The following is a 125,731-nucleotide window of genomic DNA, read 5'->3' as shown; positions in this document are numbered from 1 at the left end:
AATAAGTTAATACAAATAATATTTAATGTGTTAAAATAAGACATGTGTAATATGCTACTTGCGGTTTTTGGTCGTTCCTACTTATCTGATTCAATTGAGTATGAGAATACATCTCAATTCTTCTAAAACCTGGCGACGTCTGATGGTAGCGAATAGTCATTGTTGGCAGCAATGTTACCCTTTTATTGATGAATGAACTCGGAGAGGTCATCATAGGAATGTGACGCATGAGACCGAAAATAAATAAAACAAAATGAAATAAAGAGAAGAGTTAGTATTATTATTGAGTATTATTTGAACAACACACATGTAACATGCAATAAAACTACTTGGAATCGTCTAAATGCCAGAAAATGACATATATTTACTATTAACGACAATTGCATTCCGTTAAAAGCTTCTCATGCTATGCTGACCGGGAATGGATGATTGATGTGCGTCGGTAAATTAATCGTACCTTCATTTATCCAATCCGAATGAGTCGAATCGAATGCACGAATTGAACACCGATAAAAAGTGATTCAAAGAAGGATTACCCACTATTCTATCATATAAGCCAGTTCTGCATCCATTCCCTGACCCATATGTCACAAATACTCAGACGAACACATACACTGATAGACATACGACTAACACATAACAATTTTACATTAGTACCAAAAACTACAATTATTACAACACAACATAACTAATAGGGTTCAACTGTTATTTTTTTAATTTGCCTGTGCCTGTGCCCAGAAAAATGATGAATTTTTGAAAACTCAATCAGCCAACCCCTGAGTCGATTCCTAGTCCCACCAGGAGTACTTGCACCAAATTTGAAGCAAATCGGACAAGTCTAACTACCGGACCAACGTGCCTGAAGTTTATATTGGATTTTTCAACAATTTACATGGAGAAAACTCACTAGCTCGTATTTTCGCCGCTAGGTGGCACTGTATACATCGTATTATCACTGTAAGTGAAAATAAGAAAGATATTTTAATTATCCACAACTTTGTCGAAGACTGCTAGTAAATCCGGCTATGTTTAAATAAGTTATTAAACTTTTAACGAAGTGATGTCTCATAACAGTTTTTGCAACCGACCGAGACGGTTGTGCCTCCAGGTGGAAGGTTTTGTTCTCGAGAGAGTGACGGAGTGCGAGACGCTGTATGCGTTATTGTGGGAGAGAGAGAGACCAGTTTGTTAAGTGTGAGTCGACAGTTGATACGTCGGAGGCGTGGTCAACGGCATCCTCGACAAGTGGTGTTTTGACAGCAAACCGCGGGTAGACGAATTTGCCTACCGCGGTGGCAGAAATCGTCAGTGATCGTGCCTGTACACACAGAAAAAAAATATAGTGTATTGGTGTCGTCGGGCAATTCTAATCGACGAGAGGGAAGCGTCACAGGTAGACCCATTTGCTCTATTTGTCTACCGCAGAAGTGGTACGACGAATAAGGAAAACAAGTGGCACCGAAAAGTGCCGCATCGACAGTGGGATTTTCGCAGCAAGCCACAGGTAGCCACATTTGTCTACCGAGGTGGTGGAAACGGAGAGAGCGCGCTTGTGGTGGTGATACCGACGAGCAGCTTAATCGGAGAGAGTTTTGAAGTGTTGCAGGTAGGACTATTTCTCTACTGAAGAAGCAACGCGACGAAGAAGGACAGCAAGTGTCACATTGTCAAACAACGGGCACCGAGTTTACAACGTAACACATGAGGTGTGTTCTACAGGTATAACAGGTATATTTTTCATTCCTTTTTGTGATAGTTTTTCTTGCTAGGTAAAATGGATGAAGAGATGGGAGAACGAGTACCAGACCCTCCCCCTAAGCCTTATGCTGAAAATGTAAATCCGACTAGAATTAAAATTTACCCAGAGTCGTCAACGGGACCATGGATTGTATTTATTAGGCGTAAAGTAAAGGCGCTAAATATTATTCAAATTTCTAAAGATTTGACTTCGCGATTCTCGGATGTAAAAGAGATCGTCAAAGTCAATAAAGATAAAATACGCATTGTCGTTGGTAGTCTCAAACAAGCCAATGCAATTGCTTCTTGCGAGCTTTTTACGCGTGAGTATAGAGCGTATATTCCTTCAAAGGAAATTGAAATTGATGGGGTCATCACAGAATCGAGTTTGACTGTTGATGACTTAGTTAAGCATGGGGTTGGTCGTTTCAAAGACACCATACTTAAAGACGTAAAAATACTTGAATGCAAGCAATTGCATTCAGTATCACACGAAGGAGATAAAAAAGTTTATCGACTGTCTGACTCATTTCGAGTGACTTTCGCTGGATCTGCGCTGCCCAACTATGTCATTATCGATAAGATTCGTCTCCCTGTTCGCCTTTTTATCCCTCGTGTAATGAATTGCCTTAATTGCAAACAGCTTGGCCACACAGCCACTTACTGTTCCAATAAGGCACGGTGTGGCAAATGTGGGGGTTCTCATCAAGAGGATACATGCAATGAAAATTCAGAAAAATGTTTAATGTGCGGAGAAAACTCACATGAGCTCTCTGCATGCCCCATTTATAAATTGCGTGAGGATAAAATTAAACGATCCTTGAAGGAGAGGTCTAAGCGCTCCTATGCAGAAATGTTGAAAAATGCTACCCCTAAACCCATCTTCTTAGAAAACACTTACGCATCTCTATTTTCGGAACAGTCTGACTCTGACGGAGCGTGCGAAGGTACATCATTTGTTTTACCCGGAAATTCCAGAAAAAGAAAACAGTCTTCTTTTCCCAAGCTGCCAAGAAAGGGCCTTAAAATTTCTCCACCAATAGATAAACTGCGCCCAAAACCGAAAAATTCCGATTCAAAACCGAAATCAATTCCGCCCGGTTTTGGGAACGTACAATCCAAACAGAACACCATTACTGGAAATAATAAAATTTCGACTACCTCTGAGCCTCAGCCGGGGGTAGGATTATTGAAATTTTTTGAAATTGTTGATTGGATTTTTAAAGCATTCAATATTTCTGAACCACTAAAGAGTATACTTTCAGCTTTCCTCCCAACAATTAGAACATTTTTAGAGCAGCTGATTGCTCAATGGCCCATCCTTGCAGCGATTGTATCTTTCAATGGGTAATTCACCTCCTCCAATGAAAGATTCCATCACTGTTTTACAGTGGAATTGCAGAAGTATCATACCTAAAATTGATTCCTTAAAAATTTTACTGCATAATTTAAAATGCGATGCTTTTGCTCTATGTGAAACATGGCTTACCTCAAACATTAATTTCAACTTAAATGATTTCAACATTATTCGCCTAGACCGAGACACCCCGTATGGAGGAGTGCTTCTAGGAATTAAAAAGTGCTATTCTTTCTATAGAATTAACATCCCCTTGTTTGCGGGCATTGAGGCTGTTGCTGTCCAAACGAACATTAAAGGCAAAGACATGTCTATCGCTTCTATATATATACCTCCCAAAGTTCAAATTGGACAACGTCAAATTTTTGAGGTAGTGGAATCCATGGCTGCTCCGCGTCTGATACTGGGAGACTTCAACTCGCACGGAGTATTGTGGGGTTCCCTCTACAATGATAATCGATCCTCTTTGATTTACAATGTTTGTGACGAATTTAATATGACAGTTTTAAATACTGGCGAAACAACACGCATCCCCAGACCTCCTGCACGTCCAAGTGCATTAGATCTATCTCTGTGCTCGACATCACTTCGGTTAGATTGCACGTGGAAGGTTGTACCTGATCCTCACGGTAGCGATCATTTGCCAATCGTTGTTTCAATTAACAGTGAATTAGGCCTTACGAATTCAATCAATGTTCCTTATGACTTAACACGAAATATTGATTGGAAAACATACGAAACATTAATTTCCACTTCTCTTGCTTCGACAGAAGAGCTACCCCCTACCGAAGAATATGAATTCCTAGCGGGTTTAATTATTGAAGCAGCAGAACAAGCCCAAACGAAATGCAATCCTGGAATGACAATAAATAGACGGCCCCCTAATCCTTGGTGGGACAAAGAGTGCTCTGATGCATATGAAGCTAAACAAGTTGCCTACAAAGAAATTATGAAACAGAAAGGGGGTATACGTGAGAACTTTGAAAATTATTTCATTTTGCAAAACAAATTTGACAGTATACGTCGTGCCAAAAAATCTAGTTATTGGAGACACTTCGTTAATGGCTTGTCAAGAGAAACATCAATGAGTACTCTTTGGAACACAGCCAGAAGAATGAGGAATCGAAACGTGACTAATGAAAGCGAAGATTTTTCGAATCGTTGGATATTTAATTTTGCCAAGAAAATTTGTCCCGATTCTGCTCCTGCGCAGAAAATCACTCGCGATGCTCCCACAAGTAACGATTTCATAGATTCGCCTTTGACAATGATGGAATTCTCAATTGCACTCCTCTCATGCAACAATAATGCTCCGGGACTAGACAGAATTAAATTCAACTTGGTGAAGAATCTGCCTGACCTAGCAAAAAGACGCTTGTTGAATTTATTCAATAAGCTTCTTGAGCAGAACATTGTCCCGCACGACTGGAGACAAGTGAGAGTTATCGCTATTCCAAAACCGGGAAAACCAGCCTCCGATCATAACTCGTATCGACCGATTGTAATGTTATCCTGCATCAGGAAATTGTTGGAAAAAATTATCCTACGACGTTTCGACAATTGGGTTGAGGCGAACGGCTTGCTATCAGATACCCAGTTTGGTTTTCGGAGGGGAAAGGGAATGAATGATTGTCTGGCGCTACTTTCGTCAGAAATCCAACTAGCTTACGCAAAAAAAGAACAAATGGCGTCTGTGTTCTTAGACATAAAAGGAGCATTCGACTCTGTTTCCATTGATGTTCTCTCAGAGAAACTACATCAATGTGGTCTTTCACCAATATTAAATAATTATTTATACAACTTATTGTCAGAAAAGCACATGCATTTTTCATATGGCGATTTGGCAACATTCAGAATAAGTTACATGGGCCTCCCACAAGGTTCTTGTTTAAGCCCCCTTCTCTACAATTTTTACGTGAATGATATTGATAATTGTATTGTCAGCCCATGCACTCTAAGGCAACTTGCAGATGATGGCGTGGTTTCTGTTACAGGACCAAAAGCCTTAAATTTACAACAACCACTGCAAGATAGTTTGGATAATTTATCAAGTTGGGCTTTGAAGTTAGGCATCGATTTCTCTACGGAGAAAACAGAGTTGGTTGTTTTTTCAAGGAAGCGTGATCCAGCTCAGCTTCAGCTACAGTTGGTTGGTAGAACGATAGCCCAAGTCCTGACTTTTAAATACCTTGGAATTTGGTTCGATTCTAAAGGCACATGGGGAGGCCACATTAGGTATCTAATAACGAAATGCCAACAAAGGATAAATTTTCTGCGAACAATAACTGGATCATGGTGGGGTTCTCATCCAAGTGACATGATAAGATTGTATCAAACAACAATACTTTCAGTAATGGAATATGGGTGCATCTGTTTCCGTTCAGCTGCGAACACTCACATTATTAAACTGGAACGGATACAGTATCGCTGTTTACGAATTGCCTTAGGTTGCATGCAGTCGACCCATACGATGAGTCTTGAAGTACTAGCGGGAGTTCTTCCTTTAAAAGACCGATTCTGGGATCTCTCTTCTCGTTTACTTATTCGATGTGAGGTTATGAACCCACTGGTAATTGAAAATTTTGAAAGACTTGTCGAGCTTCAACCCCAAACCAGATTCATGACAGTGTATTTCAATCACATGTCACAAGAAATAACGCCTGCTAAGTATGTTCCCACATACGTCAATATACTAGATATTCCTGAATCCACTTTATTCTTCGACACGTCCATGCAAGCAGAGATTCGTGGAATTCCGGATCATCTACGCTCGCGGGAGATCCCTAAAATATTCACAAGTAAATATCAACACATAGACTGCCTTAAAATGTTTTACACTGATGGGTCACGAATCAGTGAGGCCACTGGTTTCGGTATTTTCAACAATAATTTTTCAATTTCTCTCAAACTTGCAGAACCCGCCTCTGTTTATATAGCGGAACTAGCAGCAGTTCACTATAGTTTGCAAATAATTAATACTTTACCCCCGAACCATTATTTTATCCTCACTGATAGTCTCAGCACAATTGCAGCTCTACGCTCAAAGAGGATTGATAATCACGATCCATTCTTTTTGGGGAAGATACGAGAATCTCTGAGTAACCTGACAAGAAAATGTTATAAATTTACCCTAGTGTGGCTCCCCGCCCATTGCTCTATTGCGGGCAATGAGAAAGCTGATAATTTAGCCAAGATTGGTGCACTAGATGGTGAAATATATGAAAGACCCATCGCTTACAATGAATTTTATAGCGCTTCTCGACAGAGGACACTTGCTAGTTGGCAAACATCTTGGGACAATGGAGATATGGGACGATGGCTACACTCAATTACCCCTAAAGTATCAACGAAGGCATGGTTCAAAGGATTGGATGTAAGTCGGGACTTCATCCGTGTGATGTCTAGGCTCATGTCCAATCATTATACTTTAGATGCGCATCTCCGTCGTATTGGGCTCGCTGAGGGTAATCATTGTGCTTGTGGAGAAGGTTACCATGACATTGAGCATGTTGTTTGGTCCTGCACTGAATATCGTGAAGCCAGATCACAATTAGTAGATTCTTTACAAGTCCGAGGAAGACCAATCCATGTTCCTGTTAGAGACATCCTGGCGTATCGCGATCTTCTATACATGGAACTTATCTATCATTTTCTAAAAACAGCGTCTGTCAAAATTTAATTAAATTCATCTCCTCATGCTCTCATCCAAGGCTAATCATTCACCAATTAAAGGGTCCTAGAATATTCAGTTTTTAAATTTAGACAATAACAGAAAAAAAGTAAATAAATACACCCGAAAATACTAGATCAGTATGAAATACAACAATGTAAGGAAAAAAGCAAACAATAAAGTGATTTCAGTGTTAGTTTTAGACAAAGTACTAGTATAGTTAAAATTAGGCTTAAAGATTTTTGTAACGTGCTATGTAAAAAAAGTAACTGGCGTAAAAAGCTATTGCAAATGCCGTGTCAAATAAACGTATGAAAAAAAAAAAAGTGATGTCTGAGTCAGTTTTGCATGGGGCCTAGCAGTGCATGGTTGTGTATCAGTACTCGAGTCCCGCGAACTATATATTTTTGTGAAATAATGGTTAGATTTAGCCAAATAGTATGTTTACAAGAATTATAGTAAATAATACGAGTTATGTTTTGGTTAGAAAATTTTAGTTCCACCTGTGACCGCATAGAGGGCGCCACTACTAACTTTTCATAGAAGAGAGATAGAGTATCAAGATATTCAGAAGAAATACTGAAAATGCCTGTTCTATAACTTTGTAGAAGACACCAAATTTCTATCTCTCTCCGTTGAAAAGTTTGTGTTGGCGCCCTCTATGCGGTAACAGGTGGAACTAAAATTTTCTAATCAAAGCATGACTCGTATTATTTACTATAATTCTTCTGAACATACCATTGAGCTAAACCTAACGATTATTTCACAAAAATGTTTAGTTCGTGTGAATCGAGTACTGATACACAACCATGCACTATTAGGCCCCATGCAAAACTGACTCAGACATCACTTCGTTAAAAGTTTAATAACTTTTTTTAACAAAGTCGGATTTACTTGCAGTCTTCGACTAAGTTGTAGACAATTCAATTATCCTTCTTATTTTCACTTACAGTGATAATACGATGCATACAGTGCCACCTAGCGGCGAAAATGCGTGCTGGTGGGTTTTCTCCATGTAAATTGTTGAAAATTCTCATACAAACTTCAGGCCCGTTGGTCCGGTAGTTAGACTTGTCCGATTTGCTTCAAATTTGGTGCAAGTACTCTTGGTGGGACTAGGAATCGACGCAGAGGTGGGCCGATAGGGGTCATTTTTTTCCTGTCACCCTACTGTGCACGTTGACGAGGTCGACCGATAAATCGACACACAATGACTCCCACTGCGAGCCGTGCTCAAAAAGACAGCCGTTAAGCTGTTGAACAATGTCGGCAAACACAGCCCACAGAAAAAGTCAATCCACGGCGACCCGCCAATCGGCCACGCGAGTGTGCACAGGCTCTTAGCTGACTGTTAGTTTGGGCTGGTACAGAGTATGAAATAACAAAAAAAACATAAAAAAGGCCCATAAGCCTTCTCGGTCTTCTCGATGCACCACTATCGAGGCGTAATGCAATAACCATCTTAAAGCAGGTGTCTGCTCAAATATGCTTGAAGATGTTTGCAATACCGTCAAACCCGTCAACCTAGGAGAGGGAAGATCTGGCAGACCGACATTCTTAGAAATTTTTTTAATTTTTACTTATTGTAAAACAAAATCAAAAGACCCACGGCTCAGTTGTGCTAACGCATTGAGCCGTTTCAAATAAAACTTTAGATTAAAAAAAAGAACTAGAAATTATAAATATGAACAAGCTCAATAATTTCATCATCTCTTTATTCCGACACATGGACGGGTATACATCGCACGTACTTCACCTCTGCCGAAGAGTAACATAGGTGTAAGGCCAACTTTCTATGATGATTTCTGTTGTTCTGTAGTTGAGTGCACAGAAAATATAGAACAGCTGCTCTTGGGTCGATTTCAATTTATTTTTTTTCTCTTTTTCTTCGTGATCTCTCTCATTTTATTCCATAACGAACACAAATAAAACGAAAACATGAAATCGAAACAATAATCCCAACTTATTGACTGTAGACTCAACTAGTTACAACATTTTAGTCGCTCTCCGTGATAGGCTACTGACGTTTGTTCACTGTATCGTCACGTCGTTTTAAGACTTATATAGACATTAATTGGAAACCATCGACAGAGACAGAAATGCTGTTGCTTACAACATCAAGTTTATTATGATTGATTGACTAATATGTGGTTTAGCATCAATTGACATCCGTTGAAAAGTAAGGATAAAATCACAACAGGTAGTCCTACCGCTACTATGTACGTTTCTGTTTGTCAACAACATTAGTAATATACGAGGGTATACAATTTTTGGCTTGTTTATTTTTTTTGACATTTTTCTTGCTTATTGTTCGATTGTTTAAAATATCACTACTTTGCGGACTAATAATGTTTAAATACGGAACGCATTCTCCGCATAAAATGAAATTGAGTGTCAACAGAAATACTATTGCATTAAAATGACACGAAAACAAAAACTGTCTTCTCGACTATATTGCCATCAGCTAATGGAAATGTTTTTGTCTAGCACGCTTGAGTGACATGCCTGATGTTTCTACTAAGCGTACAGTGAACTAACCTATTACAGAAATTCAATTTGCTTATGATTTAACTAACTTTATTCTGGCTAATATATAACATAATATCTGAGTTTTGTTAGACACAACCACTAGCGATAAAGTTCTCATTTTGAGACAGTTTTTGAGCTCACTTTTCTATAAAACTTCTTCATTTTTATTATATATTTCGTTTATTTTATTCGGTTCAATGCATTAGCTAAATGAAGCCTTGTGTCTTTAATATATTTCCATGATGTGAACAATGAAAGTGATAAAACGTGAATGGTTGTCCTACAGATCTCGTGCGAACAACTAGCGATTGCGTGTGGAGAACTATTTACTAGGCTGGGAAATAATTTTCATAACCAACAGTGTCGCGGAGGTTGTTCATTTCTATCTCGTACACTTCCTTATCATCATAGTGGTTACTGCCATGTCCATGTTCGCGAATTTCTAACGGATCACGAGTGTCGACTTCCTCAATAATGGTGCCGACCATTGAATTTGAGATACTAGACGCAGTTTTTGCCGTCAATATTATCCGAACAGCAGCCAAAATTTGGCAAATGTTTGTTTTTCAGGAAATGGTATGGAAAACTATGTATATGCAAAGATATAATGTGTATAATGATACTATCGCATTCAGTTTTTACGTGGTTCACCTAGATTCTCCTCACAAAAACACCATATAATATATAGGGAATTACTTCCTAGATGTGTCCTTTATAATGAATACCATTTTTTCCAAATGTGACAGGAATCTTTTAATAGCCACGGTGCAAGTAAGTGGTATCAGATCTTGTAGCCGAGCATTGATTTTCTCATCGTCCGTATATATGAGGATCAACCACGTGTTACAAGTTGTTATGCAAAATAACTAGTTTCGCCTGGGCTAATTTGTTCAATGGCATCAGCACTGAACGCCTGACATGGTTAAACTCGTTAAAGGCGATGCTCGTAAGCATAACCTTCATATTCACCTTCAGCAAATATTTCACATCACGAATGTTTCTCCAGCCAAATACGGAGGGTCTTGACTTCCGGTCTTTTCGCATATGATCGATCTTATGCGAAAAGACCGAAAGTCAATAGCCTCCGTATTTGGCTGGAGCACCACTTCTTGCTTCTGCGACTCAATCATTCGACAGATCCCCACAGCAAGAATTAAAGTAACAGTTTCTTTTGTTCTTCCAACGAGTCACACAATATGAAGGGAACTGTTTTATCACACTCAGCATACTGAGTAGACATCCTGACCGCTGTCTTCGGTGGTTCGAAATAGCAATCTTCCTCACAATTCTCGCATTAATTTGTTGAAACCAAACAAGATACAATTTTTTTTAAGAGTCACCGAAAAACATGTTGTTTCTTAAATTTAAAATCTGATATGACACCAATTTATGAAAATATCTGAGACTGTAAGAATTAAGCATCGGTGGATGTTTTAATAAGGTGGAATAGTTTAAAGTCCTCGGCAAATGATAATTTCATAGCTTTTATCGAGAGATTCAAGTCGTTGAGGTAAATCAAGAATATAAAAGGTCCAAGATGACTACCCTGAGGAACCCCAGAGCAGGTAGCAAATGGAGAGGTCATGCAGTATCCAATTTTGACAACCATTTCTCATTCAGATAGATAAGAGTGAAACCAATTAAAAAAGAACCGCTGAATCCAAGCCTGTCTAGTTCAAAAACAGATATCTAGTGGTTGATCTTGTCGAAGGCTACCGAAAGGTCGGTGTATATGACGTCAACTTGTAGTCTTGCTTGCAAGGAACGGATAATGAAGGATGTGTACGATATTAAGTTAGTAGAAGTTGATCATTTAGGCATGAAACCATGTTGGCTCTCGCATATGTAATCGGAGCAGCTATGGGTGATGAAATCCATAACAATCTTTTCAAATAGCTTAGATACTGCACATATAGAAGCTATTCCGCGATAGTTAGAAACAACGCCTTAGTCTCCTTTTTTGGAAACGGGGAAGATATAAGATTTTTTCCATAAACCCGAAAAAGTTCCTGAATGAAGAGAAATATTGAATAGCATTGATAAAAGAACCAGGAAACTATTACCACAGTTTTTTAATACAACAGAGGAGATACACTCTGGTCCAGCATTAGATGAAGGCTCAAGCTCAGTGCATGTTGAGCTAATTGTAGTAGTTGTAATGACAGGATGACAACCAATGGGTGGGGGTAGAGGAACGTTAGTGGCAAACTCAGAAATTTGCTGGCTGGTTGAAATTTCATCGGAAAAAACACTACTAAAGTGCTTACGAATTAGGTTGCTAATGTAGAACGAGTTAGACGCTTGAATGTCATCAAGTGACATATGAGTGAGAAGTCCAGTTTCCTTTCTCTGTTCGTTCACGTGGTCCCAGAAATTTTTCGAGTTGGTTCTGAGCTTGTACTGAATGCGACGTTGGAAGGCACAGTGATTTGATTTATTTAATCCTTTAGGTATAAGTAGCGTGATCTGAGGTGTAAAGAAGGATGCTTTGATACAACCACATGAAGGCTAAGATACCAAGCATCAACTTTGTCGAAGACACTACAATTCTAAAACGTAACCACGAAAAGTTATTAATTTACTCCAAGTTTTTTTCAATTTTCGACCACTTTGCAACGTTTTCCATCTAGCTGGTATATAATGTATGCGTTTCTAGTAGTGTGAATTTGCATTGCTTGTTCAATTGGGGTTTCACAATCCAAGCACTACTATGAACTGCCCGATCTTACGAATAAATCAAAATTAAAAGACGTAGTAGTAGCTCACATTGAAAACTAACGGTTTATTTCAATAAATTGTCGCGATGAAAGTTAAATGATGATTAGAAAAACTAAGCAAAATATAAATACAGTGGAGACCCGATTTTATCAGCCCCAGATTTTATCAGCTGTTTGGTTTGACCCGATTTTATCAGCTTTATATGAACATTGAACATCGATAGTTGGTAGTTTGATGGGCTCTAGCAGACGAACCAAGTTGCATTCGAGTAAATCCTTTCTTGGGCATATATTTCTTATCTTAGAAATCCGAAAAATGCAAAAATAAAAATATTTTTTTTTAAATTTTGCGCTGTCAGACCCCCTTAAGGGGAACTTAAAGTGAATAATCAGAAAAAGTTGCGAGGTTATATCTAAGGCCCAAAGATGAATATTTTAAGAGCTTCGGAAGATTGATAAATAAATAATTTAAAAAAAAAAAAACAATAAACACACACCAATCCGACGAGGTCTGCACATTCTCGCACTGACTTCTTTCCGCTCGTTTAGTTATACTTTTTATTAACAGGAGTGCGAATATATAGACTCATTTCTTGAATAGCGAAAAACAGATTCTGAGTAAACATATAGTTGTGAAGAAAATATTTGAACATGAAAAGTCAAAATAGAGAAACAGATTTTCTTCGTAGGTCGCGGTGTTTTGATCGCTCCTATGTACATTTATAATCCCAAGTTTAAAACACATACTAACTTGAATATGGTGAATTTTAGCAGGTTCCACTCTCTTATCTATTTAACTGATAACTGTCAGTCATATGGTTGTGATTCAGTAAGTTGGCGTTGAGCTGTAAAACGCGGCCAACTGAGCCTGCATATGACAATTATCACATACTTATTAGCAAGTTCAGTAGGTACACAACAAAAGGTCCATTGATGATATCGATCCACTTTCGCTGTACAGTAAATTAGAAATAAAATAACAATATGATAGTGCGAGTTGAAGAATTGTTACCACAACATTTACTCTATACATTATTTATGATGAAACATTTTTAGCTCGCATCGTGTCACGAAAAAAACGTCGCAGTTTGCACGGAACCACGCAATGTTCGTCCATTCCATATAAGAAATAGGACTTCGTAACCGGCGCGCTCAGCGAACAGACACGAGTGAATTCGAATGCAAAATGATACTGAAGAGCAACGGGTGAGGCGATATCTCGCACGCTTATTCAAATGGTCCTATGCACAAATGAGAACCTCTTTTTGTGTACATACCCTTTCGATTATTACAACATATATTTTTTTACTAATCTTCCAATGCATATTGGAAGACTATTATTTCGGCTTGAATATTATGAAAAAACTTAAGCAACAAGCCTTAAAGAATAAGCGGGAGAATAAGTAAACAAAGGCTCTCCACATATGACCATTTTTACAAACATGCGAGAAATGCTTTCAGGTAGGTACATGCACAATTTGCTGCCGATCAAACGGAGAGTACTCTATCTAGGTAGGTAATTGTAGTTAATTGAACAATTATCTCAAATCTCAACGTAGGGGTTATATATTTTTTACATAGAATGCGTATGCAAAATATGAAATAAGTCGTATTTTTTTAATGGCAGTTAACACCGCAAATCGTGTTTTTTCCAGAGACGTTCTACTAAAACCTTCATCACCAAGCAGCTTGTCGATGTTTTTGCATGAAAAAATTATAGAATGTTATTGAAATGATACATTACAATGCACAACAGCTTTAGTCAATTCGCTTCACCCAAACTCCTAAAAAAATCACAAAAAATATATATTATCACAAATCACAAAAAAAGTTTTTTTTTTCATGTTGAAATCCTTAGACGCCCTCCCTTAAGGCCGCTTACAGAGTGGTGGCGAGAAGCTGAGCTGGGGCTAGAACTTACATTAGAATGCGAGATGCGATTTTTTTTTCGTGTTCCGAATTCATCTCATCAGTAACTAGCACCAAGTGGGTGTCTAGTTAGACGATGTATCTAAACTAGTACCCCAGTTAGCACTAGTTAGACACACAAAAAATCCAAACAGTTCACACGACATATAAGAACGTCTAAGCAACTGACAAATTAACAAACGAAAACAGTTGAAATCGGTCTATTTTAACCTATTAAAAAGGCCGATTAGTTGGTGGTTTAAAAGTGGAACCAAATTAAATCTGGCGATTAATAAGTTGTTTAAATTGTTCACCGACAAAACCCAACTTAGTCAGTTAACTAATAGGTCGACCTAGAAGCACCTGATTTCGACGGTCGACTAAGAAATTTATCAACTATTAAATTTTCTATGGGGATTTATAATAAGCATGAATTATGGCAAAAATTTATTTCGAATTATAACGTAAAGGATGCTGCTCTCAACTCGTTTTTTTTCTCGAAATCAATAGATACAATGCTATTTAGTCTGGTCTGACTTAACACCGACCATATGTAATGAACCTACATCCATAGGATACTGCATCGGTCTAGGTATAGTTGAATTGACAGCAAAAATAATTCAATCTGCCTGTCCTAAGGGATTCCTTTCACTTCTATCCGCCACATGAAACACGCCGTGTTGCTACTAGATTCTAGGGACCATCAGAATCCAAGGTTTTTATGCTACAAATCTCTAAGCACGAAAAATTGTAGTCTTGAGCCCATCGCCAAGCCCATGGTCGAACAAATAAAGATATACTTTGAGTTTTTAGAAAAATTGTAGCATTTTGCTACCATATGTTTCTTAAGCAATCCACTGTACGGACAACTTCTGTGCATAGTGTAGATGCCAACTGTATTTGTTATGAGTTTAATATTCATTTCGCATTCAAAAAGTCTTTTGTTCTGCCTAAAACTTAAATATTGCACGATTACTCGAACACACCTAAATGACATAAAATTTGCCATTAGTCCCTCTTCCAGCCTTTTCTCAGTCACGCATGACCACAATATTTGTCACACCTGCCATGTAGCCGGCTGCCGGTAATATCGAAACGATCACACATTTTCCATGCTGCTTGTTTTATTTACTTACTCCGAAACCATTCATCCGGAAAGGGTATGGTTAAGGAAAAATAAACAAGGCAGCCGATCCGACAAAGACTGCTCACTTCTCGCTCTGATTCGTTTCCGTTCGTTTAGTTGAATTTTCTTATGAAATGGATTGCGGATTTATTCACTCACTTCTGGAAAAGCAGATGCTGAGTAAACACTTGTACTTGTAAAAGAAAATTTGGGATCATAAATAGTCAAAATAGGAAAACAATCAGATTTTCTTTGTAGATATCAACGTTGGTTGCGTTTTTCATTACTCCTATGTAGCTACATATTTACAATTCAAAGTTTAAAACACATACTAACTTGAATATGGTGGATTTTAGCGTGTTATCAACTGATAACTGTCAATCGTTTGGTAGCATGCACTTAGGAAATGTAATTGAGCTTCAAGACGCGGTCGACTGAGTCATTAGCAAGTTCAGTAGGTACACAACAAAGGCCATTGATGATATCGATCCACTTTTGCTGTTCGGTTAGTTAGAAATAAAATAACAAAATGATGGTACGAGATCGAGAACATTCATTCTATGCGATATTTATAATGAAATATTTTTAACTCGCGTCGTTTCACTAAAACGTCGTAGTTCCCACGAAACCACGCGAAGTCCGTCCGTTCCAATATAAGAATTTTGCCTTCGCTGCCGGCGCGCTCAACAGAGAACAGACACGTGCGAATGAATTCGAATGCAAAATAAAACTGATGAGCAACGGGGGAGACGAAAATACGTTTTCAGGTACATACATGCGCAATTTGCGTCCGATCAAGGGGAGAGTATTCTATCTATCTATGTATGTATAACATAATTTCAAGAGAAATACACAAAAAAAACCTATTTTAATCCACCTAGCGGTGCAATTGTGCCTTTCTCAATCATGAATCACGAGAATGTGTGCGTTGTTTATATTCATTAAAAGAGTTCGAGTTCTAAAATTTTGAAAAAAAAAAACAGCCAAGGTAATATTGAACTGAAAAAAAGGTGCGAAATCGGCAAAGTCCCAAAAAGTCGATTTTTACAAAAAAAAATTTTTTTTCGAGATAACATAAAATCTCGACGTTTCATGCATTTTAAAGATGTTTGGCATCAAAAATACGAATTCGATTTCTGAAATTTCATGTGGTCCCCCCTTTGAAAAAAAATTTGAGTTCCGGCTTATATGGGAATTTCATATGTGACCGGACGGTTTAGTCTATATTTCCGGAGCCATATAAGCGATCCGTACGAAATTTTATAGACATCTATGGGGATATTATAGCTATCATTTGGGACTAAGTTTGTGAAAATTGGCCCAACCATTTCCGGGAAACTAATGTGAGTTCGTAAATTTTGAAAGATGGCCGCTTTTCCCGGGCACTTCCGGAACCGTCTATGGTGGTTAATGTAGTCAACGAAAGTTTGGTTGGCCGTCGGTGACTTAGAACAGCAAATTTAAGTTGTTTGAGAGACATTTTAGCGAAATTTTTATCTTTTTTGCTTTCATCGGAGTATCGGTTTGAATCACAATTTGCTATGTGATCGCACGCCACAACCTGTAACTCCGGAACCGGAAGTCGGATCGGGATGAAATTAAATAGCCATTTACGGGGACGCAATAACTTTCATTTGAGGCCAAGTTTAGTCGAATCGGTCTAGCCATCTCCGAGAAACCGATGTGACTGTTATTCTGAATTTAGATACTTCCGCCGGGGCTTCCGGAACCGAGGATGGTGGCCAATGTGGCCAAATAGACTTTGAATGGATGTTAGTGACCTAATACTAAAATCGAAGCAGTTGTGGTCATATTTTGGAAAATTTTTCACCTTTATACATTCATTGCAGAATTTATTAAAATCGACATTTTCTGCGTGTTCGTACTTATCACCCTGTAATTCCGGAACCGGAAGTCGTATCCATTAGAAATTCAATAGCAGCCTATGGGAACGTTGCACCTTTCATTTGAGACTAAGTTTGTCAAAATCGGTTCAGCCATCTCTGAGAAAAATGAGTGACATTTTTGGTCACATACACACACACATACATACATACACACATACATACACACACAGACATTTGCCGAACTCGACGAACTGAATCGAATGGTATATGTCACTCGGCCCTCCGGGCCTCCGTTAAAAAGTCGGTTTTCAGAGCAATTGCAATACCTTTCTATTGAGAAAGGCAAAAACATCTTGCAGGCTTCATAGACCTTTTCTTAAGCGGTTCTAACAAGAAAAATTGACAATAAACCTACTTCTTGAAAGTATTGATATCATAAAATTTTAACTGGATTAGGTGGTTGCACCTGCATAGAATTTTTTAATATTTGATTTTTATTGGTCTAAAATATGCTTATAATTTGTCTAAATATGAAAGGCTACAATAATATATGAATGTTTAAGGGGTTATATATGTTGAGATGCGGGGAAAGTTTGAATTTTTGTGAAGATATATAGCCATATTTTTATGAAATACTTGTTATACGTCTAGCGTAGTACAATGTCCAATTTACAAAATCCACTTGAGAATATAAAAAATATCAATAATTGTCAAAGTTATAGCAATTTCCGCAAAACGCGTTTTTTCAAAGAGGTTTACCGTGATTACGATTCCAGTCCAACATCTCACATGAAAGCCTAAAACAAAACAAAAAAATCATTAGTATATTATATTATGTACCTTGAACGATTCATTGAAACAAAATTTTCTTCTCCTTGGAAACATGGACGATTTAAAAAAAAGTACTATTTCCACCTGAAAAAATATTAAAAAGTTCATAACATTAATATAAAATTTTTGCTGAAAAAATTAAATCGTTCAAGGACACGGCAGTTAAATTACGAACAAGCTAAAAAAAAGTTTTGAGTTCGGTTGAAAACTTTTTCGACAATCGTAGTCACCACAAAGACGTTTTTGGGAAAACATGATATGGAGATAATCGCGTTTAAAGTTTCAAATATAAGCCACGTCTCCGTAAGGGAGCAAGATGAAAAACGCTATAACTTTGCGTCTACTGCTCCGATCTCTATAAAAATTTGAGGTAACATTCTTAAGAACCTGGACTTTACGATAAAAGCATAAAAATAATTTCGATTTTTTGGCCCACCTCAACATATTTGTAACCTCTTAAATTTTCAAACTAACCACAACGCTATGGAAGACCAGTGCAGATTGATACACGGAGCACGTCAATTCAGTCAACATATCTTTTATTCGAAGAAACACGGACCCACGTCTATCATCACATTCAATTAGCTGCGCAAGAACCTCCCCTCCCAGCTCGTATGGTTTTCATCCCAAAAATGACTTTCTACTTTTTGAGTAAAAACCGTAAAAACGGTTACTGCTGTGATGCAATATAGGGTGAAGTGCCTATTTTCACCATACTAAGCAAAGTGCCTCACTAATTCGTTAATTTCTCTCCCTACAATCAATGTGCACTGCACTGAAAACAGTGAAATTCTCGTATTTGAGCGCAACGAAAACTCGAATTGAGTGCCCCTATTGTTGCGCTACCATTTGACTCAATGCGTTGAACAAAGATGGCAGACACTGCTCTAACCAACGGCTTCAAATGGGTAGGATGATAATAGAAACGTGGCGGAAATGGGCTCATCACCCTAGCTAATATTCCATATTTCAGTTACATCAGTCGCTTATAATGTATGCAACGGATCCCCCTCGAAAAATTTCCACATTTCACTTCAGGTAGATCTCCATTGAAAAAAAGCCTCAAGTAGATGCCTTGAGGCAAATTAGTATCCACAATTTTGGTGCAAGTAAATGTAGTGTATCAATTGAAGCCAACTTATATTTGCGCTAAAATCGTTTATTTTTCTTCAGTACTTTCTTATGGAAAACGTAACGAAGCATCAATATCAAACTGAAGTCTAATAATCAATATACATAGTGTTAAAAATTAATCTTTCGATTCGAAATACTGAGAAAATCTAAATAAGTCATGGAATTAGCATATCGACTTCGTCTCATCAGAATACGACACTAACTTAGTGACGGGACAAAGCTAGCGTCTGATTGATGCCAATAGTTCGATATTCTGCAGATTAATGAAGAACAACAATGCAGATTAATAAAGCTGCCAACAATCATTTCAGATATGTGATGGTGCAAAAATCCACAACGAAATTAGTGTTCCCCCACAACCAGAGCCGTAGCGTGGCCTTCGAGCGCCCTTGGCGGAGTTTCAATCATGCGCCCTTTGCGGCATAGGGGTGACCTGGGCTGGTTGGCCGAAGGGGCAGGTTAGCCGAGTGCCTTTTATGAAAAGGCTATTAGGCGCAGTAGCGACATCTATAGTGATTTTGTTGGGGTATTAGGTCACCAATATACCGACGTAATTTCAGGTGTTTTGGTGGTGTCGTTTGTACAGGAGCATGTTTGCTCTTTTTTCGGCACTGGTGAGTAAAGTCCTGTTTCTAATATGTGTAACGCGAATCAATTTACATCCGATTTTCTATAACTTGGTACTGCTGGAAAGGGTATTCAAAACCCAACAAAATGGTATAACGGTTACCTGTGTAACCTTATATTTGTTTGTGTAAATCGTGATTGTTTTCGAAAATATACGGTGGGGTAGGTTGGCCGAGTTCTGCGCGGGGCTGGTTGGCCGAGTTGTAAATTTAGTGTAGGGTAATGCGCACTTTGATATTTGTGAAATTCCAACCTTTTTCAAAGCAAAATTTGATATTATGCAAATATTGATGATTATAAAGAAAAATATTCACGAGAAATATGTAACAAAAATACTTTAAAATTATTACCAAATAGAAATATGAAATTCGAATCATTAAAAGTTGATTCCGATATTTTATGAATTGAATGCCATGGTGGTTTCAGAACCTTTGCGTGGGTCCCTTCAATCCTGAAATTATTCCTCCTGAGGAGTTGCTGGCAGGATTTGTCACAGATCGACCCAACCCCGAACAAAACTCGTCCATTAGCATAGAATCTGCTGCTGATGTAAGCCTCTCTGAAGACATCAGACCTCTTCCCAAGGCGAGTGCACGATCTGATTCGAAGAAACGCTGATCGACTCAAATTTTGACCGATTCCACAATAAAGCAGTATTGGAGGAGTAGAAAAATGAAATCAAACGTAAGCATACTCTGGCGGAGGAAAAAAAAATCAGCGAAAGCTGGTAAAAAGCTGGTAAAGCTGCCAAAACTAAGTCCAGAAAGTATAAAAAGACTAAAAAGTGAAAAGTGTATTCTATTTTCCTTACCTATATACGAAAAAACGATGTTTTTTTGTTCCACTGATACATTTGACGTGTTTAACTTATTTTACTAAACTCGGCCAACCTACCCCAGCCCTGGGTTTGGTTGGCCGATTTTTCTTTCCGCATTTGTTTGCTAATAACTTTTTCCCTGATTTTTTTTTCATGAATGAAAAAAATTACATATGTGCTCAAGGGTTGTATCTTCATGACAGCGCAAACCGGTTTTCAAAAAGTCTAACCAGTATGAGTACAGAAATTCCGAAAGCAAAACTCGGCCAACCAGCCCCGGTCTCCCCTATGTCTAACCACAGATAACAGACGTTTAGGCTCCATTTGAATCGTGTGTAAATACCCGCTACTGAAATTCCGAATAAATCAGACGTCTGAAACACGTTTGGCAAACGTTTGTAGATGGCGCAGTGATCGATACAATGCAGTTAGAGTGCAGCTGTCAAACACGTGTAGCAAACAGTTGCGCAGATGGCAATAGTGAAACACGGATTTCCAACGTTTATCAATCTGAAAGTTTACACAGGGTTTTGAAGAAATTTTGTTCTAGCCTAAACGTCTGTTATCTGTGGTCTAACCAATCTAACCGGAAAGTAATGCCATCAATATGAGCAACAAAAACGTTATAGTTCTGTGAAGTTTTAAATATAAATAAAAAAAACATTTGTCTCTAATATCATTCGAAGTCAGGTTTTTTAACGTTACGGATGGATCATTTTTTCGGAATACTTTGTGGATAAGTTTATTGGGCTGACGATTTATTATGAAATTCAACCCGCTTCTATCACACAACATTTCGAAGACTTACTTACTTTTTTCTTCATGAACCGTTCGGTATGTTCAGCCGTATTCTGCTTTACGAGAGAATTTTTCGAACCAATGTGGTTCAATCGACTCTGACTCCCGGATTTTTCGAACGAATGTGGTTCGATCGACTCTGACTTACTTTTGCTGTCGTTATACAGAATACCGTCATCGGGGGTTACATTACGCCACGGGGGCTACTTTACGCCAAAATTAAAGAATGATACTTGAGCTTCTAGCACAGACTAACAGACATAACACTCGAAAACAATGCTTCGCCCGTTTTAACGGTCATTTTAATATATATTGGTAGTTGGGACTGTGGCCACATTTGAAATTATGGCGCCACTGACCTATGAACAAGCAGATGGCTGATAGACCACTAGTGAAAAATTGTTCCCAAACCTGAGGGGTAACCCATGAGCAAATGAGTGTTTGGGACTGTGCATAAAAGGTGGAGCTAGTGTTCTGGGAAAATTGCCGGATCGATGTTTTTATGGGAATTCCCGCATAGTGTTATGTCTGTTAGTCTGTGCTTCTAGTTCAAATTTAACGTTATATTTTGACAAAACCAAAATATAGTATTATTCGCTTGTTCAACACAAATATAAAAAATGGAAATAGATTTAAGAAAATGATTGCAAATAATCGTAGTAGGCGATGAAACTGAAATATAAAATATACACAAAAAGCATTGTAACTTAAATTCTCTTGGGAAAGTGTGATATACTAGTTAAATTATTAAATAAGACGATATGGATTACGTGAAATTAACCTGGCAATGTAAAACAATTATTTGTGTTTGTACTTTTTGTCCGTAATTTTGATTTTTTGGTATTTGGTGACCATATGTCCATTTTATCTAAAATCGGGGCTACTTTACGCCAAGCTTTATTTAAGTCTATATTGCACAATCTGTATATTTGATCTAAAATTTACTCTTATTTTGGGATTTGATTCTAATTCAAAGCAGATTTTTATTAACGTACTAGTTTGACTGGTTTGAAAAATTTGCAAGTTGAGTAGTGTAGTTGCAATGGAGGTAAACATAAAAACGCCATCGTTTCTAGAAGTGCTTAAACTGTGTATTGAAGCAATTTGCCGTGGAATGATAAAATAAGCAGCGGGGAATAGTTTTGCAGTGTAGGCGAATGAACTTACCTGGTCAAAAAAAATGCGGGCGAACATGGTCAGGCGATTTAAACAGTTTGACTCAACTCGCCTGGGCTAATTGCCCCTAGGGAAAAATGCAGTTTAAAGGCAATTTCAACACTTAGACAAAATTTCTGGCGGCTGAAATGGACTTGGTTATTTTTTGCGTTTTTCAAACATGGCGGTTCATGTTTGGCTTAACCTTAAAATTGTATTTTTTAAACAATTAGCGTGTTCTCCCTTGTATTTTGTTTGTCTAGTGCACTTCACTTAGCCAACGAATGTGGAAAATTGTGGAATCGTGTGTAAATATAGTGGAACAAGATATCTAACGTAAACTCTTAATAAAAGTCAGATTGTGATAAGTTTTGGTGTGCAATGCCAATTTCACCATTGATTCTTCCTATAGTTTGTTGGTGATTACCTAGTGTACTGATAAGTTTATGTGAGTAGATAATGAATTCGAAAATAAGTATTATTTGTAATTTTCATATTAGGTAATTAAGGGCGATTAAATCGCGCGTCCACTGAGCGATTTAGGGATGGGTAGGGCAGCAAAAAAATGACGGCGGCAAATCGCCCAAATGTTGCATTTGAAATAGTCCCCTAATTTCCAGCAATTTGCTGGTAAATTGAAGGGTAATAAGCGCATCCGAGTTGGCAAATAGCCCCCCATTAGCCAGCAACTTGCCCTTTTTGACTGGGTATGGTTAAAACCTTACTAAACAAAAAGGTCATCAATATATTGGAAATGGATATCTCATTAAACATGGATGAACTGACCTGACCATTAAATATAACATTCGCATTTCTGTTGGAAAAACCTTTGCACTCCGGAATACAACTACTTCGAAATAAAATTACTTTTAGAAAAATACTAAAACAAGGTTGTCTAATTCATAAGGCTCAATGAAAAAGTATATGTTTTTTTTCTCGGCTTGTTGTTTTTAATTTTAGGACTTATTGACTCTCCGAAACAAGATTATTGGATGCGTGGTACGCAGTTCTTGAACATACTCATTTTATTTTTACGAGCACGACATTCATTTGAATTCACACATAAATGACGATCATAATTTTTAACAATAAATCAAGAAGTTAACATGATTTTGAAAACAAAAACTTTTTGGCGTAAAGTAGCCCCCCTGTGGGGGCGACTTTACGCCAATTTTTAGTTCTTTATATCCCATGTTCAATCTTTTAACTGACTTTGGAGGTACTTCTGCCATATGTAAAACATCAAACAGTTTCAAATTTGAAGTTGCGTGATCGTAGTTCTTTAGCGTAATGTACAAAACGTTCTATTTTTGGCGTAAAGTAACCCCCGATGACGGTACAAATCACATTCGTACGAAATCGCAATCGGTTGTAATGCAGAATAAGGCTTCAGATGCTTGGAAACTGGTAACAATACAGAAAAAACCGATTTTCAAAAGATTCAACGGATGTTCGTTCGTGTTTGACTGTCACTCATTTCACGCAAATTCCCGCCACGAATCTGGACATTCATGAAATCAGTTGACGATAGGTATTTGGCGGCAATGGAGGGCGCATTTATTCAAGAGAGAATTTCAGCTCAATCAGACAATTATTAATATAGTGCATTTTTTTAAATTCGATGCACGTTTGATGTATATTTCTAGAGTGATTTCCGTATAAATCATACACAATGAACTCTGATCTGATCTTTTTGGAGCGTAGACAATCCGTAAATATTCTAAAGATTTCAGCAGAACTGAAGCAGAAATACCCATCGTTACAGTTTTCTTGAAAGTGCACCCAGATAAGCTCAGTATTGTGTTATTCTGACTAAAACTAGCAAATTGCGTTACTGTTTATGAAGGACTACCGTGTCAACATGCCGGCTTACAACGTTGAGATTGACGGTGCAGTCACTGATTCGAGTTTGCCATGCGGGGATCTACTGAAGCACGGAGTTTGCTATTTCAAGGACAGTAACGAGCAAAGATTTTGAATGGCAATAGCACTGGGTGGGACAAAATGGTGTATACTATCAAACTCATGTCAAGTAACCTTTGGCAGAACTCTTTTGTAGAAATATTAAAAAGAGCTACGCCACCCAAAACGAGAAATCATTGTGCTCTTTTGGCTAAAGAGTATGATTATGAGGAAGATAAGATTCCTTACAAAAGCTTAAATTTTTCTCTTGAGGGGCCACCAAATATGTCAGCAAGCTCTGACACAAAGCCAAATTAAATAGTTCTTGATCTTAGAAATTTGAGATAAGTCAAGGAGCTTTCTGCGCTTCCAGGAACACCAAAAATTATATGTGACATTTCGACCAGAGATTCAACTTAGTGCAGAGCTCGTTGATTATCGACAACTTTGTGATATCGCGAAAGTCTTCCCTGCATCGAATAGGCTTCAACTCTCACACTACGCAGTAGGGTCGTCTTCTCGATTTAAAGAGAGGGGCTACTTCATTACCCATAGCATAGCATAACATACCATAGCATAGCATAGCAAAAACGACCACCCCTATCATGGGTGGCTGATTCGGTTACTTATATTAAATATGGTATAATGCACTACACACCTGGCCATGTCCTTAAGATCGCTAAAGGGAAGGAAATGTTAGTTGAATACCTACTTTAGAAGATACGGGGAACCCACATAATCTTCATAGGTATTACGGATGGAAGAGTTTGTTAGTAGGGAAGGAAAATGGGAAGTGGATATGTGGTTATATTAATTATGGTATGGTATGAACTATAAAATAACAATAAACTGGTTCGATCTTACCAAATTTTCTTGAATACCCTACAACCGGAACAGGTCTCAGGCACGAACGTTCCACCACATTATTTGTGTATCTGCTGGTAGTGTTTCAACCATTATATTCCAGGCCATATGCTGTATTCGTCGACGGCAGATCTTTGTTATTTTCGTTCTAGGTCTCAACAACAGTTTCCAAATACGCAGGAATAAATCCGGCGTCAGCAATTCCGGGTAACTGAATAGGGATTTTTCATCTCTGTCGACTAAAAATGGCACGCCTTTTGGTCCTGCTCTATCTGAATAAAATGCCGTAGTTCTCGGGAAGGTATCATAGAGGCGACGAGTTGCCTTGAAAAAGCGACCGACTTGAAAAACCCGCGCGGGAATGCCGGATAGTGGGAATTTGAACTTTCTTCGAAAGACACTGCTGCGTTCCCATATCATTAACAAGTCCTGACGTGCTGATCGTTTCCACGAACAGACTTCTCAATGGGAACCAATTTTATAATTTTCAGCATCAGTATGTATATAAAGTCCGGAATTTATCGAAAAATCAAAAAAAAACCTCAAAAAAAAGAGAGGAGCTGCTTCATTACCCATGACCACAAATATATACCATTGTGTTTCTATGAAACTGAGTTTACAATATTTTTGCCACTTTTTAATTTGAAGACTTTGCAGTTGAAATTTTCGTGTTGTGCAACTCGAGCACGTTCATTGTTTATTCTTTTATCCACTTTTCTTTTCGAACAACATTATATACACACCAATTTTTTGTATTTGGTTTCAGCAAAATATTTTGCTGAAACTTTTCAGCAAAACTGGATTTGCTAAGAGATCAGCTTTGCAATTTTTGTTGCGCTGATTTTTAGTAAAGCCCATTATTTTGACGAAAATCAGCAAATCTATAGTATTAGATTGTTAAAACAATCAGTGAAAGAATGGCAATTTTGCTGAGTTTCAGCAAATCAAACTGACAGTTCCACGAATTTTGACAGCTTTGAATTGCTGTAATTTCAGCGAAATATATTTTGCTGTAAGTATTGCTGATAATTCAGCAAAATTTTGCTGATATTCGGCAATCAAAATTAAATGAGTATTATGAATAAATTTGGATGATACTGACAGGACCGTAGAGTAATCCTTTGGCATATTTGGTGGAGTCTCAGTTGTGCGCTTCTTTGACGTCCACATTGGCTTTCTTTTTCAGCTTGATTTTCTAACAAAAAATTGTTGTCAGATCAGGATTTCAGCGCCCCCCTAAGGTTGGCGCCCTTGGTGGGGGCTAACTCGGCCAGCCGCACGCTCTGACCACAACGTGTATATATATATATATATATATATATATATATATATATATATATATATATATATATATATATATATATATATATATATATATATATATATATATATATATATATATATATATATATATATATATATATATATATATATATATATATATATATATATATATATATATATATATATATATATATATATATATATATATATTAATCTTGATGTAAATCAAGCAGTAGTACTAGAGCGTCATAAGAAGTACTAAATCTTGAAGATTTAGTGAACGGTGTGGAAAAACTGTTTTTTCTCCGGTCAACCTCTAATATCAGCAATGATCGTACTGAAAGAACAGTAGCTTGAGATATTTCAAGGTTGCAAAGCCTTTACTAAAAATACTAAATCATAGCTCCTTGACCGAATTTTTACAAGAACTTATCACCAAAACTTTAATAATGAGCGGTGCTTTCCAATATCAGGTTCTATACTCAAAAAAATGTAAACGTTATACCTATTGATTTTACACATAGATTTTTGCAATTAGCGGAGGCAGATAGACACTATTTTCTGGCATATAAACCTAATGTGTGTATTGGCAAGAAATATAAATCTTACATTCACATTATATAGTTATATAAGGCACATAAAACCCGATTCTATAACAATACGCACATATAACTTATGTGTGTGCATACATAGTTTATGCAGTTGATACATAGAAGGTATGTGTGCGCGTGATAACATTAGAATTAACAATTGGACTTTTTTCAGCGTAAGAAAAATATTTCGAAAAAATATTTTTTCACTGGAAAATAAATGCAGAATTTTAAAAAAAATCGATTTTTTATTGGTCTAAACTAGGGGCAGATCATTTGTGATGCATTTTTAAAAATCAGCTGAATTAAATACATTTCTTTCCAACAAAATAGAAATTCATAATGTATTTTGCGTTGCGTGCAATGTATTTTGCGTTGCGTGTAAGACGTCAAAACCCTACAAAAACTAGCCCTACATTCAACAAAACGTCGAACAAAGTGTATCAGCGTAGAACGTTTGTTAAACAAACTTTTTTTGCGAGGGAGTGCAAAGTTGATGCAAAAATGGAAATTAAATGCATTTTTTCTAATTTGATGCAAATTTGTTATACATTTCTAAAGTGATCTGCTCCTACCCACACCACTTTTACAGTAAACGGCAAGTCACGGCGGGTAGCCTAGAACAAAGTTTCAATTGCCTACCGATCTCCAGCATCTAGTTTCACCAGCCTAGCTGCCTTGTCGTTTACTGGGTAGGGTCTAAACATGCTTTAAGGTCTTAAGCACCATTTAGACTGTCCGTGAAAACGAATGTGAACATGTGTTGAAAACCTTCCGTTGTTCACGTTGGACGGTATCGTAAACAGTTTCAGCCGCGAACAACGATTTCACGCTCAACTAGCAGTTTACAGTTTGTCAGAATGCAATCTGGGGCCCTATTCTCACAGTCACGTCACTTAGTGACTAGAAGGAAATTTTCTTCTAGTCACTACGTGACGTGACTGTGAGAATAGGGCCCCTGGTATTCGACGGCGAACGTTCACCGGGATGACATTTATATTCACCACTCCGCATCTATTCCGTCCATCATTGCGTTTACACTACCGGTGAACAAGTGAAATATTTCACATATTTATTATTGCTTTGATTCAATTATATCGAATAAAGGCCCATTTACACTCTCGGTGAAAATGAACGTGAACTCGATGCGCACCAAATTTTTTTTTTTCAAATATCTCTTATTAGGGACCATTCATAAATTACGTAACGCAAAAATTGCTCAAAATTGACTCCCCCCTCCCCCTATGTAACAAATTGTCACAAATTTTTCCATCCCCCCCTCCCCTGTTACATAACAAATTCTAAGAAAAAAATTTTTTTTCTTCGATGAAAACATGTTACGTAACGATCTAGTTAACACCCCCTCCCCCCTATGTCACAACTTGTCACAACTTGTCGTACCCCCTCCCCCCCCTAAAAGCGTTACGTAATTTATGAATGGTCCCTTAGTGCATAGAAATTTATGAAAAAGGAACTAAACGATATTATTAATGTAATATTTAGCGAATCCATGCACAATTATTCGATATAATAAAATCAATGCAATAATATTCATATTCCCCGATCATTTTAAATATTCCACGGTGAAATATGTTCGCAGTGGATATTTCACTTGCTCACCGGCAGTATAAACGGATGGAATTGATGCCGAGTGGTGAATATAAATGTCATCGCTGTTCAAGGTGAGCGTTCGGCGTCGAAAACCAGATTACATTCTGAATAAAAACTGTAGACTGCCAGTTGAGAGTGCAATCGTTGCTCGCTGATGAAACTGGTCAGGCGATTTAAAAAGTTTGACGTTTGATTCAACTCGCCTGTGCTAATTGCCCCTCGGAACAAATGCAATTTGCGAATGCGATTAATAGGCAATTTCAATACTTCTACAAATTTTCTGGCGGCTGAAATGGATTTGGTTGTTTTTCGCGTTTTTCAAACATGGCGGTTCATGTTTGGCTTAAGCTTGAAATTGTTTTGTGAACAATTGGTGTGTTCTCCCTTGTACTTTGTTTGTCTAGTGCACTTCATTTAGCCAAATAATGTGGGAAATTGTGGAATCGTGTGTAAGTATAGTGGAACAAGATCTCTGACTTAAAGTCTTAATGAACGTCAGATTGTGGTAAGTTTTGGAGTTCAATATCAATTCCACCATTGATTCTTCCTATAATTTGGTGGTGATTACCTAGTATACTGCTAAGTATATGTGAGTAGATAATGAATCCGAAAATAAGCATTATTTTTAATTTTCATATTAGGCAATTAAGGGCGATTAAATGGCGCGTTCCGTGGGCGATTGAAGGGCGGGTTGGGCGGCAAAAAAATGACGGCGGCAAATCGCTCAAATATTGCATTTGAAATAGTCCCCTAATTTCCAGCAATTTGCTGGCAAATTGAAGGGCAATTAGCGCATCCGAGTTGGCAAATAGCCCCCCGTTAGTCAGAACCTTGCCCTTTTTGACTGGGTCACGACCAGTGCGGTAAAATATCAATTTCAAACGAAAATAATCGTTTCAAGTGAAACTTCGAGTCTTTCACTGTAAACATACCACCACTATATCAGTTGAGTTCGACTGCCGTCTTCGTTTGAGTCACTCAAAGTTCACTGTCAATTGAATAACAGGTTCTGGTCATTTGACGTTTTTGCCTGTTTAGTTTCTATTAAACACCAACCTCACATTAGGTTCTTTACTGACATAGTTAACCTCACTTTTCTTGACAGTTCACTTGTACTGTTTACATGGACTTAGAAAAATGCGTGGACGGCTAGATTCGCTCGAAGCAAATCGGAAAGAATTTTTCTAACTCCATGTAAACAGTACAAGCGAACTGTCAAAAATGAGTACTCGATTTCATTTGTGACGCCACCGTAAAGTATTCAATTAGCACGGTCTCAGCTAATGGAAGTGAACCATTCCAATGAACCACTCACAAATGAATATGAAGGAACACTCACTGACATATAAATAACTCCGACCAAGATAATAAATAATATAGGGTAAAAGCTATGATAAGACGAGGCAACTCAAGACGGATACAGGTACGAGCATTTTTTCTCTGTATGAGTGAGGTTGTATTGATGAAGCTGATAAATCAGGAGGATACGAAAAAGAAAAGAATAAAACAAATGACGTAGTGGGCTTTTCTGCTTAATTTTACAAGTATAAAATAAATTCACTCAAAAATGACAAATGTTCCGAACCTTTCTTTCTCTTCTTCTTGGAGAGTTTTCTTTCCTTTCTTGTGCCCTGCTGAATAATTGTTGACAGATGACTGTATGCAACTAGCGAGGTTGGCAGTGCAGCCAATTTCTTTGTCATATTTAGATATGTTGCTATAATACACATAATAATGACTGTTTTATTATCTCACATTTCGCCAAAATATATCTGGAACTAATCAATCCAACATTTTTATCATATACTACATGTTTCTAGCAAATTTGGCCAGCATAACAGTCTATTCATCAGAATCAAATTTGCCACAAACATTGAAATAGAGATGGACGTACTACCAAAATACAGAAATATACAGAAATCGTATTACTAGTTGCCTTATCTTGTCTTAGGTGTAAACGGGCGAACTCGTTAAAGGTCCAAGATGATAGATAACGGAAATCGATGGTTTAAGTCATTTTAAATGAAGGCTTAGTTGGTTGAGTGGTAAGTGTGACAGCCACCCATCCCAGTTAGTCTGGGTGCAATCCCAGCCGAGGTCGCTGAGATTTTTCTGAGGTGCAAAATCTTCCTTCGGAAGGGAAGTAAAGCCGTTGGTTCCCGGTCCATGAGTTGATGAGTCGATATCTAGTTACTACCAAATATCGTCCTCCCGTGATACTTGTGGAGTGTGCAGTAGTATTTACGGTCTCTAGCAAAACAAGTATCGGACTAACGTTCCTTCCGCGATCTACGTTCGGGCCAGGCCGGCGCCGGTTTTGATCAATAAACACTTTAAGATTACCAGGAGTTGCACATTGAAAGATGTTTCCCTAATCCCAAGCATAACTATCTACTGATTCCCTGTGCAACTTCAGCTAGTCTAGATCGATAACGGAGTAGCAGCTAGGGGTGGTCGTACAAGGTCAAGCTCAAGCTCAAGTTCGATGGTTAAAGTCATTTTTAAATCAGAGATTAGGGTAACATGGATACCATTTGAAAAGAGGTTAGGCCATTTTGAAATCCAAGATTGCGGCCTATAGTGACCAAGAAACTGTGAAAACAACTATCAATATGGGTATCATTTAAAATAATCATAAAATACCGTAATTTATAAATTTAGGCCATTTTGAAAACAAAGATGGCGGTTTCGAGTAACCACCACAGTAAAAACCATGATCAATATATATATCTATATCGCTTTTGCAATGATGGTCACTAGATGACGGAAACTGATGATTGAGGACATTTTGCAATCAATCAATCCAATATGGCGCCTTTTGGTTACCTCAAATCAATAAACCCACCTTCGATATGACCTATTTATAGCATTCATATCGAGCAAAACCTTTTCGAATTCTTTCTGAAAAAGAAAAGATTCTCGTATCTGTAGACTGTGCTCGTAATGTGTTCCTATAGAACCAGTGTGGAAGTGTTTTACCTCTTCACCATGTCATCGGAATTTTACACAGGAAACTATTGGTAGAGGTGCAAAAAATAGCTGAATTACATATTTGATTTTAGCAATAAATTTGACAGCTTCGTACAATTATGATAGCATACTGCGGCTATCATATTTTTTTTTCAAAATTTCTTAAATTCGCAGAGTTCAGACGAAAATAATGAATCTACTAATAACAGCTTATTGAAACTGGTTGCAATGAAAAATGCTATTTGGTAGTACGTTCATCTCTATAATATTTTTGTTGCAAATTTGATTCTGATGAATAGGCTGTTATGCTGGCCAAATTTGCTAAAAACATGTAGTATGTGACAAAAATGTTGGATTGATTAGTACCAGATAAATGTTGGCGAAATGTGTGTCAATAAAACAGTCATTATTATGTGTATTATAGCAACATATCTAAATATGACAAAGAAATTGGCTGCACTGCCAACCTCGCTAGCTGCATACACTCATCTGTCATCTGGCACAAGAGAGGCATGATAACCAAAAATACGAAGCCAGTTGTCTCTTTTTGTCTTAGGTTTACCCGGATCTCATTTGACTGGTGCTCACTGGGTAAATTGAAAGCGGATCTATTCATTTGAGAGGATCAAACGAAGGAGGTTGAATATGAATTGCGACTCATTTGAAAGCAGCGGTGAGTGAAGTGCCATGAGCCCAGCTTCAGATCGACAGCAACTGATGCGTTAAATGAATGTGAATGCTGCCGTAGACGACTGATTGACTGCGTTCATTCAGTTTCGATTGAATGAAATGAAATTTTACTGCACTGGTCACGACGTCGTCTTCCAAGTCAAAAAGGACAAGTTGTTGACTAACGGGGGGAAATTTGCCAATTCGGATGCGCTAATTGCCCTTCAATTTGCCAGCAAATTGCTGGAAATTAGGGGGCTGTTTCAAATGCAACATTTGGGCGATTTGCCGCCGTCATTTTTGTGCCGCTCTTGAACCGCCCCCAAATCGCCCACGGAATGCGCCATTTAATCCCATTGCCTAATATGAAAAATACAAATAACACTTATTTTCGGATTCATTATCTACTCACATAAACTTATCAGTACACTAGGTAATCACCACCAAATTATAGGAAGAATCAATGGTGAAATTGGTATCCCCGAACAGAAAGTAATATCGAAATTGATCGTAGAAATGTTGAATTTACAACAGTTTTATTTGTTAACAACAACTTTTCTTGTAACATCAATGTACTTATGATGCAGTCCTTCATGCCTCCAAAATCTACAACGGAAAAACAATGTAAATCGATGTTTTTGATTTCAGAATGTATTTGAAAAAGATCAATTTTTTCATTGTTACATCCTTTAACGACCTTAACGACCCCCCTTTTTCCATGTAAAAATCGAGTTTAGAATAAAATTGGATGAAGAAACAACAAATGAAAGTATATTTCCATTGTAAATTTTCCAGAATAACATTGTTTTTCGTTGTAATGTAACAATAAAAAATGCTGTAATACTGTTGTGCATTTCTATTCGGGTTGCACACCAAAACTTACCACATTCTGACTTTCATTAAGATTTTAGGTCAGAGATCTTTTCCCACTAGACTTTCATACTTTTCCACAATTTCCCACATTCGTTGGCTAAATTAAGTGCACTAGACAAACAAAATACAAGTGAGAACACACCAATTGTTTAAAAAAAAATAAGATTAAACTAAACATGAACCGACATGTTCGAATAACGCAAAAACAATCAAGTCCATTTCAGCCGCCAAAAACTGATACCATGTTCACACTACAGAGTTAAAACACGTTATAATAATTAGCAACAAGAAAAATGTCATCAAGATAGCGTTAAAACACGTTTTAACTCGTAGTGTGAACGTAGTATACGTGTTGAAATTGCCTTTAAATCGCATTCGCAAATTGCATTTGTTCCTAGGGGCAATTAGCACAGGCGAGTTGAATCAAACGTCAAACTGTTTAAATCTTCTGACCATGTTCGTCTGCACATCAACATAAGAACTATCATTGACTAACATTTCCAAATGAATTACACGTGAATGTTTTATTTATAGATCAGAAGAATCGGTGAAATCAATTGTTTTACATGTAGAAATGCACTACATGTCATGTGGAAAGTTCATACTTTACGACTCAATAGTATGACAATGAACATTCAATGGATAAATATGTCGTATTCACGTAGATTTTGATTGAATTTAATTTGAAACACCACATGAAATGCTTTTCAATGGATTTTCATGTGAAATACAAAGGGAAATCATTTGTTTTACTTATTAACATGAGAACGCACATGAAAGTGATGTTTAATTGCATATGGTTTTATCGTGCCGATTATTTTCAGTGTAAATGTTTTAACGCGAAGGTCATGTGGACGTTTCAAACATTACGGCTCAATAGAATGGCAATTAATATTCAATGGAAAAATTTGCCACATTCACGTGTAATTTGTTTGAGTATAATTCTAAACACCACACGAAATGCTCTTTAAAGGTTTTACACGTGAAATTGAAAGGTAAATCAATAGTTCTCGACAACCATATGATTACGGCCTAAAAGCCAACTGTCAAAATCCGCTTTGAATGGAAATTCCAGACAAACCGTTACTAGTCGAACACAGTTCACAACATTTTATGAAAGAGAAAACTTTTCTCTTCATATCCTCTTGTTTTTTCGGCTTCATCAAAGAAAAATGACAACCGCACTCACACATAGAAAAAAATGTGCACACCTGTATCCTATAGACACTCATAGTAATAGACCAGCGAAGGTACTTTTATCGAGCCAAACGAACTGTCAAAATCCGGAGCCAAACGAGCATGACGTCATTCAATGCAAACAAGCAGAACAAGTATTGCGATTTTATTTAAAAAAATATATTTTGTTATTCTTAGTAAGCTTCACTTTTCGTGTACGTATTAGTATTTCACAGTGTTATTTAGAAAGATATTTATTGTGTTTAATATAACTACACAAAAAGCATTTTAATTATGTTCTTTTTCATCAACTTTGTGTTTCTGAAGAAATTGGATTTTTTTCTATCTTTTCTCAATTTCTTGTTGCTCAGTATCAAACATATAACTTCTCTTTTGATTCATATATTGAACAACTTGAAAAATTATTTTGATAAAAAGAGATGATCGAATACAGTCGAGCACGTTCGAGCTTGCACATTTTTGGGTGATGCCAGTTTAACATGCTTGTTTTTTTAGTTGCCAGTTTTGCGGTTTTACATCCGCGAGTCTATTACTATGAGTGTTTATACTGTATCCGTATGTATGTTTAATTTCATATATGGTTTTATGGTGTTGATTATTTACGGTGTATCCACTTTTGAGTAAGAGCATGTTCAGGAGTGTTTCAGTTCTTGATTCATAATTTTGACAGTTCTATAATATAAAACTAAAAATTTTAAAACTAGAACTTGCTTTCCCCAGCAGCAGTTTTAGCAAATGTTCTATTCGGTTTAAAATTCAAGCCTCGCCATGCCTTCAGCGTTACTGCATTCAAATTTATTTTTCTCCAGTCTATCGGGTATAAGTGTATGTGCTGAAATGTATTTAAAATACAGTTCTAAGGGCATGTTCAGGAGCGTTTTATTTTGTATAGGAGTTCAAAGTAGAACTGGAACTGATACATTCACATCCCCAGCGGAGCGTTTCATTTTATAATTTCGAACAGTTTTGTTTTAAAATTTAAAACTGTTATACGACGCCGTTCTATTTGTTGCTGATTTTAAAACACGAAATTATAAAACAAAACGCTCTGCTGGGGATGTGAATGTTTCAGTTCCAGTTCTACTTTGAAACTCCTATACAAAATAAAACACCCCTGAACATGCCCTTTACGTTGTTCAAAAGTTGAGTAAAGCTGGTTGAGCGTGTATTATTGAAAATTCACTCTCTTTTTGTCAGAGATGCCAGATTTGCAGATAAGTTTGCAAATTCGAAGACTTTTAATTCTCGACAAACATATGATTACGGCTTAAAAACCAACTGTCAAAAGCTCTGAAAGAAAATTCCTGACAAACCGCTACTCGCCAATCACAGATATTGGTAGTAAACAAAAGAGAAAAGTTTTCTCTTTTATTAACTGCTATGAACTGTGTTTAACAAATAACGGTTTGACCGGAATTTCCCTTCAAAGAGAATTTTGACAGTTGGCTTTTAAGCCGTAATCATATGTTTGTCAAGAATTTAAGCTGCAGATTTTTTCGATGACGCAGATATTTGCAGATTTTTTAGTTTGGTTGCAGATATTTGAAGATTTTTTAGTTTGGTTGCAGATAGTTACAGATTTTTGAATATAAAGGCTTTTGGTTACACCTCACTAGCTTTTCTGACATTTTTTGTTCTTCCCATCCCAGATTTTTAAAATTATTAATGCAGACATTTGAAAAAAGTACCTGGCATCTCTGCTTTTTGTTGTTTTGATTGAAATCTATTGGTCACTGCACAGTGACGTCATGCATTAAATGTGGCAGGTGGTGGTCCTGTTGATTAGGGACCATTCATAAATTACGTAACGCTTTTAGGGGGGGGGGGTACGACAAGTTGTGACATAGGGGGGAGGGGGTGTTAACTAGATCGTTACGTAACATGTTTTCATCGAAGAAAAAAAATTTTTTCTTGGAATTTGTTACGTAACAGGGGAGGGGGGGATGGAAAAATTTATGACAATTTGTTACATAGGGGGAGGGGGGAGTCAATTTTGGGCAATTTTTGCGTTACGTAATTTATGAATGGTCCCTTATATTTTGAACATAGAGATTATCGTATTCTCAAAATGATATATTGGGAAACATTTGAAATATATTGGGAATCTTGTTTTTGGAAGTATAGATGTACTCTAGAACGCCTTACAATTAAATTGTGCTATTCCCTATTGTGGGGAAATGTATATGAAAGATCTAATAAGTGAACTATTTATTTGTTTATCAATTGCTTCTAGTGTTCTCTGAATCGGCAAGTAGTTTTGCAGTAGAATTCTTTGATTATTAGCACTAAGCTTATTTTAATGGAAATAAAATTTGTTAAGCCTAAACTGTAAACAAAAGGACCAGCACTTGTCAAATTTGTGAGGTTAAGGCATTTCATACAATGGTCAATTTCGGCCAGATGAATCCAAGACGGATACAGGTGTGCACATTTTTTTCTATGTGTGAGTGCGGTTGTCATTTTTCTTTGATGAAGCCGAAAAAACAAGAGGATATGAAGAAGAAAAGCACAAACAAATGACGTAGTGGACCTTTCTGTTGCCATAAGTTTTCTTTCGGTTCGGTCATAGTTAATTTATTCGGCTTATTCGAAGTAAAAAGTTTCCGTAAGTGTTCTAATAGGTAGATCCGAGGTGAAGCTCGGCCTTTTCTCACGTTTCATCGTGCGCCAAAGAATCAGGATTCTCGTTCGTTCACTTCAAGGGCCCCGACCGCCATGCTTAATTTTGCAGGTATTAAACTAATACACTCAAAAGTGTCAAATGTTCCCACCTTTCTCCCATCTTGGATCTAGCCTGTCATTCTGACACCACAAAGGAAAAAAAAAAGAAATCTATTGAATGTCGCGAAAGTAATTGCAATTGTATTTTTATTGCATACGGTATTCTGTTTGTTTACACCTAGTATCAGGACAAGGAAAGTTGAATTGTAATGTTTTAGTCTAGTTATTGCGGTTATTATCAAGAATTCAAAAAACGACCTAGACTATGGCTGCAACTCGTGAGCGCCGTGCTAATGCTGGGAACCGCATATCCAAGTTGTTGGATGAGGAAGAGGAAGACGAGTTTTACCAAACATCTTATGGTGGTTTCAACGAATCTACTGACGATAAAGAATACATGTAAGATGGTTCTACAGCTTCACTGAATAACTTATATCATGAGAAATAATTGTATTCTAGCCAGAAAAATGATGACGAAGATGACATCGTCGATTCAGATTTCAGTATTGATGAAAATGATGAACCAGTGTCGGATCAGGAGGAAACCATTATACCGAAACGTAGAAAGAAAGTTGTAACGAAGGCCTATAAAGAACCTATGACAAAAAAGAAATCACTTGTTAAAGCAGTAAAAGAAGCTAAGCCAAGAGCTGAACGTCAAAAATCGTCCAAGAAAAAGGAAAAAAGTACATATTTGGTGCTAGATTCAGGACGAAAGTCGTTCCGCAAATCGACGGCAGCAAAATCGGCAGCCACTCTTAATCGTATGAAACAGCGTGTTGAAGCGGAAAAGCGTAAGCCGAAAGCGGTAAAGGTGGAGGAGTACATTCCTACTCAGGAAGAACTTTTGGACGAGGCAAAAATTACTGAAAAGGATAATTTAAAATCACTCGGTTGAACAAATGTTTAATTTTTTCTGTAACAAGAAGGTAATAATCTTTTTCTTTTAGAAAAGTTCCGTCGGATGGAGTTAGAAAAGAAAAAGACACGCCCAACAAAGCGAGTATTCCTCGGGCCCATACTAAGGTATCAATCCTTGACTATGCCGTTAGTGGAGGATGCGTCGCCAAGCCAAAATAGTTTATCTGATCCTTCGTTGAAGGCGGAAAACGATGAAACGGAGGAAAATTCCAGCAAAGAGAAACAACCAAAGAAAGGAAGGAAGTCTCTTGCAAAAGTGGAAGAAAAAGGACGTTGTGAACGAACTTTCATCACGTTCGAAAATGACATAGACGATGCCTTGTTCGATAGTTATTTTACTAAACCGCATAAACGGGACCGGCGAAGTCAAATTTGCGCGATTACCCGTCTACCGGCCAGGTATTTTGATCCGATAACGCAACTCCCATATCGCAACTTGCAAGCTTTCAAAATCTTGCGAGAAGCGTACTACCAGCAACTTGAAGACAGGGGAAACCCAGACAATCCGGATGTAAGTAAGTGGCTTGAATGGCGCAAGAAGATCAAGGAATATCGACTGAAAAGTTTGAACAAGAATAGCTCGATATTGGGAATGATTTCTGCCGCGGGAAACCCATAGTCTCAGCCTTTTCTAAGGTAAGCCACCTTATCTAATTTTGTACATCAACGATTTAATAAATTATTAATTGATCAGAATATGATGGTTTTAAGAATTGTCAGCATAAATCACAGCCAGAATCATAAACCACAAAGACATATATTTCCTCGTTTTCCAAGTGTGAAGCGTGATTTGTTTGCCTAATTTGTACAACATTCCAAATGAACAGGTGATGATTAAATTATTATCTCACGCAACATATTAACAGCAACAATTATCGTTATATTCTATCACATTAAATTCAGACTATCATTACAATGCGCTAGGGATTATTGTGTTTTGGTATATGATTTTTCATTATTTCTACTGTTGTGTTTACACATTTTTTATAGTAGACATTTCATACTAATACTGCTATTTTTTTATTACCATGGATCTAATACAGCATACAGTAAGTGATTGCATCAGCAATGTTCACAACGGGCAGGACCGGCAATATGTAGTTCAACAAAGCGATAATTTCTGCTTTGATAAATTTGCATTCTCGTGAAACTTTCCACATTTGCTACATACTAGTGAGTACGCAGCCAAATTTATGACGAAATACGTTACGAAGTATTGTATGCCGTTCTATTTTGGGAAACGCTCATACAAAGTTCTGCTTTACCGACAGTCCATGCTAAAAGCTTGTTAAATTCAAATGATTATTGTTAATATTCAAATTCTTTGGCTTGCTGAACATGTTATCAGATCAATATAACTTTTCAATTGAAATCGTGAGCGTCGGATGACATCATACCAACAAGTTTGCATTTTCCACTTACCCGAACTTATTATAACTGAAAGGCTCTGTGCAAAAACGATCCAACTCGAAAACCAAAAACGCTACTATAATATAATAGACAAATTCTTACGACAAAATACCTTGATGCCGTATAAATAAATTTCGGAAGACAAAAAAATCTAGCTACAACCTACATAAAAACACTATTTTTAGTCATTTTTTGTTTTTAGCAAGCGGTTTTGAACCTTTTGTGACCCAAGTACCACTGTCCAAATATGCCCCTTTCTAAAAATTGCTTACCACAATTACTCTATCAGAAAAGATTCAAAAATTCCTGTGACAAATGTAAGCAAACGGAGTTATTTACAGCCACAGCATGTGACTATTGCATAGCTAACGAATATTGAAAACCAGATTTCATTATAGCTTTTTTTTTTTTCAAAATGAGCACAAAAAATCGTAACATGTTATACTTTGAAATATTGCACTTGAAGCTTCCATAAATTTGGTTGTTTTTGCACTGAGCCTCTCAGGTACTGACAAAATATACATTTATCTTCCTTTTCCATAGTAAAATGTTACCTACTCATATTAGAACTCTTGCAACGCTATTTAGATAATGAATAGTTAATAATTTCATCTAGTATTTTACTTACATGTATTGTACGTTCTACTTTGGCATCTGCTTATGTTTCATTAATTCATTGTCGTAATATGGATGAATCGTTTGTCTTGTTAACATTCATGTTTGAGTACTCCACCGGCTACTAACTCGGCCCTTAAATTATCTAATATTAGCACTTCGAAACGTCAAGTTTAATTATTTCCTATCACATACAAGTTTGTATGTTTCTGTGGTAACTGTTTACAAAAAGGTTTAAACAATTCTGACAACAATGTCTATGTTTTATAACAGTTAACTATATATTTCATTTCTCTAAATACATTTCATATAAACATAGCACTACTTTTAACGATTTCATCTCGAAATAATGAATTATTCGGATGTAAAACTCAATACTTCAATAAAAACTTTTTTCGAGTGGGATTAGTTTGCATCGATTGTGGGTTAGAAATTATAGTGAAGAACTCTAATTCCTCCATTAGTTTATACTCGTTTCTTTTGGCAACTCTTCGATCTTGTATTCTACCAAATACTGCTTTGTTTCGTTCCTTACATTGTTTGTGCGCTAGTTTTCATAAGATTATTAGACGTATTTTTAAATACTATAAATTTAAAATTATACGTTCCGTTAAAACCTTTTGTTAACTCAAACTTGTTACACTTATTTTTATCACACATTAAAAGCATTCAACTGTTCTGTTTATAATATGACCTGTGTTAAACCGTAGAGAACTAAGGGCCTTTTTAGATATGTACCTATGAAAAAACACTTTCGCATTCACTTTTGCACTAGAATGACCTTAATTTTTTGTTAAACGTATATTATCGAAAAATCTTTTTTGACTCGAAAAAGCACAGGAAATTTTTTTGACAGTATGGTTTAACACAGATTACATTGTATATCGTATGGTTTGTTTGTTTGAATCGTGTGGTTTATTCTAATCTAGTGGTTCTCGGGTTCATATATGTCTTAATAAAGTATCATTTATAGCGGGTTAAAATTTGAGTTAAAATCGTTTAAAAACACATCCAACTGCAAATATTCATCTAAAATCTTAAATCAACGTATCCTCATCTTGCGTTTCAAAGAGCATGAGCAGCGAGTGTTGTGAGGACGAGCGGCCTCCTAGGGCGGTTCCGGAAAAAGAACCGTCCGGTGAGAGTAGCCCTGTTTGCAGACTGTAGTTGTCGCGATAACCTGAAGTGGACGATGTTTGCGAGACGGAGTCCCAGGAGAGATCCCCGATTGCTGCAATATTTTTGTTGACTAGTTCGTGGGGTGGCTCACTGGAGATGGTATGGGGAAGACATCCGCCGACTATGGCTGTCACGGTTGGAGGAGGAACTGGGTCGATGCCGTGGTTATTTGAACGGGTCGTTCCGCGACGACAACGAAAAGTTTTTCTGCTTTGAGCCCTTGATCGTTGTAGGCGATGCTTCTGATTTTCTCCTGAACTATCGTCCGCCAGGCTGTCTGGTGACAGTGGTGTTGTGGAAGTTTCGCCGGACGAAGTTTTAAATTCCACCGATGACACAAAACGTAGCTTTGGAGCGTGAATCTTGCTAGACGGTTGCATTGAGATGGAGTGTGATAGGTGTGGATAACTACCGCCATCTGCTAGTATGCTAGACAGGGGTCCTTGTCTTATGACTGAACCTTCTGGGACTATTCCAGGCGTGAGCGTTATACCGTCACCGCTTTGATTGTCAGCCATCAAAATTTCCTTGTTGGTAGTGGTGGTCGAACTAGACAAGGACTCACATCTGGGCGCGTGGAGAGTTTGCTGAGAAAGAGTATCACTTGGAGTGCAGACACCGGTTCCACTTCTGGAATCTTGTTGATATGATGAAAAACTCGGTGCTTGCACTCCACCCGTGAACATAGAAATCAGCGACGGTCTTTGCTGATGCTTTGAAGGCTCCTGTGGCAACGGCACGTTGGGCATCTCACGGCGTAGCGGCTCCGCTGGGGGAGGGTCTCGGTCTGTGGAAATGATATAATAAGTTGGTTAAAAATCAAATAATGTATATTGGAAATAATACTTAGGTAAAATTCATGGATTTCTGAAGCGACCCTGTTAAAGTACGGTTGATCAAATGATAGTTGAGATCTTCACTACTTCTCACCAGCGCACAGTGGTCCAAAATGTAAATTTAGCAGCAGCTTTTTGCTTAAACTAAACTTAAACTTAGCCTTATACAATGTTTAGAAAAGTTGTTATACTTTGCAAGGCCCCCCTTCTTTTCGTATAAACAGAAGCTAGGCTTGTTCTAACTTTAGTGAGATTCAATATTAAACTTTTTAACGATTCCAGATAGAGCTCGACTGTCTTAAATGAAGTTGTAGGACGACATATCTTAGACATCCCAAACATCTTTGCTGAAGACACGCAAGCTCTATCTTCCATTGCATTGCGCGAGAAATCCAAATATTACCCAAGTAACCACTAAGCTGTGAAAATGGCATCAACATGGTTCTATAGTCGCTTAGAGATCAATGATGGCAGAGCTTATAGGTTCAATATCGTACTTTAGTGCTACTTAAAGGCCACTTTTGGCGAAATATTCGGCTGATATACTGCCTACTCCTACTTTTTCACCGCGCCTATGGAGATATGTCAAAACAATTTTTGGTTGGTAAAAAATTTATGGGTTGTGTACAGGACACGACCACGGTGACATTAAAATGTAGCTTTTTCAAGAGCGTGCAAATGAATTTTATCTATCACATACATCGACTCACGTTCTTGCTCACTCGCCTGTTTACATATGTTACAATTTGCTATATACCCTCCCCATTAAAACATAATTTATTGAAGGTCTTTTAACGGTAATCTATTAATTAATCAAGCATCTTATTAGGCGATTGGCATTATTTGGCTGATCCATCTAGTAAAAATAGGCTGGTCTGTCCAGAAAATATATTCAAAAGAAAAGTTCTATATTGAGAACTGTGATGAGGAAGCCCACACCCACCAACGGAAATATACAGATTCTCCATGAAATATGAAATTTTATGTTCCATTTAAATTTTCAATAATGTACTAAAGAAACTTAAGTAAACAATCTTAAGGTTAAGTATTTCTTGATCGATTAGTGGTGGAAAAAATTAAATTATTTGATAAATTACATTGTTATACAGTGTTCGCACTACCAGTTAAAACGGGTTTTTATGCTATCTTGGTGACATTTCTCTTGTTGCTAATTATTATAACGTGTTATAACTCTGCAGTGTAAACATTGTATTTTTAAACCAATTCTGCAGCGTTTTATGTTATATAGGTGTTTTATGTGGTAATAGGACTGACATAATTATATCTTCAATACAGCGGTTTGTTTCATAATTTAAAACAGATTTATTTTGAAATTTAAATTAGTATACCCAACCGTTCTATTCGTTGTATAATTTAAAACGCGATTAGAACTGTGTTTTAAATGCATAGGGCAGGACAGATACTCTGACTGGATAAACTGGGAAAACAATTTTAAGTTCAGTAACGTTTAAGACATGGCTTGAATTTTAATCGAAAAAGAACACCCGCTTAAACTGCTGCTGGGACGGTAAGTTCTGTTTTAAAATTTTCCGTTGTGTGCAGTACGAAACAAAAGTGTTTGAAATTAGAAAACAAAAAGTTCTGCTGGGAATGTGATTGTTTCCGATGCAATGACACTCAGGTTTTCTTATGCGGGGGATACAGGCCGCATAAATGAAAACCGCGTAAATTTAAAAAAAAACGCATAAATGAAAACAGCGTAAATTTCAAAATCCGTGTAAAAAATACCGCGTAAAAAACCACGTAAAACCGTGTAAAAAGCCTGAGTGTACTCTCCAATATAAAATATTACGCTGCTGAACAGTGCAATAACTACAGAAGCACGTTGTCAGATGCCTTACTGATAAAAAACATATATCCGAAATATATATCACATATAACCGAAATATGAAACATATGAAAACTAATAGGCTCTTTACCCTTTACACCCCCTTTACAACGCACACGCATGCATAAAAATAAATATATTTTTTCAACGCAACACTCTCAAGCAGCACACATAAGTCGCATCCTGCCGTATTGAATTAAATCCAAACCCACCCCCCACTTTGCAAATCATTGTGACACCGTGCTGGTACCCGAAAAATCCGTACACGGCCACCGCTGCCGAAAATGCATAGGGTCTACCGCTTATTGTAGTGTCCAGACGCTGCAGCCATGATCTTACCCGTTCGACATAAGAACAAAAACTGATTCAAACGTCTAGTGTACGCGTCACCTCTATTTATAAACTAACCGTATATGGTTTAGTCACTTAGGTGCGAGTGTGTGCAAATGCCAACGTTGCCGAAAATCGATAGCGCTTATTGCATCGCCCGGAGACGATGTTGCTCGTATGGGATAAGAGCAACAACTGATTTAAACGGACATGCGTCGCTTCTATTTATGACTTTTCGTGTTTGATTGAGTCACTAAGCTGCCCTCTATTGACGGTTGTGTCTGAGAAATCTGCCTCACGAATGGTAATTTTCCCGTTTTTCGTGAACTTTTTAATTTTACCAATTTCCAAAAGTCTTATTATTATTACCAATATTTAAGTTAGGTGTTTCTGAATCGGTTGGTGTATGAATGATTCAAATCCATCTAGTAATATCGGAGTTATAAGCGTGCAAACCTTACATAGTTTCGTTACATGGGAGATAGTTTAGATTTTAGAATGACACCTAGCCCCAGATAGTGGAGTAAGACATTTTTAATGTCAAAAAACGAAACAAAACAGGGAATAAAGCTTTTTTTTCTCATTCTTTCTTTCAAGGTCTTTCTGTGGCATGCGCCGCTTGATTTTTTTTTTGCAGTATAGCGTACGTTCCAGGATCGAACTTCTGCCTTTGGAAGATTTGGAAGTTACTTTGCTCCAGTGCGCTTGACGTTTGGTCCATTTGGAGGTTGGCTAATCTAACTGATATTTAGCGTTCTTAAATTGAGAGATTTCTGTTGTGATTACACTTATAATTGGGTGAAAGTTTTTGATCATATTTTTAAAACTATCATTAGATGTATACTAAATTGAAACAAATCATCGCAATGTACCATATCATTTTATGGCTCGAAGGTTTTGTGCCCTTTAATTTGTTTACGACGACATGCCCAAACCTCGGAAGCTGATAAGGTCTCCTATGCTTACAATGTGTCTCATATCATATTTGTTTTGATTTGGAATTTATTATTTAGAGTAATGGAAATGTCAACTATAACAGGCATTAAAATGGCATCGGTAACTACCGTATCTGGCTTATAGTTATAAGGTTTATAAGCTTTACAATAGAGCCTCATATACCCATATACGACCTGTTTTAATGCTTAAAATTCGTAGTGCTTACAAGCATTAGCACAGCTTGTATAAAGCTTATAGACATTTGCAAAGCTTGTATAGAACCTATGAGCATCGAAAAGCTGTTATAAGGTGAATATAATGCTTGCTTCAGTGCTTAGTGGTTACTTGGGCGGATACACATTTGATAATTATGCGTAGAGCGGAAGTGCAGCATCTAAAAGCCATAAAAAATCAACTTCTTCAATAGAAGAGAGGGAGAGTCGCGAAAACAACAACTCCAGCCAGGCATGGGAAAATTCACTCATTCGTTTGATTCCATCCGATAGCCATTCATCCTTTTTTTCAGCTGCACACAATCAGCATAGTGAGCATGGAGCAACGAATCATGAGAGAATGCGATGAATCCTCTCTCCACCACCATGTATGTGCAATCCGAATGGTCAGCGAACGCACTATGTGAATGAGTGGTTAAAAAATACTAGTAACGAACCGAACGTCAGCGAACAGGCAGGAATTCAATTCTCGATGAACCAAATTTCACTCACTCATCGAATGCATTCGTTGACTCATTCAGAGGGTTCCTTGCATGTAATTCCAATAATAAGCATGAGGCGCTGTATATATGGTTTACGTAGAGCTGTAGGAATTAGTTTTTTCTTTAAATTTCTTGTTCGGCTTGGAAGCCTTTTGGTGATTATAAGCCGGAGAATTACATGAAAAGATAACACAGTTTGAATACTATTTCTCATATGACTTCTATAATAGTCGTTGCTTCACAGGTGAGGACTCGACGTCGCTTTTGGGAATGATTTGAGATAGTAGCGTCGCATTCAGAAAGCGGTATAAATTGTGAAATTTAAAATTAACTCTTTTGAAAGGCTAACGCGATGTTTATAAACAAATTCATTATACCGCTGCAGAGCGTAATTTCCTCTCCCTTCGTAGTAGCAATCGCACAAGTGTTTATTATAGTATATTATGAGTAATTAGCGAAATTATAGTTTGTTTGCAGCTGTTTTAAAGATTATATCGATTTGTATACAGAGCTACACTAAATAGTTTCAAGTGTTGGATACGTTGTACATAAAACGTATTGACTCCAAGAAATTAGTATGTTAAACAATTTTTTTTCATAACTAGCTCATCTAGATAATGCCGGATATCAATATTTTTTCAAGCCCTTTTAATTTTCTTTGTTTTTGGAACGAGCTTGACGAGTGGGTTCTTTTTAACGTTGTTTTGGGATACAATAAATATAGTGACATCCGCGTAGTATTTTTTCCATTTCATTTGCTGGACAGACTCAGCGAGACACAGTGTAATTAGAACCGCTGACCGAATCAGAAACGAACTGTTTCTCCGTCATGGTAATATTACAAAACAAGCATTTCCATGGCTGTCAGAAATTTGACGTTTCGTTGTTGTGCTTTATCGGAAATGCTAGCTAGTTTTTTATTTTCGGCAACAATTAGTAGAAGCGAGTGCCTCATCATGTTGAGATTCTGCTATATAATATATATTGTAAATTTTAAAATATGGTAGAAAAACATTTCATTTCGCAATTGAAAATTCAGTCAAGGTCGTATCAAGTACAGGTATGATCTGCTGTAACCCGGTTCGCTTCGCTACACCCATCAGGACTAAACGAAATATTTTAAAAATACTAAAAATAACAAATATTTTTTCTCACGGATAGACAATGTTCTTAGTTTGACCATCTGGAGCACAATTAAATTATTGCTCATACCTGTTACAGTCGTATCAGATAGATATTACTAATTAAATAATCACAGCGTTTAGGAGTTTCCGGCATCTACTCTAAAGCCTGTTCAAAAAAATATATGGTGGGGGCAAAAAGAATTTTCTCAGCAGAAGGCATTTTTATTGACGCCAGATATCTATTGCTGGCAACTAGTCGCTAAACCCGTATCAAAAATATAATTTCGGAGGATATTCGCCCTCTAGGATTTTAATGTGGCATCATTCGATTTTCTGCTTAAACTCTTTAATCGCGTATAAACACCTTAGGGTGATGAGCCTATTTTGGCACCATTATGGAGAGGGTCGCACTATTTTTTGAATAACTTAAAAAGAAGCCATATTACCTATAACCTTTTTCAGAATAAAGTATCAGTGTACTGTTTCTTAAACATCTGTATAATGCTTATTTGGCAGAATTGTCTCAATTTTCAGCATAAATGAAAATAAATGTTCTATTCTGTGCATCTATTCCCACCTGAACGTTCCAATTATCGCCTCATGGGTGTGCCGATTTCCACCTCATCGAAAAACAATCTAGTTGAAACGCAATGCCTCATATTTCATTTGCGTCGATTCTAACTAGGTATCCAGATCATGGACGCTAACGCGTGATTTGTAAAACGAATTATTCTGCTTTTTTCAGCCGATCAAAACAAACGTAAACATTACGCACACGAAAGAAACTCATCAGCTGTTAGTAGAAGAGCGCCCAGAACTGCGCATGCAGGAAATAACCATGCGAAAGTTAACAACTGGAATATAAAGTTCACATCACACATTACTTCCTCCCGATCCAAATTGTATGTGCAGATGAAAATAAAATATCTGCAATCAACAATTTGTTGAATAACTTGAAATAATTGATTACTTATACCTGAAATTGCATAACATTATGTTTTCAAGTTCTTTTCTGTATGATGGATGCAAAAAGTTGGTTTTGATTGTGGTAGTGTATCAGCAAAACATGCCAATAATAGGAACCCCCGTATTTAGTTTTATCCTATTATAACACTAGGCCTATTCTAGTGTTTGACGAGTGCTTTTAAAGTGAAATAATCGTAAAAAGGTTCTCCAGCTAAAATAAAGGTATGTATCAGTGCAATATTTAATATATTTGTGCCGGAATAACGAGATATGAGGCGGTAAATGCTGGCTCGAAAGTGTTTATTTTGCTAAGCGCCGTTGCGTCCTGTTTCGGTTCACTACGCGAGTGAGGCGGATCAGCAGATATTTCAATAAGGTGATTTTGTTTTAATTAAAAGTTGGATTTAGTGGATAGTTCTGAATACGTATGTGCACAACAAATAAAGAATATAACTTGAGCTTTTTTGCACACCTGTTTTAGCCAAATCGATATTGTCCTTATCTCATATGCTTGGTTCGAAACCAAGGGGTACGAAATAGGGTCACAATAGGCTCTACTGCCATAATAGGCACATCACCCTATATGGGGTTGGCTCGATCGGAAGTTGCCGAAAAAAATGGTTTCATTCCCATCCAGAATTTGAGCTTGTTTGAGGATTCTGTCAGATTAAATAAAACAATCACGGCTCATTATCGGTTGTTTCATTTAAAACTGGTTGTGGCTGGTTTGACTAGGATTAAATATTATTTACAGGTGTTCCGTTGGTATGATTTTAGATGTTTTGATGCATTTATTTTTTTAAATTTATCCTTTGGTCGTTATAACGTCTCGTACACTATGTTTGGATGTTATAGCTTTGAATTTCATGTGCGTCATGATATCCAAAGAAATATCGTATTTTCTCTGATTTTGAACAATGGAATCACGTCGGAAGTAGTGCGAATTTTTCATATAATGATGCGCTAGAATGCACACTACTCCCGACGTCGTGAATTAGCATTGAACAAGAGAAAAAACTGTCGCTGGTAATATTTTCCAGTTTTTAACTGTAACGATAACATTTTAACTACACAGATTAATTAATAAATACACAAATAGTAAAAAAGACTTCAACATGATACAGAAGAAATAATTCAGTAATTGGTAGGTCACGCTAGCCGTTAAACGATAAGCTTGCGCATCTTTCCTCTTGATCTATTTTACCTTTGCACTTCTAACCATAAATCTTTCCATGTATTACCTCTACAAAGGATAGAGAACCGATTGATCGATTCAATGATTGAATATGATGATTGAATCAAGATGAGACTCATCGAATGGCTCGCAAACCAAAACAATAATATTCCAATCTGATTCACTCACATCCAAACATCATTCTTAGAAAATATTGAGAGAATGAGAGGCTCTTCGATTTAGAATGAACGGGAGTGCCGCACAGCTACTTCCGCGAATGAGCTTTGCGACAAGCTCAGTGTATACTTCCTGGCGTTCACTTCATGAGACAAACACAATTGGAAGCATGAGATGTATCAGAAGATGAATGCAGTGGAGTGAATTTCGAATGTATTTTTCCCATACCTGATTCCAGCAACAAGAAGCGATTTTTCGGAACGCAATGCTATCCATACAGTTGAATATTCCCCACTACCCATCTACGTTATGATCCAGAATCACATTACACGTTAGCGTCATGGTACAAAAACTTATGCCATTTTCAATGGAGTGCACTGGTTTTGCACTTTCGAGCAGAAGTGTCAATAGAATATACCCAGTTTAATGCACTTTTGCTCGAAAATGCAATAAAGTGCAAAACCAGTGCACGGAACTATCCTTGTGGAATTTGGTCCCTCGGTCTGCGGGAATCGCCTATCGCAGGAGCCACACACTGCACAACCTACTCCGGCAACAGTTGACTTACGAAAGAGGCAGAGTCTTGCGGTTGCCCGAGTTCGTTGAGTGAATGATGTATGTCGAGAGCGTGAGAGTATGTGTTCGTTCGTTTGCAGGAGATGAGAGTATGCAATGCGTTAGGGTGTACCCCACAATCCTGGAGCACATCAATCGAAGAGCCCGTTAGAAAGAAAGCGTCTTCTTTGCGTATGCAACATACGAACTATGGTACGAATATAAACGGTCAAAATCATACTGAATTTTTGAGCGTAGTTCAACAAAAGTTTGCAGGTTTAAACTTTTTTTTTATTTCGATGACTATTATAAATATGTTAATATTTTTCGTTTAAATATATTCGTTCATTTGGGAGATATTAATGCGCAACGTTGACATATTTTCCGTCGGCGTCCCGAATTGCAAGAGGACGGCTTCATCGATTTTTAGAATATTGATATCAAATTGCACTTTGGAGTATTTATAAGAGAATAAATATTTCTCGAATGACAAATAAAACAAATGGATTTCTAATAATTCGCTTTGAAGGTGTGTTATAAATGAACTAATTTGCAATCAAATCGATTTTTGTGCGGTTTTCTTCAAATAGTTAAGTTACGCAGATTGTTAGATGCGCATTGTTGCCCTACCTTACTTTATAGGTGTGGCAATGCTATTGCTCTTCCTTCAATTTGTCGGTTATTAATACGTTTAAATATGACGTTCACTCACACCTGTTAGATGAACCATATTATAATAGATGTCAAAACTGTTTTTTCGATCAAAATTAATTTGAATTTAAATTTATTTTGCATTTACCGCTGTTTTTCAATTAAGGGCAACTGATAAAACAGAAGTATACCAATTCTTTTTCAAGCTAGTCACATCGATTGTGAAAATTATAAAATGCAAGATTGATATGAATTTATTGTTACCTACCGTAGCGTTTTTCCTCCAATTCCTCACGTAAATCTCTTATCTCTCTAGCTAGCTCCAGTAAAATTGCTCCTCTGGATTTCACTCCCCCAGGTGGAGGCATACCTCTCATTCGTTCTCGTATTAAAAATTGCATATGTCTTTCGTGATCGCCTATTGGAGGTTGTGAGATCTGCAAATAGATAAATTATATCTCAGTCTAATAACACATAGCTGCCCACAACTCACCTTGTGCAGAATGAAGGGCATCAGTACAATGTATAGTGGGGTTCGCTGGGTGACCACAAACTCCAGGAAACTCCACAGTTCGGGAGCGGCTTCATTTCTTCTTCCTAGATCTCGCATCACACGTACGATTCGTGGCCATTCGTTGGATAGTCTGGACTCAAAACAAATGCATAAAACGCGTAGGGCAAGAAACGTTGCCTGATACAGCGAGGTCGAGATCTTGGCTGGTCTTTTGGCGTCGCGACTTCCCGTGAAGGTCAGTGATCCTGCTCGGATATCAGCACCTGTACGATTGCTTTGCACACCTGATTGGGCGGTTCTTCCAGCAACTGGACTCATAGCGTTTAAAATAGCAGTGACAAGAAATGAAACATCTGATTGTTTCAATTCACCTATATCCGAAATGTTACGCCCACTGCACACCTTAAGACACAATGGCATCAAAAGGTGCATCATAAACCGTTCAGCTTTTTCTTGAGTTGGAAATTCAGCACTACCACCACAAATCTGCTCCAATCCCAATGACACCGAGTCGACTGGACTCACGACTTGAAGTGCAACTAACCGTACAACTTGAGAGCAGAAAAATGGGGGTGGACTCTTTGACATAAGAGCAGCACCAGCGCTAGATACACCTTCTAGGAAGTTACTCGGTTCATTCACAATCAGATTCTGAACAGTAGTCAGCAGAGACTTCATTTCACGCCAATGGAGTATGTGTGGATAACGTACGATTGATTCATATACTCCTTTCAAAAGACCAGCAGCAGCCTCCCAGTCGGTATTTCGCTGTAAATATTTTCTTGAGGTATTTATGCATCATACATTGTAACAATTATAACATACCCGTATAGATGTTTTCTTTGAAATCTTCAGAAACACTTTGTCTAACCGGCGTAAAATGGTAACCAAAGCAGGTTTCATGCCATGATCATCTGCCCAATCAGCTCTGGGGAAAATGAACTGCATGTATCGTTGCATTCCACGACATGCCATGGACTCCGGATCGTACGGCGATACCTTGAGTAATGAATGCGCGATCTCTGCTAGTCTAACGTGGCACTTAACATCCAACAATTCGACTGGCTTGCCTTCTCCCTGTTTTCTAGCAAGTTCGTTCAAACGGGTAGACGCACGTGTTATAAACTCTCCCACAACGGATAGGAGTACGTCACGTGGTCTACGAAACTCGGCCCGGATAGTTTCCGAATCTTCGACAGATTCATTAATAATCTTGGTTCGACCTACATCGCTGACATACTTCGAATGAGATTCCTCGTCAAAATCCAATCCAGGGGAACAGGGTGGACCGCGGGAGCAGTTCCTCTGGCTGGAACCTTTGTGTTCTGGGCTGTTACGGAAGGGACCATTATAACTCCTAGGAAAAAGAGATTGTTTGAGGATCATTTACTGAACCTAAGAAGAACATTGTTACTTTGATAGACCTTCACAGTTGTGAACCATGGTTCTGATGGCAACCGCAAGTTGGAGAATAATATCACGTTCACATTTTCCTTCCAATGGAATGTAACTTGGTGATTGAATTTGCTGCATGTAGCAAGGCAGAATAGCTTCCAGAATAATCTGAAATGTACGGTGGTGAGAAACAAGGGAATATGATGTAATCACAAGGAAACCGTACCAACATCTGATAACCACGAGTACTTTCCGCAGAGTAAGATACAACCATGACGCACAGAGTAATGCAATCCAGAACAGTCACCATCTCATCTTCATCGTGATAGCAGAAATCTATGGCTTTTAGTGGTTTTGATTCCTTGACCAACTCAGCAATATTCAATGGATCAGGAGATGGTGTTTCTAAACTAAGAAGCAGATTGAACAGGCAGCTAGATTGAACTTTGTGGGCTTCGCCGTAGGCGCCATCTTCGTCGGTGTCCAAAATCGCCGACACCGATCCAAACATTTGCAAAATAAATGGTTTTCTATTTAGCAAGTAAAATTGTTTTACAGCATATTCAATCGTAGTGGTAACTAGCTTATTAGTTTGATGTAAAGAGTACACCTGTAGAAGTGTTGGCATGATCATAAAATATCCGTTTGTTGAAAAAATATTTTTAAAGTTGAATGCAGCATTGATGAATGTCGCTGTGACGTAACGCATTATACACGAGTCCTCTGAATGCAGTAGAGCTGCGCCCGATAGCACATTTAGAAATAGCTGAATATCCGCTGAATAAGCAAAATTTCCAGCCATCGCTTCAAACATCCGGGCAATCAGGCGAACCCACATGAATTTATGCAAAACGTCCAAGCCGAGAAGCTCTTTCCCGAGCTCACCTCCTTGATGTAAATCGAGATCAACTTCTAATGCTTTTCTTGGAAACGACGGAAGTTTCATAAGCTCTTCATGCAGAAACACCACACGTTGTACAACCATATCCACGTTTTTTAAAATCGCCCATGTTAGATGTACTTTTCCGATTTCAACAAACTTTTTGTACAACTCTTGTCGCTGCAGCGCATTGAAGGCCTCTTCCGGCTTCATTTCGAGCAACCGTAGCTGTGGATATTGTGATCTCTTGAAGAAGTATAAATCTCGTACATACCAATTTGGGTTCAGTATTTGCTGGGTTTTGTAGTCTACCAGTTGGAATAGGTTGAATTTTTTCTCGTCAATTCCGAAGAAATCCAGTGATTCCGTAAGTAGTTGAGTAAATTGAGTATCTTCCTGGACGGGAAACTGTGAAGGAATTCCACCTTCGTCTGAAAGTTATCTTTTTAGAACATTGCTTTACTAATGAGAGTGCCGAAATATGTACCTTCTGGTCCGTGAACGACTATCTTTTTAGCCGATGGGACGTTTGCCGTTAGTAGAATTGATGCGTCGCATTGCTCCTTTCGCAGAATTTGTTTCAAATCTTTGAACATAATTCCATGTACGCTATGCACTATCATCCATAGTACGGAAAGAGCCGAACCAACCAACTTGAATAAAGAAGTAGTTAAATTATATACTGATTCTAGGGACATCTAATCGGCATCGTGGAAAAAACGTAAAGCTTTGCTAGAACAGGGGCGTCAATATGTTTGTCAATTGAAAAATGGCAGTAATTAAAATATAGCTATTGGGCTTTACTGGCCAATTATTCGAAAGGGGTATTCTTCAACTTCAGGACAAAACGACAACAAATATTCTCTTCGTCAAGTAGCTTGAAGACTGCGATAAAGCAAATATCTTTGGAAAATTGTTATAATTAAAATAATATGCACATGTTCACCATATTTAAGCCTTTTGTTTGTTGTGTTACCAGGAGATTCTAGCCAATCTATTCTCTCAAATAATGACGATGGTAAAAAATGCGCATTTTGAGATATTTTTATTTTTATATCTCAATTGAATTTTGCTCAGAAAATACGCCGCACGGTAGCCAGAGACCGGACCTCAAAAAGTTATGTTGAAGTTTTATATTTTTCCTAAACATCTCATTTGAGTTTTATGATCATCGCGTAACACGACTTTTAACAGCAATTTAAACGTGCTATGTACGGACTTTTAATAATTTACGAAACCACAATTTCTATGTTCACTTCAAACGAATGTTGATCTTTTGATTTTGGTTCAATTTTAGTACAACTAGTTTCATTTTGTAGGCAAACGAAAGAACTTGATTTGCAATTAAAATAGGGAGACTCGGGGCTATTAAGACAGTGGGGGTAATTCGAAACCCCTCGATTTCTCAGAAAATCACAAGCCCTTCTGACTGTCGTACATATTCGTGGGATCGTTATTCTAAAACATTAATTTTGAGAGCTGAATGTAATTCTTTGTTTTTAGGTAGAAGATACAACGTGTTTAATATTTTTGCCATCAAAAATATTACAATTAGGTTTTACACCAACCGACATAACCCCACAAAATGACCCGGATGAACTATTGAGATATCTGACGTTTAGAATACGCACACTGAGATCTCGCATTTTAATACTACCGCCCTCCCCTTAAGCCCAGAAGCGGTTTGTCCTCCCAATTCTCCTTGTAAACGATTTGTTTTCCTCCCAATTCAAACGTCAAAACGGCAAAATACCAACGCAACCGGATGAGTCAATAGTTACTATTAGGCAATCGATGAGACGTTTCTGATCAGCTGAATATTTCTTTTTTACTTCTGACCTTACTCCGAGGGGTGCGACGTCCGACAATATCGTTGATTCGATCCAACATCAAACGGATCGGCTTAACGAAAGATGTTTGTCGGACGAGTTTTTCTGTTCGCAGGAGTAGACTTGTTGACAGAACCCACCGCTGGATTGTCAAACAAACGTCTAATGGATTGCCCAATATTCATAGTTAGGCGGAGACACTGAGCGGAGCCAAAAACGAAGGTTTTTAGTCCATGTGGTATATGAATGGTCCCTACCTTTATTGTAAGAGGTGAATAAATTTTACCAGGCTTTAGAGGCCCTATCATGTATAATAAAAATGTAATATATACATTTGAAAGTTTACAATGAATAGAAACAATGATGAAATCCTTGTGTTCATGATTGAGAAAGGCACAATTGCACCGCCAGGTGGATTAAAACAAGTTTATTGATTCCAAATCTTACGAAAAAATTATCAAAAAGAGAAAGTTATCTGGTCAATCATATCAAGAAGTACTTACAAAATTTCGAAACGATTGGTACAGTAAAGTGTTCAATTATGATATACACAAAAACATTGTTATTTTTTCCAAATGCCTTCGGAGATTTACCCTATTTTCTGTATTTTGTAATGAAAAGTTAGAAACATATTGCACAAATGCTGCATTAAAACATGCAAATTGTCTGAATATTCTGGTTGCAGTTGAAAATCGAAATAGTGAACTTGCGCCTTTCGATTTTTCTCCTGTTTTCAGCGTGCGGAACTAAAGCGCAACTGGTGTAGATGATGCGCAAGTTGATTCTCTAACATGTACACAAGATGCGCCTTATGGCGATTTCGCTTGAACCTGAAACTGAGTCAGGTTCTAACCCCAACCGCTGTCAGTTCATACATTTTGACAGCAGTTGGGGTTAGGAACTGACTCAGTTTCGCCTCAAACAAAAACCATATTAGTTGCCCACTCTGAAAATAGGGAAAAAAACGAAATGCGCAAGTCGACTATTCGATTTTCAACTGCAACCAGAATATACTAGCACCAAATACATATTTGTATTTGCTAGCACTCTATGCATCATCAGAAAAGTTTGCATGTAAAGTATTTCAGTTTTCTACGAATATTCCTTAACCCCCCTCTCCCTACCGTGATATTTTGAGAAAAAAATTTAACCTCATACCTATTTGTAATCTCCCGCATTCCAAAGTTTCTAAAAAAATACTGCTCGCAAATATTTAAATACACTTTCTGACTGTTTTCCATCCTTTTTATGAAGATTTATTTTATCATTGAGCGCTATGGTAAAAAAATGTCCAATAGTAAATTGAGAAGGATATTCATAGTTGAAATGAACTTTCTCACCCTTATACTATTACTTTTATAATATACCCATTTTTCGATAATGATTGCCTATCAGATTTCGACAATCATTAATGTGATAGAAATGGGAAACATCTGCTCATATGGTTTAAAAGTTCCTCGGGAATTGAACTCGCGACCATTCTCACGCCAGAAGGGAAGTGTAGTTCTTTCAACTGCTTTAACACCATAGGCTATAATTTTGTGTCTCGTATCTTACCTGCTGACTGCATTCGTGTGTCGATCGCACGTAGAACATAACGTATCCGATTATGTAGTTGTACAGCGCAAAAGCAGCTTGCTGAGGCAATCGGGGCACAAACCTGATCAAATGTCTTAATAGTTTAAACATTTGGTCCTGATGATCTCTGGTAAGTCGTTCCAAAACATAACGTAGAAATAGAGCGGAGTCCTCTACTAGACAGACCCAGATGACCTGATAGGCCGTCTCGTATACGGAACAACCGTCGGCATTGACAGCGGCATCATCGAGGCAGGCAACGATCTGCATTACCGAAGAACACAAACAGGAGGGGAAGACAGAGTGGGCGGCATGCATGTGAATCGCAGATCTGGCACCATCCTCTTCCTCTTCGATGTGATCCTCGCCAGGGCCATGATCGAGACCTGGCTCGTATGCTGCCTGCTGGGTTAAAGGAATTGTCGTAATAAGAAAACTTTGACGTTCCGACCGTTGTTTGTCTTCTTGTTGCTGGATAGCATGGCGAATGGCTTCTGTTTGCTGCTTCTTCCGCGTTTTGGTTGCCGTAACAAGTGATCGCTGAAAACATAAACCATAAAAGAATATTTCGCATAAAGAAGAGAAAAAAATCTTACATGTCTCTCCTGGTTAAGTGTCACTTCCATATCTTTATTCTGCTGACGCGGGCTCCATGGTGGGTCAACAACAGGCAAACTTTCGATGCCGATTTTAGGCGAAGGAAGTGTAAATTCAATTCCTGGAGGCGGTACCTTGAATGACAAGTGCGCGCCTTCTTCCATTCGAGGCCAAACCTGGAATCGATTTTTCCACAAAACTTGATATCGTAGCATTGCTTGAATTCTGATGTTTGGATTTTTGTGCTTCAACGCGCGTTGCATCAGTTCTGAAGCTGTAGTAGGCGATTTGACCGATGCCAGTATGAATAGGGCCGCGGAAGCAGCGGAAACCTCTTGGTTTGATTCCAGAAGCAATTCCCATGCTACTGGAGTCACTTCAATAAATTGTTCCTCGGTTAGGACTGCTGCTCCTTTGACGAGAGTTGAGATTGGAACGTGGAACATGTCACGAACATGGTTTTGAAGATATTTCAAAATTAATGGCGGTTCATGCGTTTTACGAGTTTCATCTATTCGTTGAGAGTATTGCGAAGTGTTTGGTTCAGAGTCGTCTTGTATTATTCTACAAATAATGTAAATCATTAAAATGCATTTCGACATTAAATTCATGTAGGCATTCAGACCTATCACGTTTTGTAATGCTGTCTTTCCTTCGTGAAGGAGACGCTTGTGACGAACTTTGGTCAGACACTTTCCGACCTTGCTTGGAGCGCTCCCGTCGGTTACCATTTTTTCCCGAATCGGATACATGGGTGAATGCCATCGGAAGTAAACCGAATTCCTCACCATAAATCTATAGAGGAACGATAAGAAAGTATTTTGAAAAAGAAAACCTGGGTGCATTTAAGAAATGGTAAAAAGTTAAGTATTTAGTCGAAAAAAATTACGCACTTTTTGTGCCTCCTGTGAGGATTGAACTCACGACCGCTGGTTTACGAGACCAGCGCTCTACCACTGAGCTAAAGAGGCTGATGACGACGCATCAGTTAAAGAGATATATAAATGTAATGGTGACTGCGCATGCGCATTTTGAATTATCTAAAAAAGATGCGATGCATATTTCTTTTCGTAATGCTTGATGAATTAATATATTCTATTTGAGAAATCTTTCAAACATCCACTATTGCCGTCTTAAACATAAAAATGTTCACCTTCTATAATTTCCCATCATTCTTCTAACGCCCATAGAACTACTGTCTACATTCACTAGAATGTTCATGGTTACTATCGTAAAACCTTGTGTGCAATGTGGCTGCGTTTGTCAAAAGGCATACAACTTTTTATGATGAAGCTAACCCAGTAAGTCCAGCCAGTCGGAGTTCTGGCTGCAGGCAGTCAGAACCCCGATCGGATTTATTGGGAAGCTACACCGGTAAAAAATTCATAAAATGTTTATTAATTATTTGTATTTGTTATATTTTAGTTGTATGCTGCTCAAAATCTATTTTTTAAGAAATATTAGGCTGATATACCGCCTACTCCCACTTTGTGCAGCGTGCCTATGAAAATATGTCAAATCCATGTGTTGTGGCATCCACGGGTAAAAAAACTAAAGGGTTGTATACAGGAGACGGCGCCTTTAATTTTTTTAAGCGCGTGCAATGTTACTCGCGTAAGAATTTTAATCTATCAAAATCAACGACTCATCTTAGGACTGGAGACTATATAGTTTCAGTTATAGTTTACTCTCCTGCTGTCAGATACTGCAACTTGTTATACACAAAAAACATAATGTAGCAATTGTCCCTGAAGAGGTTCTTATATACAAAGTTGGAATTCAACAAATCGAAAAAAAAAATTATTGAATTTTCTGAAAGTACATACTTTTGAAAATATCTGTGCAAAATTTCACCTAGATCGGAGACTAGATTTTAAATTATAGCCAGTTGCAGCGCGTTGGTTCTATCACGAATGAAGTTAACACAAAACTTCAAACGTAATTATCTCTTCAATTTTCAATCTAGTACAATACCATGCTCTCTGTTGTACTTTTAAACGAATCGATTATTTCAGTTAATCAACTATCTCTTGACATTAATTGAATACAATTAGCAACTATGTCAAAATTATACTATAAATTGGGATGGAGCCAAAACAAATATATCCCCGGTGTAGCGTTTTGGTATACACCACCGTTCTATTTGTTGTCTCATTTAAAACACGTGTTTTAAATACACAGGGTAGCACAGATACTCAGACTGAAAAGAGTGACAGAAGGAAATAATTTTGAGTTCAGTAACGATTAAGGGGTCACACCACTGTAGAGCAGGAAAAAATAGGCATATTTCGGGGATTTATCTTGCTGCAACGAAGTGATGAATCTAAAATTCTCAAATATTGCTTGATTTTCCGTCGAATCCAGGAGAAGGTTCCCTTAATGCCGTGAATTAATCTTTTGAATAAATACAAAATTTGGATGAAAATTTAAAGTGTATGCGTTTCGTTTAAAAAACGTTATGACGCCCCAAAAACACCTCCTATATACTTGCTCCAAACAACTATTGGTTACAATATTACACACTATTGGATTACTGTTACAAAGGCCAGTAACCTGAAGGTATGCACAAGAAAGTGCGTCTTGTTTATGAATCCAATATGGTGGGTAATATTAAGTAGCGTCTCTAGAGCAGCAGTAGGATCGATAACGCACCCGTTATTGGCATCAGTATTATCTTCTGAAGGTGGTTTAGTTTTGACTTGATCGTAGTAGGATCGATAACGCACCAGTTATTGGCATCAGTGTCATTCTCTGAAGACGGTTTAGTTTTGACTTGATCGTTGTAACCCCCCCCCCCCCTCAAAATGGAACCGTACATCAATGGTTCAAAGATTGTTGCAAAATCCAATAAACCCAATTGGGTTTGAGTTACCGTGGTAGGTATCCAGAAAGTCCGTCTGAATAAACCGTAGGTCATGCTAGTTCTCTTGATTCTAAAATTGTTTATTAAATCTTGACTCTCAATTAGTCTGCTCACCGAATTGAGATTTAAGAATAAAGAATAAACATACTTCAAATGCGACTACAATTTTAGATTCGCAGAGATGCATCCGTCGAGCTCAGATTGTAATTCTTCGTTCCGCGAAAAGCACAATTCGACATTAAGGTCTTAATCGCAAATGTAAACAAGATGAGTTTTCGTTATTATGACATTATGTGACTAAAATATTTCGAAATATTGGTAAAAAAAAGTAAAACCCGTTTTAGTTCGATTTATAATTAAGGAAAACAAAACGGCGATCATGCATTTTTCTTCGAGAAGTCGACTTAGGCCCTTTCTTCAAATGGAATATAAAGGCGAAATTTACAATTTCGGGCAGAACCAGGGCAATGGTTATTATTCTCAAAATTTTCTAGTAAACGGTGGCTGTAGTATATAAATGATGAATACTATCTACCTTGATCCTGTCTACTCGGTGGTAATTGCACACAAACATTCGAAAAATTCGTTTTGAAATCGCAATAGGTTTCTATGCGCCGATTTGCTGAGCCCTATTAAAAATATCCTGTCAAGTTCACCAATTTACCCAGCCCTACAATGATAAAAGTCTGCACGTTAATTCTATTTCCTTCAAACCATTTTAAATCCATATGAAAAAGAAATGTCAATGTTGTCACGTGAACACATACCTTCTATGTGTCAACTGTATAAACTATGTATGCACATAGGGTGAAGTGCCTATTTTCACCATAATAAGCAGGGTGCCTCACTAATTCATTAATTTCTCGGCTTACAATCAATGGAAAGCGGAAAAATGGTTATCAACAGCTTTGCTTCTTTGTTAAGAACCAATATAATAACTCAAATGCACTGAAAACAGTGAAATTCTCGTGTTTGAGCGCAACGAAAACTCGAATCAAGTGTCCCTATTGTTGCGCTACCATTTGACTCAATGCGTTGAACAAAGATGGCAGATACTGCTCTAACCAACGGCTTCAAATGGGTAGGGTGATAATAGAAACATGGCGAAAATGGGCGCATCGCCCTATATGTGCATTGCACACACATAAGTTATATATGCGTATTGTTATAGAATCGGGTTTTATGTGTCTTATAGTTATAAAATGTGTCAGCAAATATATGCCATCTCCAATTGAAAAAAAATTTGTATAAAATCAATAGGCATCACATCATTTAAATTTTTATCTGTGTACCTAGCAAGACAAAATCGCAGATTAGCCCATTTACCACGCCCTTCTGAAAATCATGTTCATGATCTGTGTCGAATTGATGTTTAAGGGGGTCTTCTACTCTCACGGTTTCAAAAAATCGTTTTATTCTTTGTTTATTTTCAATCTATATGTATTTAAGAATACTCCATAGAAAAGATTTGATGAAAATCATATTCCTTGGCATGTTTCTGGGAACCGAAAGGTACCCATCTCCGGCCGTTTCTGAGATACTAAGCGCGGCGGCACCACGATGGCGCTTGTCTATGGAAAAATCATTGTTTAAAGAATTCACCGGTCCATTCTTTACGGTTTATGTATATATGAGCGTCTGTGAATGGTTTCTTGCTTTTTGGACGATATTATCGAACGGAAGAAAGTATGCGTTGGACATGTTGAGGAGCGTATGGGAACGAGATTACGAAAACTGAAGAAAGAAAACAAAGGTATCTGTGGGAAAAGAAAAGTTGAGGGACAAATCAATCGGCCAGCTAACAAAATTTTATGGGCTGACGATTCGGAGAAACTCAAATTTTGTTAGAACATATGCGAAATGGGCTTCCCTCGAACACTGCTCGTCATCGAACGAAAATCCCCAATACTCAAAGTGTTCACCCGGCGAGGACAGTTGGCGCAAATAACGTCAGGCTGAAGTAAAAGGAACTTTAGAAACTTTCGAACATGTCAGGATCTACGAAAGTCTATCATCTAATGATTTATTCGAAAGATGATATCAATGAATCTCTGAATAGTGGAATCTGCACTTTAGCGCCAAAAAAACATACACAAGTTGTGGCAGGCAGGTGGTCAATGTTGTGACTTATTTGGCAGTCAGTATCTTCAACCAAGATTACACCGTACTTTATCTTTAAACGCGTTTTCCAAAAAGTAGTGTTTTTTAAGCGGTTAAGTAAGATTTTCCATAGAAGTACTGGTCTGATTTCAATAGCATCTAAAACAATATAATAACATGCTACATCTATAATTTCAATAATGTTAAATAAATGATTTATTAGAAAGATGCTTAGGAGCTCACACCCAAAACATCAATGAGTCTCTGAATAGTGGAATCTGTTCCTTAGCGCCAAAACGCACAAATTTTGACAAGCAGACGATCAATGTTGTGATTTATTTGGCAGTTAGCATCTTCAACCAAGGATTTTCATCGATCTTACAACAGTTTTTTTCACGGCCAAGATCACATTATTTCGCAACCACCAATTTTGAAGAAATTATACAACATAATACAGAGCTTCTCTTAAAAAAACAATTTTGGTAATTAATTCTCTTAGACATAATTACGGAGAATAAACTTAAAACATTATTTAGAGGCTTGGTATCTTCGGTAAAGTTGTTGATAATGATATTAAAAACAACTTTTTTAAAGACACAAAAATCTTTAAATGCTCATAAAAACCGATCCTTACATACTAGGAACAAACAAAAAACGCAATTTTTCATCACACAAAACCTTCACATGCTTATAAGAATCGATCCTGACGTACTAGAAACAACCGGAAAACGCCATTTTTCATCTTTTTACTTCTTCTTTCCTAAAAACAGTATGTGGTTTCGGTACACCTAAGATTTTTTGTTTTGTTGAGCAGTCTTATTTTACGAACCTCCAATCACTTTTATCGACCCTTGAAGTGTTTTGTTTGTTTTGGTAAACAGTGTTAAGAAAAATGACAAAAGGCATATGCAACATGTTTAAAAGACATGGCTCTACAAATGTCAAAGGTATAATAAAACTAATAAAAGCGCGCTTTTAGTAAATAAAAACTAAAGTGTGCAAAGTAGCCCACATATCCAAAGTAGCCCCGCACGACGGTATTGCTTATGTGGAAAAACATTTAGATGTCTCGTTTAAGAATTTCACATGAATCGTATTAAAATTATAGCTTAATAATTATTTCTAAGTGCAATTTGCGAAGCATGATTAATATGTGCTTTGAACGTAAAATATTACACAAAATTTATGTGCTCGTTAATACATCCTAAGATTTGTAAAAAAACAAACGTATGTAATCAAGAAACAAATTGATCAACGCGTGGCTGAGATAGTTCAATTAGTCGACGCCTCACGGCTAAAAGGCTGGTTTAGATAATAGATCAAACTCCTTGTGCAGTCTGCCTTCTCATCTTGCTTTGCTCAGAAATTAAAAACGGAGTACGATCGCTTTGTCGACTTGCAAAACCCGAAATTTCTTAGTGCTACAAATTTCCACTTAAACTGGATTTCGACAGTTGTCTTGTACACCAAAATCATATAGTTGTCAAGAGTTGAACTGATCATACCAACTCGATCATATGTATTTCGTATGAAACTGAATTTCTGTTTATGTGTATAAACACACCCCCTCCCCATCCGACCCTTTCATCATTTAACTACGTCTATGAAATTTGGCAAATGCTTTTGAACGTACAAATTCGATAAAAACAAAAAAAAATCGACGTTATTCGAACCATCGGACTTTGAACTGCTATAACATTTTTAAGGAACATTTTAGCTTATCCTTCCTTCGGCAAAGTTGTTCGGCATATCCTAGACTCTGCATATAAATTATAGGTTGCATTTTGGAGGTAAATCTGGGATCTCTAGAATTGAGAATGAAAAAAGTAGTTATTTCCATACGAATTTCCATACAAATTTCAAACGCAATGCGCTATGCTGGGTCATAACTAAGTTGACCAACTCTGTCGAAAAAATCCGTACACTATACGAACCACCTTTATGAGTGTGGTGAACGATTACGCTTCCTTGCTGGAAGGTGTCCGGATTTTTTCGTTAGAGTTGGTCAGCTTAGTCATAACTAATCGACCTCAAATTTTGCGCAGTTGTTTGTGACCAAAAAAGATTTGTTCTGGCTGGATACTGTAAAATTTACGTTTTTTCCATACAACTATGCCCCATCCTAACAAACATATATTCTTTTGGAGTCAAGTAAAAAATAATGTACAAAAGATATATTTTTGTCACAATCTATCATCCATGAAATCTACCTTTAAGGGTATGGAAATACCACAAGTGATGTAGCTTTTTTCGGCGATTTTTATGTGGAATATATTATATTGGAATTTACGTTCTTACCTTACGAACTGCTTTCACTAAACGGGTCGCGCCGCGCATATGTCTACGATAGCAGAATGGGTGACAAAAATTCTGATGGTCGCAGTAGTAGTTGAATGAGTTTAGAAATGCGGAAATTGATCGCATCCAGGGAAGATTCTTAGCTGTTTCGTCCGAATCGTTAGAATCGCATGGTGACTCCGGAGGTTGATCATCACTGTTAACAAGTTTTGTAGAGAAATTGTAACTTTGATTGAAAGTTCAAATAATAAACATTCAATACACACCTTAAAATTCCCGGCGATTCCTCTCCACCGCTTACTTGACCAGGTTCAGAGTTATCACTGCGGTCGGATAACGAGGAAACTTTTCTGCGAGATTGTATTGAATCAGTTCGTCGAACGGGATCTATAGAATATGGAAAAAGCATATTAACTCAGTGGCTAGCGAATGATTGGTCTCGACAGGTATTACAATCGTCATTATCCTTCAAATCCTTGGCTCCACGACGTAGTTTCAATGACCTTCGTTTGAAGGAGCCACCCGCAGGTGTTGTGGAAGTTCCACGTCTCAATAGGAAGTTTCTCGTAGTGGTGATGGAACGCTTTTGGGCTTCTTGGAAAAGGGGGGAGACACACAATTTAAAGTTACACAGTTATTTTTCAGGACAACTAAGGTTAACGATCATGCGATCAACTACATTTTAATTCAATAGCTCGGTGAGGGTGTAGTACATGGTGTTTTTTGCAGGGTTTACAATCTAGTTGATCTAGATGTATTAAACTTACGTTGTACGACTTCCTCGCCTTGTATTGTTAATGTTGTGTTGCTACTACCTTCGGACTCATTGTCCGGCTCCTGAAGAACGAACGAGATTTTACGTTCCGTTTGACCTGCAATCGATTGCAGACTCTGCGCAGATGTTTGGGAGTGTCCCATCGAGCTTAAAGCCATTGACCAACGGCGATTCGTTTCACTACTCGAATAGATTTATGTACACGTTAGTCAAAGTTAACGACCATATGGTTTCTATAGAGCTTACCGACAAACTTTATCCCAAGGTACTTGTTTCTCTTTAGTTGACAGCCTTGAAGCTTTTGGCAAAGTTTGATAAGTTTCTCTCAGAAATCCGGTGATTTCCATCAGTAGCATGCATGCCACTAGTTTTAATGCTGGTGGGCAGTCATTACCATGTGGGTTAACACTCACTGGAATGTAGTGAAGTTAGTACTTAAAATCACATTTCCTGTTGTGTATATATTACTTTCATCGAGAAAATCTTCCTCTTCGTCCTGCTGTAGTAATTGTTTTTGCTTTTCCGGGTCAGATAAATTGGACGACACTTGCTCGTAAGTCTTTTTTTCGTTGTTAAGCATGTCATCTAATCGGAATCCCAACGCTTCACCCCACTATTGTAATTATAAAATAAATACAGTAATCTGCATTGTGACACTCCTTAGACTTGTTACCTGATGGAACATTTTCCCGGCGGCTCGCTGCAGTATATGAATCCGCCGTACTCCAGCGGCCAATGAAGTTCGATTTCCAAGTGCAGGTGCAGACGGTCTAAATGACGGAATGTTCTGTTTCATCCAGCTGGGCCACTGGCCACGATTGCAGAGATGCACAAAATGTGCACACTCCATTAGTAAAGCGGCGCGCGCAACAATTGGAGCTTGTGGTAAATCTAGTAGGGCAGCAATCAGCGGTGGATCTGGAATTGATCCCGGAGCACACGTTTCCAGTAAAAATGAAAACCGTGCCATTCCCTCGCGAACTGGATCAATTGGAATGAGGCGACGTTCTTTCAGAACAACTACTTCAGATTCTCGCGGGCCTTCAGCCGTGTCAAATGAGCTGCGTCGACTAAAATCTTTTTACGATAAATGTTTTAGTATGGATTTAAATCTATATTGTCAAACGTAACTTACAACTTCCAGAAACATCTTCTGTACCACCCATTTTTTTCTTTCCTTTTCCAATTCCAAACCGTCCAAGTCTACGCTCTACTCGTCTTCGTGCTCTTTGGATTGATCGTCCGATTCCTTCGGTAGCGCGAGCTCTCGCTTGGAAATTCAACGACCCTTTTCGCATAAATGAAGTCGTTATCTCTGAACTTCCCATCACTCCAGATTCTAAATCGATAGACTCGCGTTCCTTCGAACCTCGAAACCAACGGACAATCCCACTGAGTCGACCAACTGAATTTCTCTCGGAGCTTGAAGTCGAATCAGAAAGTAGTGCTCTTTCGCTATGTCTCGGTGTCAAAGTAGGCCTTGGTGGAGCTCCCTTCCGTCGGAGATTACTTAAAGGACTTTGACTGGCTCGGCAATGTTCCTCTAAACCCTCTGTCTCCAACAGGCTCTGCAATAACAGTGGTACAAACTGTGCGTTTATGCCAATTATTTATTTAACATCCAACACCAAAACAACATCCATTAGACTTACGGCACACGTTGAAGATGTGCTTTTCTTCTTGAACAACAACTTTCGTTGATTTTTTTCATCCTGTTGATATGTTTGAATATCATTGGCTGGAATATGCCTAGCAGATAAAATTTGCTTAGATTATGATATAATTTGTAATATTCATACAATACCTGATCACTCGGGTGGTTTGTATGTTGGGAGCTTGCTTATGCGGTCTTGGGGTAATAGCTAGTATTCCACTCAGAGCTACACGTCTAAACGGTCCTCCATGGGCACCTTTTACATATGTGACAAGTTGCCGTACATCACAATATAAGGCGACGTTTTCCTGTCCTTTGAGCTCTTTAAGTGCGTTCACGAACCGGCTGACCAATGTTTTGAAGACAGCTGCGACAACCTGACTCTCAGCGCCTCCGCTAAGTCCACTACCGAAGTTGGTGGCGTATCCTCCCTGGCCGCCTGATATACCGCCAAAGTCAGGAGTCAGCGTTTTTATGGCAGATGGTCTCTTAAGGTCTGAATGTGATAGATGAAACACATATACGTGCAAGCAACTACTTTACAAGCAATAAAGGTGTCGTTGTAGGAAATATATAACATGAAAATAACTATGCATTTTGTTTGTTATCAGATAACCAATTTAGTTACTAACCAATTCTTTAGGGATTAAATCTTTTAATATTTATTTTCAGGGATTGTTTTTTCTCATTGAATACTCCAAATTGGTTAAATCGCGAATAAACTGGAATATTTGAATAACTAATCTAATCCTTTAAGTGGTTCTATTTATTTACACCGTGGAGAATACGTTAAACATGCCACAATTCAACAAGAAGATGACGGACCCTTTCGAAGTCAATTTGATTAATTTCCGCGTCTTAAGCTTTAAAATAATAATATAGTACAATCAACTGGAAAGAGATTTCTAATTTCATTTGTTTCTAAGCTAGGGTATAGACACGAACATTTTGCTTTATAATGAATTCCACGAAGATCCGTCCGAAAATCTTTAAAATCGTTGCCGACAATTTTTGATTCCGATGAAACTTTACACGTATACCGGTGACTAAGACTAAACATATTCCACAGTCAGTGAGATCATTTTGAGTCAAGTGCAATTTTTAAAAGAGCGTAGAAATTTTTTCATGCCGCATTTTCCAAAAATAATTGTTCGATTAACATTTTTTATAAAGCACAATTATCTGAAAAAGAGTTACAGAGAATGAAAACTTCTATACAAAAAACATATAGAAAATTTATGTTCAAACATTTGTTATATAACCGTTTTTTTAAATTTTTTATCTTCTGTCAATGAAAACCTTAAGAGAGAAAAAATATTTTAAATATAATTAAGGAATGGCGACACTACAAATAAAAAGTTTTTCTAACGATAACTGTAAACATGTTTTCAAATTTCATACAACTTGCCAGACAAAACTAATTTTATTATGAAATAAGATTCTCAATACCATTTCAAATCAAATTGCATTTAACGAAAATCTTTTAAAACGCAAAAGTTCTCCAGATATTTGGAATTTTATTTCAACAAAAACAATAAATTCGTTAAATCAAGCCGTTATTAAAAGTTCCTCGCGTTTCTCCATAATTTTACGACTTTATTGTTTTTGTTGAAACAAAATTCCAAATATATCGAAAACTGTCGCATTTTGGAAGATTTCCGTTAATTGCATTTTGATTTGAAATTCAGAATCACATTTCATAATAAAATTATAGTGTTGTCTATCTATTTGAATTAAATTTAAAAACATGGTTAAAGTTATCATTAGAAAAGCTTTTTTATGGAGTGTTTCTCCATACTGCCATCAAACTTAAAATGTTTCTGATTTCTTTAGGTTTTCACTGACAAAAGATAAAATTAAAAAAAAATTTGCACAAAAGTTTGCATTCCCCCAAATAATGCATTTCTCAGATAGTTTTGGTATATGAAATACGGTACTCAAACAAACAATTTTGGAAAAAATTTCACGCCCTTTTAAAAAATTGATCTTTTGTCAATAGTTGTTCTAAACGCCAGAGGAAATCATAGAGATTAATGATCCGATAAAGTGTTGTTCGAATTGGAGATCATCATATTTTATGGAATTGAATTTCTCTACTGTGGTGATATATCTTTCTTAAATAACTCATTGATGTTTAAACGAAAGAATAGCAGATCAATTAAGATGGGAGAAAATTTAAGGCGAATATACTAGTTGAACTATGGAAAATTATTAAATAATTGATGAGGATGTACTACTTATCAATGATCAAAATGTAGATTTTTATCCTTATGATACAAAACGTCTGCTTTAATCCACCTAGTGGTGCAATTGTGCCTTTCCCATTTCTTTAAACTATGATTCCATGGTTGGCTATGTTCGATATAATTATGGAAATGTCTATTACATTCTTAGTAGAGTACAATGGGGTATGGGTATACAATAGGTATATAACATTATCTTTGCTATTTTATTGCAGAGGTCGCTCGTGTTGCGTGAATTAGATACATGGTATCAGCGATGCCACATGTTTTTGTGAAATGTCTGTATCAGAATAATTAAAATGTCTGTATAATTCTGTAGATGGTGGTGTAAAGCCTATTTACACTAGATTATTACTTTAAAAGTAGCTTGAAATTAGAAAACTTTTGCGAAGGAATCGCTCTGTTACTCTTTTAAAAGTCTGTAGATTTCTGATTACGTCTGTAGGAGACCATCAAAAGTCTGTAAAATACAGACATATCTGTAAATCTGGCATCGCTGCACGGTATACAACATCGTTGACGACTGTCATTTCGGCTGTTACCGTGGATCAGTTATTATTATTTGTCTTTGGTTATTATTATTTGTCTTTGGTTGTACTAGTTACGGCGTCGTGCGTTGTTTTGCGAAACCGCATTGTCTTTCGTCCTCAGTACATTTAATCTATGTAAAAATATTCTTGCGTAAAAATTAATACTGAACACTCATTGTACACATTACAATGTACAGTGACAAAGAATAGTGCTAATCCGCTTCAAGATTATCTTGCGCACTCTCTGCCTCGTCGAGGTTTCAGTATTTTTCCCTTCTTCTGTGTTTCTGTTTCTGAGTACCGTTAGCCGGTCAGTGACCTGGGGCGACATTATGGAACCATTTCGATTCGACTTTTTCATACAAGCTTGCATACAATAAACCTTTCGTTTCGAGATGCGTAATGCCACCCCAGAGAAGCAGTGTTCTTGTAGTAAGCTGTCTGGATACCGTTACATACAGAAGTTAAGTATTATTTAACGTTTCCCCTTCTTGGTTCTCCTACTAACATGCACTGGGCAGAAGGCCCGTGCAAAAATGACTTTCCCTGACGGCGGTTCATCTCAAGGTGAGATGGACGTCCAAACAAAATCGGCTCCCCGGCTCAATGTATATCTAAGCTCGGCAATTGGTCCCTTCGTGATCTTCTTCCGGACCAAAGACAAAAAGTGTTTGAATCTGTTGCAGATTTCTCGAGTTCTGACGGATCGGTATTCGGCCGTGACAGAAATATCGAAAATTCGCCCTGATAAGCTTCGGGTGGTTGGAAACAGTTGAAATCAGGCAAATGATATTACTGGTTACGGGCCTTTTACGAAGTAGTACAGAGTGTATATTCCAGCTAACAGGGTTGAAGTCTGTGGGGTCGTTCCCGATTCGAGTCTGAGTTGCGAGGATCTGCTGAAACATTGGACTGTCTGTTTCAAAGACCTCATGCTCAAGCCAGTGAAGATACTGGAGTGCAAACGTTTACCTTTAGCATCAGTCGCAGCTGACGGGAAGAAAACATACGTCAACTCAGTCTCTTATCGGGTGATTTTCGCCGGTTCTGCTTTACCCAATTACCTCCTCTTTGCTTAAGTTCGTCTACTTCTTCGCCTCTTTGCGCCGTGGGTCATGAACTGTCCCTTCAGGGACGCTCTAGCGATCTTTTGCAGAAATGCTTAAGATAGCTACGCCCCCGGTTCCTACTAACCTCTATACCAACTTGTCTACTGACGAAGGCGACTGTGATGAATCCCAGGAGGGAACATCTTCTGCTGTGCCTAGAAGCAATAAAAAAGAAGAAACATTTCCTCTCCCAAGTTTCGTCGTAAAGGCCAGAAGGTGTCTCTTTATGGCCCCCATACAATAACTACTCAAAGAAGTAGGGGAGAGTGAGGACACTTGATCCTTGGGGATATTTGATTCCCTGGTCATATCACATAATATATACGCATAAAGTTATCACTATATTAAAAGAAATCGAAATATTTGGTCGTTTATGATGTTTGAAAAAACAATCTGATGTATTACATTTGGTTTGGAAAAGTTATATAATATTTTAGAAAATATGTGTTCAAATCCCTCTCGAAGATCTTTTTAAAAAAAATTTGAGCGGTTGTATGTGATCGTCGAACTAATTATGCATGAATATTTTCATGTACGATTACTTTCTAAAAGTTTTTGTCTAGAAAAACACGTTTTTCGAATAAAAAGTTTCACAACACATACAAAAAAAACTAAAATTTTGTTCACCTCATACAATAGGTATCTTTGATCCCTGTAACACTTGGTATTCTTGATTCCTATTATTAGTTCTCTTAAACACCTTCGAAATGTATAGAAATAGAAAAACATCATTTCCATAAAGTACCTGGCACTATTAATTGATCTAATATGTTTTTTTCCGTGAAAAAATATGGTATAAGTTATTGAAGATTGGAAAAGCAAGTTAAACAGCACTTTACTTGTCTTGACTTTCTACTGTGGTTAAAGTATGTCGTGCATCTAAAAATATAGTCTTATCAATTAATTGGTCAGGATAGGTGGTTAGTTGAACTTTCGTGCCTATTAGTCATAGTGTGCTTTGTTTCTTTAGGCCTAGTAGGCAGGGGATCAAGTTACCACACGTTTTTACAAAAACCTCGTTTTGACATGATTTTCAAAACTGTTCATATTACTAACAGGACATAGTATTCGGATTTAAACATTATTCATAGCTCTTACAGTTCGAATTGACTACAAGCTGGCGAACTTTGCAATTAAAATTTTTATTTCATTGAAAAGTTATGAGAAAAAAACAAAAGTGGGATCAAACGTACCCACTCTCCCCTACTGGTGCCGAAGCAAGTTGCTCCCGGTCTCAGAAACCTGAGCTCAGAAAAGGAATTCCCGGCACTTCCAGGAACACCAAAAACCCCAAGCGTTCTCATAATTCAGCCAGAGAAAAAAACCAGTGCTGGCTTCATCGAACGAGGTCACGGATTTAATCACTGTCCTATAGTGGAATTGCAGAAGCATTATCCCGAAAATCGATTCCTTTAAAATCTTACTAAATAACTTGAAATGCGATGCATTTGCACTATACGAGACATGGCTTACTTCAGATATATACCTTCACTTTCACGATTTTAATATTATACGCTTGGATCGAGAAGACTCTTACGGAGGAGTACTTTTGAGGATCGAAAATCGAATCAACCTCCCCTCGACACCAGGCATTGAAGTTGTCGCTTGCCAGATCAGAATTAAAGGCAAAGACTTTCGCATTGCTCCACCTACATTCCCCCTAGAGCCTCAGTTAGGCACCGACAGTTTTGCGATATTGCGGAGCTCCTCCCCGCACTGAGGCTAGTTTTAAGTGACTTCAACTCACGGTACGGCATGGGGTTGTCTTCATGACGATAATTGATCTTTATCTTTATTCCATGAGCTTTGCAACAACTTCAATATGACTATTTTGAACACGGGTGAAATGACACGGATTCCTGCCCCTCCAGCGCGTCCGAGCGCCTTAGACGTAATTAATATTGCTACCGGTTCAGGGCCACCGAATACAATCAATGTTTCGTATGACCTCACACGAAATATTGATTGGAAGAACTACGCGTCCGCGATACCCGGGAAAGTAGAGTCGACACAAGAGCTTCCTCCGGAGGAAGTGTACGGGTTCCTGACTGGCTTGATTCTCAATACCGCGATTCAAGCTCAGACTAAACGCGTACCAGACGCGAACTCTCACGGGCGTCCTCCCAACCCATGGTTGGACAAATAGTGCTCAGACGTGTACGTCGAGAAGGCCGCCGCGTATAAGACCTTCCGGGACGACGGGCTGCCAGCCAGCTATCGACAGTACGCGATGGCGGAAAGGCGCATGAAGGGTTTGATGAAAGCCAAAAAACGTAGCTACTGGCGCCGGTTCGTCGACGGGCTAACGAGAGAAGCATCGATGAACACTGTTTGGGGCTCGGCCCGGCGCTTACGAAACCGAACAGTACTAACGAGAGCGTGGAATATTCAAACCGTTGGATATTCGATTTTTCCCAGAAGGTTTGTCCGCATTCCTCCCTGACACAGAAGATATACCGCGTTGCGTCCCCACACGATAGCGCGAAAGAAACACCGTTTCGATAGTTTCACTTACTCTCTTATCATGTAGCAATAAAGTCCCAGGGCCAGATGGAACCAAATTTCACTCGTTAAAGAATCTGCCAAACTCTGTCAAGAGACGCTTGTTGAATTTATTTAATAAGTTTCTTAAGGGTAATATTGTCCCTCGTAACTGGAGGCAAGTGAAGGTCATTTTAGAAATCGAATTCGTATTTTTGATGCCAATCATCTTTAAAATGCATGAAACGTCGAGATTTAATATTATCTCGCACAAGTTTTGCCTTTCTCATATAAAGAAAGGCTATGCAAGCACTGTAAAAATTGGCTTTCTAGCCGAGGCCCGAAGGGGCGAGAGTCATATACCATTCGATTCAGTTCGTCGAGATCGGAAAATGTCTGTGTGTGTCATTAAACTCACACAATTTTCTCAGAGATGGCTGAACTGATTTACACATTAACGCTCCCATAAGCTGCTATTGAATTTTTAGTTGCCACACAGAAAATTCCCATATAAACTGGTACCACCATGATGTCCAAATAATGTAATGCGTATTAAAAAGGGTGCAGCATTACTTTGATTTGGAGGTCTAGATCACTAATAATCATTCAAAGCAGCTTTGACCACATTGGCCACCTATGACGGTTTATGATGCCTCCGGGGAACTCACACCTATTCCCCAGCGAATTCTTGACCGATTTTTACAAACTAGATTTCAAATGAAAGATACAGTAAGCCCATTGACTGCTGACAAAATTTCATTCGATTTTGGATCTGGTTCCGGAGTTACAGGTTGGTTAGTAAGGACACACTGTAATTTCCCATATAAACTGATACAATCGCAATACCTCAGAGGCTAAAAACTATTGAAATGGTCACCAAATTACTTAGATTCGCAGATCTATATCACTGATTGCCAATGAAACATTCTTGAAATATATATTCCACTATCGACAATTTAGGAAGTCCCGGATTTCGGGCATATTCCACAATTAAAGTCACATCGGTTCTTCGGTGATGACTAAACCCATTTTCATAAATCAAGTTTCAAATGGAAGGCATAGTATGCAATTGAATATTGCATCGCCTTCCTCCTCTTACCCTTACAACTCCTGCCTACTTCATCAGCGCCCCTCCTTTGGACCACCGTCACACCCACATTTTCTTCATCCATATCGCATACCGAAGTAAAATGAAGTATTTCTGACGATTCCTCCACTCTCATTCTGCACTAGATTCGTGTTTTCGTTACGTTAACACACGAACATTTCACCGTTTTCAGGGCATTTGTGTTGATTATCTTGTGTGAATAATTTATCGCAGGTTTTGGTAAAAAAAGATTGTGAAGCGGTTGACCAAAAATGACTCGGTTATCCGGAGTGAAATTTTTCTGAGCACTACGGATAATCGAATCTGTACACCGGCCTTACATAGTTGTAAAAAAACGCTTGTAAAGTTGTTAATAATAAAACTTACTGTTTTCCTAAATTTAAGCTCCCGACTATATATCATCGTATAGATGAAAAAAAGGATTTTTTATGTTCATATAGGTCGACCCCCTTAACAACCAAACCAACATGTGTGTGAAAAATGGTCGAAAGAACGAAAGTTTATGGAGAACCTAAGAAATAGGAAAGTTGTAACGTGGTTGGCTTCATAATTCAAAGAAAAGAAAGTACATAACCAAATACGAACACGAATGTGGCAGTTTTTAGTTCCAAACCCTAAATTAGGATGGTGAACGTTGACCTCTACAAGCGAAACATGCTGTATATAACGGAAATAAAATGAAACTCAGCGTCGGTAATTGGATAATTTGTTGGGTACCGTAATATCACATTCGTTATAATATAGTTTTTGGAAATAAAGTGGTTGCATGACTCCGAATGAATTGAAATGAACGATTTGTTTTGGTTTTCCGTGTATAAAATGACAATGTAAATCTACAAGGGGTACTTACTAAGGGGTGAGAGCAAAGAACTAGGATCCACACAAAAGCCTACGAATGCATGAAAGAATTCAATCAATTCATGCAGCTGCGTTGTTCTTATCATAGTCCGAAGATAAGCTTTGGATAGTTTCGAAGCTTGGCGTAACAACCGTGAGAGGATAGAATGACAAGCGGTCCGTAATACTTCAGCAGGTGGCACACGGCTTCCTGAAAAGAGAGAAAAAGTCCTCAGTCATGTAATTTTGGGTGGAATGCTCATGAAACTTGCCATCATTGCATCCGTGGGGACATCCGAGATGCAATAAGGCTCGTTTCACAATCCCCATGGCCAACGTGTGTGCGTGATCACTCAATTTCAGCACCCCCAGGTCTAGTAGTAGTTCGCATATATTTAATCCCGTTTCCAGCACACGCAATGTGCAAATGTTGGAATCACGCTTGAATACGCAATGAACTGCCAGGAGAACGATTTCATAATCGATCCCACCCTCCTTGGTAATGTAAAAGCTTGAACCCGGTGCTTCTGTCTCGTCGGCACCACTGTTGTATCCTATGTTGAAAATATAAATTAAGTTCATAATGTTCATATGAATTAGGTAGCGATTGTGATATCAACCTATGTGAGAGTCAGTGTGGGACCTCAACATTTGACTTTTGAACATCCCTGTGCTGCCTCCAATGCTTAATGCGTCGAGTTGGCTGTCGATTGAACCCTGTAGAGTTGAACGAAATGAATAAGAAAATAAAAGCGTAAGAAGTAATACCACGGGACAAGCCTAGTGAGACCAATATTCTATTTTCTGGTCGAATGAGCCACTGAGGTTGTGTCAAAGCCTAGGTCGGGTTCTAACCTATCATTTGTTATGAAGCCTTCTGTTCTGGCCATTATACTCAACCATTAGGGTAAATCGACCACAAGTGTTGCATCAATTGTAGTGAAAATATATTTGAGATGAGCACAACTTATCTACGTAGTATAGAATTAACCACAAACCTGTCGTTTGAGATAATCGGGCGACGGTGTTGGCGTATGTTCGGTTACAGTAATGATGGGGTATCGTGGTGCCGGTTGGTATGATTTCTGGTTCGTAGATGGCTGCGGATTTCGTACAATCTTCGGAGGCTCGACGTATCTGTGGAATCTGATGGTTGAGTCATTGTAGTTTGTTGAATTGAAATAGCGAGTGGATACAGAATTGGGAATTGGAAAGAGTCGGAAATGATCGGTTCCAATTTGAAGGGTGATCGATTTCGATATTTTTAGATTGCACGAATTGTTCGAATAATTTTTAATGTTTCTCAGTCTTGAGAATAATATTTTCAAATATATGGTAAACTGGATCTACCTTTCAATTCAGATGGTGGTAATTATTAAAAAGAAGCAGGCATAAATCTCCAAATAACATAGGGAGCGTGCCGATTGATCTAATTCATTATGATTCCTGAACGTTTTCCAGGGCAAAACTTTTTCGCATCGGTTAGTAATTACTTTATTTTAGAAAGGTGAATATGCGCACTGTTTTAAATTTTAGATTCAATGTACATACTTAAGGGGATAGCCTGCTTTAGAAGATCGAAAAATATGTTTTGCCTTTCTCAATAGAAAGGTATTGCAATTGTTCTGAAAATCGAGTTTTTAACGGAGGCCCGGAGGGCCGAGTGACATATACCATTCGATTCAGCTCGTCAAGTTCGGCAAATGTCTGTGTGTGTATGTGTGTGTGTGCAGGGACGGCGAAACACTTTACGTCCGAGTGGGTAGAAAGCATAGGGTGAGGGATCCATTAGTAAGGATTTTTCCCTTTTCGCAATGCACACGCTTACATTACATTCACATTAAATCACGTTTGTTTATGCAAATGGAATTGTGGTACATCGATGTTTTCAAATGTTGTAGTGCGAGATAACTGCGTTGCACATCAAAATTTTTTTTCGAGTGGGTAGTACCACCCATACTACCCACGCTTTCCGCCGGCCCTGTGTGTGTGCGTCTCTGTGTGGACGCGAACACAATCTCACTCACTTTTCTCAGAGATGGCTGAACCGATTTTCACAAACTTAGTCCCAAATGAAAGGTGCAACGTTCCCATAGGCTGCTATTGAATTTCTAATGGATCCGACTTCCGGTTCCGGTATTACAGGGTAATGAGTACGATCACGTAGAAAATGTCGATATTAATAAATTCTGCCACGAATGTATAATGGTGAAATTTTTTCCAAAATGTGACCACAACTGCTTCGATTTGTAGTACTAGGCCATTCAAAGTCGTTTTGGTCACATTGGCCACCATCATCGGTTCCGGAAGCCCCGGCGGAAGTGTCCAAATTCAGAATAACAGTCACATCGGTTTCTCGGAGATGGCTAGACCGAATCAACCAAACTTAGCCTCAAATGAAAGATGTTGCGTCCCCGTTAATGGTTATTAAATTTTATCCCGAACCGACTTCTGGTTCCGGAGTTACGGGTTGTGGCGTGCGATCACATAGCAAATTGTGATTCAAACCAATACTCCGATTAAAACAAAAAAACCTGTTTTAATCCACCTAGCGGTGCAATTGTGCCTTTCTCATTTCTCTAAACTATGGCACGGAGGCTTTTTATGTTCAACATAATTGTGGAAATGTCCATTACATTCTTAGTACACTTTGCACTTATACACAATGGCATGCCACCCACGAACTTGATGAGCTACGTGTCGACGGTGAAACACTTGAAACAAAAAAATGTCATACTCCATTAGCCTAATCATCATTAGATCAATGTTATCTGCTTGCTAACTTATTTTGTCATGCGGGGCTGGGTATGTGAAGAGGGCGAAAGTCCCATGAACGAACGACTCCCCAGCTTAAATTGGTATGCTTTGTGATACAGTGGTGGTTTAAAGATGACGGGGTTGAAAGGGAGGGGTATGAGGGCTGGATGGGGTGGTGGTCTGAGGGGTGATTTAAGGAGATTTTTAAAGGAGGGGCGCGAACAGTAGAGGGGGGGGGTGTAACCCCTCTCCGTAAACCATCAACTACGCCTCTGTTAAAATCCAGAAACCCTAAACGAGTCGAAAAAAAAATTTGGCCGGGATTAGGTTGACGTTTTTCAGAGTGATTGCATAACCTTTCTATATGAGAAAGGCAAAAATGTGCCAAAATCCAAAAAAGTGAATCGTAGTCAATTTTTTTTTCGAGTTTGCATCAAATCTCGACGTTTCATGCACCTTGAACACATTTAGCATCAAAAATAAAAATTCTATTTTTAATTTTTCCTATAGTTTATATGAGAAATTTCTGTGTGGCCGTACTCTGAAACCCGTAATTCCGGAACCAGAATTCCGATCGATCCAAAATTCAATAGCAGCCGATGGGAAGGTTGCACCTTTCACAACACAGTCGTCGTCAAGTTCGCACGCTTTTATCGTTCGATCCAGGTGCCGTGCGCGATATTTCATTTAGTTTTTTATTAATTCAGCTTTTCGTGTGTGTACATCAATCATAATGAGTTGCGAAATTTGCACTTTCGACACTTCCGCCGATACAGTTATGTGGACGTGTATAGGTTGCCCAAGAAAATTCCACGCCGCTTGCATTGGAGTGACTGTTCCGAGGGGATCACTGCGGAAGAAGGACAAGAGGGTGGACATCAACTCGTATCTATTACCGTGCTGTGAATCATGTCAAGAATTGATGCAGGCCAAGATTGAGTTCAAAGGGCTTATTGAACAACAACAACTTCTGGAATCACAACTGCAAGCCAATACGGAAGTAATGCACCGGCTCGCGTTTCAACTGGAGAAGCCTAACATAGTTCACGAAGCGATCGATGGCCTAGAAATTTTGCTTACAACAATAAAACAGGAATTGATAGCAATAAACAAAAACAGCAGTTTGACTGGAAGTGTTGTTGCCATTAAAAATCACATTACCTCGCTATTCGATACAGCAATGACAACAACGAAAAATAATGTCTATAGCACGCTGAAAACGGTAACGTCAGAGCTATCAGCTGAACTGCGCACCATGAATGATGAAATAAACCAGCTTAATCAACTGTCTCTGGACACAGCTGCTAGTATTACTATGACGTCAAACCCGACGCTGGGGATTGATATTCTTGACGAGCTTAAGTCTCTGTCAGCGAACATATCCACCAGTCAAAACTTCACAAATTCTGCGCTAACTATTGATATCCTCGACGAACTTAAGGCGCTTTCATCAAACATAACGGCAAGTCAAAACGCTACATCATCGCTTGATTCATGCCCCAGTTTGGAAGCCGAATTAAATAACGACAAAAATATCGATAACTCAGGTTGGCGCTTTTTGGGTACAAGGAAAGTATGGAAAGCAGACTGGAGCGATTACGATGCACGCAAATTAAGAAACCTGAACCAGCAAAAACAGGCCGAAAAGGCTAGAAGACGTAAAAAAAGATCGAGGCGAAATAATAATAATAACGTTAATGAAAAAAACAAAAGCACCACAAATTTTCCTCGACCTGATCAAGAGCAAGCAGCGCGCCACTCACGACAGCCAGTTAATAGTAACCATACGAGTAATACCTATAATAGTACTATAACAAAAACCATACGAGTAGTCACTACAACAATAGTTTCCTGCCACCGGATAGAGTGCTTCTTGCGGCTGCAAAAGATCATTTCTCAGGACCCCCCACGAACTATAGGCCAACAATTCAGTTTCAAAGAGGACCGACATTGAATCCCTATCCAGTGGATGATTTACCACGGTCGACGATGCAAATGCACCCAACATCGGAGCGCTCGTCAACAGTTTTGTGTAAGGCGTGCCATTCTCAACATTCGTGTTTTCGACGACATTGACGCATTCCCTAGAAGAAGGAAATGACGAGGACACCGCAATTTGCCAAGATTCGACGCCATTTGAACGACAACAAAAAGAGGTAATCTCGATTCCTCAAGTAGAGTCGTCAGTAGAAATTTTAATTTACTGCCAAAATTTTAATAGAATGAAAAGTGCATCGAAAATGAATGAAATTCACAAGAATATTTTAAGTAGCTCCTATACAATTATTTTGGCTACAGAAACTAGTTGGGACGAAAGTGTTAGAAGTGAAGAAGTTTTCGGGAACAGCTACAATGTGTTTAGAGCTGACCGAGACATGCATATGTCTGAAAAGAAGTCAGGAGGGGGAGTTTTAATAGCAATTACATCAAAATTTAATGCAGAAATCATTACTACAAGGAAATTTAAAGAATTTGAGCATGTGTGGGTTAAAACCCATCTGGCAGGTGAAACACATATATTTGCCTCTGTGTACTTCCCCCCAAATAATGCCCGCAAAGATACATTTGAAAAGTTTTTTCTTATTGCCGAAGACATTATAACCAAGCTCCCCCCAGAGGTAAAAGTTCATATTTATGGTGACTTCAATCAACGAAGCATTGACTTCTTTCCAGACACTGAAAATGAAAGCATTCTACTTCCAGTCGTTGGGGATAACGAAACTCTGCAGGCCATATTTGACAAAACTGCAAGTTTAGGACTTAACCAAATTAATCATGTTAGAAATCAGCAAAACTGTTATTTAGATTTATTATTCACAAACATTCTTGAAGACTTCTGTGTCACCGAATCATTAACTCCAGTATGGAAAAATGAAGCGTTTCATACAGCAATAGAGTTTTCTGTATTTGTACATGATAACAAAAGACCCGATGACTGCGAGTACGAAGAGGCCTTTCAATTTCAATTGGCAAATTTTGACAACATAAAACAAAGACTAAGCAGTATAGATTGGCAAACGTTGTTTAGAAATGAAACAAGTATCGAAAATTCAGTAGACGTCTTTTACACAAAATTGTTTGATATAATAGTTGAACAAGTACCACTGAAAAAAATTAGGCGACAAGGCAACACAAAATATCCAGTTTGGTATAACGAGCAAATTAAAAATTTAAAAAATCGTAAACAAAAGGCCCACAAAAAGTATAAAAAAATCAGAAATGAAAGGAACTTATTTAACTATTTGGACATTTGCGATCAACTAAACCTATCCATTAAAATAGCATTTGAAGAGTATAACTCAAAAACCGAACTTCAAATAAAATCTTGCCCAAAAAATTTCTTTAATCATGTTAAAAATAATTTAAAATCGGAAAACTTCCCTTCAAAAATGAAACTTAAAGAAAATGTCGGTGTCAACGCGGAACAAATCTGCAATCTTTTCGCAACCTTCTTTCAAGACATCTATACCACATTTTCTGAAGAAGATCGTGATCGCGAATATTTCGGTTTCTTCCCAGAATTCACCACAGACATTGGCGTCAATCATGTCAGTGTGCAAGATATTATGGAGGCTCTAAACAAACTAGATGCCTCCAAAGGTTCTGGACCTGACGGGATTCCACCCGTATTTATGAAGAACTTAGCGTTGGAACTCACAGCTCCTCTGTTTTGGCTCTTTAACATGTCGCTTGAATCTGGCATTTTCCCCAATTTATGGAAAAGCTCGTACCTGGTACCCATTTTTAAAAGTGGCAAAAAATCTGACATATGTAACTACCGTGGAATTGCCATTATGTCATGTATGCCTAAACTCTTTGAAGCAATCGTTAACGAAAAACTATTCAATCAAATCAAAAACAGAATTACTAACATGCAGCATGGGTTCTTCAAGGGACGTTCAACTAATACAAATTTACTAGAATTCGTTAACTACTCATTGATTGCAATGGAGAATGGAAACTACACTGAAGCTCTTTACACGGACTTTAGCAAGGCATTTGATCGTATCGACATACCCTTGCTATTATTCAAACTGAAAAAATTAGGAATTGAATCAGGTCTTCTCAAATGGCTCGAATCATATTTAACTAACCGTCAACAAATAGTTAGATTTAAAGGGAAGAAATCGAATCCCATTCAAGTCACATCAGGAGTTCCTCAAGGCTCCCATCTAGGCCCTCTTTTGTTCATTTTATTCGTAAACGACATATCATACATTCTCAAAAACATAAAAGTTCTTATCTATGCCGACGACATGAAGCTCTTTTTAGAAATTAGGAACGAACAAGACATAAAGATATTACAGGAAGAAATACATATGTTTTACCTCTGGTGTAACAAAAGCCTTCTGCAACTAAACGTAAAAAAATGTAATGCAATAACTTTTAGTAGGAAACGAAATACACCTGACATTTCAATCACTCTAGGAAATCAAGTGGTACAAAAGTGCGAAAGAGTTAAAGATTTGGGAGTCATTCTAGATTCAAAATTAACATTCATTGACCATTACAACACAATCATCAATAGAGCAAATAACATGCTTGGATTTATAAAGCGTTTTAGTTACAATTTTAATGATCCATATACAATTAAAACATTATACATCTCGTATGTAAGGTCAATACTGGAATATTGTAGCATAGTTTGGTCACCTTTCTCAATCACACATGAAGAAAGAATAGAATCAGTACAAAGGCAATTTTTATTGTTTGCACTTCGCAAAATAGGTTGGACACGATTTCCTCTCCCATCTTATAAAGCTCGCTGTATGCTCATTAACATCCAAACACTAAAAGAGCGCCGAGAATATGCAATGGTTTCATTTCTAAACGATATAATTTCGTGTCGTATTGATTCAGTCGAACTTCTATCTAAACTTAATTTTTATATACCTTCCCGGCAGTTACGAATCCGAAATACATTTATAACAAACAATTATCGTACAAATTATGCCAAGTTTGGACCATTAAATCAGATGATGGCAACTTACAACGAGCACTGCGAAGCTATTGACTTAACAATGACAAAAAGCAAATTAAAAAAATATTTCAATTCTATTCGCTTATAAAGAACATCCTAAAGTAGTGCTATGTAAACCAGATAGTGTTTAGTTTAGTTATTAGTATTTTATGTTTTAAGTGTATACTATATTTTATCGTTGTAACAAAACGGTCTACTCTTGTTTGACGACAATAAATAAATAAATTTGAGACTAAGTTTGGGCAAATCGGTCCAGCCATCTCTGAGAAAAATGAGTGACATTATTTGACACATACGCACATACATACACACACACATACACACACACATACACACACACATACATACATACACACACACATACAGACTTTTTCCGATCTCGACGAACTGAGTCGAATGGGATATGACACCCGGCCCTCCGAGCCGGGATTAGGTTGACGTTTTTCAGAGTGATTGCATAACCTTTCTATATGAGAAAGGCAAAAAGGTAAAAATTTCGCTAAAATGTCTCTCAAACAACTTAAATTTGCAGTTCTAGGTCACCGACGGCCAAACAAACTTTCGCTGACTACATTGACCACCATAGACGGTTCCGGAAGTGCCCGGGAAAAGCGGCCATCTTTCAAAACTAGCAAACTCATATCAGTTTCTCGGAAATGGTTAAGCCGATTTTCACAAACTTAGTCCCAAATGATAGCTATATTATCCCTACAGATGTCTATAAAATTTCGCACGGATCGCTTATAGGGTTCCGGAAATATAGACTGAATCGTCCGATCACATGTAAAATTCCCATATAAGCCGGAACTCATTTTTTTTTCAAAGGGGGACCCCATGAAATTTCAGAAATTGAATTCGTATTTTTGATGCTAAACATCTTTAAAATGCACGAAACGTTGAAATTTTATGTTATCACGAACATTTTTTTTATAAAAATCGACTTTTTGGGACATACCGTGGCTGTTTTTTCTTTTGCAAAATTTTAGAACTCGAATAATGATTCCTTTTCTTGTATATTTGCCATATTATGTATAATAATAAAATATAATATATGCATTTGAAAGCTTTTAATGAATATAAACAACGCAAACATTCTCGTGTTCATGATTGAGAAAGGCACAATTGCACCGCTAGCTGGATTAAAACAGGTTTTTATTGTTTACATCGGTAGATAAACTATCAAAGAAAATTCCACAACATGATCTGAATTGAATTCATTTTTTTTAAATTATATAACAACGCACAAAAGCGCCAAACAGAAGATTCGAGCGCATATCAAACGTGGTGCCCCTCACTGGTTCACTTTTAAGATTCGAGAAGAAAATCACGTTATTGACCGATCGAAGCAAAACAAGGTTTGTTCGCTTCAGATTTGAATTCTCTTCTACATGAACCTAAAATCGTGTTTAAAACTGACTATTGACTAAATGACCCTTAAGTCCGCCATTTTGAGTCTATGTCTTTGCTAGCTATACCTTTTCATTTCCTTAAGGTCGAAGAGAATGTTATGCAAATCGACAACGAAGAAAGCATTTTTTTCTATACCGTTTGCTGAATCTTCATGAAAATAAACCAAGACTACTGCAGCCATACTCTGAATATGTTGGCTGGTTGATTTTCATGAAGTTTTAGCAAACTGTATGGAAAAAACACAGCTTTTTTCTTTTTCGATTTTCGTACCACTCTTTGTTCATGCTTAAAACAAAATCGCGTAACACATCGTCTTTCTGCCTTTTGAAGCAAGTTACAGCCTTTAAGGGCATCTCATTCGTAAGTCAAAAAGTGCACATTTCTTTTAACTTGCATTAAATAGTTACAAATCGATTCTGAGTAGGCAATGATACGATTTAGTCGTTTCTATCTAATAAATGCTTAGTCGTTTGTACCTACTTTCTGGGTACTACACCGGTATTGATTTTTAAGGTAGATCCTGTTTGGTCGCACCCAACTTGTTTGTTTCAACAAGTTGTATGTTTTTATAGTACCATGTTTCGAGTACTTGGGTAATTTCTCATTTTTGGGCCGTGGAAGTGTATGATATGGAGATGAGGGTTATGTTAAAGCAAAATTTCACAGACTTACCCGCTATCTAGAAGACAGCTGGGATATTTGTATTATTTAGAAAAGATTTTTATAGATATTGTTGAGATAATATTGAAATTAGAGTTAAGTGTATAGTTTAACAAATAGGGTGTTGAGCCCACTTTACACCTAGTTTTATTATCTGCCATTTGAAGCAAGTTGTTAGAGAGAGAGAGAGAGAGAGAGAGAGAGAGAGAGAGAGAACTTCTATTATTGTTCAACATTTTGGCTCAAAGAGCAAAGCGATTGATACCAATATATTTGCATTCCATCGTTTGCAGAGGGAGTAATAAACGAAATAGTGCAGCACTCTCTGATAGGATCAACGTAGGCTCTCCACCCTATAAACACATGTCAGAGTGACTAGATGCTAATGGTGAAATATTACCTAAGGCTCGGCATGCTTTTCCCTTTGACAAGATTAGTTGACGGTGTTCGTGATATCATTGAAGCTGATCTGGACAGATGGCGCTCTCCAGTGTCTAAGCTGCGATGGCACTCCTATTGGGGTTATATTACATTAAAATATTCGTTACCTTTGACCCGTTACACGATATTTACCAAGTGCTGTAGACGTTTTCCATTTCCACTCACATCAAGCCCGATTTTTTCTAAACCACGGTCGGACTTTGACAGGATACGTGTTTCTATTAATGTCCTCAAATCAGCCATTTTTACACGGCGTTTTTTCTCACTACCTTTCCGTTCGGCCGTTGGAGTGCTTTGTTCGTCACTGGGCGATTTCGGGGCATGGTAGGGCGAATCGATGAGAATTGCGCTAATTGGCGGCTCTGGAATCTCAATATAGTCTTTGTTGATGGAGCCGATACTGGGGCTATCTCGGTTGCTGCTGGTTGGCCCTTGATACAGGGAAATTTCTATTTGTGGGATCGGTAAAGAATTTGAACGTCGTCTTGGTTGTGAAGGCGGTATCGATGTTTCTTCACTAATATCTCGCAATCTTTAATAACAGGTTAAAATTAAGTAGTGTACGAATCCATTTAAAAAACACATCACCTGTTATTCAAGTAATGTAAGCTCCAATAGACTCCGTCTTCCTGCCAGTGCGAAATGAACAGGCAACGCAACACTGCAACATCGAGGAATGTTGCAGCTGCGACGTCGCCTTTGGCACACTGAGGGGATTTGGGATCCGTTTCCAGAGACTCCCTTTCGGTCGAGGAGCTTGTTTTCGGCTTGGAGTCGTCTCCTCTCTGGAAAGTTAGAATTCAGAACAGTTCACACGTACCACTAATTACAGCACACATTGTCACTGTCGTGCTACTTTATGTCAAGCGCAATTTGTTTGGGTAAACTGAGCTAGATATGCCATGTTGCTGGATTTTAAAATCACAGTGTTGTCAGAGTTTTCGAATTATGCAAAACACATTTCTGACAAGTGCCAAATTCCCACTTCAACGAGTTGTGCTATCTTAGGGCTGCTAAAAATAGGCAACAATTCTATAATCAAAGGTAACTAGCAGAACCTACAAAGCTTATAGTTTTGTCTATTCCTGAAGTTGACTTGTGTTTTACAAATGGTTGAATTTACTTGAGATTTTCATAATTTACCATAGAATTGTTCTTGTCTTCTGTCAACAATAACATTGCATCTAAATTGTTAATGAAACCACCTTCTATTCGATGTTTTTTCAGAATAAAGGTAGAAAGAAAATATTGAGTTCCAAAATCACCATTTTTATATGAAATCTTCTGTGCACAATTGTAGCATACCATACCCATGCTATCAATCTAAGTTTTATCGGTGGTTATAAAACTACCATAAAACCTCAATTGTTACTTGGGTATATATTTATTTACATTTTAAGTAAAAACTCTAAACATAGTCAACCGATCTTCGCCTCAAACGTGAGAGAACCTCAGAAAAGATAAAATGGTCCATTGTTTTCTTCGAAATGTTTCTAATATAATATATTATTCATTAATAAGATATTCATTCTCCAACCTTAAAAATCGTTTTCAATGAAGCGTGCTAAATGGTGCTTGTCATAATTTAGCACAACAGTGACGATATTGCGAATATCTGACTACAAGTGAGTGCGTTATCTAATGGCATTTTTGTTTTTGACTATGCACTACACGGGTGTAGTCGGTGCTACACTCATTCAAACTTGGGTGTAATCAGTTTATCTCTTTTTTGCACTACACCGGTGTAGCACCAGGTAAAAACGAAAACGCTATAAGCTATGCATTTACATTTAGAAACAAGAATGACAGAATACCCACACTGAACGAATCTATTCGGTCAAAGTCGAACTTGGTCGCTATTTTCTCGGGTCGTATTGCTTGAGCAGGGTGTTTGCCTCCTCTCAGGCTGGTGGACTGGTGTAATAGGCTGGCATCAGCAGTGTAAAAGGATGGATCTGTTGAAGTGCCTCCCATGGGAAGTTGGAATATCACAACGCGTTCTTCTTCAACGCTGGATGCTTCTTCGGGAATAGTCTCCGGGAAAACGGAATCCTTTGGTGAGGAAACGTAGGACATTTCATCGTCGTGCTTTGGTGTTTCAGAGAAGGAGATGCTGGGTGGTGAATCGATCGCCGCATGATGCATGCTTTCTGGTTTTTCTGGAAGTATAAATCGTGTTTTTATGTAGTTCTTATAGTAATTTAATAATGGTATTTACTTGGAGAAAAAACCTCCACTGAGGGGGTTGTGCTCACTGAGTTCAAGAAGTTCCGTGCCTTTGGTTTCACTGGTGCAATGAAGCATGGTGCATTTGGTGCACGATATTCCCACATTCCCTGCCACATTTTTAGACCATTTTCGAGACGAATGTTTTGAAAGTCTGACTCTTTTAGCATGTGAGCGATAGGAGCGAATAAATAAACGAAAAGCTGAAAAGGTGTGCCTGTTACACAAAAAAATCAACACTCTTTCTTAATTGTTACCGAAATAGTTGGAATAGAAAACAAATAATTCTGTTGCTTTTTGATCTCTTTGTTGGCTTCCAATTCATCGTCAGCACACTCCTCTGCGGCAAATAGTAAAATCCAATGCAGTGTGTATAGAATTTTAGTTTCCGCGGCTCCTAGCGCCTGCAAATCCCTCACGCTGCAAATATCACAGAGTCACGCATTAGCTACGCCAAATGTAATATTACCATGTATTCAACTAGTACCGATTATGCATGAGTGCTCCGGCACAGTGCATGACATGAGGTAGTGCGGCCTGGACCAACCTCCATCGGGGGATTGACTTCAGTGCTGAGTCGAGCGACGGCGAGAGTCCATAGAACATATTTTGCACGAGTGTCTTTTCAAAGGACTAAGATGGATTTGAAGGGAGAAAAAGGAAAGGTATTAAAAATCATTGTTTGGCACACGTACGAATTTCAAACATACCTTACACGCTTCTTTCAGCTCCTATGCCCATCGAATCATTTTAAAGATAATGGATGTGTGATGAAAATAAAATTAATTATCGTTTTTCAATTAGCGAAAATTACTACAACAATCTGTTTGGTGGTAAGCAATCTTAATACCTAATATCCCAAAAGCGCACACGGGCGAAACATTAAGCAAAAAAAAAACCATTCACTTTGTGTACATTAAATACAATGTTTATTGTTGAAGTGTGGAATAACTCCAGTTCGTTGTCATAATTGAACAAGCAAAATATAATTTTTGATTGAATTAATGATGATTTCGTTTTCGAACCCGAGACAGAGTAGTTCGCTCTAATATTTATAAAACTTATACAAAAATAATAGAGTCGAGTGAACTTTCTGGTAGGGTTGTCCAAAGCGAATCTGTATTTTTATTCTGAAAAACCAACCGAAAATTGGTATCGATATTTGTATCGAACCAATTGATCATCTATTCTTTTGCTGGATTAACTGTGGAAGATGATTAGGGGAGAGAGGGTAACAGTGGATCAGCAGGAACTATGAAACATTCGCAATAAAATCATAACGCATGATCAGAATCGTCTCATTCTCTCATATTTCACGATTTCTAATTCTTTACACGTGTTGCTATATTTTGGAAGAGATCTGATAACTGTATCTCTTTTAATGGATATTTGTTTGTTTTGTGATAGCCAGAGTAAATTTGCAATGAAAAACATTATTCCATCTTTATGAGTTACCATTCATTGAATAAATGTTTAGTCTATTGCTATTTATAGCAAATTTTATGCTCAACATATGCCGCGAACAAAGTTTTTTGGTAACTTCTCATGGTTCTGTGTAATTTCACAATTTTCATGAATAGACCCATTGGGTAACTGTGGAACGAAGGAGTATGGGGAACAGTGATTATTTTTTGTTTTTGTGGTCTGTCTCAAAATGTGAATGGGTTCTGATTTTCAACGGTAAATACTACTCATATAGTGCAAAATTAGTAAATTTGGGCAAGTTTTGTAGAAATTGTCTCTTATTTCAGGATTGCAGCTGATATGCATATATGGTGGTTCAATGTTATAGTGTTATAGTGAATTCTTTCGTAAACAAACGATTTTCGCCTCAATATAACTTAAATTCAAAGCGTTAGGATCATTCTTCGTCAAAACAAAAGAATAAAATTTATAAGTAGAATATTTCCTTATAGACGACATCGTGTTTCATAGTTCCTACCCATGGGGCACACTGATACATTTTACCACCGACTGTTTATTATCCAAAAAATGTTATTTCCCGTGAATTTTACCAGCTGGAAAAAATATATGTATTAGTTAACAACAGAGTGGCACTATGTATCACTTTTGGTTACACAAATAACAAGTATTATCATCAAAATTAAATTGTAGAAAAAATGTGTTTCATTGTTACCCTCTCTCCCCTATCTAAGCTATCGATTAGTGTTGGGCTATGTTGAGGGAGCGGAGAAGTTTCACTGAAACTGAAAATAGTATTTCTCGCAATATTTTTGTTGCATCATTTCTCAAAAATATTTTTACACACGCATAAATCAGTAAACCTGCACCTACAGATTCCAAAAATGGCTAATTTTTTTTGTATAAATACAGATTATTCTGTATTTTTGGTGACTCTGAGTAATACACTTGTTTTACTGTAAGCAAATCAAATCAGTTACATCCGTTCGTACAGATCGGTTTGTCTTCCATCGATTGACTTAGAACAACCCTCACCAGCTGCCAAGTTACGAAAGTCGTGGTTTGCTTATCGGACTCGATACATTGAAGTGCGGCGGGATCGATCCTGTGCTATAACGATTCCGGTTATTTTGCACGATCGAATTGACTGCCCGGAGTTTCTCAGTGCGATGAATATGAACATCCACCCTAGACCCCCCCCCCCCCACTTAACGGTGCCGTCATTGGTTTGCAGCGGGCTTTCAATAGAGTATTATCCTAGTTTGGCTTTCATATTCCACTTTGCAGAATACAATCCGATTCTTTAAATATATTGAGAAATTCAGTAGGACTACACTGTGTCTGTCGATATTAATTGTAAATAAATATATAAATAAATAAACCAAACCGTGCATCGAGCTAAGAAATGAAACGGACTGTTGATTCATAAGGAAGTGGTGACTCCAAATCTTGACGATAAGCAAAACAAGTCGGCCAGAGAGAGGTTGCGGAAGCTGTGCATGAAGCTGCTGATCACGGCTCAGTTTGCTACTCCGCGAATGTCAGTTTTCTGTGACGTCATTGAAATCAGTGGCGTGGTAAGAAAATTTGAGGGGGGGTTATGAATATTTTTTGTACATATATGAAAAAATGTTCAAATACAAGCTGAGCAGGAAAAATATGTACAAAAACCAACATGTTTGGGTAGTCACCCGACTCGCTAATACAAGCTAATAATCTTGCACGGAACCTGATTCCTCCCCGGTATTACCTTACAGCACTACTTTTTTATGTGCACACACACTCCTATCCAACTAGTTCCTTCAGTAGGGTTACAGCACCCATTCTCGACACACTACCAGTTTTCGTCCATCCACACAACATGGCAATTTCTGTATGGTAGTAGGAAAGCTAGCTGTGGGTCTAGAATTAGAAATTTACTGAGCCCTTCAGTTCCCTTGTGCCATTTAGTACCACTTTCTCATTGAGCTTCCGACTTGTTCGCGAACTACTCGGTCTAGTCCCCGACGATGGATCTAACCTCCCCCCCGCTACTACGCCACTGATTGAAATCGTTGAAATGAATAAATGGTTTCCACGAAAGATAGTAATTAACAATATTTGAGCTCTTACGGTTGAAAATAATAATGTGCATTGAATTATTTACATAAAGCATGCCACAATTATACTGGGGACGGTGAATATAATTAGTGCATCTAGGTGATTATTAGTGAACGACGAAACCTACGTCAAGGCAGACTTTAAAAACAGCTTCCTAGACAGGAATATTATACGTCGACTAAAAGAGGAAAGGTGTCAACGATTTTCAAACACACTATGCTGTTTCGTAAAGAAATATCTCGTTTGGCAGACCATCTGTTTCAGTAGCTTGAAGAGCGACATTTACATCGCCCCCGATACCATCAAACAGGAAATGTATGTGCAGAAGAAAAACATCAATTGCCTTTCCTCAAGCAACACAATTGTTCCGTTCTGTTTTGGCAGGATTTGGCATCTTGCCATTACGGAAAATAGTCATGGAGGTGTATGTCGCGAACAGGTGCACGATGTTAGGAATAAGGTCGTTCGGCATAAGGACGTTAGCCATAAGAACGTTAGCCATACTTAGTAAGTAACGTAAGTATTACTTACGTTAGGTATAAAAAAGCTTTTAATCCACCTAACAGTGTGATCATACATTTCTTATAACTTTTATCGCTTTCTTCGGGTATTATAACGATTGAGAACATTTAGAACATGATGCTTCGCGATGTTTTTGATAACACATACTACATAGGATAGTGGCAGGACTCAGAGAATTGCTATTGCTAATGCTCCATTAATAACATATCTAAATTCTATAATCAATGCATTGTGTAGGGAAAACTGAATTTTCCTAAAGTTATATATGTTATGCTGAGTAAAAAATTCGAAGACGATTTTTTGAATGGATTTGAAGTTCCTACTCTCAAAAGCGTTTACTCAAATTTCCAACGCGGCTGAGAACTAAGCACTGAAATTTCAGCTCTTGATATCTCGCTACCTCTGAAGTACATGCGTGCATAGTTCAAACTTTACTTCGATATCGACTTTTTCTAAAAATGAATTCCTAGTAGTATCTTTGATCTGAATTATTATCCCTAATCCTAATGCCAAAGAACAAATAAAAAACTCTCGAAACCCGTTAGGGAAAATCATTATCATTACTGGAATTTCCTTTTTCACGAAACCTTTCGATAACCTTCCGTCATTTCTAATAAAAAATTTCAAATACTTTATAATTGACATAATCTTATTAGAAACAGTTGTTTAAGAAGCTTTTGTAATATTGTGTAGGAAAAGCTGAAAATTTATGAATTTTCTCTATCTGCAACATATAAACCCTTAAATATACCAATTAATTTAGTATACCCTTTTAACATAACCTGTTGCATGAATGGGAATAGGTTCGCCGAATTTTGGAAGAAGTCGATAAAATAACCCCTTGGTTAAACCCCAAAGCATCCTCTTGGCTGCACCGCTGCTTGGAGTTATTCATTTCGCTTTTCATTTTTCGAGATATGTTTCAGATCGATCCGATGGTTATAAGGCAGAAGGTTCGCGCAAATTATAATTTTTGCACCGATAAGTGATCAAGTTCCATCTAGACAACTTGGAATTGTTCGGTGGTTATTCTAGCGGTTGTAGATGGAAAAATGAAATACGAAATTCGTTTTATCGAAATAATATTTGGCTCATTTAAATGGATTATTACTATATTGACCAATAAATAGGCGACAAAGAGTAATCCACAAACAACAAGCCATAACTTTTAAAGTATTCGCTTTTTTTGGTTCAGTGTATTCCTACCGATTAGTTTTTACATAAATCGCTCCAACTATTTTTACTTTTTGACGAGATTTGTGAAGTTTTTATCGTTGTTTGTCGTGTTAATCGACTCAGTATTTTGTTTTTAACATTGTTATTGTGCAGTGTGAAAGTGTCTCCTGTTTGCTTTTGTGTTGCGAAAAAATCAGCGAAGAACGTAATTGAGTGAACTTCTGTGACTTAACCACCAAACTTTCCACCGACCGCAGCGCCATCTATATTTGATTGTTCGCATTCTCAGATCGGCACGCATTATGGCAAGTGCATGTGATCACTGCGCGAAAACCGTCAAATCGGATGACGACTTTATTGAATGCATGGGTTTTTGCAAAAATGTGGTTCATATGCAATGTGGGAAACAACTTAACAAGCCGTTTTTGAAAAAACTTGCGGAAAACCCAAACTTATTTTGGATGTGCAATGAATGTGTCAAGCTGATGAAGTTTGCTCGCTTTCGCGACACCGTTTCTTCACTTGGATGTGCTATCGCTGCTATCGCTGGGAAAACGGATGACGTCTGTGCTGAGCTAAAGGCCGAGTTATCCAAAAATAACCAGCAAATTTCGCGCCTGGCTAGAAAGGTTTCAACAGCTACTCCAGTCCGACCAAACTCCGGTACCTCTCGACCACCTCAGAAACGTCGTCGCGAGGATGGCCCTGATCCGAGCAATATTCTTGTTGGTAGTCGAAAGCTAGTCGATAATAGCAACATTTTTACGGTTCCACCTCCCGCGCCGTTGCTCTGGATGTATCTTTCGCGCTTTCATCCTAGCGTTAGCAAAGAGACTGTCGAAAAAATGTCTAAAGAAGGACTAAATTGTAACGAGGAGATAAAGGTTATTCCGCTTGTTAAAAAAGGCATAGACGTCAGTACTTTGAACTTCATATCCTTCAAAATGGGAGTTCACCCAAAGTACCGTGATGCAGCTCTTAATCCTGACACATGGCCGCAAGGCATACTGTTCAGGGAATTTGAAGACAACCGTACCCAGAACATTTGGAGTCCGCCGACTGATTTTCCACCGCCTCCAGAAGAAGCATGTACCTCTCTAATGCAACCCGGCCCATCAATGGTCCTGCAGAGGACTCCGCAACGATTGGCCATGCCACTATACCAAGCCACACCGCCCTTGTGAAGGAGTATCGATGCCGATCGCATACTGGGATGCAACGCAGTTGGTACTATGGAAGCCCTCGATCCCCCCGCTACAGTCGAGCCCTTGCCACCAGCATTCATCAGTCGTCCCGGTCCTGTATGTGTGGGTGGGGAAAGGGTCTTCCAAGCCGCCTTTCTCGGCAAGTATAATAAAAATTGTAACGATACAACGGTTGAACCGATTCACGCTTCTAGCTCATCGTACGAATCTCGCCGCAAGCTGCTACCACCCCGTTCCTGCTCTCCGCATTCCGCCATCGGGTTCCAACGCATACTGGGACGCACCGCAGTTGGCACTATGGAAGCCCTCGATCCCCCCGCCACAGTTGAGCACTTGCAGCCAGCGATCATCAGTCGTCCCGGTCCTGTGTGTGGGATGGGTGAAAGGGTCTTCCAACCTGCCGCAAATGGCAAGTATACATCTGTTCCGAACACTTCAAGTGCTGATGTATTCTTCGCTTCCAGTTTTTTGCCTTTTGCTCCGACATCTTGTTATCAGATGCCAAACATTTCTCTCGACGACGACGATAGTCGTATTTTGGGGCGCGACGCAGTTGATTCGGGATGCCTCGAATCCCTCACCACAGTCGACCAGGCGACCGTGAACCGTTCCGATACTGTTCGTGAGATCGACGAAAGGATCTTCCTACACGGCAACATGGCTTCGTTCACTGCTGTACCTGATCCGTCCTCCAACAACATCGAGGTTTACTACCAGAATGTTGGTGGCCTAAATTCATCAACGGACAGCTATTTGCTCGCGACCACGGGTTGCTGTTACGACGTTATCGCCTTGACCGAGACGTGGCTCGACAACCGTACTCTGTCTCGCCAGGTCTTTGGTTCAACATTCGATGTCTACCGCTGTGACCGCAATGCCCTCAACAGCCACAAGACATCAGGCGGTGGTGTGCTTATCGCCGTTCGGCGTGGTATAAAAGCCCGAGTGATCAACGATGACCGGTGGGCGAGCTCCGAGCAAGTGTGGATATCAGTGAAACTTGCCGATCGCAATCTGTTCCTGTGTGTTGTGTATTTTCCACCTGACAGAATTCGTGATTCCAGCCTGATCGATGTACATCTTTCCTCCGTTTCTTTTATCGCCTCGATCGCCGCCCCGTCTGATGATATCGTTATACTGGGCGACTTCAACTTACCTGGCTTGACGTGGTGCCAAGCAAGTAATGGTTTTCTACGATTGGATATCGAAAAATCTGCGCTTATTAACAATGCCAGTTGTATTTTGGACAACTACAGCAGCGCAACTCTTCGGCAAATTAATAATGTCACCAACGAGAATGGACGTACATTGGACCTCTGCTTTGTAAGTGCCCGGGACTGCGCTCCGTACTGCTGCACTGCACCGACTCCTTTAGTCAAGCAGGTGCGTCATCATCCCCCACTACATCTTGTATTCGCTGGTAACTTAGGAGTGAATTTTGAAGACGTCTCAAGCTCTATCGTCTACGATTTTAAAAACGCTGACTACGACAGCATCGTTAGCACGCTGTTGGATATAAACTGGGACGAAAATATTAACAATGACGACGCGAACGAAGCAGCGATGACGTTTTCTAGTATTCTTAACTACCTTATCGACCGCCATGTACCAAAACGAACAATTAGTACCGATGAACACCCTCCCTGGCAATCAACCGTCCTAAGACGTTTAAAATCTGCCAAACGAGCTGCATTTAAAAAATTCTCGAAGCATAAGACACTTGCATTACGAAATCACTACTTTCAACTCAACCACGAATACAAACAACAAAGAAGACGCGCCTTTTTTAGACACCAGCGAAACGTCGAGCGTCAACTGAAATCCAAGCCCAAGTCGTTCTGGAAGTATGTTAACGAGCAGCGAAAGGAATCCGGTTTGCCATCTTGTATGTCGTTTAATGGAGTTTTAGGCACCGACACTAAGGAAATTTGCCAACTGTTCTCCGACAAATTTTCAAGCGTTTTTTCCAACGAGCGCTTGCCACCACAACAAGTCGCTGCCGCCGCTAATTTAACTCCTTCTCTAGGACGAACCATCAACCGAATTTGTGTCGATAATGCTGCCATTCTTGCAGCAAATGCCAAACTGAAAGCATCTTGTTCCCCAGGTCCAGATGGTGTTCCCTCGATTTTTGTCAAAAAGTGCATCATCGGGCTTCTTGAACCACTTCGGCGAGTCTTCGAGCTATCACTCACTACTGGTACATTCCCTTCCTGCTGGAAAGCAGCGCGCATGTTTCCAGTTCATAAAAAAGGAAACAAATCGAACATTGACAATTATCGGATAATCTCGTGTTTAAGTGCTGTATCAAAACTGTTCGAGCTGGTTGTGTTAGATCCTATTTTCTTTCACTGCAAACACTACATTGCAGATGACCAACACGGTTTCATGCCTAAACGATCGACAACGACAAACCTGCTCTCGTTCACAACATATGTAATGGATGGATTCGCTGACGGATTGCAAACCGATGCTATTTATATGGATCTATCTGCGGCCTTCGACAAAATCAACCATGATATCGCAATAGCGAAGCTGGACAAACTCGGCATTCATGGACAACTTCTGTGCTGGTTTCGTTCCTACCTCGATGGAAGGCAACTCCAAATCAGCATTAAGGACTGTCTATCTGCACCATTCTTCGCTACATCCGGCATACCACAAGGAAGCCATCTCGGTCCAGTAATATTCCTCCTCTACTTTAATGACGTCAATTTCACATTACAAGGACCCCGCCTTTCTTTCGCCGACGACATGAAAATTTTTCAACAAATACGGGATAAAACCGATGCCGAGCTTCTTCAGAGGGATCTGGACAGCTTTAGCACGTGGTGTGATCAAAACAGAATGGTTTTAAACCCGAGCAAATGCTCAATCGTTACGTTCACGCGGAAGCGCCAACCGACTCAGTTTAACTACCATTTCTTCGGCTCGAGCATTCCAAGACACTCTCACATCAAAGATCTCGGAGTCATCATGGATTCGGCATTAACATTCAAACCACATACGTCATACATCGTGGATAAGGCATCACGACAGCTTGGGTTCATCTTCCGAATAGCGAAAAACTTCAGGGACATATATTGTCTTAAATCGCTTTACTGCGCGTTGGTCCGCTCAACGTTAGAATATTGTTCAGCTGTCTGGAATCCGTACTACCAGAACGGGATTGACAGAATCGAGGCTGTCCAACGCAGGTTCATACGCTTCGCCCTTCGTCATCTCCCATGGCGAAACAGATTTCAGCTGCCGAGCTATGAAAACCGTTGCCAGCTTATACACCTCGATACACTCAGCATTCGGAGGGACTGCTCTCGAGCCCTGTTCGTCTCGGACTTACTCTCTGCCAATCCTCGGACGTCTGGATCTTCAAGTCCGCGTTCGAGCTCTACGTAATAACTCCCTTCTGCGAGTTCCGTTCAGGAGAACCAACTATGGTTGCCAGAGCGCTGTAACCGGACTCCAACGAATTTTTAACAGTGTGGCGACGGCGTTTGACTTCAACCGGACGCGGAATGCTATAAAAGCGAAAATGTTGTCAATTTTAAAATGTAATTAGTTTCAGCAACCACCATTGGGGCCAAGGGGCTTGTTGGTGAAGGTAATAAACATAAACATAAACATCAAAAAATATGTATTTGATGTCTTCAGTAAAGTTATTCGCAAAAGTAAGAGCTACAAATTTTCTAAAGGCATTATTTTAATACAGTCACTTCCAAGAAAATTTATGAAAATATCTCACTTTTAGGGATATTAATCACTAAAATCACAATACCAAAAGAAAGGGCATATTATATGCTTTAAATTCTACGAAGATACTATACACTTAAAATTATCCGTTTTGGCGCTAATAATACATTGAATGTTTTTAGTCTTATTTCTGTCTATGGGAAATGATAAAAATCTTTCGTTCGAAAGGTATTCGTATAAACTTTCAAAAAATATATAAATTGTCTACTAATGTCGTCAATTTCGGCAGCAAATTTCAAAAAACTACAAAGAACGCGATTTTTGCGCCTTCAAATATTCATATCTTGGAAACTGAACATCATAATCAAAAACAAATTAATAGCGTTCTGTCGGGGTGATAGGTCGTTCATTTAAAATTGGTGTGGATAAGATCGGTTCAGCAATTACTGAGAAACACGAATGAGAGTTTGTCCGTTGCATACAAACACAGACACACACAGATATTGTCCCGAATCGTCGAGCTGAGTCGATTGGTATATAAGACACGGCCCTCCGGGCCTCGGAAAAATTTGGAAAGTTTGAGCAATTTCTATACATTTTTTTTAAAAGAAATGTAAAACGTTAAACGATTGGCATAATGGATAATACCCGACCAGGAGAAAATAACTGAGCAATAATCCGAGCATACTATTTTTTGGTATTCATACCAAAACTTAGTATTAATTGATTATTATACCTCATTGAGGTATTTTTTTTTTTTTTTTTTTTTTTTATTTTAGTCAGTGTATTGTAAAAGTTTCTTAGATATTTGATTTACATTTCATTTTCTAAATAGAATTCTAAAGCAGAAGTGTCAATATCATTAGATGATGAATTAATAAATCTAGTATAATTTATAAACAGTTTCATTATTTTAAATTTAACATCTGGTCTGAGTCCCTCTAGCGACGGCTGCAGTAGGTTTTCGAAGGATAATTGCGTGTTGTTGTTCATTAGCGAAGAAACAGTTCTTTGTAGCAGTTGCCACGAATTTCCCACTCGACGGCACGTAGAAAACTTGTGTTGTAGGTCTTCCATGGGATCATTACAATACTCACAGGCCGGTGAGGTGATGATGTTCATTCTATATAAAAGTTGCGCATGAGTTACTTTTCGATTTACCAGTAAGTAGTACCAGCTTCGTTCTGATGAGTTCAGGTTCCTTGAGTATATGTTTCGCCATATCATTCTCCAGTTTATTAGCGGGTTTTCCCCCATCACCTTCGGTAGTGTTATGTTTGATGAAAAGTATTTATTCGTCATGTGTGCACTGGGGTCATTAACGAGTATTTGTGGCATATACGCAATTTCTTGGCAAATGTCCTTCAGACATGGGCAGCAAGACGGTACACTGCGAAGATTTGGAGGATTTAGCATAGTTTCTGTGAATTGCGCATAGAACGGCATTGAGTTTATTTCTCGCAGGTGTCTACTAACGAGGAGTGCTTTGCATTTGAAGATAGGAAGTTGCAATTTTAATCCTCCTTTTTCTATTGGCAGGGCTAGTTGCTGAATCGGTACTTTCGTTGTGTTTCCATACCATAGGAAGCTACCCATTAGCGATGTTATTTTGGCTATATGTACCTTATATGTCGGAATTATTGATGCTAAATACCATATTTTTGATGTAATATAGGTATTGAGAAGAACTATTTTTTGATGCAGCGTTAAATTTCTCATTTTATGTAACCACAGTATTTGCGCTAGTTTTCCGATTAGCGGATCCCAGTTTATGTTGACCATACGACGAATGGAGTTGGTGTAATATACTCCAAGCACTTTCACATTCTCAGCTGATTGTACCCACGATAGTACAATTCTGTTGGCGACTTCACATGCACCCACATCGATTGCTTTAGTTTTATGTAGGTTAAGTTTGGCACCAGCACATATCTCGAAATGTTGAAAGAGCGTTTTCACTCTCTCCATTTTTTCTCTGCTCGTAGATATCAAAGTGATGTCATCCGCATACGCTACCACTAGATCATCCGGGCCGTTGCAGACCTCTCCAATTTTTGTTATGAGAGGATGGAGAAAAAGAGAGAAAAGGTGCATCGCGAGAGGATCTCCCTGTCTCACCGATCTTTTAATGGGGAAGGATCGTGAGAGGTGGCCGTTCAGGAGTAACTGTGATGATGATAGCTCGCCCATTTTTGAGAGCAGTCTAATTAGTTCAGGGTGGAAGCCAAGGGAGTCCATCGTACGAAACATAAAACGTCGATCGACTCTGTCAAAGGCGTGATCTAAATCAAATGAGATTAACTTGCCAGTTCTACGTTTCATCCGAAGTTTTGCGATATTATCTTTGAGGGCTAATGTTGCCTGGAATATGTTGTTTTTTCCGTTTGAGCACTTTTGTATATTATTCAGCACCCGATGTTCACTTATTATTGCTTCTAATCGACTTTTTATTATTCTCGCTAATAGTTTGTAGTCATAATTTAATAGTGAAATTGGACGATAAGCATTGATCGAATTGCCACTGTTCCTTTTTTTGACTAGAACTATTACTCCAGAGACGAATTCCGCAGGAAAATCACCCCGAAGTGCTTCATTCAGTAACAGGTTCAGCTCTCTATGCATAATATCAAAGCAACGTACGTACAGTTCTTTGGGTATTCCATCGGAGCCTGGAGATTTCCTTGAAGCACTTGTCTTTATTGCCGTGTAAATGTCTGCCGTTGTTATTTCATCCATGCATGAATTATTTAATCGACTATCAACAGGGACCACCCTATCACAATCGAATGATCGGTCGTCTTCATGTGTTGTCTCAGAGTATAGTTCACTGAAATAGTTTACGATGTGCTCTTGAACTTCTTCCGCTCGCTCCAATGTGTTACCGGAGTTGTCTTCGATTCGGTCGATGATAGTTTGTTTTCTTCTGCGCTCTCCTAGTTGAAATGTAGAAATCGGCTCACCAGCGACATGTGTTTCGTTTATCCTGTAGAACAGTTGTGTAAATTTTCTCTGCAGCAGAAGCATTTTGCTCTTTATTCGGTTGATCTCAGGCAGCATCCGAGAGTTTTGCAGATATTGATTATAGGCTGTTCGTAATTCGCAATATAGTTGCTGATGCTGGCGGTTGAATTCGGTGTAGATTTCTTTTGATTTCCAGCGGAAGAATTTTCTTATTTTCGGTTTTGTATAGTGTATCCACCATTGCATCCACGAGGTGTAGTTGCGACGCTGTCTAGTCCAGTACGTCCATTTAGTTTGAAATTCGTCAATATTTTCGTCTGTCAAGACATTGGGGCGTAGTGACCAGAAACCTCTTCCATGATCACGTCCCATATTTGGCAGACACAACCTCACAGTTACAGCCATATGATTGGTAAATGAGCATGCATGTACATATGAGGATCGCAGCTGGTTTCGAAGGTTATCACTAACATACACACGATCAATTCTTGATGCCGAGTTGTGGGTTACACAAGTGTACTCAACGCGGTTCCCATGAAGCGCTTCCCATGCGTCACAGAAGCGAAGTTGTCTTATAGTATTGTTGAGCGCAGCGCTGAAATTGCCTCCTCCAGTTGCGTCCTTTGCGTTGATGACGGAATTAAAGTCACCACTCAGTATTGTGAAATCTGTTTGATTTCGAAGGTAGTAAGCAATGGTGCTGTTTAGGAAATTTTCTCTCTGCGAGCGATTCTGGTTCCCAGATGGTGCATATATGTTACACACAGTAACACTATCGTGTACCCGAAGAGCAATCAGTCTTGAATCAAGACTCTTTTCGATGTGAGAGAATCGGATGTGGGACTTCAGTGCAATCGCTGTACCTCTCCTACTGAGATCCACATTTGTGATTAGGTTGTATCCGGGTATTGATAATTGGTCATCTGCGACCTCTTGCATAAACACTATGTCGAGATCTTGTGTCCGAATAAAATTTCTTAGCGCGTTTATTTTGTTTTCGTTGGTGATGGTGTTGATATTAATTGTAGCTATAGTGTAACTGAAACTGTCCATTAGTGAGCATTTTGATCTGTCGATCGGAGCACGTAGGGAGAAGGTAGGGTGGATATTTGCGGTCTATCAAGTTTTGCTTTTTTAAGATGATCTCGACGGCGTCTCGTACTGCTGCCTGATGATGTGGTGGAGCTATCGCTAATTATTCCGTCGTCTCTTTCATGATGTTTGTGCAACTGAGATGGTTGCTTCGGAGTTATGAAGTTGTGTGCATCGTTGTCATCTTGGATTATCATCGGTTGATCATCGTTGTGTTGAGGATCCACTATTGGAGGTGAAACTGCCAGGGATGGTTGTGTCAACGGGCTAAAAACGTTTGATGGTGTTGATTGAGAGGAAGCAATGAGAGTCTGCGTGGCTTCCGTCTCGTTCGTTGTGCTGGCCCATCCAACTCCGGCAGCTGAGTCCTTCTGAGGGTTGGTGACGACGAAACGTAGTGGAGCATCCTGTTTGACCGCACCAGCGTAGGTTTGTTTGTTGGACGTTTTCACAGTACCAAGTCGTTCATTAACGCTCGCTTTTTGTACAAGCAGCTTTTTATTTTGGGTACATGGAATGCCGTTATGGATATACTCGCCACAGTGGCGACACGTTTGTTTTTGTCCAGGGTATGAGACGTATGCCCCTTCCCCATCAATGGTGATGAACGATTTAATAGGTTCTTTTAAGATCATTTTGATCTGACGTATTCCAGAAGAAGTACCAGAGAAAAAGTATTTATCTGTCCATACCAATTCACGTATGCTCAACACCTCTCCGTATCGACTCATGTGGGTCTTAACTTGGTCATCAGTTATAAGTTCTGATAGATCATGAACTCGAATTTCAACAGCGCCGTCCTCCATCTGAATTCTCACTTTATATTTTTTCCCCGAGAACTCAATCTCGTGCTTGTTGTCATGATTTTGCACAATCTCTTGGGCTGTTGCAAGGTCAGTGCATCTCACAAATACACTGCTGAGGTTGTGACTGATCTGAACTCTCACCACTTTTTCCTTGGTGAGTTTCAAGTCATGTCCGATAAATTGATGGATTTCGTCATAGTTAGGTTTTTTTGGTAGAATCGAAAAATCGATTCTAAATGTATTTTCGCGACGCTTTAACGAGCTCATCTCGCTAGAAACACCTAGGAGATGAGGCAAACGCGCAGCGGAGCAACCGCAATTAATTAATAAAGATGCCGGCCTTCGAAGAAAAAACGCGTGTGGCTTCCTTCGTGTATGAAAGCTAACTGTGGTATTATTTTAATACAGTCACTTCCAAGAAAATTTATGAAAATATCTCACTTTTAGGGATATTAATCACTAAAATCACAATACCAAAAGAAAGGGCATATTATATGCTTTAAATTCTACGAAGATACTATACACTTAAAATTATCCGTTTTGGCGCTAATAATACATTGAATGTTTTTAGTCTTATTTCTGTCCATGGGAAATGATAAAAATCTTTCGTTCGAAAGGTATTCGTATAAACTTTCAAAAAATATATAAATTGTCTACTAATGTCGTCAATTTCGGCAGCAAATTTCAAAAAACTACAAAGAACGCGATTTTTGCGCCTTCAAATATTCATATCTTGGAAACTGAACATCATAATCAAAAACAAATTAATAGCGTTCTGTCGGGGTGATAGGTCGTTCATTTAAAATTGGTGTGGATAAGATCGGTTCAGCAATTACTGAGAAACACGAATGAGAGTTTGTCCGTTGCATACAAACACAGACACACACAGATATTGTCCCGAATCGTCGAGCTGAGTCGATTGGTATATAAGACACGGCCCTCCGGGCCTCGGAAAAATTTGGAAAGTTTGAGCAATTTCTATACATTTTTTTAAAAGAAATGTAAAACGTTAAACGATTGGCATAATGGATAATACCCGACCAGGAGAAAATAACTGAGCAATAATCCGAGCATACTATTTTTTGGTATTCATACCAAAACTTAGTATTAATTGATTATTATACCTCATTGAGGTATTAAGCAGGTATTGAAGAAACATTTTTCAATACCTGCTTAATACCTCAATGAGGTATAATACTTTTTACAAATACCAAACCAATACCTTATTGACTACCTCCATAGCGTGAATTTTATTATTGGAAGGTTGAAAAATGTTTCATTATTATACAGGTATTATAATAACTCGTTTCATTATCAAATAGTTATTTGTAGAACCTGTCTGTGTTATTTTTTTGGTATTTTACATGTTATGTAGAGCTCATTAATACCATATTTTGGTAAACAGTCGGTGGTATTGATACCTAAATTTAGTATTCCGCAGTTATTTTCTTCTGCTCGGGTAGACATAAAAATGAAAATAATCGCAAAGCTTTTTTATTTTAGATTCCAAGCTTAGGTTAGAAAAATCGATGCTCGTATAGCTTTAATGAGAGACTGTAAAATACGCAAAGCAAATCAAGATATCTAATCCTTGTATGTTGAGATTTTCTTCTTGTATTTTTTCACTTTTTTCCAATGGGTGGACTGGATGCTTGCTTCAAGCTATATTTCACCATTCGACGCTATGATCTTGTCACTAACTACTCTAATTTATTGTTATATTAGTTAGAAATTAGTACTTGTTTCATTTTTTATTAAAAACATCCTGATACAAGTACAATTAAACATTTTTCAAAGATGCCTAAATTCTAGTTTTTTCTTTCACCCAGGGCAAAATGCCGCCGGTGAAAGCGTAATATGCCCCACAACAAGAGGATGGTATGCCCCACAGCAATCGGTGAGTATGTTGTGAATACATGAATAATTCTACACACACATAGTTTTAAGCCAAGCTATAAACTAAGATAGTAACTGTAACATTCTAGTAAGCTACTTGAAATAGTTCTATCGAATCCGACTATTTCTAATTGATTGTAATGCTTTTGGAAAAAGTGGAAGCTCTTTTGAAACTTTTGTGTATATTGTTGTTTTGCAACATATTAAAAATACCAAACTAACTTAGTACGTTGATTTCATGAAACGATACTGTTATCTGTCATTTTTACTTTTTAGATAATTCAGGAATCCTGGGAATCGAAGAGGGGCATTTAGCCCCGGTGGGGCGTATTATACCCTTTTACCCTAACATATATGGTCAAGGCTTCTGTCTGTCACGTTACATTTTTACGCATATTTCATAAGATAAGTCAGCAAAAACGATAAAATCAGATTCTATCCCAACTGCACATTATTAAAGTCACTAAACCGCACATTTTTTCTACAGAAAGTTAGTTTCTGTCATGAACGGTTTTCGTGTTATTGTTATTTTAATACGTCTGTCACGTTACACAATTTTCGCAGTGAGTTTGGAGGTTGCCCGACTAAATTGAAAAAGTCTGTTCCGTTGGCCTTCCAAACAAGGAAGAGTTTGAGTTTGGTCTGGGAACTGAATATTAACGGGAAATTTCATGTTTATTTTGAAAAACATATTGGTTTTGATGAACAAACGTGAATAACTTATGAAATGGTCGTAATTTCACGAAGTAATATATTATGTCGAAAACAAATCTAAAATAACTTAAAAACATCTGCATTTTGAAGCACAATTTTTCATAAGAATTTTGAATTGAAAAACCATTTTGAAATACATTCTATAACTATATCATTTAAAGAAAAAAATAAAATTAATAAATCAAAATTTAAAGATTTTTATTGTTATTTTCTCCACAATGCAATTATATTTTAAACATTTTTTATTAGCGATTAAATTTTAAACGTGTTATGTTTTTGCGTTTGGTATCTGTGAGTTATTTATTGAAAGGGCGTATTTTCACTACCAGATATTTTTGTTGAAGAAAAAATCAAAATGCTTCGGAAAATTTTTCTTAAGAGCATTTTGCTTCAAAATTATATTTAGTATTAGTATTGTATAAGAAAATTATAATTATGACTGGCAAATACTAAGAAATTTAGAAGCATACTTGAAGTTAAAAATGCTTCCTTACTAATAACTTCCTAATAAAGTAATTACAGTTTCTTTGATTTTAGGTTTTCGCTATCAAAAAATTATTTTTTTGGAATTGTACTTTTTAACATTTTTTTGTTTTCTTATTGAAAAATTTAACCAAAAAATATTAACACAAAAGAATTGAGTCCCCAGAACTCGCTATCATATAGTTTTGCTACACCAATGGCGATTTTCGAACAATATATTTTGAAAGTAGTGCATTCAAGGTCTGATACGCCCTTTTAAATATTACTCTTGAATAAAAATTGTTTGTTTAATAATGCAAAATATTTAGTCTCCCATAAAGATGAAACGTAAAAGCTTTCATTATAATCGAAGATGGTCACCATTTTTGACGTAATTGAATCAAACTTGATAGAATTGCTTCACAGCAGAAAACATCTGTCACGTTACATAAGATTAACTGTATTTTCTCAAAAATGAATAAAACTTCAAGGTTTTCATAATACAATTTCAAAAAGTAGACTCAAAGTAGTAAGAAAAAATATAGGTTAGACATTGTATGCATGCTTTTAGTGTGGTCCACAAAACTTTTTCAAATTTTTGATCTGTCACGTTACAAGTTATATGGTTTCCATTACTTCACAATTGAAAATAAGCATTTATCTATATTCATCTCAATTTTGCAAGCAATATCATCAAATTTAAATTAGACTAGGATGGAAACATGTGGTTCCAGGAAAAAAGTTGAAAATATGCATTTTGTGTACATTTATAACTCCTTACAGTCGAAATTACCATATAGGAGTACTTTACGGCAATTAAAACATAGTAACTGATAAATAATTAGCCTGATCGAGGAATTTTGTCCCCAAAGATACAAAAACACTGAATAACCCTGAACTGGATCAATCGAAATCTTTTGGGCCATGATGAAGTGTGCTCAGAAAGAACAACGAGAAAATAAAGAATGCAAATGACATGCTTTGGATGTGAATAAACATTGTGAGAAGGTTGTCGGATACAAATGTAGAAGCTCTTATGATTATCGAGAATTTTACCAAACAACCTCTAATAATTGATTTTATTTATATAAACTGCACTTAAGGGTGTCCTCTATTCTCGATACCTGATATTGAGCTGTTTTTAGGGAATAAATTGCAAAGTATCTTCTGGATAGATTCAGAATTTTTATTTTGTAATGTAATCAGTGTAATCAATGACGTTTCAAGATCGCCAATGTTTTTTGGTCTTCAAAATTGAAATTTTAGTCAAAAATGTAGGTTCAAAACAAAAAATCTATTCAATAGACACTGCAAGACCCCAAAAAGAGTTTGTTTTCGGGCCTCGAAAGTAGAGGACCCTCCTAACACATGTACAAAACCTCCCTATAAATTTGTTTTTGTTCGGAAAACACAAGTGATTTCCTGTGCTGCAATAATTATGTGTTTGCCCTTTCTTTCTTAGAGGAGCAAGTAGGTATTAATGATTTTATATTTATTTTAAATGTAGCAACGTGGTTGCTTTATCAAAATATTGCGCCATCAGGAATTTTAAAGTTAAAAAAATTACGATTAAAATGTTTGCGAGAGATATAGGGGAGCTCAGGTTTATCTTCTATCGCTTTGATTAGGTTAGATCGTGCAAAATAGAACACGTTCCATAAAAGAGCAGACTGTTGGTAACATACCTGAATTTTATTAAAATGTTTGGTGCGTTGTTTCCATTTTATAAACATAAATATGCGAAGCAGAAAAACCGCCAACTTACCACAGCCTCGTGGTAAGTTGGCGATATGTATGGGGTAAGTTGGAGGAATGTCAGAAAATAAGCAATAAAATCCCCGACTACATTCAGGGAACGTGCCATTTAAGCCAATATATTCTGATTCCTGAAGCAATCAAAGGGAAACTCAATTACTACAGGGGTCCTTATGAAGCTTGCTGATTATCTTTCCATTAGTGCCGTCAACTTGCCGCACGTGCGTCGCTGCGAACTTGCCACAACCGCACATTTTATAAAAAAAACGTATTAAAAAACTATCAAAAATGTAACCAACCATCCGTGGAATAGATAGAAACTCTCTCCAATTAAAACAAAATGTTTAAAATTAACAAAATTCACTTATCCTCTAGAACACAGTATCACCCACTTCTACAAAACCTGTAGAATGTATTTCACAGTACTTGAGGTGCACAACGGGAAATAGTGCTATATGCATAATAGGAATGGGAAACAAGGGATTCCGCCAACTTATCCCAACCACCAACTAACTCAGGGCTCCCCTATTCATATAAGGATATTAAATATCCTTATATGAATAGGGGAGCCCTGAGTTAGTTGGAGTTAAATTTTAATAAAATGCTAAGATCCATCCTTTTTGTTTGGTGCAAATCGTGCATTGCCCTAATTTTTCTGTTTAATATTACGTGTATTCGTCTACGTGTATCAACGATTTTTGAAGGTAATGTGTAACTGACATTTATTTTGATTTTTTGTTTCTTTTATTTTATTCGTTTGTTCAATACTGTTCGATGTGTTAGCTGAGTATAGGCGGTTGTTTTTTCTTATATATTTACAATAAATACATTTGTTGAACAAGAGAGTGCCACTTACAGGCTCCCAACGACAATTACAAGCCGAGTGCGTTGATCTTTCTCGCATTATGAAAAAGCTCCGGACAGTTTGGCGGATTCATGTCCTTTGGAACAAAATGGACAGAATTGGCCTCATACCACTCCAGGACACTTTTAGAATAGTGGCATGATGCCAAATCTGGCCAAAATAGCGGAGCTTCGTCGTGCTGCTGCAAGAATGGCAAAAGGCGCTTCTCGAGGCACTCAGATTTGTAGATCTATCCATTTACTGTGCCCTTTGTCACGAAAGGCTCACTCTTCAGTCCGCAAGCGCAGATGGCCTGTCAAATGAGATATTTGGAGGCGAACTTCGACATTTTCTTCTTCTTAAATTTGTCGTCCACATAAAACTTGCTCTTGCCGGTGAAAAACTCCAACCCCGGAATATTTTGTCAGCATCTTCTCGTAGAGCTTCCGTGCCCGAGTTTTAACCGTCGATTGTTGCCGCTCATCGCGGTTTGGGAAGTTCTGTACCTTGTATGTATGTAGTCCAGCTCTCTTCTTTGCATTCTGGATGTAGCTCTGCGACATGCCGATCTTTTTAGCCAAATCACGGCTTGAGACGTTGGGATTTGCTTTAATCATCCGCTTCACCTTTCCCTCCGTCTTTTTGTTCTCCGGTCCCGGTTTTCTTCCAGCTCCTTTGCCGTGGTCCAACGTCAACCGCTCTTGGAACCGCTTCAACACTCTGGAGACGATTGAATGATGAATGTTCAACATTTTTCCCAACTGCCGGTGCGACAGGTCAGGAAATTCCAGGTGTTTGGAAAGAATTTGTTCTCTCGACTCGCGTTGGTTCACCTCCATTTTCGTTGAATCGAAAAACACGACTTCGAGTTTGACAGCATGTAAACAATACACATCAATGAGAAAGTGTGCAAAATTTGGTTGATTTTTACCCAATGGTAAAAAAGTTATGGCCTGTTGAATGTGTCGCAATAATTTCGTGTTTTAATCACGAGCTACTAGCTACAACGCCAACGTCTTGCCCAAAGTGTGAACGTATGTAAAATACAACTAGAGAGTTATTAACTACAGGTAAGCAGCAAACTTCTTTGGGATATTAGGTATTCTTTATAAAAGCAATGGAACAAGTAAAATAACCAACACATTATTATTTACACTTACATGATGTCCAGGTGCGTGTTGACAATACTACACACACAGTTATTGTTTATATTTAAATAAATAGTACGAGAACACCGTAGTTGTTGAAACATTGTTTTTATGCATAAATGTGGCATAGAGAGGAGAAAAAGCAAGAAGAAACATGGTTTGGAAATAATACATTCAATTATTATTTACAGGATACACATTTGTTAATCATATATACAGACACACATTACAGATCCAAACGATACATTAGACCCTTTATGAACATTTTGCCAGATTCAATTTAATTTGTTCGATTTTATTGCCGCTGTGATTTCGCAATTAAATTTGACCTATAAATTCGATGCGATTTGAGGCGATATTTTGGCAACGAATGACATTTTCGAGTCACTGCCGACGAGAGGACTTGTTGGCATAGCTTGAAAGCCATGAACACAGTGTGAAGTGGCAATAATCAAATAATAACACCCATCGGCACTATATTTTCCATCGGACGAATGAGGAACAGTGAGAAAGACACTGTTGAATGCATCGATTTTGCATAGAATTCGTCGTCTGTTTTTCGATGCTAATAGCAATTATCGTTAGCAATGCACACGCATATCTACAAATCGACATGGAATTCTTATTTACTTTGGATATACAATTCAGAATAGGTGAACCTTCATGGTTGAGGATGGAATTACGCTATTATGCGAACTGATACTCAATCCTACAACAGCTATGTTTGTGGTGTGGTTTTAGAGAAATTTCACAGGACAATAAAACAGTTTTCGTACACGAATAGGCGCAATGTACAGCCAGAATTTTACGCAGAACATAGAGACGAGTTTTTTATGTAGTGGTAATATTTTCATTTAATCAATCGCCTATTTGAATTAATTCTAGTTACAATGTGTTACTGTTGGCGTTTTGTCGCAAATCAAAATCGTAGTGAACATGTGTTATTGACGAGGTTATCCTGACATTTATAACATTTAAATAAAAGTAGATTTGAAAAAGCGTGTTACTTACCATACAGCTGGCTTCGTGCAACTTTCCTAATTTTGGTCGGATAAAAGGGGCGATCTGCTGCCACAGAAAGGTTTGCACCGGAACTGGTACCCCAAGATCCTGCAGTCCCTCATCCATGGGATTTGTGGTATCGCCAGACACCGCCATGGCAAAACCAGTTACGTATTACAGCAGTAGTAGCGATAGAAGTAGCAGCTATTTGATGGAAAGCCGACGACGAGACGATATGTTAAAACAGTTGATTTTTATGGTAATGTAGCATTCTGTGACGACGGCGGGTTTCGTGCAGTGGAAATATGCGTGGTTTCTCTTCTTAAAGCTGGTTGTGGGTATTTTTTTGGATCAGATTAAAACGCTATGATTTTTGGTCATTGGACTTATGTGATTTGATTCGATAAATATAGTGACACTCTTCACGGTGTGTTTGGTGTAACAACTTTATCACAAAAATAAGCATCGCCAAAGGTTGAAGATATGAAATCATGGACTTTGCCGTTTAAGTTGCGATCAAAGGTAAAATAACACTTGTTTACAAATTTCTGGGTAATCACGTTAAGCTAAGAAAAGTGCTGCTTTATAATTCTATTTTGCGTCGCTAAATACGTAAATAATGTACAAACGGCGCCGGTGGTTGAGTGGTAAGCGTGACCACCACTCATTCCAGTTGGCCTGAGTTCAATTCCAGCCGAGGTCGTTAGGATTTTTCTGGGGTGAAAAAATCTGTGGTCACGTCTTCGTTCGGAAGGGAAGTAAAGTCGTTGGTCCCCCGGTCCATGAAATTGATGGATCGATATCTAGTCCTGGTAGTGGAATCACCTCTCTGGCGTCGGCAAAGAAGAAGTAGATCCAACTTCTATACTCTTACTAACAAAAATTTCCTCCTCCTGTGATACTTGTGGAGTGCGCAGTGTATATACGGCCTCTAGCAAAAGCAAATATCGGACTAACCATTCCTCCCTTTCTTTCCGCGATCTACGTTCGGGCCTGGCCGGCGCCGGCATTGATCAAAAACACTTTAGGATTACCAGGAATTGCACATTGAAAGATGTTTTTCGCTACTCCCAAGCATAATTATCTACTGATTCCCTGTGCAACTTCAGCTAGTCCCGATCGATAACGTAGTAGCAGTCAGGGGTGGGGTGGTCGCACAAGCTCAAGGTCAAGCTAAATACGTAAATAATGTACATTTTACTCCCCAAAGAAACATTTTCGAGATACTTTTGAAAAACAAGTTTTGAATACTCTTTCCATTTATTTGTCAATATCTCGTAAGAACATCCAATCGACGTAACATACTCACAACAAAAATGTGCAATGTGTGTAGGTAAAATATAAATGTATCAAGATTTCAAGCAGCCAAAGTATTTTTTTACGAAAAATTTATATTTTTGGAAAATATACATGTGATCCACACATCTTATATATTTTTGAAAACGGCAATACAACACCTTTTGAACTGGTTATTTATTGATTAGATCGGACGATTTTCTCACAAGATATTGACCAATAACTAAAAGAAGAAAAATGTTTTTCGAAAAAAAATCTAAAAGGCTTCATTAAAAAAGAATGCATATTGTTTTCCTGCTCAGTAACCTAAATTGAGCTTAGAAAGTACTTTTCCTTGCTACTTAAACTACTTTTTTACACTTTCATTTCTAGAGATCTCAGATTTTCCTGATGGTGCAACCAATAATGTATATGCATGGTACAGGATATGCCTAAAGACTTTACTGACGGAAGTATGGCCCGAAAATGTAGCTGAAAAATGACACAGACACTGGCTTAAAGGAAGCAAAACAACAGGAATCGATGTGGGCTTTTCGATAAATACGCTGTCAGAACCGCGTTTTGGAACAGAAGGCAACATTTAAATTCTTGGCTTAATTTGTGTCAACTCAATTGGGACATCCTCGCAACAAACAAGTGCAGTGTGTTATACATTTTGGTGGATCAAAAACTCCCACACAGGCGACTACTACACACCACGAGACGTGAGAACGGTGCTATTTGTACTCACTGGGCAGAAACAGTGGAAACGATACTCGAGCAGAAAAAAAACTACAGAATATTAAATTCAGGTATTCTATACCTACAACTAAATACCGCATAAGGCGTTGATAAGCTCTACATAAGGTGTAACGCCCTTGAAATTATTATTACCCAGAGTTATTATAATACCTGAATAATAATAAAGTAATTTTCGAACTTCCAATAACAAAATTTACTAGGGTGATGAGCCTATTTTCACCGTACTAAGCAAGATGCCTCACTAATTCGGTAATTTCTTGCCTTACAATCAATGGATTGCGTAAAAATTGACATCAACCGCTTTGCTTCGTTGGTAAGAACCAATATAATAACACAAATGCGTTGAAAACAGTAAAATTCTCGTGTTTGAGCACAATGAAAACTCGAATCGAATACCCCTATTGTTGCGCTACCATTTGACTCAATGCGTTGAACAAAGATGGCAGACACTGCTCTAACCAACGGCTTCAAATGGGTAGGGTGATAATAGAAACATGGCGCAAATAAGCTCATCACCCTATATGTAGTTATATAATAACAATATAGCTCGTTCGTGTATTCATGCCAGCGAACTATTATACTGCATATGATCGTAAAGCAGTCCCATATAGATGGAAATCCCATAGAAAATGGGACAAATATGTGATCGTGTGCAGTATACCTCATTGAGGTATTAGGCACGTATTGTAGAAATACATGAAGTGAACAATTAATATCAAGTTTTGATATGAATAAATAGTATACACGGGTTATTGGGCAGTTATTTCCTCGCCTGCGCCAATTCTTCGAATGTGACAGAATAAGAAAGGCCTTCCTGTTATCAGACGACGAAATAATCAGGCCTTTACTAGATCAGCAGGATACGACAACGAAAACGATCGCTAAGAATTAGTTCGAACAGACAATTTTCGTTAAATATACGATTTTTTCGTATATATGATGAAACATTCGTAGTTCTATGGAAGCACTTTTATTTTTCCTTCGATTTTTTTATAAAAGACAACTAAACGACTTTCGTTTATTACGAATCGGTTTCATTGAGCAAACGAATTGTACGATGAAATATACGAAAGTCTTTCTAAATTTTACTTGCTCGTTTCGTAATATAAACAAAGAAAATAAAAACAACTTCGAAATAGCTTCAATAGAGGTAGAATACCTTGTTGTTGTGCGTCAGATATTTGTTGATCATCACAACGGTCAAATAGTCAGTAACTTCGTCCGTGTACACCGGTTTCAGGAAGGCCTTCTGTTGATCCGACTTGAATTCGGTGCAGTACGGAGTCGATCGTTGATTTTGATATGAATAAGTTTGAGTTTTTCTCTCTTCCGAAGAAATGCCAATATTTCGACTGGTGAGAAAGTTCTTGAGCGTCGGGGGAGCCATCGTTTTTGTTATGACCTCTTTTGCCTCCCTGTTATTTTGCCCTAAAAGCGCCACAGCATATGTACTCCATTCCGGTGTTGTTTAGTCACCTAGTAGGCAACCAACCGCTGGGTAATTTTCAAATTCTTTGCAATATTAACCAGATGCTTGTTGGAATTAAATTGACCGTCGCGGAAGTTCGTTTAATCACTAGCATTTTTGTGAGTTTTTTCATCTTCTCTCGACATGGTCCCCGTGGATCGACATTCTTGTTGTAACATCCCGGCAAAGAAAGGGCTTTGATTGGGGTGTGAGAGTCGCAATAAGCAGTTTTTTGCACTACAACCAGATGTGTGTCATTACGGTGATGAGAACACTGGCGCTCGGACGTGTCGTTGGGCTCGTTCAATATTTTTCAATGTTTTCCAGTGATATAAAGTATATCTAACAGGAAATCGAAGTCAATGGTTTATTAGGTCGTTTTTCCTCTTGAGTTATGTGTTAGTAGGTGCGCGAGAAAAGTGTGATTTTACGTAGGGATTTATAGTCACATCCTAATAACTTTTTTTTCAGAGCAACAAGCTGGTGAAATCGTTTCGTATTATTTTTCAATGCTTATATGTTTTTTTTCCAAATATTTTCCATTTTGTGAATATGTGCCAGAATCACAAATATTTTTTTTTTCATTCTGGAAGTGCGAATGTATTGCAAATATCCAATTGATAAGTAGATGTATTCGCGCGGGGTTTATTGTATATGAATGTGGCTTCAGAATGTACGTGTAGGCATTCTTGAAATGGGTCGTTGGATGTACAGTAGAGCTGTTGCCTTTCAACTCCAGGGCTAAACATGTGTACATCTATTGATAAAACCAAGTATATCATTACATAGCACCATGGGCCACAAATCGATTTTTTTGGTTGAAAATCCAGAACTTATAAATCGTTAGTACTAGACTTTCAGTGTCTTTGGAACAAATTCTCTACAATAAGTGCCCTTCATTTTAGGGAAAACAAAATTAGGGTGGCCATCTCAATTTTTGAAATAAAAAAATTATCTTCTGAATGAAAAAAGATAGGTGAATAGAACCTTCCAAAGAAATGTAGAGAAATCAATTTTGAGTAACTTTGCTGAAGACGTCGAAACTCTATCTTTAACAGTTTTTATTTTACAGCGTTTTCCATTGTTCCGTATAGGGTGGCTCTTAAAAATTCAGTTTTTTTAATATAACTTCTTTGAAGTTGATTTCTCGTAAATGTCGACTTCAGACAAAAGTTAGCTCTTATAAATGCGCACATTTCTTCTTCAGAGGCCAACTCATTAACTTTTATACAAACAGAGTTATTGACGATTTTATGCTCAAAAATCGACATTTTCTAAGCTAAATAACTCCGAAGGTGGCGAAAAGTGGCAATCAATGTTATTACCATCTGATAGTACTTTAAAACACTACAAAATAAGGGGTACATGGTTTGTCTCCTAGCGACTGTTCATGTGAAATGTTTGCTTATAAACTACCTCTGTTCCATGAGCCAAAAATCGATTTTTTGTTGAAAATCCAGTTCTTATATCCCGTAAGTGCTAGACATTCAGTGTCTTCAAAAGAATTTCTTCACAATAAGTGCGCTTCATTTCGGTGTAAAAAAACAGGGTGGTTTTCTTGCTTTTTGGAATGAAAATAATTTCTCCTGAATAATAACAATAGAAGTATAAAGACCTACTGAAAATTTAAAAAAATAATCATGTTTGAGAAACTTTGTTGAAAATTCCTTAAATATCGTCAGAGGCATTTATTTTTCGGCATTTTCCACTATTTGGTTTAGCTTGACCTTTAAAAAAATAGTGTTTCAATAAAATACTTTTGAAGTAAATTTTCCAAAAAATTTGAAATTTCGTTCTGATAAGTGCCTATTTTTTCTTTGGAGACCAACTTATTAGTTTAAAAGACTAATATGGGATCATCCATAAATGACGTAGCATTATATGGGGGAGGGGGAGTATTGTATTTTGTGATGATGTGTGACGACAGAGGGGTAGGGGGTCATGTCGTGCTGCGTAGATTTTTTAAAGGGGACTAACTGACATCGTTTTTCATTTTTTTATATTTTTGGTGGACAAGGGGGGGGGGAGAATTACCGTCAAACTACGTAATTACCAGGGGGGGGGGGGGGTATTTAGAGGTTTGTGACGAAATGCTACGATGGGGGAGGGGGGTATTAAAAATCACTTAAAAATGCTACGTTATTTATGGAACGTCCCTATAATGATTTTCTCAAGGGTAAATTTTTTTCTGTGCTTTTCAACAATTTCTACTCTGATAAATTAAAGTACCTTTTAATGCATAGAAAACTGCCCATTTTGAATAAAAGTGGAATAACCTACTTAATGGATAAAGAGCTTGTACGTCAACCTGGTTACGTTTTACCTATTGTTTCTTGTGGAAAACTTACAACGAAATACGTAAAATATACCCATTAATGAAAATCGTCCCAGAATGAAAAATACTGAAAATTTATATTATACAACATCAGTTTTACATTATTTCCCTCGGTGAAAAGTTTAAGAATCCTGACAGAATCTCTATCCTAAAAGCCTAAAATCAACATAAAAACTGTCACTTGACAGAATCCCTGAAACTTCCAGAGCAGTCGAAATTGTTGAATTATCGCATATTTGCACCATCCTTAGTAGTCTAAACTTCCGTTTTTAATATGTAGGTTATCTCGCTTGAAGTAATTCATAAAGGACCCATTATTAGCATCAATTAATCCATCGACATAACCTCATCGAGTTATTATGAAATGGATAATGGATTGATATCATTGATAAAGTTTTTTTTGCCGCGTATGGAAAATAATTCCGAAGTAGGAGGCTGCCAATCTATCCGTTTGATAATAGTAAAAAATACTAATAATGAGAGCTGAACAGCTTGTCCCCCACCGTTCATGTGGAATTTTTTTTGTTAATTTCCAAAGACAAAAAATTGTATTTTGGGAAACTATTAGAGTAAATTACAGTGAGCTGAAACAGAGGAGGTAATGTAATTAATAAAAGACAAATAAATCATTAATGCTAAACAAAGGGTGCTTCCTTTACGGTAAATCTGAGCCAGGGCCGGCGGAAAGCGTGGGTAGTATGGGTAACCCACTTACCAACTAATTACCCACTCGAAATTTTGAACCATTTCAAAAAATTTAGATGTGCAACGCAAGTATCTCGCACTACACACATTTGAAAACATCGATGTACCACAATTCCAATTGCATAAACGAACGTAACTTAATGTGAATGTAATGTAAGAGTATGCATTGCGAAAAGGGAAAAAATCATTACTAAAGGACCCCTCATCCTATGCTTTCTACCCACTCGGGCGTAAAATGTTTCGCCGCCCCTGACCTGAGCTTTCAATATATTGTAATACGTTGATAATAATTTCTTTTTTGTCATGCGAATAAAACGTATGCCATGCAAATATTCCAAACTTTCTTTTTATAAACCGTTGTCCGAAAACCACATGTTTTATGTACAATTTCACTCCACGAAACAAGTTTAGAATAACATGTTTCGAGAGTACCATTAAATTTGATTTGCATCGGAGATCCGGATATGTATATATAAGAATGGCGACTATGATTAATTTATATGTTAAGTACGAATTTAGATGAATTCCGCATACATTCTCTATAGCAGAGGGAGTTTATAAGCAAACATTTCACATGAACAGTCGCTAGGAGACAAACCATGTACCCCTTATTTTGTAATGTTTTTGAAGTACTATCAGTTGGTCATAACATTGATTGCCACTTTTTGCCACCTTCGGAGTTATTTAGCTTAGAAAATGTCGAATTTTGAGCATAAAATCGTCAATAACTCTGTTTATATAAAAGTTAATGAGTTGGTCTCTGAAGAAGAAATGTGCGCATTTGTAAGAGCTAACTTTTGTCTGAAGTCGACATTTACGAGAAATCAACTTCAAAGAAGTTATATTAAAAAAACTGAATTTTTAAGAGCCACCCTAAACGGAACAAGGGAAATCGCTGTAAAATAAAAACCGTTGAAGATAGAGTTTTGACGTCTTCAGCAAAGTTACTCAAAATTAATTTCTCTACATTTTTTGGAAGGTATTCTCCTATCTTTTTTCATTCAGGAGATAATTTTTTTATTTTAAAAATCGAGAGGGCCACCCCAATTTTGTTTTCCCTAAAATGAAGAACACTTATTGTAGAGAATTTGTTCCAAAGACACTGAAAGTCTAGTACTAACGGTTTATAAGTTCTGGATTTTCGACCAAAAAAATCGATTTGTGGCCCATGGTGCATAGATGCAGACAAGTTTCTTCCATAAAAGCACTGCCGGTCAGTGGAAGATGGTTGTATAAACACACACACAACCAGATGGGTGTCATTACATCTAACCTGACCCATTTACATACAGAATCCATTCTGCTGGGTATAAGTCACTTAGAAAGCAGTATGGTAGAAATTTCGATTGCACTAAATGCACACTCCCCTTCCCTTCTGCTTACAAATTTAACTAACCAGCCGCCATTCACCCGGAAGAATCATATCTGTCGAATCGCATCGAGTCGATCACAGAATTCATTTTATGTGTCACAGAATTCAGTTATGTTTTACCTTGAAAAATCTATTTTCTCATCAGTGGATTAAAATATCGATAAGGCAAAATCGTTTTTTTCAAAAAGGCCATCACTACGGAAATGTACCCTTATACAAGGCATAAGTATTACTGTCATTACTGAGAGGTAATGTTACTTGTAATTACACGGTCATTACAAGTAACATTACATGCTCAGTAATTGGGGAGTACATTGAAGTCTTTTTACGCGTTTGTTCCAATTATTTACAATGCACGAAAATACTTCATTTCAGAAAACAACGAATGAACTCGTGCATTGTACGATCGTTTTCATGCTATTAACGTATTTATTTGGTCGGTGTTAAGGCAGACCGAACTAAGTGACAAAATATTGATTTCGAGAAAAATGAGTTTAACCTTCCGGAAGTCGCACTAGTGCACTGAGTGCACGTTGCTCTGAAAATCTAGCGAAATCGTTTAGGCGCAGTAGCGGCTGCTCGTTCAGTGGGCCATTTGTGCGACTTCCGGAGTGTTAAAGTTTGAATTGCAGCATCCTTTACATTATGATTGTAAATTTCACTTTTCGTAAAAAAATCAATATTCATAAGATGACTAGATAATCCAAATTGCCTTATTAGATTAAGGAGACGAAACCATCCAAACCTTTCCAAAAATATCTGAAGCCGTTGGTTAGTGCAGCGTTCTTTGTTCAAGGCATTGAGTCAAATGGTAGAGCAAAAATAGGGGCATTCGATTCGAGTTTTCGTTGCGCTGAAACACGAGCATTTTACCGTTTTCAGGACATTTGTGTTATTATCTTGCTTCTTAACAACGACGCAAAGCTGTCGATGCCAATTTGTACGCATTCCATTACTTGAAGGCCGAATAATTAATGAATTAGTGAGGCACCCTCTCGTATACGATAATAACGGACACTTTACCCTAGAACCGGTTTGCACGGAGTTGCACCGGGTCAAGGCGTAAAATTTAACGGATGTTTGAAGATTTCGAAATCAGTGTAAATGCAAGAGAAATTTCAAACTGATTAACTCGAGTAAATACTTTGTTGTAGAAGTTTAACTACACTACTGCTTGAACCACCGAGATTAATAAAAAAAATTAAAAAAATCAATCCATTTATTATTAAAAATCGGACTTTTTCTTGTTAGCATGGTGGTTTTAATGCTTAACGTTTACTATTTTTTATCTTTAATGGTTCATGCATTTAATGGCTCATGCATATCTTCTAACTAGTGGTGTCTCAGGTGAAAATTCACGACTGCAGGATTTTCAGTCGAAATCTTCCGCGAAGAGGAATTTTGGGAGACCGCCTTTGGAACTGTCATTTTGTGTTATTCCTAAAATATATATCTGAATATACGCAAGAAACAACAACGTTTCGCGTTGTTGTATTGTCCAAAACAACACGTAGATTCTGGGTTGAGTACTCGCCTAAAGAGTAGTTACCTCAATAATATACTAGATTAGAAGTGTCTGCATAAATACACCTAGTTGAATCGACTAGTAATTTAAACACAACTCTCTTTAAATCTTATTTGCAATTAGTAGTACGAGAATAACAAAAAGTCAAAGTCTACGAAAACTTTCGCAAAAAACCTCCCTTCCCTCCTCGTAGACAAACGTAGACTTTTGCTAGACCCCCCCCCCCGTCCCCCTATGAGTCTACGTGGTTTATGAACAACCCCTGTACACGTACTAAAAGAAGTTCCATAACATTTGCGGGCGTAGCGTAGTTGGTAAATTGTCTGCTTAGTACACAGCTCACCTAGGTTCGTTCGGTTCCCATCCCTGCACATAGGGCTAAAAGTATTTCAAAAGGAGATTTTTGTAACCCGAAAAAAAGCCTAATAACCCTAAGGTTAATTAATAAACCCTAATGATCAATGTCATGTTACGCTACCCTGCTTAATGTTTAGGCTAATAATCATTAAATTCGGTTCCAATTTGCATCAATCAGCAGATTCTATCTGCAACTTCATGTAACTGAATTATCTTCTCTTGCAGATATTGTCGCTTAATTTATTGATTGTCACGAACGCTTTTTATCACTGTTTACTTGGTTTCCGCATTCATCGACCGTCCACGTTCTTCATTCACAACGCATGACATTTCATAGATAAACCATTATCGACCAGCATGATACAGCCGATGGCTCCATAGATTTCTCACTTCCATCATTACAATTTCCACCCACTGAAAGCACGGTTCCACAGCGGAAACGAACGGGACGAAATTCTAAAATGACGCCATCATGCTTTTTCTTACGTTACAGTAATTTGCACTTTTTCACCATATTTTCGCTTCGAAAGCAGTGTAAAAGATGATTATTTGTTGCGAAAGAATCTTTCTTCAATGTTGGTTAAAAGATTAAAGCATTATTGCATCGTAATAAGCACTTTTCCAGGATTTCATCTTAATTTTCACTACATCTTCATGCCGTTGTGTCATCCATGATAGGTGCTCCACCCGAATTTTCATTTCGAGTTTTTGCACATGTACACTGCACTAAACCGCCGTGAATAAGTATGAATCGAAAGAAAATAACTCGAGTAATTATTTAACACTATTTTTACCTAGACATTAGTTGTTTTAGATGGAGATAATTTGCCTAGCAACGACCCGAAAATGAAGCGACGTCATTTTGTTCCAAGCTCCCAGAGATGGTTACTGGTTCCCAGGCAAAGCAGAAATGAGAAGAAAATCATGGAAAGTGCTGATGGAACTGACGTCGTTCATCTTTCAGATTTCGGAATTTGCTCATAATAGTTGGAACAAGGCCGAGTGTGCGCGATCACTTCGGCAGCTTTGTTGACAAACAAAACCACGTGTGTTCATTCATAAAACCGACTGAGCACGTGTTAGCTTCGTTTTGTTTACTACTTGTAGTGGGCTCCCGAGTTTGGAGGAAGCTGGATGATGCAGCCAGAAGACGGGTTTGTTTTTGAAACAGAAGAGCACAGCGAATAGAATGTTTGTTGGATTTTTGAGAGATAAAAAAGAAAAGAATCTACTATTTGAACGCATGTTGCTATTGCCGTGTGTTTCTATGGAAATCCGATGACAACCGGCATCAGTGAATCTTCGGTAGGCTTCGTACAGTACCAACCAACCTGCATCCAACAACCTGTTCAACGTATTACGTAGATGTTATTCAATCAGCTGATTCGCTCAAATTGCCTTAAGTTATGCTTAAAGGTGAACGCAGAGCTTGAATGCGTTCGGTGTCTAAAGCTTTTGATGTTATGAAGCAGGCATGTAGGAGTTCAGGTCAGAAAGCTATAATTGGATTTTAAGGTTTATGCAGAAAAAATCAATTTTTTGCGGGTTTTTTCCTTTATTTCGATAATGTAACTTAAATGTTGTAACGACATTTAATTAGCAAGGAACTGAAAGGTGAAGTATATTTTTCAATATAAGGAGACATAGTACTCAGAAAGTAGTTGTAGGAAGAAAGTTTAAAAAAGCGTTGAATTGGGTCATATTAGCAAATTTAGAGTTTCCCGACAACTTTAACCTTTTATCTTCTACCGCAGGAGTCAGGATATTTTGGTTTTTGAAATGGGAATCACCTGAGTCTCTGGCATGCCCGGACGAGCGTAAAGTAACTTTGTACTTCATGCTGTCGGAATCGACAAAAGGTTAAACCACGGAAAACTTCCACACTAAGACTAACAGCACCGGAGCGTGGGTAATAGCGATTTGCTAACCGCCATCATAACACGACACCGCACCGGCGGTTCGTAAACAGGTTGGGAAATGGAAACTTATCGTTTCGGTTAATAGCGAGTGCGTATATTTGATAACTTCTTCCAACTGACGCCAACGTTGCTATTCGCAGAAAGGAAATAAAGAAAAATGTAAAAATAGGGTCTCGCGATGATCGAATTAAATAACACTTATTCAAAGTTTACTGAAATTACAACAGAATTATTGAAATTAAAAGTTTATTGTTGTTTTAAAGAAAATATATTTTTTTAACCTTGATTCACACCAATTATTTTGTCGTTTGATGCAATGAACAGTATTTGTTTGAATTCAGTAACACCAATTAATTAATAAGTTGTATGTTTACTGCGTGAAAGTAAAAATGAGTGCATCGAAGCAGCTTGGATTGAACTGGAAGATGTAGCATTATGTCAAGCTGTACATGATGTGTCCCAGGATCCGATTGATGGGTCAAATAAAAAAAAAACAAAAATCTGCATGGAATGTATGAGGAAACGCTGCGAACAAATGGAACTATGTAGTGATGCCTTTTTTTACTCGATTAACGCAAATAATCGATTAATTTCTAAAATGATCGAGGAATCAATAATCGATTACAAGCTTTCGGTATAATCTAGTAAATCGAGTAGCTGCTGTCAATCAATCGAGAGCATAATTAATGAAGGGTGTGCGTTGAAAATGAAAGTCACGGAACAAAAAATATGACTAGACTTCTCCGATTTTTTTCAAAGTGTGTCCAGCGACCTTTTTTTTTGGTTGACAATTTAAGATTTACTAAGTAATCGATTATTGATTTTAATCGATTATCTTGGTCGATTAATCGAATGAATCAATCAAGCTCTCAAAAATTATTCGATTAACGGATAGTCGATTATTTGCAAAAATCAAGCATCACTAGAACTGTGGAAAGTAAGATTCAAGAAGAAAGACAATGCGTGAATTTTTCTTGTGCGAAAGTCTTTAATTCAGGTCCAGTAGTAAGTGGAAGATAACGACGATAATGATTTGCCACACACTGTGCAGCGCTTGGTTCAGAAAAGGATACCTAAAAAGAACTTGGACGGACACAGATCACACCTGTTACATCACCTCCATCTAGTTTCAGGCGGTGGTTCATCATATTTTCGAGGGATAATATGGCGTTGTGGTGTATAGTGAAATGTATGAACGTGAATGCACTACCCTAATAATATGTTGACTAAAAGCCATTGTTTTCACTGTACTAAAACAGTAGTTTAACAATAATTTATACTACAGTCTAATATGCCATTACAATACAAAATCAATAAATTTTAACCTTTCTCCATAAAATTTCAAAATTCACTTAGTTTGTGAAAAAGGAGATGGCGGGGGTAGACGGGGTTGGACGGTAGACTTTAACGTTATAAAAATTGATATTTTTAATACATTTAAACATTTCTTATATTGCTCATAGAAACAGCAACACGAAATTTTAATTAACTATATATTTAATTTATTGTTGGACAATAAAATTGATTGTTGCAAGAAATTTTATTACAAAGATACTAGAAGAATTCCACGTCGAACAATGTAGAAATATTCTATGATTCAAGGATAATTACTTTTGTTAATTTGTTTGAATAGTTTTTGACTTAATCCGAGAATTTTACCCAAACTATTGATACATGGATGTGGATTTGACGACCAATTTGGTAAGCAGCGAACGTCACGTTCAAAAATGTTCGAACGTTCGACTGTTTAATCTACCTATGATTATTACCTGTGTCATGCCATGGTAAACGCCGGAGGATCCTTTGGCTCGGTCTAAGCACAGACAAACAGACCTAACAATTCGAAGACTGATTTGAGAAATACATCGACCATAATTAAAAGAGCACATCTGAACATTACATTACGCTACCTACTGTCACTTCAGCTCATCGCATCGTAAAAAGCGATGCATTTTACAGGCGAAGCTCTAATAGAATTTCAAATTGTTTGAGTTAAAAGTTGGCAAGTGTTCACCATATTAAACTCTGGCTAGGAATTTTGCACTACCCCGCAGGACCATTGTTTGAAAGCAAGATTCCGTGTTGTCATTTGCCTTACTGATAAAATTGGAACCAAATTTATAATTCTAAACAGTAAGTGATTTTTTGATTCCATCTTTGGAATTACCGTATCGATGACAAAATGTTGGATTAAATTGATACACTGTATCAATTTGCCACAAATTCGTGTGTACCAATTTGCCCCAGGGTACGCACTTAATGTTTATTTCTTGAAGTAGATGTAGTTGGTATTCCAGCTCCAGTGATACAACCGATTCTAATTGGAATTGGTTGTGTTATTGGCGCCGGAATACTGCAAGTTAAGCTCAGCCGGAATGTTGCCTGGTTCTAATTCGCATTCCGGTTTCAATGACACATTCTTATTAGAATCGGTTTTATCAATGGAGCCGAAATATGGACTAAAACCAGCCAGAATTCCGGGTCATTTTCGATTGAACTTTACTGGGTGTACGCAAAGTCCGTATACCGATTACTGGAAGTCTGTTAACCGATAGTAGCGCCGGCTAGCGCCTAGTTGTTGCTTGCTGATGTCCGGAGAAACTATTGTTGGCTCAGCGCAGTTCACAGCAGTCACGAAAGAGATGACAATACTCCTTTTGTTCACGAGCACTAGATGTATTTGGTGAATATTGGTTTGGAACTTCCCCTCAACGTGAATTTTGATAATTGTCTTGTAAGCACAAAGCTCGGATCTAAATTGGGAACGTGCCATTTGAGCCAACCGCTACTGATTTCTGATTCTAGTTCTAAGTTAGACGAGATGTGATGACTATGTCAACGTACTCCGTGTATCAACCTCGGAAAACAACGTAGTTTACTTCAGTTAGTTAATATTCTGGTTGCAGTTGAAAATCGAAATAGTGAACTTGCGCCTTTCGGTTTTTCTCCTATTTTCAGCTTGTGCTTGTGATTTTCAACTGCAAACAGAATATCATTATTAAAGCCACGCATAAAATGCTGCCACTTCATTATCTTTGTTTTACTGTTTACTATTCTGCCCAAATTGTACAGTTATGTTTCCATTTCGAGTGGGTACAGTCCAGCGTACCAAGTATTCATGAATAAGCCCACTATTCTGCGATTCAAAATCGCCTTTGAACATTCTTAAAACGCAGATATATTTACCCAACTATACTCTCTGCAATATTACCACAGATGGCGGACATGAGCATGAGCATGAGCATGATGACCGTACAATTCGTAGTTGCTACTCCGTGATTGACCAGAACAAGCGAAATTGCACAAAGAACCAACGAATGGAGCCTGGGAGTAGCTTCCCATCCTCAGTGTGCACGTTTCGAGAGTTTCAAATTTTGAAGTGTCAATAACGGCGCCGGCCACGTCCTTACAGTCATCGGGGAAGGAAGGAAATGTTAGTGTGATAACCGTTGTTATGGAGACCGTGTATACCTCTGCATCTCCACGGTTACCACGGAAAGGAGGTTTTGTTAGTGGGATGGGATACATAGTTACATAAATCTGGATTCACCTTGGTATGTGATACAATCTATGCGACTCT

At 37.9% G+C, this 125,731-nt stretch overlaps 2 protein-coding genes and 1 non-coding gene across 6 annotated transcripts; 1 reads left to right on the top strand and 2 right to left on the bottom strand.

Moving 5' to 3' along the window:
- Window positions 1-37,014: 37,014 nt before the first annotated feature.
- Window positions 37,015-38,551, top strand: LOC131677874 (vacuolar protein sorting-associated protein 72 homolog). The gene is made up of 3 exons (XM_058957962.1): window positions 37,015-37,333; window positions 37,394-37,827; window positions 37,885-38,551. Exons 1-3 carry the CDS (start codon window positions 37,200-37,202, stop codon window positions 38,472-38,474), a joined length of 1,158 nt encoding a protein of 385 aa, XP_058813945.1. The 5' UTR covers window positions 37,015-37,199; the 3' UTR covers window positions 38,475-38,551.
- A 45-nt stretch (window positions 38,552-38,596) lies between these two features.
- Window positions 38,597-121,150, bottom strand: LOC131677873 (protein unc-80 homolog). Of its 4 annotated transcripts, none has more exons than XM_058957958.1 (36): window positions 121,027-121,150; window positions 110,443-110,637; window positions 109,444-109,470; window positions 88,349-88,369; window positions 88,126-88,271; window positions 87,896-88,058; window positions 87,631-87,841; window positions 87,231-87,571; window positions 86,001-86,197; window positions 85,545-85,944; window positions 85,372-85,484; window positions 84,984-85,001; window positions 76,162-76,309; window positions 75,784-75,880; window positions 75,432-75,717; window positions 75,177-75,370; window positions 67,006-67,351; window positions 66,854-66,950; window positions 66,337-66,790; window positions 65,875-66,278; window positions 65,670-65,814; window positions 65,448-65,613; window positions 65,194-65,381; window positions 64,880-65,020; window positions 64,693-64,813; window positions 64,427-64,622; window positions 57,791-57,960; window positions 57,165-57,729; window positions 56,548-57,108; window positions 53,649-53,814; window positions 52,508-53,592; window positions 52,301-52,449; window positions 51,712-52,243; window positions 50,866-51,654; window positions 50,641-50,809; window positions 38,597-41,846 (listed from the first exon to the last, which is right to left on the bottom strand). In XM_058957958.1, the coding sequence occupies exons 2-36, from the start codon at window positions 110,587-110,589 to the stop codon at window positions 40,918-40,920; spliced, it is 9,882 nt and encodes a 3,293-aa protein (XP_058813941.1). In that variant the 5' UTR covers window positions 110,590-110,637; window positions 121,027-121,150; the 3' UTR covers window positions 38,597-40,917. The 4 variants fall into 4 exon arrangements, with proteins under 4 accessions (XP_058813941.1, XP_058813942.1, XP_058813943.1 ...); XM_058957959.1 differs by having other exon boundaries at window positions 66,337-66,769; window positions 67,006-67,294; window positions 76,162-76,300; XM_058957960.1 differs by lacking the exon at window positions 84,984-85,001 and having other exon boundaries at window positions 66,337-66,769; window positions 67,006-67,294.
- On the bottom strand, window positions 58,065-58,136 carry Trnat-cgu (transfer RNA threonine (anticodon CGU)). The gene has a single exon. It is a non-coding gene; the product is annotated as a tRNA-Thr (tRNA).
- Window positions 121,151-125,731: the final 4,581 nt, after the last annotated feature.

This window comes from Topomyia yanbarensis, chromosome 1, assembly GCF_030247195.1.
Source record: "Topomyia yanbarensis strain Yona2022 chromosome 1, ASM3024719v1, whole genome shotgun sequence".
NCBI lineage: Eukaryota > Metazoa > Arthropoda > Insecta > Diptera > Culicidae > Topomyia > Topomyia yanbarensis.
The sequence above is the reverse complement of the archived record's forward strand: the minus strand, read 5'-3'. Positions and strand labels throughout refer to the sequence as shown.

Excerpts from the sequence above, each read along its gene's own strand:
- LOC131677874 (XM_058957962.1), top strand. The coding sequence starts at position 37,200 with ATGGCTGCAACTCGTGAGCGCCGTGCTAATGCTGGGAACCGCATATCC. Across the intron at positions 37,334-37,393 it reads ACTGACGATAAAGAATACAT|CCAGAAAAATGATGACGAAG; the intron begins GTAAGATGGTTC and ends ATTGTATTCTAG. Across the intron at positions 37,828-37,884 it reads GGATAATTTAAAATCACTCG|AAAAGTTCCGTCGGATGGAG; the intron begins GTTGAACAAATG and ends TTTTTCTTTTAG.
- LOC131677873 (XM_058957958.1), bottom strand. The coding sequence starts at position 110,589 with ATGGCGGTGTCTGGCGATACCACAAATCCCATGGATGAGGGACTGCAG. Across the intron at positions 75,881-76,161 it reads CCGATTATCTCAAACGACAG|GGTTCAATCGACAGCCAACT; the intron begins GTTTGTGGTTAA and ends TCAACTCTACAG. Across the intron at positions 65,614-65,669 it reads GGAAGATTTTCTCGATGAAA|TGAGTGTTAACCCACATGGT; the intron begins GTAATATATACA and ends ACTACATTCCAG.